At 45.7% G+C, this 144,179-nt stretch overlaps 1 long non-coding RNA gene across 6 annotated transcripts; it reads left to right on the forward strand.

The window, feature by feature from the left end:
- Nucleotides 1-36,667: 36,667 nt before the first annotated feature.
- On the forward strand, nucleotides 36,668-100,594 carry LOC140479205 (uncharacterized). 6 transcript variants are annotated; one of them, XR_011960984.1, is made up of 8 exons: nucleotides 36,668-36,732; nucleotides 43,139-43,247; nucleotides 53,176-53,282; nucleotides 58,466-58,591; nucleotides 64,999-65,107; nucleotides 75,042-75,148; nucleotides 80,620-80,745; nucleotides 93,771-94,022. It is a non-coding gene; the product is annotated as an uncharacterized lncRNA (long non-coding RNA). The 6 variants fall into 6 exon arrangements; XR_011960987.1 differs by lacking the exons at nucleotides 36,668-36,732; nucleotides 43,139-43,247; nucleotides 58,466-58,591 and adding exons at nucleotides 52,066-52,121; nucleotides 100,518-100,594 and having other exon boundaries at nucleotides 93,771-94,344; XR_011960986.1 differs by lacking the exons at nucleotides 36,668-36,732; nucleotides 43,139-43,247; nucleotides 58,466-58,591 and adding exons at nucleotides 52,066-52,121; nucleotides 99,826-100,509 and having other exon boundaries at nucleotides 93,771-94,344.
- Nucleotides 100,595-144,179: the final 43,585 nt, after the last annotated feature.

A 144,179-nucleotide genomic window follows, 5' to 3' on the forward strand; every position in this document is an offset into this window, starting at 1 on the left:
AGGGGAAACAGAGATGGGGTACAGAGAGAGGGGGACAGTGAGAGGCGGGACGGGGGGACAGAAGGGGGAATAGAGATAGGGGAACAAAGAGGGTACAGAGAGTGGGCGACAGAGAGAGGAGAGATAGAAAGAGGAGGCAGAGAGTGGGGGACAGAGAGACGGGTGACAGATAGCGGGGTGCGTGAAAGGGGGACGGAGCGAGGGGTGGACAGAGAGAAGGGGACAGAGAAAGGAGGGCAGAGAGAGAGGGACAGAGAACGTGGAACAGAGAGAGGGGGACAGAGAGAGAGGAACAGAGAGTGGGGGCAGAGAGAATTGGGACAGAGAGTGTGAACAGAGAGAGGGGGACAGAGAGAGGGGGTGCAGAGAGTTGGGGACAGAGTTGGGCGACAGAAAGTTGGGGGAAAGAGAGATGGGGGGACAGAGAGAGACGGACGGGGGGCAGAGAGAGAGGGGGGCAGAGTGAGTGGGACAGAGAGAGAGGGATGGAGAGAGGTGGTACAGAGAGAAGGGGGGCAGAGAGAGGGGGACATAGAGAGGAGGGACGGGAGGGCGAAGAGAGGGGGACAGAGAGGAGAGTAACTGAGAAAGGGGGGAAGAGTGAGAGGGATGGGGGACAGAGAGTTGGGACAGTGATAGGGGGACAGAGAGGGGGCAGAGAGAGGGGGGCAGAGAGAGGGGGCAGCGATAGACGGGGCAGAGAGAGACGGGGCATAGAGCAAGGTGGGACAGAGCGAGGGGGGACAGAGACAGGGGGACAGAGAGAGGGCGACAGAGAGAGGGGGACAGAGAGAGGGGGAGTGAGAGTGGGGTCAGAGAGATTGGGGTGAGAGAGAGGGGGACAGAGAGAGGGGGACAGAGAGAGGGGGGACAGAGAGAGGGGGACAGAGAGAGGAGGGGCAGAGAGAGTGGGGTCAGAGAGAGGGGGACAGACAGAGGGGGTACAGAGAGAGGGGCACAGAGAGAGGGGCACAGAGAGAGAAGGTCAGAGAGAGTGGGGTCAGAGAGAGGGGACAGAGAGAGGGGGACAGAGAGAGCAGGTCACAGAGAGGGGGGCAGAGAGAGGGGGGCAGAGAGAGTGGTTTAAGAGAGAGGGGGACAGAGAGAGGGGGACAGAGAGAGGGGGACAGAGAGAGGGGGACAGAGAGAGGGGGACAGAGAGAGGGGGCAGAGAGAGGGGGCAGAGAGAGGGGGCAGAGAGCGCGGGAACAGACAGAGGGCGGACAGAGAGTGGGGACAGAGAGAGGGGTGACCGAGAGAGAGAGGAGGGACAGAGAGAGTGGGGGGACAGAGAGAGGGGGGACAGAGAGGGAGAGGACAGAGGGGGACAGAGAAGAGGGGGACGGGGGCGTACAGAGAGAGGGGGACAGAGAGAAGGGGGACAGAGAGAGGGGGAACAGAGAGATAGGAGGACAGAGAGAGTCGGATCAGAGAGAGTGGGGTCAGAGAGAGGGTGAACAGGGAGAGTCGGGTCAGAGAGAGTGGGGTCAGAGAGAGGGTGAACAGGGAGAGGGTGGACAGACAGAGGGGGCAGAGAGAAGGGGACAGACAGCGCGGGAACAGAGAGAGGGTGGTCAGAGAGAGGGTGTGCAGGGAGTTGGGGGACAGAGAGAGGGGGGATAGAGAGAGGGCTGACAGAGAGATGGGGGGACAGAGAGAGACGGACGGCGGGCAGAGAAAGCGAGACAGAGAGAGGGGTGATAGAGAGAGGTGGAGAGAGAGAGGGGGCAGAGAGCGAGGGGGACAGAGAGAAGGGGACAGAGAGAGTGGGGTCAGAGAGGGTGGGGTCAGAGAGGGGGGTCAGAGAGAGGTGGCCAGAGAGAGGGGGCAGAGAGCGTGGGAACAGACAGAGGGCGGACAGAGAGAGTGGGGGAGCAAAGAGGGGGGCAGAGAGAGGGTGGAAAATGAGAGGGCGACAGAGAGAGGGGCTAACATGCGAGGGAGCCGGGGGTTCTGAGAGAGGGGGGACAGTGAGAGGGGGACAGAGAAAGGTGTATAGAGAGGGGGGCAGAGAGGCGGGGAGAGAGGTGTACAGAGAGTGGGGGGACAGAGAGAGGGTAGACATTGAGAGCGGGGACAGAGGGGGGGAAACAGAGAGGGGAAACAGAGATGGGGTACAGAGAGAGGGGGACAGTGAGAGGCGGGACGGGGGGGACAGAAGGGGGAATAGAGATAGGGGAACAAAGAGGGTACAGAGAGTGGGCGACAGAGAGAGGATCGATAGAGAGAGGAGGCAGAGAGTGGGGGACAGAGAGACGGGTGACAGATAGCGGGGGGGCGTGAAAGGGGGATGGAGCGAGGGGTGGACAGAGAGAAGGGGACAGAGAAAGGAGGGCAGAGAGAGAGGGACAGAGAGAGAGGAACAGAGAGTGGGGGCAGAGAGAATTGGGACAGAGAGTGGGAACAGAGAGAGGGCTGACAGAGAGATGGGGGGACAGAGAGAGATCGACGGGGGGCAGAGAGAGAGGGGGGCAGAGAGAGTGGGACAGAGAGAGGTGGAACATAGAGAAGGGGGGCAGAGAGAGAGGGACAGAGAGAGGAGGGACGGGAGGGCGAAGAGAGGGGGACAGAGAGAGGGGGACAGAAAGGAGAGTAACAGGGAAAGGGGGGAAGAGTGAGAGGGACGGGGGACAGAGAGTTGGGACAGAGATAGCGGGACAGAGAGGGGGCAGAGAGAGGGGGGCAGAGAGAGGGGGACAGAGAGAGGGGCAGTGAGAGTGGGGTCAGAGAGATTGGGGTGAGAGAGAAGGGGACAGAGAGAGGGGGACAGAGAGAGGGGGACAGAGAGAGGAGGGGCAGAGAGAGTGGGGTCAGAGAGAGAAGGACAGACAGAGGGGGACAGAGAGAGATGCACAGAGAGAGAAGGTTAGAGAGAGTGGGATCAGAGAGAGGGGACAGAGAGAGGGGGACAGAGAGAGCGGGACAGAGAGAGGTGGGCAGAGAGAGGGGCACAGAGAAGGGGGCAGAGAGAGGGGGAGAGAGAGAGAGGTGGCAGTGAGCGAGGGGGACAGAGAGAGGGGGACAGAGAGAGTGGGGTCAGAGAGGGTGGGGTCAGAGAGAGAGAGTCAGAGAGAGGGGGCAGAGAGCGTGGGAACAGACAGAGGGCGGACAGAGAGAGGGGGTGCAAAGAGGGGGGCAGAGAGAGGGTGGAAAATGAGAGGGCGACAGAGAGAGAGGGACCAAAGAGAGAGGGGCGACAGAGAGAGGGGGACAGAGAAAGGTGTATAGAGAGGGGGGCAGAGAGGCGGGGAGAGAGGTGTACAGAGAGTGGGGTGACAGAGAGTTGGGGACAGAGAGAGGGTAGACATTGAGAGCGGGGACAGAGGGGGGGAACAGAGAGGGGAAACAGAGATGGGGTACAGAGAGAGGGGGACAGTGAGAGGCGGGACGGGGGGACAGAAGGGGGAATAGAGATAGGGGAACAAAGAGGGTACAGAGAGTGGGCGACAGAGAGAGGAGAGATAGAAAGAGGAGGCAGAGAGTGGGGGACAGAGAGACGGGTGACAGATAGCGGGGGGCGTGAAAGGGGGACGGAGCGAGGGGTGGACAGAGAGAAGGGGACAGAGAAAGGAGGGCAGAGAGAGAGGGACAGAGAACGTGGAACAGAGAGAGGGGGACAGAGAGAGAGGAACAGAGAGTGGGGGCAGAGAGAATTGGGACAGAGAGTGGGAACAGAGAGAGGGGGACAGAGAGAGGGGGTGCAGAGAGTTGGGGACAGAGTTGGGCGACAGAAAGTTGGGGGAAAGAGAGATGGGGGGACAGAGAGAGACGGACGGGGGGCAGAGAAAGTGGGACAGAGAGAGAGGGATGGAGAGAGGTGGTACAGAGAGAAGGGGGGCAGAGAGAGGGGGACATAGAGAGGAGGGACGGGAGGGCGAAGAGAGGGGGACAGAGAGAGGGGGACAGAGAGGAGAGTAACAGGGAAAGGGGGGAAGAGTGAGAGGGATGGGGGACAGAGAGTTGGGACAGTGATAGGGGGACAGAGAGGGGGCAGAGAGAGGGGGGCAGAGAGAGGGGGCAGCGAGAGACGGGGCAGAGAGAGACGGGGCATAGAGCAAGGTGGGACAGAGCGAGGGGGGACAGAGACAGGGGGACAGAGAGAGGGCGACAGAGAGAGGGCGACAGAGAGAGGGGGACAGAGAGAGGGGGACAGAGAGAGGGTGAGTGAGAGTGGGGTCAGAGAGATTGGGGTGAGAGAGAGGGGGACAGAGAGAGGGGGACAGAGAGAGGGGGACAGAGAGAGGGGGACAGAGAGAGGGGGACAGAGAGAGTGGGGTCAGAGAGAGGGGGACAGACAGAGGGGGACAGAGAGAGGGGCACAGAGAGAGGGGCACAGAGAGAGAAGGTCAGAGAGAGTGGGGTCAGAGAGAGGGGACAGAGAGAGGGGGACAGAGAGAGCAGGTCACAGAGAGGGGGGCAGAGAGAGGGGGGCAGAGAGAGTGGTTTAAGAGAGAGGGGGACAGAGAGAGGGGGCAGAGAGTGCGGGAACAGACATAGGGCGGACAGAGAGAGAGGAACAGAGAGGGGAGTTAGAGAGGGAAGGGACAGAGGGGGGACAGAGAAGAGGGGGACTGAGAGGGGGACAGAGAGGGGTGTACAGAGAGGGAGAGACAGAGAGATGGGGGACGGGGGGGCAGAGAGTGGGGTACAGAGAGGGGGGACAGAGAGAGGGGCGACAGAGAGAGGGGCGACAGAGAGGGGGTTACAGAGAGGGGGGACAGAGAGAGCGGAGAGAGAGAGAGATGGGGGACAGAGAGAGAGGAGGGACAGAGAGAGTGGGGGGACAGAGAGAGGGGGGACAGAGAGGGAGAGGACAGAGGGGGGACAGAGAAGAGGGGGACAGGGTGAACAGAGAGAGGGGGACAGAGAGAGTGGGACAGAGAGAGGGGGGACAGAGAGAGGGAGGACAGAGAGAGATGGGGACAGTGAGAAGGGGACAGAGAGAAGGGGACAGAGAGAGGGGGGACAGAGAGATGGGGGACAGAGAGAGAGGGACGGGGGCGCAGAGGGAGAGGAACTGAGAGGGGGGATAGAGAGAGAGGGCTGACAGAGAGATGGGGGGTCAAATAGAGACGGACGGGGGGGGCAGAGAGAGCGGGACAGAGAGAGGGAGGATATAGTGAGGGGAACAGAGAGAAGGGGGACAGAGAGAGGGGGACAGAGAGAGGGGGATAGAGAGAGGGGGAACAGAGAGAAGGGGTAAGAAAAAGGGGGACAGAGAGAGGGTCGATAGAGAGAGGGGACAGAGAGAGGGGGCCGGGGTGCAGAGAGAGGGGGAAAGTGAGGGGGGACAGAGAAAGAGGTACAGTGAGTGGGGGAACAAATAGGCGGGACAGAGAGGTCTACAGAGAGTGGGGGGACAGAGAATTTTGGACAGAGACAGGGGAGACATTGAGAGGGGGGACAGAGGGGAGGAACAGAGAAGGGACAATATAGGGGGTGACAGAGATGGGGTACAGAGAGATAGGGACATAGAGAGGGGTGACGGTGAGAGGCGGGACAGTGGGGGACAGAGGGGGATAGAGAGAGGGGAACAAAGAGGGTGTACAGAAAGTGGGGGACAGAGAGAGGGGGTGACAGAGAAAGGGGGCACTATGAGGGCATACAGAGAGAGGGGGCAGAGAGTGGGGGGGGCAGAGACAGACGGGGCACAGAAAGCGGGGGGCTTGGCATGGAGACGGAGCGAGGGGTGGACAGAGAGAGGAGGACAGAGAGGAGAGGGACAGAGAAAAGGGGGCAGAGAGAGAGGGACAGAGAGAGAGGGGCAGAGAGTTGGGACAGAGATAGGGGACAGAGAGAGGGGGGTGCAGAGAGAGGGGGCAGAGAGAGATGGGGCAGAGAGAGAGGGGGCAGAGAGAGAGGTGGGACAGAGCGAGGGGTGACAGAGACGGGGTGACAGAGACAGGGAGTACAGAGACATGGGGGGATAGAGAGAGGGGGCACAGAGCGAGTGGGGACAGAGAGAGGTGGGCAGAGAGAGGGGGGACAGAGCAAGGGGGGCAGAGAGAATGCGGTCAGAGAGAGTGGGGTCGGAGAGAGGGGACAGAGAGAAGGGGGCAGAGAGAGGGGGCAGAGAGAGCGGGCAGAGAGCGCGGGAACAGACAGAGGGCGGACAGAGAGGGGGGGGACAGAGAGGGAGGGGACAGAGGGGAGACAGAGAAGAGGGGGACAGAGAGGGGGACAGAGAGGGGTGTACAGAGAGGGGGGGAAGGGAGATGGGGGACGGGGGTGCAGAGAGTGGGGTACAGAGAGGGGGGACAGAGAGAGGGGGGACAGAGAGAGGGGGGACCGAGAGAGAGAGGAGGGACAGAGAGAGTGGGGGGAGAGAGAGAGGGGGGTCAGAGAGGGAGAGGACAGAGGGGGACAGAGAAGAGGGGGACGGGGGCGTACAGAGAGAGGGGGACAGAGAGAGGGGGACAGAGAGAAGGGGGACAGAGAGAAGGGGACAGAGAGAAGGGGACAGAGAGAGTGGGGGACAGAGAGAGTCGTGTCAGAGAGAGTGGGGTCAGAGAGAGGGTGAACAGGGAGAGGGTGGACAGACAGAGGGGGCAGAGAGAAGGGGACAGACAGCGCGGGAACAGAGAGAGGGTGGACAGAGAGAGGGTGTGCAGGGAGTTGGGGGACAGAGAGAGGGGGGATAGAGAGAGGGCTGACAGAGAGATGGGGGGACAGAGAGAGACGGACGGCGGGCAGAGAAAGCGGGACAGAGAGAGGGGTGATAGAGAGAGGTGGAACAGAGAAAAGGGGGACTGAGAGAGGGGGAGAGAGGAGAGGGACAGAGAAACGCGGAACAGAGAGTTGGGACAGAGATAGAGGGACAGAGAGAGGGGAACAGAGAAGGGGGCAGAGAGAGGGGGGAGAGAGAGAGGGGGGGCAGAGAGCGAGGGGGACAGAGAGAGGGGGACAGATAGAGTGGGGTCAGAGAGGGTGGGGTCAGAGAGGGTGGGGTCAGAGAGGGGGGTCAGAGAGAGGGGGCAGAGAGAGGGGGCAGAGAGCGTGCGAACAGACAGAGGGCGGACAGAGAGAGGGGGTGCAAAGAGGGGGGGGCAGAGAGAGGGTGGAAAATGAGAGGGCGACAGAGAGAGAGGGACGAAAGAGAGAGGGGCGACAGAGAGAGGGTGTAACGTGAGAGGGGGCCGGCGGTTCAGAGAGAGGGGGGAAAGTGAGAGGGGGACAGAGAAAGGTGTATAGAGAGGGGGGCAGAGAGGCGGGGAGAGAGGTGTACAGAGAGTGGGGGGACAGAGAGTTGGGGACAGAGAGAGGGTAGACATTGAGAGCGGGGACAGAGGGGGGGAACAGAGAGGGGAAACAGAGATGGGGTACAGAGAGAGGCGGACAGTGAGAGGCGGGCCGGGGGGGACAGAGGGGGGAATCGAGATAGGGGAACAAAGAGGGTACAGAGAGTGGGCGACAGAGAGAGGATCGATACAGAGAGGAGGCAGAGAGTGGGGGACAGAGAGACGGGTGACAGATAGCGGGGGGCGTGAAAGGGGGATTGAGCGAGGGGTGGACAGAGAGAAGGGGACAGAGAAAGGACGGCAGAGAGAGAGGGACAGAGAGAGAGGAACAGAGAGTGGGGGCAGAGAGAATTGGGACAGAGAGTGGGAACAGAGAGAGGGGGACAGAGAGATGGGGGGACAGAGAGAGATGGACGGGGGGCAGAGAGAGAGGGGGGCAGAGAGAGTGGGACAGAGAGAGGTGGAACATAGAGAAGGGGGGCAGAGAGAGAGGGACAGAGAGAGGAGGGACGGGAGGGCGAAGAGAGGGGGACAGAGAGAGGGGGACAGAGAGTGGGAACAGAGAGAGGGGGACAGAGAGTGGGGGTGCAGAGTGTTGGGGTCAGAGTTGGGGGAAAGAGAGATGGGCGACAGAGAGAGAGGGACGGGGGGCAGAGAGAGAGAGGGACAGAGAGAGAGGGGGGATAGAGAGAGGGCTGACAGAGTGATGGGGGGACAGAGAGATGGGGGGACAGAGAGAGATGGACGGGGGGCAGAGAGAGGGGGGGGCAGAGAGAGTGGGACAGAGAGAGAGGGATGGAGAGAGGTGGAACAGAGAGAAGGGGGGCAGAGAGAAGGGGACAGAGAGAGGAGGGACGGGAGGGCGAAGAGAGGGGGACAGAGAGAGGGGGACAGAGAGGAGAGTAACTGAGAAAGGGGGGAAGAGTGAGAGGGACGGGGACAGAGAGTTGGGACAGTGATAGGGGGACAGAGAGGGGGGCAGAGAGAGGGGGCAGCAAGAGACGGGGGCAGAGAGAGACGGGGCAGAGAGCAAGGTGGGACAGAGCGAGGGGGGGACAGAGACAGGGGGACAGAGACAGGGGGACAGAGAGAGGGGGGCAGTGAGAGTGGGGTCACAGAGATTGGGGTGAGAGAGAGGGGGACAGAGAGAGGGGGACAGAGAGAGGGGGACAGAGAGAGGAGGGGCAGAGAGAGTGGGGTCAGAGAGAGGGGGACAGAGAGAGGGGGACAGAGAGAGAGGCACAGAGAGAGAAGGTCAGAGAGAGTGGGGTCAGAGAGAGGGGACAGAGGGGGGGGACAGAGAGAGCGGGACAGAGAGAGAGGGGCAGAGAGAGTGGTTTTAGAGAGAGGCGGACAGAGAGAGGGGGACAGAAAGAGGGGGCAGAGAGAGGGGGCAGAAAGCGCGGGAACAGACAGAGGGCGGACAGAGAGTGGGGACAGAGAGAGGAGGGCAGAGAGACGGGGCAGAGAGCGCGGGAACAGACATAGGGCGGATAGAGAGAGGGGCACAGAGAGGGGAGATAGAGAGGGAAGGGACAGAAGGGGGACAGAGAAGAGGGGGACTGAGAGGGGGACAGAGAGGGGTGTACAGAGAGGGGGAGACAGAGAGATGGCGGACGGGGGGGGCAGAGAGTGGGCTACAAGAGGAGGGACAGAGAGAGGAATACAGAGAGAGGGGCGACAGAGAGGGGGGTACAGAGAGGGGGGACAGAGAGAGCGGGGAGAGAGAGATGGGGAACAGAGAGAGAGAGGAGGGACAGAGAGAGTGGGGGGACAGAGAGAGGGGGAACAGAGAGATGGGGACAGAGAGAGATGGGGACAGTGAGAAGGGGACAGAGAGAGGGAGGACAGAGAGAGATTGGGACAGTGAGAAGGGGACAGAGAGAGGGGGACAGAGAGAGGGGGGACAGAGAGAGTGGGGTCAGAAAGAGTGGGGTCAGAGAGAGGGTGGACAGTCAGAGTGGGCAGAGAAAAGGGGACAGACAGCGTTGGGAACAGAGAGAGGGTGGACAGAAAGAGGGTGTTCAGGGAGTAGGGGGATAGAGAGAGCGGGGATAGAGAGAGGGCTGACAGAGAGATGGGGGATAGAGAGAGACGGACTGGGGGCAGAGAGAGCGGCACAGAGAGAGGGGTGATAGAGAGAGGGGGAACAGAGAAAAGGGGGACAGAGAGAGGGGGACAGAGAGGAGAGGGACAGAGAAAGGCAGAACAGGGAGTTGGGACAGAGATAGAGGGATAGAGAGAGGGGGGGAGAGAGAGGGGGCAAAGAGCGAGGGGGGACAGAGACGGGGTACAGAGACAGATGGTACAGAGGCAGGGGGACAGAGACATGGTGGGATAGAGAGAGGGGGGACAGAGAGAGGGAAGACAGAGAGAGGGGGCAGAGAGAGTGGTGTCAGAGAGAGTGGGGTCAGAGAGGGGGGTCAGAGAGAGGGGGCTCAGAGAGAGGGGGCAGAGAGCGTGGGAACAGACAGAGGGCGGACAGAGAGAGGGGGTGCAGAGAGGGGGGGGCAGAGAGAGGGTGGAGGGTGGAAAATGAGAGGGCGACAGAGAGAGGGACGACAGAGAGAGGGACGAAAGAGAGAGGGGCGACAGAGAGAGGGGGGTAACGTGAGAGGAGGCCGGGGGTGCAGAGAGAGGGGGGACAGTGAGAGGGGGACAGAGAAAGTTGTATAGAGGGGGGGCAGAGAGGCGGGAAGAGAGGTGTACAGAGAGTGGTGGGACAGAGAGTTGGGGGCAGAGAGAGGGTAGACATTGAGAGCGGGGACAGAGAGGGGGGAAAGAGAGGGGAAACAGAGATGGGATACAGAGAGAGGGGAACAGTGAGAGGCGGGACGGGGGGGACAGGGGGGAATAGAGATAGGGGAACAAAGAGGGTACAGAGAGTGGGCGACAGAGAGAGGATCGATAGATAGAGGAGGCAGAGAGTGGGGGACAGAGAGACGGGTGACAGATAGCGGGGGGCGTGAAAGGGGGACTGAGCGAGGGGTGGACAGAGAGAAGGGGACAGGGAAAGGAGGGCAGAGAGAGAGGGACAGAGAACGTGGAACAGAGAGAGGGGGACAGAGAGAGGGGGACAGAGAGAGGGGGTGCACAGAGTTGTGGACAGTGTTGGGGGACAGAAAGTTGGGGGAAAGAGAGATGTGGGGGACAGAGAGAGAGGGACGGGGGCAGAGAGAGAGGGACAGAGAGAGAGGGGGGATAGAGATCGGGCTGACAGAGAGATGGGGGAACAGAGAGAGACGGACGGGGGAGAGAGAGAGTGGGCAGAGAGAGAGGGACAGAGAGAGGGGGGATAGAGAGAGGTGGAACAGAGAGAAGGGTGACAGAGAGTGGGGGACAGAGAGAGGGGGACAGCGAGAGGAGGGACGGGTGGGCGAAGAGAGGGAGACTGAGAGAGAGGGACAGAGAGGAGTGGGACAGAGAAAGGGGGGCAGAAAGAGAGGGACGGGGGGTACAGAGAGTTGGGACAGAGATAGGGGGACAGAGAGGGGCCAGAGAGAGGTGGGGCAGAGAGAGGGGGCAGAGAGAGGGGGCAGAGAGAGACAGGGCAGAGAGCAAGGTGGGACAGAGTGAGGGGGACAGAGACAGGGGGACAGAGTTGGGGCGACAGAGAGAGGTGGACAGAGAGAGGGAAGCAGGGAGAGTGGGGTCAGAGAGAGTGGGGTCAGAGAGAGTGGGGTCAGAGAGAGAGGGGGCAGAGAGAGAGGGGGCAGAGAGAGAGGGGGCAGAGAGAGAGGGGGCAGAGAGAGGGGGGTCAGAGAGGGTGGTCAGAGAGAGGCGACTCAGAGAGAGGGGGGACAGAGAGAGGGGGGACAGAGAGAGGGGGGACAGAGAGACGGGAACAGTGAGAGAGGGGGACAGAGAGAGGGGGGATAGAGACAGGGGGACAAAGACATGGGGGGATAGAGAGATGGGGACAGAGAGAGGGGAGACAGAGAGAGAGGGGGCAGAGAGAAGGGGGACAGAGAGAGGGGGGCAGAGAGAGGGGGGACAGAGAGAGGGGAACAGAGAGAGGGGAACAGAGAGAGGGGAACAGAGAGAGGGAGGAGAGAGCAAGGGGGGCAGAGAGAGAGGAACAGTGAGAGGGCGACAGAGAGGGGCGACAGAGAGAGGGGCAACAGAGAGAGGGGGTACGGGGAGGGGGGAACAGCAAGAGAGGGCACAGAGAGTGGGGACAGAGAGAGGGGGGACAGAGAGAGGGGGCCAGAGAGAGCGGGACAGAGAGAGGAGGGACAAAGCAAGGGGGGTCAGAGAGAGGGGAACAGTGAGAGGGCGACAGAGAGAGGGGCGACCGAGTGAGCGGTTACGGGGGAGTAGAGAGGGGGTCAGCGAGAGTGGGGGACAGGAAGAGGGGGACAGTAAGAAGGGGGAGCAGCGAGAAGGTGGTCAGTGAGAAGGGGGACTGAGAGAGGGGTACAGAGGGAGGTGGGATAGAAAGTGGGGGACAGAGAGTGGGGACAGAGTTAGGGGGGCAGAGAGAGGGGGCACAGAGAGAGAGGGCGTAATAGGGGGCAGAGAGAGAGGTTCATGGAGAGCGGGTCAGAGCAAGGGAGTTCAGAGAGAGGGGGGACAGAGAGAGTGGGGACAGAGAGAGAGTGACAGAGAGGAGGGGGACAGAGAGGAGCGGGAGAGAGAGGGGCAGAGAGAGGGAGGCAGAGAGACAGGGACAGAGAGTGGGGGATAGAGAGAGAGGGGAGCAGAGAGAGGGGTCAGAGAGAGAGAAGGGAACAGTGAGCATGGGACACAGAGTGGGGACAGAGAGAGGGGGACGGGGGGCAGAGAGGTGTTCAGGGAGACAGAGCGAGGGAGACAGGGAGGAGGGACAGAGAGATGGTGGACAGAGAGAGGGGACAGAGAGAGGGGGACAGAGAGAGGCGGGACAGAGAGCGTGGGAACTTAGAGAGGGCGGAGAGAGAGAGGGGGTACAGAGAGTTGGGGGACAGAGATGGGATACAGAGAGAAAGGGACAGAGGGGGGGACAGAGAGACTGGGGACAGAGAGAGGGGGGACCGAGAGAGGGTGGACCGCGAGTGGGGGGTCCGGGGTGGATGTACAGGGGGGGCAGGAGGGGCAGTGATGTGGGACAGAGAGGCGGGACAGAGAGGCGGGACAGAGAGGCGGGACAGAGAGGCGGGACAGAGAGGCGGGACAGAGAGGCGGGACAGAGAGGCGGGACGGGGGGTGGGGACAGAAAGTCGGGGACAGAGAGAGGGGAGACAGTGAGGGGGACAGAGGGGAGAACAGAGAAGGGGGACAGAGAGGGGGGACAGAGAGGGGGGACAGAGAGAGGTGGACAGAGAGAGGGGGACAGAGAGAGGGGGACAGAGAGAGGGGGACAGAGAGAGGGGGACAGAGATAGGGGGACAGAGAGAGGGGGACAGAGAGAGGGGGACAGAGAGAGAGGAAACAGTGAGGGGGACAGAGGGGGGAACAGAGAAGGGGGACCGAGAGGGGGGACAGAGACACGGGGACAGAGAGAGGGGGACAGAGAGAGGGGGACAGAGAGAGGGGGACAGAGAGAGGGGGGACAGAGAGAGGGGGGACAGAGAGAGGGGGGACAGAGAGAGAGGGATAGATGGGGGGGCAGAGAAATGGGTAACAGAGCGAGCGGGGACAGAAAGAGGGGGGACAGAGAGAGGTGGGACAGAGAGAGTGGGGACAGAGAGAGTGGGGACAGAGAGAGTGGGGACAGGGGGGCAGAGAGTGGGGGGACAGAGAGAGTGGGGACAGGGGGGCAGAGGGTGGGGGGACAGAGAGAGGGGATCATGGGGGGCAGAGAGAGGGGGCACAGAGAGGGGCACAGAGAGAAGGTCACAGAGAGAGGGGGACAGAGAAAGTGGGGACAGAGAGAGGGGGGCAGAGAGAGGGGAGAGAGAGAGGGGCACAGAGAGAGGGGACAGATGGGGGTGAGAGACATGGGTGACAGAGAGAGTGGGGATAGAGGGAGAGGGGACAGAGGGAGGGGGACAGAGAGGGTGGGGTCAGAGAGGGTGGACAGAGAGCATGGGAACAGAGAGATGGGGACTGAGAGCGGGAGACAGAGAGTCGGGGGATAGAGAGAGAAGGACAGAGAACAGGAATAGAGAGAGGGACAAAGAGAGGAACGACAGACAGAGGGGCGACAGAGAGCGGGGGACAGAGAGGGGGGACGGGGGATAGTGAAAGGGGACAGAGAGAAAGGAGGGGCAGAGAGGGGGGGACAGAGAGAGAGGGACAGAGCGAGGGGTCGACAGAGAGGGGGTGAACGGGCGGACAGAGAGAGGGATGGTCAGTGACTAGGGGACGGGGCGGCAGCGTGAGGGGAGACAGAGAGAGGGGGGATAGAGAAAGGCCGACAGAGAGAGGGGGTCAGTGAGAGGGCGGTCAGAGAGAGGGAACTGAAAGAGGGGGACAGAGAGAGGGGAACAGAGAGAGGGGAACAGAGAGAGGGGAATATTGATAGGGAGACAGAGAGAGGGGGGAACAGAGCGAGTGGTGGACAGAGAGGGGGTGGACGGGCGGACAAAGAGAGGATGGTCAGAGACTGGGGGACGGGGGGAGAAGAGAGAGTGGGACAGCGAGAAGGGGTCAGAAAGGTGAGAAAGAGAAATGGGGACAGAGAGAGAAGACGAGCAGAGATAGGGGGACAGAGAGGAGGGGATAGAGAGGAGGGGACAGAGAGGAGGGTGACAGAGAGAGGGGGGCAGAGAGAGGGGGCAGAGAGAGGGGGCAGAGAGAGGGGGACAGAGAGAGGGGGACAGAGAGAGGGGGACAGAGTGAGGGGGTCAGAGAGAGAGGGTCAGAGGGGGGGGACACAGAGCAGGGGACAGAGAGAGTGGGACAGAGAGAAGGGAACAGAGATGTGTGGTCAGAGAGAGTGGGGGACAGAGAGGAGGGACAGAGACAAAGGGACAGAGAGCGTCAGAGAGAGGGGGGACAGAGTGAGGGGGCAGAGAGAGGTCGAAGGTTGGGGGAACAGCGAGAGGGGGGGACAGAGAGGGGGATAGTGAAAGGGGGACAGAAAGAGAGGAGGAGCAGAAATAGCGGGACATAGAGAGGGGGACAGCGTGAGGGGTGGACAGAGAGAGAGAGTGGGGTGTCAGAGTGAGTGGGTCAGAGAGAGGGGGTCAGAGAGAGCGGGACAGCGAGAGGGGGACAGCGAGAGGGGGGCAGAGTGAAGGATGGACAGAGAGGGGGTGGACGGGCGGACAGAGGGAGGAATGGTCAGAAACTGGGGGACAGAGAGAGGGGGGCAGCGAGAGGGGGGATGGGGGGGAGAGTGAAAGGGGGACAGAGAAAGAGGAGGAGCAGAGATAGGGGACAGAGAGAGGGGGTTCAGAGTGAGGGGGTCAGAGAGGGGGTCAGAGAGTGGGGGACAGCGAGAGGGGGACAGCGAGAGGGGGACAGCGAGAGGGGGACAGAGTGAGCGGGACAGAGTGAGGTGGTCAGAGAGAGAAGATCAGAGAGAGGGGGACAGAGAGCGGGGGACAGAGAGAGTGGGACAGAGAGAAGGGGACAGAGATGTGTGGTCAGAGAGAGTGGGGGACAGAGAGGGGGGACAGAGACAAAGGGACAGAGAGCGACAGAGAGAGGGGGGACAGAGAGAGGGGACAGACAGAGGTGGGACAGAGAGAGGGGAACAGAGAGAGGGGGAGAGAGAAAGGGGAAGAGAGAGAGGTGAGAGACAGAGACGGAGTGAGAGAGGGGGAGAGAGGGGGGGGAACAGAGAGAGAGGGGGGGACAGAGAGGGGGACAGTGAGGGGGAGACGGGGGCGACAGAGAGGGGGGAACGAGAGGGGGGACAGAGAGATTGGGGACAGAGAGATAGGGGACAGAGAGGGGGGGCACAGAGAGAGGAGAACAGAGAGATGGAGACAGAGAGATGGGAACAGAGAGAGTGGGGGATAGAGAGACAGAGGGACAGAGAGAGAGTGGAACAAAAAGAGAGTGGGACAGAGAGAGGGGAGGACAGAGAAACAGAGGGACAGGGAGAGTGAACAGAGAGAGGTGGCAGAGAGTTGGGAGGACAGAAAGAGGGTGACAGAGAGGGGGGCAGAGAGAGGGGGACAGAGAGAGAGGGGTGACAGAGAGAGGGGGGATAGAGAGACAGGGTACAGAGAGACGGGGACAGAGGGACAGGGCCAAAGAGCGTGGTACAGTGAGAGATGGACAGAGAGAGTGGGACAGAGAGAGTGAGCACAGAGAGATGGGGGGCAGAGGGATGGGGGACAGAGAGAGTGGGGACAGAGAGAGTGGGGACAAGGAGAGGGGGACAGAGAGAGTGGGGACAGAGAGAGGGTAGACAGAGAGAGGGGGACAGAAAGAGGGGGAAAGAGAGAGGGGGAAAGAGAGAGGGGGGAACAGAGAGATGAGTGACAAAGAGAGGAGGTCATAGGGGGGCAGAGAGAGGGTTTCAGGGAGGGTGCTGAGAGAGGGTCACAGAGAGAGGGGCAGAGAGAGTGGGCAGAGAGAGGGAGGGCAGAGAGAGAGGGTCAGAGAGAGGGGGTCAGAGAGAGGGAGGCAGAGAGAGGGTGGGCAGAGAGAGGGTGGGCAGAGAGAGGGTGGGCAGAGAGAGGGGGCAGAGAGGAGGTGCAGAGAGAGGTGGACAGAGTGAGAGGTGGACAGAGAGAGGGGGGTCAGAGAGAGAGGGGACAGAGTGAGACAGGGACAGAGAGAGGGGGACATACAGAGGGGGACAGTGAGAGGGGGACAGAGAGAATGGGGACAGAGAGAGGGGGGCAGAGGGAGAAAGGGACAAAGAGTGAGGGACAGAGAGTGGGGACAGAGAGAAGGGAACAGAGAGCAGGGTACAGAGAGAAGGGGACAGAGAGAAGGGGACAGAGAGAAGGGGACAGAGAGAAGGGGACAGAGAGAAGGGGACAGAGAGAAGGGGACAGAGAGAAGGGGACAGAGAGAAGGGGACAGAGAGAGGAGGACAGAGAGAGGGGGGACAGACCTGGGGAACAGAGAACCGTGGGGACAGAGAGAGGGGGGGGCAGAGTGAAGGGGGATGGAGAGGGGTGAGCGAGCGAGAGCGGACAGAGAGACAAGGGGACAGGGAGGGTGGACAGAGCGAGGGGGCGGGGGGCGAGAGATAGGGGGCAGAGAGGGGGGTGACAGAGAGTCAGGGGACAGGGATGGGAGGACAGAGACAAGGGGACAGGGAGGGGGGATAGATAGAGGTGGCGGGGGGCAGAGAGAGAGGGGGACAGTGAGAGAGGGACAGAGAGAGGGAACAGAGGGGGACAGAGAGAGGCGACAGAGAGACAGTGGGACAGGAAGGGTGGACAGAGCGAGCGGGCAGAGATCGGGTGGGACAGAGAGAAGGATGACAGAGAGAGAGGCGACAGACTTAGGGGGACAGAGAGACGTGAGGACGGGGGGCAGAGAGGGGAGACAGAGAGGTGGAGAAAGAGAGAGTGGGAGACAGAGGGGGACAGGGAGAGGGCGGACAGAGAGAGGGGGATAGAGAGAGGGGAGATAGAGAGCGCAGGGACAGAGGCAGTGGGGACAGAGAGTGGGAAGACAGAGAGACGGGGGTCAGAGAGATGGGGACAGAGAGATGGGGACAGAGTGAGGGTGGACAGAGAGAGGGGGGACAGAGAGAGTGCAGACAGAGAGAGGGGGGCAGAGAGAGGGGACAGAAAGAGGGGACAGAAAGAATGTGCAGAAAGAGGGGGCAGAAAGAGGGGACAGAAAGATGGGTCAGAGATGTGGGGCAGACAGAGGGGCAGAGAGAGAGGCAGAGAGAGGGGGATATAGAGAGGAGAGACAAAGAGGGGGACAGTGAAACGGGGAACAGAGAGCGCTGGAACAGAGAGATGGGGATAGAGAGATGGGGGACAGAGAGAGGGGTGCAGAGAGGTTGAAGAGAGAGGGGGGACAGAGAGAGATTGACAGAGAGAGGAGGGACGGAGAGGGGGACAGAGAGAGGGTGGACATAGAGCGCGGGAACATAGAGATGGGGATATAGAAAGGGGGGCAGAGAGAGAGGGGGACAGAGAGCAGGGGGACAGAGAGGAGCTGGACAGATAGAGAGGGACAGAGCGGGGGGACAGAGAGCGGGGGACAGAGAGGAGGGGGACAGAGATGAGCTGGACAGATAGAGAGGGACAGAGTAAGTGGGGCAGAGAGAGGGGGACAGAGAGAGGGGGAAATAGAGAGGGGGAAATAGAGAGGGGGAAATAGAGAGGGGGAAATAGAGAGGGGGTCAGAGGAGGGGGTCAGAGGAGGGGGCAGAGAGGAGGTGACAGAGAGCGGGGGACAGAGAGCGGGGGACAGAGAGCGGGGGACAGAGAGCGGGGGACAGAGAGCGGGAGACAGAGAGCAGGGTGACAGAGAGGAGGGGGACAGAGAGGAGGGGGACAGAGAGGAGGGGGACAGAGAGGAGGGGGACAGAGTGAGGGGTGCAGAGAGAGGGGAGCAGAGAGAGGGGCAGAGAGAGGGGGAAATAGGGAGGGAGGAATAGAGAGGGGAACAGAGAGACGGGGACAGAGAGGGGGGGAACAGATAGGGCGGGCAGAGAGAGGGGGACAGAGAGAGTGGGACAGAGAGAGAAGGGACAGAGAGAGGAGGAGAGAGAGAGCATGAATAGAGAGAGGGACAAAGAGAGGGGAGACAGAAAGAGGGGGGACAGAGAGCGGGGAGAGAGAGAAGGGGGCAGAGAGAGGGGGAAAGAGAGAGGAGGGACAGAGAAAGGGATAGGGAGAGGGACAGAGAGAGGGGCGACAGAAAGAGGGGCGACAGAGAGGGGGGAACAGAGAGCGGGGGACAGAGATCGGGGGACAGAGAGAGGGGGACAGAGAGAGGGGGACAGAGAGAGGGGGACAGAGAGAGGGGGACAGAGAGAGGGGGACAGAGAGAGGGGGGAGAGAGAGAGGAGGAGAGAGAGAGCAGGAATAGAGAGACGGACAAAGAGATGGGCAACAGAAAGAGGGGAGACAGAGAGGGGGGACAGAGAGCGGGGGACAACGAGAGGGGGACAGAGAGAGCAGGAATAGTGAGAGGGGGACAGAGAGAGGGGCTACAGAGAGAGGGGAACGGGGGGACAGAGAGAGAAGGGACAGAGATAGGGGACAGAGGGGGTGGTACGGGGGGGGAGTGCGGGGGGGGGAGACAGAGAGGGGGTACAGAGAGTGGGGGACAGAGAGAGGGGGGACAGAGGGAGGGGGACAGAAAGAGTGGGTACAGAGAGGTCGACTGTGGGAGGGGTTCAGAGAGAGGGGGCGGGGGAGCAGAGATTGGGGGCAGAGAGAGGGAGGAAATTGAAAGGTGGACAGAAGGGGGACAAGAGAGACAGGGACAGAGAGTGGGGGACGGAGAGAGTGGGGACAGAGATGGGGACAGAGAGACGGCTGACAGAGAAAGGGGGTCATAGGGGGCTGAGAGGGGTGTTCAGGGAGAGGGGGGACAGAAAGAGGCGGTCAGAGAGATTAAGTCAGAGAGAGGGGGGTCAGAGAGAGAGAGGGGACAGAGAGAGGGGGGACAGATGGGGGGAGAGACAGAGGGGTGACAGAGAGTGGGGTACAGAGAGAGCGGGAACAGAGAGAAAGGGACAGAGAGAAAGGGACAGAGAGAGGGACAGAGAGAGGGACAGAGAGAGGGACAGGTAGGGGGTGACAGAGAGAGGGGGGACAGAGACAGGGGGATAGAGAGAGGGAATAAGGAGAGTGGGACACGGAGAGGACGAAAGAGAGAGGGGGCAGAGAGGGGGGGACAGTGAGAGAGAGCGGACAGAGAGAGTCGGGACCCAGAGAGGGTGCTGAGAGAGGGGAAAAGAGAGAGAGGGACAGAGAAAGAGCGTGGACAGAGAGAGGGTGGGCAGACAGGGGGACAGAAAGAGGGGAACAGAAAGAGGAAGGGGTAACAGAGGCTGGGGACAGAGAGGGGGGACAGAGAGAGGGGGGACAGAGAGAGAGTGGGGACAGGGAGAGAGGGGGGACAGAGAGAGCGGGACAGAGAGAGGGGGACAGAGAGAGAGGGGACAGAGAGAGAGGGGGGACAGAGAGAGAGTGGGGACAGGGAGAGAGGGGGGACAGGGAGAGCGGGACAGAGAGAGGGGGACAGAGAGAGTGGGGTCAGAGAGAGGGGGGACAGAGAGACAGATGGACAGAAAGAGGGTGACTGGGGCAGAGAGAAGGGGACAGAGGGGGCAGACAGAGGAGGGACAGAGAGTGGGGTACAGAGAGAGCGGGAACAGAGAGAAGGGAACAGAGAGAAAGGGACAGAGAGGGAGACGCAGAGAGAGGGATAGCGAAAGGGGTGACAGAGAGAGGGGGTCAGAGACAGGGGGATAGAGAGAGGGGACATAGAGAGTGGGACACGGAGAGGAGGAAAGAGAGGGGGCAGAGGGAGAGCGGAGCAGAGAGAGGGGGGACAGAGAGAGCGGGACAGAAAGAGGGGGACAGAGAGAGGGGGACAGAAAGAGGAGGGATGGGGTGACAGAGGGGGGGACAGAGGGTGTGGACAGAGAGGTGGGACAGAGAGGGAGACAGAGATGGGGACAGAGAGACGGGGACAGAGAGACAGGGGACAGAGAGACGGGGGACAGAGAGACGGGGGACAGAGAGACGGGGGACAGAGAGACGGGGGACAGAGAGACGGGGACAGAGAAAGGGGGCCATGGGGAGCAGAGAGAGTGAGGGACAGCGAGGGGGGCCAGAGAGGGGTGGACAGAGGGGGGGACGGGGGGAAAACAGGGGGGACAGAAAGAGGGGAACAGAAAGAGGAGGGACGGGGACAGAGGGTGGAACAGAGGGTGGGTACAGAGAGATGGGGGACAGAGATATGGGGGACAGAGAGATGGGTGTCAAAGGGAGCAGAGAGAGTGGGCAGAGAGTGAGGGAGAATGAGGGGGGACAGAGAGAAGGAGGACAGAGAGAAGGGAACAGAGAGAAGGGGACAGAGAGAAGTGGGCAAGGGGTGCAGCGAGGGGGGGCACAGAGCAAGGGGGACACAGAGTGGGGGGGACACAGAGAGGGGGACAACGAGAGGGGGAAAGAGAGAGGGTGACAGAGAGATGGGGACAGAGAGATGGGGACAGAGAGATGGGGACAGAGAGATGGGGACAGAGAGAGAGGGCGGAGAAAGAGGGCGGAGAAAGAGGGCGGAGAGAGAGAGTGCGGACAGAGAGAGGGTGACAGAGAGATGGGGACAGAGAGATGGGGACAGAGAGATGGGGACAGAGAGATGAGGACAGAGAGAAAGGGCGGAGAAAGAGGGCGGAGAGAGAGAGTGCGGACAGAGAGAGGGTGACAGAGAGATAGGGACAGAGAGATGGGGACAGAGAGATGGGGACAGAGAGATGGGGACACAGAGAGAGGGCGGAGAAAGAGGGCGGAGAGAGAGAGTGCAGACAGAGTGGGGGTCAGAAAGAGGGGAATAGAAAGGGGGGACAGAGGGGGGACAGAGAGCGGGGCACAGAGTGGGGGCGACAGAATGTGGGGGACAGAGTGGGGTAGAGAGAGGGGGACAGAGAGTGGGGACAGAGAGAGACAGGGATAGAGAGTGGGGGACAGAGAGAGTGAGGACAGAGAGAGGGAGGTCAGAAAGAGGGGGACAGAGATAAAGGGACAGAGATGGGGACACAGAGACGGGGACAGAGAGAGTGGGTCATAGGGGTTCAGGAAGAGGGAGGACACAGAGACGGGGGAACAGAGAGGAATTGGGGGACAGAGAGGAGGGGGGTAGAGAGGAGAGGGACAGACCGAGGGGGCGACAGAGCGAGGAGGTGACAGAGCGAGGGGGAGACTGAGAGACAGCGGACAGGGAGGGTGGACAGAGAGAGTGGCAGAGAGGGGGGCAGAGAGAGGGGGGACAGAGAGAGGGGAAAAAAGGGGTGGACAGAAGTGGGGAAGAGAGAGGGGGACAGACAGAGGGGGGACAGAGAGGGGGGGACAGAAGGGGGGAAGAGAGAGGGGGACGGGGAGAGGGAGAGAATGACAGAGAGAGGGGGAGTCAAAGATTGGGGACAGAGAGAGGGGGACAGAGAGAGGGGGACAGAGGGGGGTGGGGAATAAGAGGGAGGTGGCAAAAAGAGGGGGGTCAGAGAGAGAGGGACAGAGAGAGGGAGACTGGGGGGACAGAGGGGGACAGAAAGAGGGGGACAAAGAGAGGGAGGCAGAGAGAGAGAGGGGACAGAGAGAAGGGGAGAGAGAGGGGGACAGATAGAAGGGGGGAACAGAGAGGAAGGGGGGACACAGAGGAGGGGAGCAGAGGGCAGGGGGACAGAGCGAGGGGGGACAGAGCGAGAGGGGGCAGAGAGGGAGGAAAAGAGATAGTGGGGGAAAGAGAGGGAGGGAAAAGTGGGATGTAGGGGAGAGAGATGGGGGCAGAGAAAGGGGACAGAAAGGGGCAGAAATGGGGAGAGAAAGTGGGGGAGTGAGATTGGGGGAGAGAGTAGGGAGCAATTGAGAGACAGAGAGGGAGAGTGAGAGGGTGAGAGAGGGATGGGGAGAAAGAGGGTGGAGAGAGAGGGAAAAGAGGGGGAGAGAGAAAGAGGGAGAGGGAGAGAGGGGAGTGCGATGGCGGTGAGAGTGGGGGAAGATATTGGGGAGAGATTGGGGAAAGACAGCGGGGAGAGAGGGGAGAGTAAGAGGGGGAGAGATGGAGGGAGTGAGAGAGGGAGGGTAAGAGAGGGGAGAGATTTAGGTGACAGGGTGGGGGAGAGAGTTAGTGGACAGAGAGAGGGGAGAAAGAGATTGATGTGTAGAGAGAGGGAGTGAGCGGGGTGGAGAAAGAGGGTAGAGAGAGGTAGTGATGGAGGCGTTTTGAGAGAGAGGGGGAGAGAGAGAGGGGAGTGAGTGGGGGTGAGACAGGCGAGTGAGTGGGGGTGAGAGAGGGGAGAGTGAGAGGGAGGGAGGGAGAAAGGGATGGAGTGAGAGCCAGAGGGAGAGTGAGGTGACAGAGTAAGGGGAGGGAGCTAGTGAAGCGAGAGAGATGGAGAGAAACGGGTGGAGAGAGGAGGTGAGAAAGAGAGGGGAGGGAAAGGGGAGAGAGAGAAAAAGGCGAGAGAGTGGGTGAGACGGGGGACAGAGGGGGCGAGACAGAGGGTGTGAAAGAGGGGGACAAGCGAGAGCGGGCGAGAGAGAGGGGGTCGAGAGAGGGTGCAGAGAGAGGGGGTGAGAGAGAGAGGCGAGAGAGAGGGGGAGAGAGAGGGGGAGAGAGGGGGAAGAGAGGGAGAGAGGGTGTTTGGGAGAGTGGGGGAGAGAGAGGTTTGCGTAACGGGAGAGAGAGTGGGGAGATGGGTGAGACAGAGGGTGTGAGAGAGAGGGTGTATGAGAGGGGGTGAGAGAGGGGGAGAGACTGCGGTTGGGAGAGCGACCACGCGAGAGTGGGGCGAGTGAGAGGGGTGAGAGAGAGGGGGTGAGAGAGAAGGGGAGAGAGAGGGTGAGAGCGAGGGGGTGAGAGAGAGGGGGTGAGAGAGAGGGGGTGAGAGAGAGGGGTGAGAGAGAAAGGGGTGAGAGAGAGGGGGTGAGAGAGAGAGGTCGGGGGAATTGTGGGGGTTGGGGGAGAGAGAGAGGGCAGAAAAAGGGGGGAGGGAAAGGGGGAGAGAAAGATGGTGAGTGAGATTGGGGGACAGAGTGAGAGAGAGGGAGGGAGAGTGAGGTGACAGAGTGAAAAGAGAGAGAGAGAGGGCAGCGTGAGGGGTAGAGAGAGAGGGGCTAGAGAGGGAGGGCGAAAGAGGGGAGGGAGAGGAGGCAAGGGAGAGGGGGGAGAGAGGAAGAGAGAGAGAGAGGAGAGAGAGAGAGAGAGAGGAGGCAAGGAGGGAGAGAGAGGGAGGGGAGAGAGGGGGTGTGGGGAGAGTGGGTGGAGATCGGTAGAGAATCGTGGGGAGAGAGGGGGTAGAGAGAGAGAGAGGCAATGGAGAGAGAGAGGGGGCAGAGAGCGGAGGGATAAAAAGGGGGAAGAGAGAGGGTGGAGAGTGAGGGGGAGAGTGAGGGGGATAGTGAGGGGGAGAGTGAGGGGGTGAGTGAGGGGGTGAGTGAGGGGGTGAGAGAGAGAGGTAGAGAGAGGGAGAGGGTGGTTTGATAGAGCGGGGTGAGAGAGCGGGATGAGAGAGTGGGGGTGAGAGAGCGGGGGGTGAGAGAGAGAGGGTGAGGAGCGGGGATAGAGAGTGTGGGGAGAGAGAGGGGGGAGAGGGTGGAGACAGTGGGGTGGAGAAAGTGGGGTGTAGAGAGGGGGGAGAGAGAAGGGGAGAGAGAGGGTGGGAGAGAGGGGGAGAGAGAAGTGGGAGAGAGAGACGGTAGAGAGACAGGAGAGCGGGGGACAGAGACATGAGAGTGGGGGGAAGAGGGGGAGAGAGAGAGAGGGAGGGAGAGGGAGACAGGAGGACAGAATGGGGGTGAGGGAGGGGGGAGAAAGAGCGGGAAGAGAGAGGGAGAGAGGGGGGAGAGAGAGGGGGTGAAAGGGGGGAGAGAGAGGGGGAGGGAGGGGGAAGAGGGGGAGAGGGGGTAGAGAGGGAGGAGAGAGAGGGGGAGAGAGGGGGAGGGAGAGGGGGTAGAGAGGGAGGAGAGAGAGGGGGAGAGAGGGGGAGAGAGAGGGGGAGAGAGAGTGGGGAGAGAGGGGGAGAGATGGGGGAGAGAGGGGGAGAGACGGGGGAGAGAGAGAGAGGAGAGTGAGTGGGGAGAGAGTGGCGAGAGAGTATGGAGCTAGAAAGGGGGCTAGGGATGAAATTATGGGGAGAGGGATGGGGAGAGAGTCAGGGAGAGACGGGAAGAGAGGTGGGGAGAAAGAGGAAGGGAGAGAGAGGTGGGGAGAGAGAGACGGAAGAGAGACGGGGAGGGGGAGAGAGGGGGCGGAGACAGAGGGGAAGGTAGTGGGCGTGGGATGGGGAGAGAGAGAGGGGGAGGGGGTTAGAGAGGGGGTAGAGAGGGGGAGAGAGATGGATGGAGAGTGATGTGGAGAGAGAGATGGGTGGAGAGAGATGGGTGGAGAGAGAGAGAACATAGAACATAGAAGAATACAGCGCAGTACAGGCCCTTCGGCCCTCGATATTGCGCCGATCCAAGCCCACCTAACCTACACTAACCCACTATCCTCCATATACCTATCCAATGCCCGCTTAAATACCTATAAAGAGGGAGAGTCCACTACTGCTACTGGCAGGACATTCCATGAGCTTACGACTCGCTGAGTGAAGAACCTACCCCTAACATCAGTCCAATATCTACCCCCCCTTAATTTAAAGCTATGCCCCCTTGTAATAGCTGACTCCATACGTGGAAAAAGGTTCTCACTGTCAACCCTATCTAACCCCCTAATCATCTTGTACACCTCTATCAAGTCACCCCTAAACCTTCTTTTCTCCAATGAAAACAACCCCAAGTGCCTCAGCCTTTCCTCATAGGATCTTCCTACCATACCAGGCAACATCCTGGTAAACTTCCTCTGCACCCGTTCCAGTGCCTCCACATCCTTCCTATAGTATGGCGACCAAAACTGCACACAATATTCCAGATGCGGCCGCACCAGAGTCTTATACAACTGCAGCATGACCTCAGGACTCCGGAACTCAATTCCTCTACCACTAATAGCCAGTACGCCATATGCCTTCTTCACTGCACTATTTACCTGGGTGGCAACTTTCAGAGATCTGTGTACATGGACACCAAGATCCCTCTGCTCTTCCACACGACCAAGTAGTCTACCATTAGCCCAGTACCCCATCTTTTTATTACTCTTACCAAAGTGAATCACCTCACACTTAGCTACATTGAACTCCATTTGCCACCTTTCTGCCCAGCTCTGCAGCTTCTCTATATTAGGAGGTCTTTTACAGGCCTCCTAATAGTCCTAGAATCGTTGAAGAAAGGATTGCGAAGATGATTCAGGAGAAGAGTGACAGTAATAGGGTGATTGTTATGGGAGACTTTAACTTTCCTGATATTGATTGGGAAAGCTATAGCTCAAGTTCGTTAGATGGGTCAGTGTTTGTGCAATGTGTGCAGGAGAGTTTCCTGACACAATATGTAGATAAGCCAACAATAGGTGAGGCCATACTGGATTTGGTTCTGGGTAACGAACCAGGCCAGGTATTAGAACTAGAGGTAGGTGAGCACTTTGGGGACAGTGACCACAATTCGGTGATTTTTACTCTAGTGATGGAGAGGGATAAGTGTGTACTACAGGGCAAGAGTTATAGCTGGGGGCAGGGAAATTATGATGCGTTGAGGCATGACTTAGGATGTGTGGATTGGAAAAGTAGATTCCAAGGCAAGAGCGTAATTGATATGTGGAACTTGTTCAAGGAGCAACTATTGAGTGTCCTTGATAAGTACGTACCTATCAGGCAGGGAGGAAAGGGTCGTGTGAAGGAGCCGTGGTTTAATAAGGAGTTGGAATCCCTTGTTAAATGGAAGAGGGCGGCCTTTGTAAAGATGAGGCGTGAAGGTTCAATAGGGGCGATTGAGAGTTATAAGGTAGCCCGGAAGGACCTGAAGAGAGAGCTAAGAGCAGCAAGGAGGGGACATGAAAGGTCCTTAGTTGGTAGGATTAGGGAAAACCCTAAGGCTTTCTATAGGTATGTTAGGAATAAAAGAATGACTAGGGAAGGAATAGGTCCAATCAAGGATAGTAATGGGAAGTTGCGTGTGGAGGCTGAAGAGATTGGGGAGGCGCTGAATGAATACTTTTCGTCAGTATTCACTCAGGAACAGGACATTGTTGTCGATATGAATACTGAGGCACGAATAAGTAGAATGGATGGCTTTGAGATATGTAGAGAAGAGGTGTTGGAAATTCTGGCAAGGGTGAAAATAGATAAGTCCCCTGGGCCTGATTGCATTTATCCTAGGATTCTCTGGGAAGCAAGGGAGGAGATTGCAGAGCCATTGGCCTTGATTTTTGTGTCCTCTTTGTCTACAGGAGTAGTGCCAGAGGACTGGAGGCTAGCAAACGTGGTTCCCTTGTTCAAGAAGGGGAGTAGGGATAATCCTAGTAACTATAGGCCAGTGAGTCTCACTTCTGTTGTGGGCAAAGTCTTAGAGAGAATTATAAGGGATAGGATTTATGCACATCTGGATAAGAATGATGTGATCAAGGATAGTCAGCATGGTTTTGTGAAGGGCAGGTCGTGCCTCACAAACCTTATTGAATTCTTTGAGAAGGTGACGAAGGAGGTAGATGAGGGGAAAGCGGTAGATGTAGTATATATGGATTTTAGTAAGGCGTTTGATAAGGTCCCCCATGGTAGGCTACTGCAGAAAATACAGAGATATGGCATTGAGGGTGAGTTGGAGGTTTGGATTAGGAATTGGCTCTCTAGAAGAAGACAGAGGGTAGTAGTTGATGGCAAAGGTTCATCTTGGAGTGCCGTCACTAGTGGTGTTCCGCAAGGATCTGTTTTGGGACCATTGCTGTTTGTCATTTTTATAAATGACCTGGAGGAAGGGTTAGAAGGTTGGGTGAGCAAGTTTGCGGATGATACGAAAGTCGGAGGAGTTGTAGACAGTGAGGAAGGATATGGCAGGTTACAGCGGGATATAGAGAAGCTGCAGAGCTGGGCAGAAAGGTGGCAAATGGAGTTCAATGTAGCTAAGTGTGAAGTGATTCACTTTGGTAAGAGTAATAAAAAGATGGATTACTGGGCTAATGGTAGACTACTTGGTAGTGTAGAAGAGCAGAGGGATCTTGGTGTCCATGTACACAGATCTCTGAAAGTTGCCACCCAGGTAAATAGTGCAGTGAAGAAGGCATATGGCGTACTGGCTTTTATTGGTAGAGGAATTGAGTTCCGGAGTCCTGAGGTCATGCTGCAGTTGTATAAGACTCTGGTGCGGCCGCATCTGGAATATTGTGTGCAGTTTTGGTCGCCATACTATAGGAAGGATGTGGAGGCACTGGAACGGGTGCAGAGGAGGTTTACCAGGATGTTGCCTGGTATGGTAGGAAGATCCTATGAGGAAAGGCTGAGGCACTTGGGGTTGTTTTCTTTGGAGAAAAGAAGGTTTAGGGGTGATTTGATAGAGGTGTACAAGATGATTAGGGGGTTAGATAGGGTTGACAGTGAGAACCTTTTTCCGCGTATGGAGTCAGCTATTACAAGGGGGCATAGCTTTAAATTAAGGGGGGGTAGATATAGGACTGATGTTAGGGGTAGGTTCTTCACTCAGCGAGTCGTAAGATCATGGAATGCCCTGCCAGTAGCAGTAGTGGACTCTCCCTCTTTATGGGTATTTAAGCGGGCATTGGATAGGTATATGGAGGATAGTGGGTTAGTGTAGGTTAGGTGGGCTTTGATCGGCGCAACATCGAGGGCCGAAGGGCCTGTACTGCGCTGTATTGTTCTATGTTCTATGTTCTATATCCCGCTGTAACCTGCCATATCCTTCCTCACTGTCTACAACTCCTCCGACTTTCGTATCATCCGCAAACTTGCTCACCCAACCTTCTAACCCTTCCTCCAGGTCATTTATAAAAATGACAAACAGCAATGGTCCCAAAACAGATCCTTGCGGAACACCGCTAGTGACGGCACTCCAAGATGAACCTTTGCCATCAACTACTACCCTCTGTCTTCTTCCAGCCAGCCAATTCCTAATCCAAACCTCCAACTCACCCTCAATGCCATATCTCTGTATTTTCTGCAGTAGCCTACCATGGGGGACCTTATCAAACGCCTTACTAAAATCCAGATATACCACATCTACCGCTTTCCCCTCATCCACCTCCTTTGTCACCTTCTCAAAGAATTCAATAAGGTTTGTGAGGCACGACCTGCCCTTCACAAAACCATGCTGACTATCCTTGATCACATCATTCTTATCCAGATGTGCATAAATCCTATCCCTTACAATTCTCTCTCAGACTTTGCCCACAACAGAAGTGAGACTCACTGGCCTATAGTTACTAGGATTATCCCTACTCCCCTTCTTGAACAAGGGAACCACGTTTGCTAGCCTCCAGTCCTCTGGCACTACTCCTGTAGACAAAGAGGACACAAAAATCAAGGCCAATGGCTCTGCAATCTCCTCCCTTGCTTCCCAGACAATCCTAGGATAAATGCCATCAGGCCCAGGGGACTTATCTATTTTCACCCTTGCCAGAATTTCCAACACCTCTTCTCTACATATCTCAAAACCATCCATTCTACTTAATCGTGCCTCAGTATTCATATCGACAACAATGTCCTGTTCCTGAGTGAATACTGACGAAAAGTATTCATTCAGTGCCTCCCCAATCTCTTCAGCCTCCACACGCAACTTCCCATTACTATCCTTGATTGGACCTATTCCTTCCCTAGTCATTCTTTTATTCCTAACATATCTATAGAAAGCCTTAGAGTTTTCCCTAATCCTACCAACTAAGGACCTTTCATGTCCCCTCCTTGCTGCTCTTAGCTCTCTCTTCAGGTCCTTCCGGGCTACCTTATAACTCTCAATCGCCCCTATTGAACCTTCACACCTCATCTTTACAAAGGCCGCCCTCTTCCATTTAACAAGGGATTCCAATTCCTTATTATACCACGGCTCCCTCACACGACCCTTTCCTCCCTGCCTGATAGGTGCGTACTTATCAAGGACACTCAATAGTTGCTCCTTGAACAAGTTCCACATATCAATTACGCTCTTGCCTTGGAATCTACTTTTCCAATCCACACATCCTAAGTCATGCCTCAACGCATCATAATTTCCCTGCCCCCAGCTATAACTCTTGCCCTGTAGTACACACTTATCCCTCTCCATCACGAGAGTAAAAATCACCGAATTGTGGTCACTGTCCCCAAAGTGCTCACCTACCTCTAGTTCTAATACCTGGCCTGGTTCGTTACCCAGAACCAAATCCAGTATGGCCTCACCTCTTGTTGGCTTATCTACATATTGTGTCAGGAAACTCTCCTGCACACATTGCACAAACACTGACCCATCTAACGAACTTGAGCTATAGCTTTCCCAATCAATATTAGGAAAGTTAAAGTCTCCCATAACAATCACCCTATTACTGTCACTCTTCTCCTGAATCATCTTCGCTATCCTTTCTTCAACGATTCGAGGACTATGAGGAGGCCTGTAAAAGACTCCTAACTGGGTGACCTCACCTCTCCTATTCCTAACCTCAACCCAAACTACCTCAGATGGCAAATCTTCGTCCATCTTCCTTTCCACCGCTGTAATACTATCTTTGACAAGCAAAGCCACACCCCCCCCTCTTTTACCCCCACCTCTGACCCTACTAAAACATTTAAACCCTGGAACCTGCAACAGCCAATCCTGTCCCTGATCTAGCCACGTCTCCGTAATAGCCACAACATCGAAGTCCCAGGTACCAACCCACGCTGAGAGTTCACCTACCTTATTTCGTATACTTCTGGCATTAAAGTATACACACTTCAAGCCACTCTTCTGTTTACAGGCACCCTCCTTTAATATTGATGCCATATTCCTAACCTCCCTACACTCCAGGTCCTGCACCCTAAAGCTACAGTCTGGGTTCCCATGCCCCTGCAGAGTTAGTTTAAACCCCCCCCCCCCCCCCAAGAGCACTAGCAAACCTCCCCCCAAGGATACTGGTGCCCCTCAGGTTCAGGTGCAGACCATCCTGTTTATAGAGGTCCCACCTTCCCCAGAAAGAACCCCAGTTATCCAAGTACCGAAATCCCTCCCTCCTGCACCATCTCTGTAGCCACGCATTTAACTGTTCTCTCTCCCTATTCCTCGACTCTCTATCACGTGGCACGGGTAACAAACCAGAGACAACAACTCTGTTCGTTCTAACTCTGAGCTTCCAACCTAGCTCCCTAAAAGCCTGTCTAACATCCTCAGCACTCCTCCTACCTATGTCATTGGTGCCAATATGGACCACGACTTCAGGCTGCTCCCCCTCCCCCTTAAGGACCCGGAAAACACGATCAGAGACGTCACGTACCCTTGCACCTGGGAGGCAACATACCAAACGTGAGTCCCTCTCGTTCCCACAAAACCGCCTATCTGTGCCCCGAACTATCGAGTCCCCAATTATTATTGCTCTGCACTTCTCCACCATTCCCTTTTGAGTAGCGGGGACAGGCTCCGTGCCAGAGGCCTGAGCCCCGTTACTTACCCCTGGTAAGTCCCCCCACCCCCCCACAAGTATCCAAAACGGTATACTTGTTCTTGAGGGGAACGACCACAGGGGGTCCCTGCACTGGCTGCTTCCTCCCAGTCCCCCTCACTGTCACCCATCCATCTGCCATCTTCAGCTGCGTGCTTTTAAAGGGGAAACAAACCTACCCAGGTCAGCTTACGCTCTACCTGCTTCCGGGTCTCGGCTGCCTCTCTGGTCATCGTCACTTCCCCCTGCTGCTCCTGCTCTTTCTGTGAAGAGAGAGTGAAAAAAAAACACCGCTGCCCGCTACCGGTAAGTACTTTTAAAACAAACAGTCTTACCTTAGCTGCTGCTCGCACATCTTTGACTGTGGGGTCATAAGAGTGAACTCTGCTCTGGTTCACCTCTGGGTTCTCTGATGTCCACTTGTTCATTATCTAGCTTCCTCAGTCTCTCATGGGTGTATTTTTGCTCGGTATAGTATTTTACTATGACTTTCACAGCTGTTTTGTAAATTAATTGAAAAATGTAGAGCAGGCCAGGCAGAGTTTGAGGAGCAGGAGTATCAACGTTTTGGGCATGAGCCCTTCTTCAGGAATGTAAATGAATTGTCCACTGCTGCCCGGCTCTTGACCATATGCTGTTCCATTATCAGGTTATTTTTTCCACAATATCTTTGACAGTCAAGAATCCTTTTTTCCAATAAGCGAGTGTATTTTCCTTCAATTTAACAGTCAAATTCTGCACCATTTTCATTCCCTGTAATTCATATTGCACTCCCTGAAACATCAACTGTGTATTTCCCCTTCCACAGAAACTAGTAAACAATGGCAAAGCCTTGTTGCCTGTGGAGAGGGTGATGTTTGACTTCCTTGTACTGCTGCACTTTGTATGGTGAAGGTGGTTGGGTAAGAGACATTACAGATTATTCACTCAGCGATATTGAAGAGTAGAAGATATCTGTACAAATCATCATGGTTTTAATTTCACAAAAATATTATTGAGAAGTTTTGACATAAGGCTACAGATGGAGAATATTGTGTCCAGTGACCACAACCATTGCCAAATAAGCAGTTTTTCAAGAATGCCTTAACGGAAGAAAGCAGATCTTAGGGGGTTAGAGTAGGGATTCCAGACCATGTTCCCTTGCAATCTATAGAAACAGTCACACAGGTGAACTCAAAAATAAACACATCATTGAGAGTCTGAACTAAAATGAGTTATTGAGATATGAAAGGGTGTGTGGTGCAAGGAGATAGGAATGATTACAGCCAGGAATTAATTCAAAGGTGCGAAAGTAAATTGTTGTTGCTTATAAATGGGAGTCTTTTGATTGATCAGCAAGTTTTGGTACAAGTGAGCACTTCGGCAGTAGAGTTTTCAATATTCTTGAGATTATCGGGAGGGTGAATGTGGGATGTTGGTTTAGATAATGAAATCTAGAGTTAATAAATGGAATGAATGAGATTTTCAGCAAATGAGCTGAGACTGTGGTAAGGTCTGGTGATATCACTGAAGTCGAAATAGTGGACTTGGAGGGGGTCTGGCCTGTCATCCTCACCTCATTCAGCTGTTTGTCAGTTTGTGAATCAAGTCTGTAACAAACTCAGGAACTGAGTGGCCCTGGCATAACCCAAACTGGGCATCGCTGAGTAGGTTATTGCTGAGCAGGTGCATCAGCCTTCCATCACTTCACTGCTGAGTGAGTGTGGACTGATGCAGGGGAATTGCCTGAGTTGGATCTGCCCTGTGTTTTTGTGTTGGAACATCCCTGAGCAATGTTCCACAAAGTCAGTCGGTGCCAGTGCTGGAGCAGTACTTGCCTTGGTGGGCAGCAGGTTCTGGAGCACAGCCAACAGTATTATTGCCAAAATATTGGCAGGGCCCATACCTTTACACTGCTTATCCATTTCTTGATCTGATTTGAAATGAGTTTTCAACCAAGTCGATTCATATCTGTGATGTCAGGGACCAATGGAGAAGGCTCATCCACTTGGCACTGCTGGCTGAAAAGCGCTGCTAATGCTGTCCTCTTATCTGTTGCATGAATGTGTGAGACCCCTCCATCGGTAAGGGTGGGGATATCTGTGATGCTTCCTCCAGTGAGTTGTTTAATTGTCCATCACTATTCTTGACTAGGTGTGGCAGAACTGCAGAACTCACATCTAATCTATTGGCTATGGGATCACTTAGTTCTATTTAGTGTTGCTTGTGCTGTTTGGCATGCAGGTTTGGGAGCTGCACCAGGTTGGCACCTCATTTTTAGGTATGCCTTGTACTGTTCCTGACATGCCCTCCTGCATTCACCATTGAACCAGGGTTGATCCCCAGCTTGATGTTAATGGTTGAGTGGTGGATATCAGGCCATGAGATTTCAGATTGAGCTGGAGTACAGTTATGCTGCTGTTGTTGGCCCACAGTGAGGCGAAAGTTGCAGGGTCAAGAGGGCTGATTGTGTGGTTGTATTTTCCAGTGCATTGGTAGATGTAATGTGGTCCATCCAGTTTCATTCCTTTGTTGAGACTGTGCAGTGATTAATACAATGAGTGACTTGATGGGCCACTGTCGGGTTTCTTTCCCTCAAGGACATTGTCAATGGCAGAAAAACATCCCCAATGGTTCCATGGCAAACGGTAGATTCTTCATTCCAGTTATTTTTTTTCTTGAATTCAGAGCCACCCTCTACCGATTTGGGATTCAAACCTGAACTTCAGTTGTATATTTTAATATTCTTGATAAATGATAAATACGACAGGTTTGTTCACTTATTTTTAGAATCACTATCAAGGTTTTGTTTATTGTTTTGGAAATAAAAACACTGTCCATTATCCTGTCTCCTCCATCCTTCCCTCCAACAAGAGTGAGGGGCACATGGAGTTTCTCTGTCCATAACATTGAGACAATCCGATCAGCTGCCTCTGCTTCTTTCCTCCCTCTCCACGAGCCCACCGAGCCAAACTGCCTCACAAGGGTGCTCCCCATTTTAGTCCTAAACTTGCATTTCCTCGAGTCCCTTGTCAAGCCTTATTAGAGGTCATCTTGACCATTTACTAAAATGGTGTAGCTAAATCATGGACATTCCAAATCTGTCTAATCCTCCTGCTTGTCACCGCCCTCCCAACTCCCCCTCACAATTCACAGATATTGTTCCATGATCTGTCTGTCTGTCTTTTCTGGTTATGTCCTTCTCTCCCATTCTCCTAAAACCTAATATTTGACCTCACCATCATTGGAAAATCCTGCTCCGTCTCCACTCTCCCTTTCCTTTCTGAATTCCTTGTATTTGGTGTCCCTCCAGGGTCTATCCTTGGTCCGTCCTGTTTCTCACCTACATACTGCCAGGAGGTAACATCGCCCAAAAGCACTGTTGAGTTTCACATGTACACTGACAATGTCCAGCTCTCCCTCCCCATCATCCCTCTCCACTACTCCACTATTACTCAGTTATCAAACTGCTTACCGCGCTTCGATTAGCTGCAATTCACTCCAATGACACACTGTCATTGTTAAACCCATTGCCTTCAGTCACTATTCCAAATTCATTTCCCTTACTGCTGTGTCCCTCCCTTTCACTGGGAAGTGTCTGAGGCAGAACTACATTCTTCACAATATTGCTCTCATATCTGACCCCAAGGTGACCTTCTGATCAGACATCTACGCAATCACAAACACCAGGAATTCCAATCTCCTAAAACGTTGCTTGTCTCCTTCTCACCCCAGCTCCATTGCTACTGAAACCCTAACCTGTGTCGGTGTTGCCTTGAACTTGACAAATCTGAAACAGAACCCCTTGATTCCACGACTGACCCATAATCTGGTTCAAGACTCACCCGTAATGGGACACATCCTCTCCATATTTACCCTGTCAAACCTTGACAGAATCCTGTATGTTTCAAAGAGATCACCTCTCATTCTTCCAAAGTCCAGTGAGTATATTCCCAACTTATTCAGCCTTTGCTTACAGGATAATCCCTTCAAAACAGGGATCATCCCAATGGATCTTCTCTGAAATGCCTCCAATAAACTGCTCTATTTCATGAACTAAAGTGACCAAATCTGTTCCCGTTACTCCAGATGTGGTCTCACTTGTCATTTGTTTAGTTGCCCTAAGGTATATACTCCAAACTCTTATATTGCAAACTCTTTGAAAGAAGGGACAGTATTCCATTCCCCTTCCTGATTCCCTGTTGTAACTGTGTGCTCGCTTTCTGTTTCCTGCTCATTTTCCCCCAGTCCCTTTGTGGTGCAGCTTTCTACAGTTTATCCCAAGTTATACTTTATTTGCCAACTTGTTGCCCAGGTTTCCTGTGAATATCTCTCTGTAAACTGTTTATAACCTTTTGGAACTTTCCTGTTATGCCTTTTCTAGGAGATTCCCCCCTCATAATTCGAAACATGTACTGTGAGCACTGGGCAGTGGGAAGCATGCACAGTTGCTATCTTTCAGGGATACTCTGTTTCATGACTGGGAGGAGGTTGTTGCCCATTGGTCAGAATGGAGACATCTTGCCCATCAAGGTGCATGAGCCTTTCACACCCCACGTCTTATTGAGGAGGCTCAGCGGCAGCACGGAAGGAAAGAAAAGGAAGCAAATCCTGCTCTCCACATCTCACTGAATCTTGGGACATTCTGTCTCATGTTCATTCACATGAAGTCCCAAGGTGGAAACTCATAGAAACCCACATAGATTTGTCCTTGAAGTTCCTGCTAACCTCCACCAGGGGTAATGTGTACAGTCCTCCTGGGCCAGGAGGAGGGGATTGTATGAGTTTCAAACTTGAACTGACAGTGACGGATGTTATAAACTTGTATTACAGGCAGATATTCAGATGGAAATCTCAGTCATTGTAACGCCAAACTCTGACAGAATTACTCAATACATCAGGACCTGGATATTCATATTGTGTGAGAGTATTGTGTTCCAGATCAATACCATTTGCTGAATAAAAGTTCTCCTTTGAATCAAACCATCCTCTCAATAGATCTTCCCAAATCTTCAACATGTGACCTGTAACCCTTGTATAATGAGCTGATGGGTGTAAGGTTTATTATTACAACGTGTAACTTTTGTAAACCGCTTTGTCACAGCTCCCCAAATTTCCTTTGCTACAAGGAGAACACCTCAGTTTCCCCAAAGCCCTGATTCCCCAATGTCTGTTTGCTCTCTATAAGGTACACATCAAGATTGTGTTGGAACATTCTCCACTTGCCTGCATCAGTGCACCCCCTCCCCACCACCCAACAATATTAAGGAAAGTGAACATCCTCCAAGGGAAAGTACTGTACCCGAGTGATTTCCCATCCACCACCTTCAGCATTCCCTTTCCCCACCCTCGAGGCACAGTGGCATCACTGTGCAAAAGACCAAGTCAGCATTGTCCGACCCGACCATAGGACTGCTCTCTCATTAGAGAGAGATGTCTGGTAGTGGTTAACCTGAATATTACCACAGCACATGCAAGGGGAGAGGTTGAAAAGGAGAGTCCATTAATTACGGATGGTTATTCTTGATGTGTATTAGCAACACAGATGTCACGTGAACAATTAATGTTAAAAAAGCCCCACAAATTCTGCAACTAAAATCCCCCATTCCTTGAACCATCCTGGTTAATCTCCTGTGCCCTGTCTCAGGGACCCTGCCATCCTTCACAATGTGTGGGCGATCTGTGGTTCGCACAGACCCAGCTGCTCTGAACTGTGTGGGTGATAGCATAGAGCAACAGTTGCACTAAACCTCACTGTCTGGAAGAGAGTGAGAGACCGAAATCCCGAAGGCATTTAAAATCTATTTAGGAACATACTTGCAAGCCCAAGGCTGACCGGTCGATGGGCTCTGTGCTGGAAAATGGGATTAAAATAGTTAGCTGGGAGATTTCTTTACAGCATAAATCCAATGGACCACAAAACCGTTTTCGGTCATGTGGACCACAGACACGTAATATAGGAATATGACAAGCCACAATAGAAACCAGGTCAGAGAAGGTGATATTAGAATAGATGATACGTGATTGATTAATGTCTATTGGAGGAAATGTGACAGAGGTTAAGCAGGACATTGTGGAGCTCTGGGTGCAGGAATCTGAAATAAAAATGGGTTATCCTGAAAGCTGGAATTAAAGAAAGGAACATCACAGAGATTTGAGAGGGTGGACAAGATTAAAGATAGAAAGTGTGTTGAGACTGGAGGAGATTAGAGATTGGAGGATGTTGCAGAGATTTTAAGATGTCTTTGATACAGAGATAGTGATAGTTCTGAGGCTAGAGATGAATTATAGAGAAAAGGATGAGTTGTTAGTTTTCCCGACACTACCTCTTTATTGATAATGATTGTTTCTCTGTCCTCATCTGCCATTGCCTCAATAGGCCTGTGACAATGAGAGTATGCAGATAGTATGTTCCCGTTAAGGCCAAGGCTGGGAGGCATCGAGAATGCTGCATGACCTGAGAAATTGAGGCTGTGGTCAAGAAAATGAAGGAAGGATATGTCAGGTACAGACCCCACTGTGTTTGTGTGAATCCATAGAGGATGATAAGAGAAGTAGGAGTATACTCGCAGAAAACCAGGAGGCAAAAAAGGGGACATGACATAGCTTTTGGAAATAGGTTTAAGGAGAATCCAAAGAGATTCTACAAATACACTAAAGACAAAAGAATAACTAGGCAGAGAATAGCGACCCTCAAAGATCAACAAGACTGTCTATGGAACAGCAGGAGGTGGGAGAGATTCTTAGTATTTGATGTCAGATTTTACTGAAAGGGGATATAGAAGTTAGAGAAGTTGGAGAAATAAATAGTGATAACTTGGCAAGTGTACATATTACAGAGGAGGTGGTACTGGATGTCTTAAAATGCATAAAGATGGATAAATCCCTGAATCTGATCAGGTGTATCCCAGAACTTTGTGGGTAAATAGGGAAGCTTTTGCCGGGCCCCTCGCTGCGATATTTGTATCATCGATCGCCACAGGTGAGGTGCTGGAAGATGGGTGCCATTATTTGAGAAAGGTGGTAAGGAAAAGCCAGGGAACTATAGACTGGTGAGCCTGAAGTCAGTGGCAGAGAAGTTGTTGGAAGGGATTCTCAGGGACAGGATTTACGTGTCATTGGAAAAGCAAGAAAATATTAGGGAGAGTCAGCATAGCTTTGTGCATTGAAATCAGTAACTTGGACTTGAGAAAGACACAAGGTTTCACATAACACACTGGTTAGCAGGTTCAGTACCATAGAATTCTGGCGGAACTAGCTGTTTGAATCCGGAATTGGCTGGAAGGTCAGTCATAGATGGACAGCACAGAAACAGAGACCCGTCGGTCCAACCAGTACATGCTGATCAGATATCCCAATGTAATCTAGTCCCACCTGTCAGCACCCGGCCCATATCCTTCCTATTCATATACACATGAAGATGCCTTTTAAATGTTGCAATCGTAATGGACTCTACCACTTCCTCTGGCAGCTCATTCCATACACGTCCCACCCTCTGTGTGAAAACGTTGCCTCTCAAGTCTCTTTAAAGTCTTGCCCTCGTACTATAAACCTATGTCTTCTAGTGCTGGGATCCCCCACGCCAGGGAAAAGACTTTGTCTATTTATCCTATCCATGCTCCTCTTGTTTTTATATACATCGATAAGATCACCTCTCAGCCTCCGACTCTGCAGGGAAAACAGCCCCAGTCAATTCAACCTCTATTCAACCCCCAGCCTAGCTCAAATCCTCCAACCCTGGCAACATTCTTGTAAATCTTTTCTGAACCCTTTCAAGTTTCACAACATCCTTCCAATAGGAGGGAGACCAGATTTGTACGCAACATTCCAAAAGTGGCCTAACCAATGTCCTGTACAGCTGCAACATGATCTCATAACTCCTGTACTCAATACTTAGTCCGATAAAGGCAAGCATACCAAATGGCGCCTTCACTATCCTATCTACCTGCACTCCAAGGTCTCTTTGTTCAGTAACACTCCTCAGGACCTTACCATTAAGTGTATAATTCCTACTAATATTTGTTTTCCCAAAATGCCACTCCTCAGCCATTCACCCATCTGATCAAGATCCCATTATACTCTGAGGTAATCTTTTTCACTGTCCACTACACCTCCAGTTTTGGTGCCATCTCACTAACTATACCTCCGATGTTCACATCTAACTCATTGATATAAATGAAGAAAGGTAGTGGATCCAGCAGTGATCCTTGTAACACTCCACTAGTCACAGGCCTCCAGTCTGAAAAGCGACCCTCCATCACCACCCTCTGTCTTCTGCCTTTGAGCCAGTTCTGTATCCAAATTGTTAGATCTCCCTATATGCCATGAGCTCTAACCTTGCTGAGCAGTCAGTGTCATAGTGGAGGATGCTTTTTGGACTGGAAGCCTGTGATGAGAAATATGCTGTCAGGCTGGGTACTGGGTCCACTGCTTTTTGCCATTTATATAAATGATTTCTATGTGAATATAGGAGCTATGGTTAGTAGGTTTACAATAGACACCAAAATTGGAGGTGCAGTGGACAGCAAAGTTACCTGAAAGTACAATGAGACTCTGATCAAATGGGCTGAGGAGTGGCAAATGAAGTTTAATTCAGATATATGTGAGGATCAGCATTTTGGAAAAGCAAATCAGGGTGGGACTTCTACACTTAATGGGAAGGTCCTGGGGAGTGTTGCTGAACAAAGAGATCTTGGAGTGCAGGTTCATAATTCCTTGAAAGTGGAATCATAGATAGGCAGTGTAGTGAAGAAAGTGTTTGGTGTACTTGCCTTTATTGGTCTGTGCATTGAGTACAGGAGTTGTGACATCAGTGTGCAGCTGTACAGGACATTCATTCAGCCACTTCTGGAATTCTGCTTTCAGTCCTGGTCTCCCCGCTATCGGAATGATATTGTGAAACTTGAAAGGATTCAGAAAAGATGCAAAGATGTTGCCAGGGTTGAGGGATTGAGCTATAGGGAGAGGCTGAATAGACTGAGGGTGTTTTCACTGGAGAATCGGATGCTGAGAGGTGACCGTAGAGTTTGATAAAATCGTGAGGGACATGGATAGGGTAAACAGCCAGGGTCTTATTCCTGTTTAGGTGAGTCCAAAACCAGAAAGTATAGGCATGAGGGAAAAGATTGAAAAGGGATATTAGGGGCAAAGTTTCAAGCTGAATGTAGTATGTGTATGGAATGAGCTGCCAGAGAAAGTGTGGAGGCCGGTACAGTTACAACATTTAAAAGGCATCTCACTGGATATGTGATTGGGAAAGTTTTAGAAGGCTATGGGCCAAGGGCTGACATATGGGATGAGATTAATTTAGGATATCTGGTTGGCATGGACAAGTTGAACTGAAGGGTCTGTTTCGGTGCTGTACATCTCTATGGCACTAATAAATTAAAATTAATATAGGTTTCTCTTTTATGGAGAGTTAGCAGAAGGCCAGACAATTCTCCTTGGAACTGAGAAGGTTAAGCAGTGATTTCGACCAGGAGTTGATTTGTTTCTAGGGTATAGAGTGAGAAATTTTTAATGTCACAATTTTTAGTAACTATTTTCAGGTAACTGGCAAATAATGCAAAGAAAAATGTGAAGATTATTTTGCTCACTAAGTTCTGAGCATCTGCAACAGTATGACCGACAGCTGGATGCAGATTCAGTAGTTATTGTCAAAACAAATTTGAAATTTAACAATTTTAAGGAAGGACTTGGAGCGCTATGTCCAAATGGGAGGTGAGTTGGGATAGACTGGCACCATCTCCAGAGGGAGAGAGTACAGTCCCAATGGGCTGAATAGCCTCCAGCCCCTGTGCTCTGTGATACTGACCCATTCACTGTGAATGATGAAGCTCATCCCAGGGCAGAGCCGTAGAGATGTACAGCATGAAAATAAACCCTTTGGTTAAACTGGTCCATGCTGACCAGATATCCCAACCTAATCTAGACCCATTTGCCAACACTTGGTACATATCACTCTACACCCTTCCTGTTCATGTACCCATCCAGATGCCAAATGGTTTAATTGTACCAACATCGTCCACTTCCTGACAGAAGACTCCATACATGCACCAACCTCAGTGTGGGAAAATAACTGCCCCTCAGATCCATTTTAAATTCTTCCCCTCTCACCTTAAACCTATGCCCCCTCATTCTGGACTCCCCGACCCCAGGGAAATGACCTTGTCTATTTATCCTACCCATTGCCCCTCATGGTTTTATAAACCTCTATGAGGTCACCCCTCAGCCTCTGATGCACCTGGGAGGATCCCAACACTCATGTCACAATGGGGCCTGGCTGATTGACACAGCTTCAGACCAATAGGAGAGTTGGCGTGATCCTCCAGCCAATGGGAGTGAATGAGGGGTGGGTCCAGCAGGCCAACACATGACCATCAGCTTTGCAGGCGCAGTGTCACTGTGAGAGGGGACTGAATGTGAAGGAGTGGGAGAGACAGCAGATACTGGGAGAGAGATGGAGTTAGTGTGGACTGGGAAGGTTGATAAACACTGTTTCAGTCTGCTAGACCTGAATTAGATACTCCGGGTAAATTAGAACCAAAAGAACTTCGGATGCTGTAAATCACACACAACAACCAGAAGGTACTGGAAAAGCTCAACAGATCTGGCAGCATCTGTGAAAAGAAATCAGTTCACATTTTCAATCCAGTGACGCTTCCTCAGGAACTGATGTTACTGAGAAAAAAAGTCTGTTTTTATGCAGAAGGTAGGGGTTAAGGAGTAAATGATAAGTGGGGATAGAGTCCGAAGAGAGAGATAGGAGCAGTTGGACAAAGGAGTGAATAACGATCGGATGGGGGGAGGGTGAAGAGCTGTTTATGGGGACTGTTAGTGGCTAACCATAGGTAATGTGTACTGGCAGGCTACGTAATAACAAGGCCTGGTATGTGGGGTAGGGGGCAAAGACACTCGTACGTGGGAGAGTTCAGGACCTAAACTTATTGAATTTGATGTTGAAGCCAGAGGGTTGCAGGGTCCCCGAGTGGGAGATGAAGTGTTGTTCTTCCAGCTTGTGTTAAAGTGTGGCTCTGGAAAAGCACAGCAGGTCAGGCAGCATCCAAGGAGCAGGAGAATTGACATATTGGGAATGTCAGCATTTCATCAGAAATGTGGGTGGTGGAATACGGCTGAGAGATAAATTGGGAGGGGTGTTTGGGGTTGGGGGAAGCGAGCTAGGGAGGCAATAGGTGGTTGTGGATGGAGGGTCGTGGTGAGAGGGTGGAATAAATAATTGGGAAGGAAGATGGGCAGGTGGGACTGTTCAAGAGGCCAGTGCTGAGTTGGAGGGTTGAATCTGAGATAAGTTGGGGGGTGGGAGATGAGGAAACCTTGATGCCGTGTGGTTGAAAGTTCCCAAGATGGAAGATGAGGAGTTCTTCCTCCAGGTGTCGGGTGGCTCGGATTTGGGATGGAGGGCTTGCATGTCCTTTGCAGCGTGGTGACGGAGGGGGTGAGGGGTAGCCGAAGTGGTCGGCCACAGGGAGGTGGGGTTGGTTGGTGCATGTGTCCCAGAAATGTTCCCTGAAATTTTTTACAATTTGACGTCCTGAGAGCAAGGGACACAATAGGTGAGGTGTTTGGGTGGACAGGGAAATCTCTGCTGGATGTGGGAGGATCAAGTGGTGCCTTGGATGGAGGTGAGGGGAAGGTGTGGGCACAGGTTCTCCACCTCTTGCAGTGACAAGCGAAGGTGCTTGGAGTGGAGGGTGGGTTGGTGGGGACTGTGGATCTAACGTGGAAGTCACAGAAGGTATGGTCTCTGTGGAATGCTGAAAGGGGAGGGGAGGGAAATATATCTTAGGGGGTTGGATCTGATGGTGGAAAGAGCAGAGGATGACGCGTTGTTTATGGGTGGAAGGTGAGGATGGTGGGATTCCATCTTTGTTGCATTTGGAGGGGTGGGGTTCAAGGGCAGTGGTGTGGGAAGTGGAGGAGATACACTGGAGGGCATTGTTGACCACATGTGAGGGGAAATTGCAGTCCTTGAAATAGGAAGCCATTTGGGTATGTTCTGAAGTGTTCTTCCAGCTTGCATCAAGCTTCACTGGAACACTGCAGTAAGCATGAGACAGAGATGTTGGACAGGGAACAGTCTTGTGTGTTAAAGAGCAGGCAACTGGAAGCTCAGGGTCTTTTTTGCAGGCACAATGTAGCTACCATTTCCACCACCGCCACTGAAATGCTAGAAGGTTCCTGTCTCCTCCATTAACAACTTTCCACCTTCCCACTCCTTTATCTTTCCAAATGTTCCTGTGTCTCTTTGGGCTCTGTCCCCACCTATTATTTACTCTTTAACCCCTATCTCCTGTAGTCCAAAGATCTGTAGGTTCGGTGAATTGGCCCAGCTAAGGTTCCCGTAGGGTTCAGGGATGTGCGTTAGTCCGGGTAAACGGTGAGTAATAGAGTAGGAGAATGGGTCTGGGTGGGATAATCTTCGGAGGGTGGGTGTGGAATTGTTGGGCCAAAGGGCCTGTTTCCTGAAGGGATTCTAATTTTCCCAGCTGTCATCTGTTCTGAGGAAGGGTCACTGGACCTGCGGTAACCCATGGTGTGTGTAGGAGGCGGAAAGGGGAAAGGGGAGAGTGGCAGCAGAAACCGGATGGAATGTATCAGTGTAGACTGGGTGGGTTTAGTTACACTCTGGGCAGGTCGTTAGTCTGAATTAGAAACTCTTGGTCCCACGTTTGCAGCAAAGGGCCTCAGGCAGTGAGAGGTCCTGGGTTTTAGCCACCATCTTTATTTGGGGCAAGGTACAGCAAGGAGCATGAACGTGTCCTCTTCCTGGGTGGGGGAGGGGTGATTTAAAGAGGAGCATTTACACATTAAACACGTACGAAGAGAAGTGTTTGTCTTCACTATTCATCTTGCACTGACTGTGAGCTTTGTTTTGTGAATTCATTTTATAGGATATTAATTGAGAATAATTGAGACTGGGATCTCAATAAACAAGTTTCTACAATCAGCAGAGTCCTCAGGATCTGAATATCATTGGGATTTCACTGTGGAACGAGAAAGGTTTGTCTGTTCTGTTTGTGGGAAAATATCTTCAATATTTTTGTCAAGCCAAAAGCAGAAAGATGTTCGAGTTCATGGTTGGATCACCCTTGGGGTATGTGTTCAATTCTTGGCCCCCTAGCTGTGGAAGGAGGTATTGGCCTGAGAGAGAGCACAGATTTATCCAAATTACACCTCGTCTTTTTGCAGGAACGGTCAAATTTAGTCTCAATCATCCACTTTATAATGTTAAACTGTAATCTGTACCTGTGGAGTATTTAAGTGTTTAAAGTATGACATATCAGCTTAAGTAAAGATTTTTTTTTGTTATTATAATGGACATGTTTGAAGTGAAGGAAGGTTACTCACTCATTTAAATTCTCTTAATGGGAGTAACTAGATGAATGTAGAGAGACGTTGTGACAGGAGCCCTCAGACCCGTGGTGTGCTCCTCTTGCACAATGTGGGAAATAAGGGCCGCTTCCAGTGTCCCTGACGGCTATTTGTGCAGCAAGGGTTCCCATCTGCAGCTACTGGGAAACTGCTTTTCAAAGCTGGAGCTTGGAGTGGACTCACTGTGGAGCATCTTCAATACTGAGTATGTTATGGACAGCACGTTTAGTGAGTTAGTCACCCTGCAGATGAGGGTTACACAGGCAGAAAGGGAATGGGTGAACATCAGATCTAGTAAAAGGCTCAGGAAGTGAGTACAGGAGTCCCCCGTTGTTATCCCCTTCTCATACAGATACTGTATACCACTTGGGATTCTGTAAGGGTGGGAATGGGTGGGTGGCTTCTCGGGAAATCAGCAACAGCCAGGTTCATGACACCACAGAGAGCTCTGCTCAGAACAAGAGGACTGAGAGTGGCAGGGCTATAGTGACAGGGGATTCAATAGTCAGGGGTACAGCCAGGCACTTCTGTGCCCACAGACATGAATCGAGGATGGTATGTATTCTCCCTGGGGCCAAGATCCATGATATCATGGAGTGGCTGCAGGACATTCTGGAGCTGGAGGGTAAACAGGCCGTGGTGGTGCAACACACAGATACCAACAACATCGCTAAACAGAGGGATGACGGCCTGAAAGCTGGACATAGGGAGAGCAGAGATACATTAAAATGTAGCTCCTGAAATGTAATAATGTCAGACTTACTCCCAGTGCCATGTGCTAATGAGAGCAGGAATGAGAAGGTAGATCAGCTGGATGTGTGGTTGGGGAAATGGTGTACCAGAGAAGGGTTTTGATTCTTCAGGCACTGGGACTGTTTCTGGATGGGACCTGTACCAGCCTGACCGTTTACCCCTGGGCAGAGCTGAGACAAATCTGGTGGGGGCTTTTGCCAGTTCTATTGGTGAGTTTGTAACTAGTCTGGCAGGGGTTGGGAACTAAAGTGTAGGCTTAGATGGGTCAGATTCAGGACAGGGAATAGGAGGTAGAATATTAGTGATGTAGTTAGCGGCTCAGAAAGCCAAAGGAAAGGAGGATTAAACGAAGATTGAGTCCCTGTTCAGCCATCAGTCCTGACATCCCAGAAATGTGAGTCAACAAAATATGGAGCTGTTTACATGTCTATTACTCTGTGTGTTTCTCGAAAAACTCAATGAGGTTTGTGAGACACGACCTGCCCTTGACGAAACCATATTGACGATCTGAAATCATATTGTTGTTTGCCAGATGATTACAAATAGTGTCTCTTATAATCCTTTCCAAAACCTATCCTACAACAGAAGTAAGGCTCACTGGTATATAATTACCTGGGTCATCTCTACTGCCCTTCTTGATCAAGGGCATAACATTTGCAATCATCCAGTCCTCTGGTACTGAACCTGTAGGCAATGACAACTCAATATCAAAGCTGAAGTCTTTGCTAACTTCTCCCTAGCTTCCCAGACAATCTACGGATAAATCCCATCTAGCCCAGGGGACTTGTCTACTTTCAATCCTTCTGGAATTGATAACATCTGTTCGTAACTACCTCGATCCTTTCTAGTCTAACATCTTCTACCTCATTATTTTCTACAATATTCTAATTTTCCTGAGTGAAAACCAATGAGAAATGTTTGTTTAGCACCTCTCCGATTTCCACAGTGTCCACACTCAACTTCCCACTTCTGTCTTTGATTGGCCCTATTCCTACCCTATCGTTTATTCCTCACATACCTATAGAAAGCTTTAGGGTTCTCCTTTATTCTATTTGCTAAAGACTGCTCATGTCCTCTCTTTGCTCTTCTTAACTCTCTTTAAATCCTCCCGAGCTGATCTGTAAGTCTCCATCGCCTTTTCTGTACCATTTGTCTCATCAACACATAAGCCTCCAATTTCTTCTTAACAAGAGATGCAATTTCTGTGGTAAACCACGGTTCCCTTACCTTATCACTTCCTCCCTGCCTGACAGGGACATACCTATCAAGGACACACAATATCTGTTCCTTAAACCAGCTCCACATTTCCATTGTCTGCATCCACTGCATTTCGCTACCCCATCCTATGCATCCGAATTCTTGCAGAATCGCATTATAATTGCCACTGCCCCATTGATAAGTCTTCACCTGTGGCATGTACCTATCCATTTTCATTGCTAAACTAAACATAACTGAATTATGATCACTCTCTCCAAAGTGCTCACCTACACCTAAATCAAACACCGAGTCTGGTTCATGACCAAGCACCAGATCCAATGTGGCCTCCCCTCTTGTCGGCACTTTGACATACTGTGTCAGGAAACCCTCCTGTACACATTGGACAAAAACTGATCCATCCAATGTACTAGAGTTATAGCATTTCCAGTCAATGTTGGGGAAGTTAAAGTCCCCCATAATGACCACCATGTTACTTTCACTCCTACCCAGAGTAATTTTTCTAATCCTCTCTTCCCCCTCCCTGGAACTCTGTGGTGGCCTATAAAAAATCCAAGCAGTGTGACCTCCCCTCTCCTGTTTCTAACCTCAGCCCACGCTACTTCAGTAGACAAGTCCTCATCAAATGTTCTCTCAGCCACCGTTATACTATCCTTGACTAACATGACATCCATGGGCCCATTGCGGTGCTTCAAATTCCATGAGGCAGCCATACTGTCTATGACAGACAGACTCAGTCTGGAACCTCCTCTATCCTTAAGACCTTATGCACAGCCTACGCTCCTCCATTTCCCCTTTGCACGTTCCCTTTTCAACCCACCCCACCCCACCTGCATCACTCCACAATTGGAGCTGTCAAGAGCAGAAGTCTGTGGAATACCCTCCCTAACCTTCTCTAGCCTCTTTTAAGATGTATTTTAAAATCATTCTCCTTCATCAATGTTTTGATCATCCATGAAACACCTTAGGAGATTTGCCATTGTGAAAGATTCCATATAAAGCAAGTAGTTGTTGTTATTGCTGTACATTAGGGGAAACAGAAATGATGCTTTCAAAATTCTAACAAGAAAGTCACTGATAGGCGCAGTGTGTCGGCCAAATAATAACATCACATTGGGATGGACAATAAACAAAGAAATAACTGATGCCTGTAAAAATGGCATGTCTATTACCATGGGTGATTTTAATCTACATGTAGATTGGTCGAACCAGCTCAGTCAGGGTAGCCTTGAGGAGTTCATTAAGTGTATACATGATAGTTTTTTTGAACAGTATGAAATGTAACCGACAAGGAGCAAGCTATCCAAGATCTGGCCCCTGTGCAATGAGACAGGAATAATTAATGACCTCAGAATTAGGAATCCTCTTGGAAGAAGTGATCACTGTATAGTTGAAGTTAGAATACATATGGAGAGGTGTGAAGATAAATTACCTGCCCTCGATCTCTTCATAGCCAACTGCCGCTGCGACATTAACCGCCTCAACTTCTCCACCCCTCTCACCCACTCCAACCTCTCACCTCGGGACGTGCAGCCTTCCACTCCATCCGTTCCAACCCCAACCTCACTATCAAACTGGCAGACAAGGGAGTAGTAGTTTGGCGCACCGACCTTTAGACCGCTGAGGCTAAACGCCAGCTTGTGGACACCTCCTCCTACTGCCCTCTTGAACATGACCCCACCTCCCACCACCAAACCATCATCTCCCAGACCATCCATAACCTCATCACCTCAGGGGATCTCCCATCCACTGCCTCCAACCCCATAGTCCCTCAACCCCACACTGCCAGTTTCTACCTCCTGCTCAAAATCCACAAACATGACTGCCCCGGCCGACTCATTGTCTCAGACTGATTCTACCCCACCGAACTCATCTCTGCATACCTCGACACGGTCCTGTCCCCCTTAGTCCAAGAACTCCCCACCTATGTTCGGGACACCACCCACGCCCTCTACCTCCTCCATGATTTTCGTTTCCCCGGCCCCCAACGCCTTATCTTCACCAGTTCCTATACACCTCCCTTCCCCGTCACGAAGAACTCAAAGCCCTCTGCTTCTTCCTTTCCCACTGTACCAACCAGTATCCTTCCACTGACACCCTCCTTCGACTGACTGAACTGGTCCTCACCCTGAACAACTTCTCTTTCCAATCTTCCCATTTCCTCCAAACCAAAGGAGTAGCCATGAGCACCCGCATGGCCCCAGCTAAGCCTGCTTCTTCGTAGGATATGTGGAACATCTTCCGCAACTACACTGGCACTACTCTCCACCTTTTCCTCCGCTACATCAATGACTGTATCGGCGCTGCCTCGTGCTCCCACGAGGAGGTTGAACAGTTCATCCACTTTACCAACACCTTCCACCCCGACCTCAAATTCACCTGGACTGTCTCAGACTCCTCCCTCCCCTTCCTAGATCTTTCCATTTCTATCTCGGGCGACCGAATCAACACGGACATTTACTATAAACCGACCGACTCCCACAGCTACCTAGACTACACCTCCTCCCACCCTGCCCCCTGTAAAAAACGCCATCCCATATTCCAAATTCCTTCGTCTCCACCGCATCTGCTCCCAGGAGGACCAGTTCCAATACCGTACAACCCAGATGGCCTCCTTCTTCAAAGACCGCAATTTCCCCCCAGATGTGGTCGACGATGCCCTACACCGCATCTCCTCCACTTCCTGCTCCTCCACCCTTGAGCCCCGCCCCTCCAACCACCACCAGGACAGAACCCCACTGGTCCTCACCTAACACCCCACCAACCTTCATATACAGCGTATCAACCGTCATCATTTCAGCCACCTCCAAATGGACCCCACACCCAGGGATATATTTCCCTCCCCTCCCCTATCAGCGTTCCGAAAAGACCACTCCCTCCATGACTCCCTCGTCAGGTCCACACCCCCCACCAACCCAACCTCCACTCCCAGCACCTTCCCCTGCAACCGCAAGAAATGCAAAACCTGCGCCCACACCTCCCCCCCCCCCCCCCCCCCCCCTTACTTCCCTCCAAGGCCCCAAGGGATACTTACATATCCACCACAAATTCACCTGCACCTCCACACACATCATTTACTGCATCCGTTGCACCCGATGTGGCCTCCTCTATATTGGGGAGACAGGCCGCCTACTTGTGGAACGTTTCAGAAAACACCTCTGGGACACCTGGACCAACCAACACAACCACTGTGGCTCAACACTTCAACTCTCCCTCCCACTCCAAGCACATGCAGGTCCTTGGACTCCTCCATTGTCAGACCATAGCAACACGACGGTTGGAGGAAGAGCACCCCATCTTCCGCCTAGGAACCCTCCAACCACAAGGGATGAATTCCGATTTCTCCAGTTTCCTCATTTCTCCTCCCCCCACCTTCTCTCAGTCAAATCCCTCGAACTCAGCTCCGCCTTCCTAGCCTGCAAACTTTTTCCTGACCTCTCCGCCCCCACCCCCACTCCGGCCTATCACCCTCACTTTGACCTCCTTCCACCTATCGCATTTCCAACGCCCCTTCCCCAAATCCCTCCTCCCTACCTTTTATCTTAGCCTGCTGGACACACTTTCCTCATTCCTGAAGAAGGGCTTATGCCCAAAACGTCAATTCTCCTGTTCCTTGGATGCTGCCTGACCTGCTGCGCTTTTCCAGCAACACATTTTCAGCTCTGAGCTCCAGCATCTGCAGTCCTCACTTTCTTCTCCAGTACGAAGATAAAATCTAATACCTTGGTCCAGTGCTTGAACATGGGGAACTAAAATAGAATGAGGGAGAACCTGGATAAAGTAGACTGGAAACAAACATTTTATGGTGGAACAGTTGATGAGCAGTGAAAGATTTTCAAAGACATTTTAGGAAGTGTTCAGCAAAGGCATATTCCAGTGAAAAGGAAGGACTGTAAGAAAAGGCGGTGGACAAAAGATAGGGAATTCTACACTAGTTAGTTTATTCTCTGCAGTTGGAAAGATGTTTGGGTCTATTATCAAGGAAGAAATAGCAGGGAATCCCGATACAAATTGTCCCATTGGGCAGACAGAGCATGGATTCACAAAGGGCAGGTCATGCTTGACAAATCGTTTGGAAATCTATGAAGACATTTTGAACAAGGTGGACAACAGTGACCCAGTGGATGCGGTGTACGTGGATTTCCAAAAGGCCTTCAACAGTGTGCCACGCAAGTGGCTGTTGCTTTATATAAGGGTGCATGGGATAGAGTATTAGCATGGATACAAGATTGGTTGACTAACAGGAAGCAAAGAGTGGGGATAAATAAGCCTTATTCTGGCTGGCAATCAGTAACTAGTAGCGTGCCTCTCGGATCAGTGTCGGGACTGCAATTATTTAGAAGTGATTCAGATGATTTGGAGTTGGGGACCACATGTAGGGTGTCAAAGTTTGCATATTAGACTAAGATGAGTAGCAGGACAAAGTGTGTGGAGGACTGGGAAACTTTGCAGGGAAACATAGATACATGTGAGTGGGCAATGGTTTGGCAAGTGAAATATTATATTCATAAATGTAAAGTCATATTCTTTGGTTGGAGTAACATTAATAAAACGATTATTACTTGAATTTTAAAAAAGTTACATTATTTGCTATGCAGAGGCACCTGAACATCCTTCTGCAGGAGGGTTAGTCACCAGGTACAACAATCAATTCAGAAAGCAAATGGAATTTTGGCCTTCATTGCTGAAGGGATTGTGTTTAAAAGCAGAGGTTATGTTCCAGCTGTATTGGGTGCTGGTGAGGCCACACCTGGAGTACTGCATGCAGTTTCTGTCTCCTTTCTTGCTCAAGGATGTACCGGCACTAGAGGGGGTGCAGAGGAGGATAACTATGTTGATTACAGAGGTGAGAGGTTTGACTTAACAGAGACTGAGTAGATTGAGATTATATTAATTGGAATTCAGAAGAATGGATAGATATAAAATAATGAATGGAACGAATAAAATAGAAGTAGAGAGGATGTTTCCACTGGCAGGTGAAGCTAGGACAAGAGGGCATCACCACAAGGTTAGAGGCAGCAAATTTAGGAGTGAATTGAGAAGGAACGTCTTGACCTTGATAGAGTGCATTGCCCAGGGAAGCATTTGATGCTGGTTCAATGAACGTTTTTAAAGATAAGTTAGTTTTTTTTTAAAGAAATAATTAATTAAGGAACATGGTGAGAACGTGGGTAATGGTTCTGCATCCACGAAATGATCAGCCATGATCTTATTGAATGGTAGAGCAGGCTCAAAGGGCAGGATGGCCTTCTCCTTTTCCTCGATCTTTTGTTCTTATGTTATGCATGCCTCCATCACTCGTGACTTGGAGGGGCTGGTGTTTTTTTTTATTTCAAAAATATACTTTATTCATAAAAAGATTTGATGGTCTGTACATTTGATCATGCCATACATATGTCCACATTTACAAACACAGATTCGAATTTATCCTTGTCATTTACAATCCTGTGCATTTTTCAATCTTGTACATATTTTTGGCTGAGGCATCAGCAGAGCCCAAAAAAACGTCCGCATGGGCCCCCTGTTCTTCTTTAGGCAGGCCGATCTTACACGGTGGTCTTTCCCCACCGCACCTTGGCGGCAGCTGCCCCAAGCTTCAGCGTGTCCCTCAACACGTAGTCTTGGACCTTGGACTGTGCCAGTCTGCAACACTCGGTCAGGGTCAACTCCTTCAGCTGGAAGATCAACAGGTTTCGGACCGCCCAGAGAGCGTCCTTCACCGAGTTGATGATCCTCCAGGCGCAGTTAATGTTCGTCTCGGTGTGAGTCCCGGGGAACAGGCTGTAGAGCACGGAGTCCTGCGTCACGGCGCTGCTCGGGACGAACCTCGACAAGCACCACTGCATTCCTCTCCAGACTTCCTCTGCATAGGCACATTCCAGAAGGAGGTGTGTGACAGTCTCTTCCCCCCCCGCAGCCACTTCGAGGACAGCGTGCGGTGCGGCAGAGAGTCCGCGCGTGCATAAAGGATCTCACAGGCAGAGCCCTTCTCACCGCCAGCCAAGCCACGTCTTGGTGCTTGTTGCAGGGGCTGGTGTTGGATTAGGAGGGACAAAATTAAAATTCACAGAACACCAGGTTATAGTCCAACAGGTTAATTTGGAAGCACTATGTTGCTGGTCCTTCATCAGGTGGTTGTGTGATTTTTAACTTTGTCCCTCACTCTTGTAACTGATAAACAGCAACAAAAGCCGTGTGCAAGCTCCAGCCAACAGTTGGTTTGTGGACAATGAAGAAGGTTATCTCAGAGTACAGTGGGATATTGATCAGATGGGCCAATGGGCTGAGGAGTGGCAGATAGGATTTAATTTAGATAGATTAGGTTAGGACAGCTGGTTGTCATAGACAGGTTGGACCGAAGAAGTGATTGATGTCAGCGGCGGACCAATGGAAAGGCAGGGGCGGAGCTGGAGGACCTGGCGGGGCAGTTGGTCCTCCGGCCAATCAGTGAATGAGGGCGGGACTAAACTATACACGTGATCATCCTCGCGGTGGGCGCGGATGTTCGGAATGTGTGTGTGCGGAGAGCTGTCGGTAAGGAAAGAAATAAACAGCAGGAAGCGGGAGGGAAATGGTGTTGGTATGGTCTGAGAGGTTTTACAATCATTTGGTACACATCGGAAAATACAAATTTGAAACTTTACAGTTCCGTTTTTGCAGCAAACGGGAATATGTCTCGTTGAGGAATCGGCCCGAGTGAGCGCCGCCATCTTTATTCGGGGCAATGAGTCACTGGGTACGTGCGCGGCCGCCATCTTTGTAGGGGGCAAAGTTCAGAGGGATGTATGTGCAGCCTTCCCTGGTAAAAAGAGTCAGAGGGCAGGATTTACACAGAGCACATTCAAACCCAGAGAAATGGATCTTTTTTCTGGATTTGTTTCGTCATTCATTTAAATGATTTGGATGTGAATAGAGGCCGTATAGTTAGTAAGTTTGCAGGTGACCCCAAAATTGGAGGTATTGTGGACAATGAAGAAGGTTATCTCAGAGTACAGTGGGATATTGATAGATGGGCCAATGGGCTGAGGTGTGGCCAAAAGGATTTAATTTAGATAGATTAAGCTAGGATATCTGGTTGGCATAGGTTGGACCGAAAAAGCCTGTTTTTGTGCTAGACATCTTTGACTGTGGGATCATAAAAGTGAACTCTGCTCTGGTTCACCTCTGGGTTCTCTGATGTCCACTTGTTCATTATCTAGCTTCCTCAGTCTCTCATGGGTGTATTTTTGCTCGGTATAGTATTTTACTATTACTTTCACAGCTGTTTTGTAAATGAATTGAAAAATGTAGAGCTGGACAAACACAGCAGGCCAGGCAGCATCCGAGGAGCAGGAGAATCGACGTTTTGGGCAGAAGCCCTTCTTCAGGAATGTAAATGAATTGTCCACTGCTGCTTGGCTCCTGACCATACGCTGTTCGATTATCATGTTATTTTTTCCACAATATCTTTGACAGTCAAGAATTCTTTTTTCCAATAAGCGAGTGCATTTTCCTTCAATTTCTGACAGTCAAATTCTGCACCATTTTCATTCCCTGTAATTCATGTTGTACTCCCTCAAACATCAACTGTGTATTTCTCCTTCCACAGAAACCAGTGATCAATGCCAAAGCCTGGTTGCCAGTGGAGAGGGTGATGTTTGACTGACTTGTACTGCTGCAGTTTGTATGGTGAAGGTGCTCCCACAATGTGGTTGGGTAAGAGACGTTACAGATTATTCACTCAGCGATATTGAAGAGTAGAAGATATCTGTGCAAATCATCATGGTTTTAATTTCACAAAAATATTATTGAGAAGTTTGGACATAAGGCTACAGATGGAGAATATTGTGTACAGTAACCAAAACCATTGCCAAATAAGCAGTTTTTCAAGAATGCCTTAAAGGAAGAAAGTAGATCTTAGAGAGTTAGAGTGGGGATTCCAGACCAAGTTCCCTTGGAGTCTATAGAAACATTCACACAGGAGAACTCAAAAATAAACACATCATTGAGAGTCTGAACTAAAATGAGTTATTGAGATATGAAAGGGTGTGTGGTGCAGGGAGATAGGAATGATTACAGCCAGGAATTAATTCAAAGGTGCGAAAGTAAATGGTTGTTGCTTATAAATGGGAGTCTTTTGATTGATCAGCAAGTTTTGGTACAAGTGAGCAGTTCGGCAGTAGTGTTTTCAATATTCTTGAGATTATCGGGAGGGTGAATGTGGGATGCTGGCCAGGAGTGGGTTTAGATAGTGAAATCTAGAGTTAACAAAAGGAATGAATGAGAGTTTCAGCAAATGAGCTGAGACTGTGGTGAGGTCAGGTGATATCACTGAAGTCGAAATAGTGGACCTGAAGGGGGTCTGGCCTGTCATCCTCACCTCATTCAGCTGTTTATCAGTTTGTGAATCAAGTCTGTAACAAGCTCAGGGACTGAGTGGCCCTGGCAGAACCCAAACTGGGCATCGCTGAGCAGGTTATTGCTGAGCAGTTGCTTGACAGCACTGTTGATGACACCTTCCATCACCTCACTGCTGAGTGAGTGTGGACTGATGGAGGACAATTGGCTGAGTTGGATCTGCCCTGTGTTGTTGTGTTGGAACATCCCTGAGCAATGTTCCACAAAGTCGGTAGGCGCCAGTGCTGGAACAGTACTTGCCTTCGTGGGCAGCAGATTCTGGAGCACAGCCAACAGTATTATTGCCAGAATATTGGCAGGGCCCATACATTTACACTGCTTATCCATTTCTTGATCTGATTTGAAATGAGTTTTCAGCCAAGTTGATTCATATCTGTGATGTGAGGGACCAATGGAGAAGGCTCATCCACCTGGCACTGCTGGCTGAAAAGCGCTGCTAATGCTGTCCTCTTATCTGTTGCATGGATGTGTGAGACCCCTCCATCGGTAAGGGTGGGGATATCTGTGATGGTTCCTCCAGTGAGTTGTTTAATTGTCCATCACTATTCTTGACTAGGTGTGGCAGAACTGCAGAACTCCGATCTAATCTGTTGGTTATGGGATCACTTAGTTCTATTTAGTGTTGCTTGTGGTGTTTGGCATGCAGGTTTGGTAGCTGCACCAGGTTGGCACCTCATTTTTAGGTATGCCTTGTACTGCTCCTGACATGCCCTCCTGCATTCACCATTGAACCAGGGTTGATCCCCAGCTTGATGTTAATGGTTGAGTGGGGGATATCAGGCCATGAGATTTCAGATTGGGCTGGAGTACAGTTCTGCTGCTGTTGTTGGCCCACAGTGAGGCAGAAGTTGCAGGGTCAAGCGGGCTGATTTTGTGGTTGTATTTTCCAGTGCATTGGTAGATGTAATGTGGTCCATCCAGTTTCATTCCTTTGTTGAGACTGTGCAGTGATTAATACAATGAGTGACTTGATGGGCCACTGTCGGGTTTCTTTCCCTCAAGGACATTGTCAATGGTAGAAAAACATCCCCAATGGTTCCATGGCAAACAGTAGATTCTTCATTCCAGTTATCCTTTTCTTGACTTCAGAGCCAACCTCTACCGATTTGGGATTCAAACCTGAAGTTCAGTTGTATATTTTAATATTCTTGATAAATGATAAATACGACAGGTTTGTTCACTTATTTTTAGAATCACTATCACAGGTTTTGTTTATTGTTTTGGACATAAAAACACTGTCCATTATCCTGTCTCCTCCATCCTCCCCTCCAACAACAAGAGTGAGTAGCACATGGAGTTTCTCTGTCAATAACATTGAGATAATCCGATCAGCTGCCTCTGCTTCTTCCCTCCCTCTCCACTCGCCCACCAAGCCAAACTGCCTCACAAGGGTGCTCCTCATTTTAGTCCTAAACTTGCATTTCCTCGAGTCCCTTGTCAAGCCTTATTAGAGGTCATCTTGACCATTTACCCTCGTGTAGCTAAATCATGGACATTCCAAATCTCTGTCATATCCTCCTGCTTGTCACCACCCTCCCAACTCCCCCTCACAATTCACAGATATTGTTCCATGATCTGTCTGTCTGTCTTTTCTGGTTATGTCCTTCTCTCCCATTCTGCTAAAACCTAATATTTGACCTCACCGTCATTGGAAAATCCTGCTCCGTCTCCACTCTCCCTTTCCTTTCTGAATTCCTTGTATTTGGTGTCCCTCCAGGGTCTATCCTTGGCTTGTCCTGTTTCTCACCTACATACTGCCAGGAGGTAACATTGCCCAAAAGCACTGTGTTAGGTTTCACATGTACACTGACAATGTCCAGCTCTCCCTCCCCATCATCCCTCTCCATTATTCCACTATTACTCAGTTATCAAACTGCTTACCACGCTTCGATTAGCTGCAATTCACTCCAATGAAACACTGTAATTGTTAAACCCATTGCCTTCAGTCACTATTCCAAATTCATTTCCCTTACTGCTGTGTCCCTCCCTTTCACTGGGAAGTGTCTGAGGCAGAACTACATTCTTCACAATATTGCTCTCATATCTGACCCCAAGGTGACCTTCTGATCAGACATCTACGCAATCACAAACACCACGAATTCCAATCTCTAAAACATTGCTTGTCTCCTTCTCACCCCAGCTCCATTGCTACTGAAACCCTAACCTGTGTCGGTGTTGCCTTGAACTTGAGAAATCTGAAACAGAACCCTTGATTCCGCAACTGATCCAGAATCTGGTTCAAGACTCACCGTAATGGGACACATCCTCTCCATATTTACCCTGTCAAACCTTGACAGAATCCTGTATGTTTCAAAGAGATCACCTCTCATTCTTCCAAAGTCCAGTGAGTATATTCCCAACTTATTCAGCCTTTGCTTACAGGATAATCCCTTCAAAACAGGGATCATCCCAATGGATCTTCTCTGAAATGCCTCCAATAAACTGCTCTATTTCATGAACTAAAGTGACCAAATCTGTTCACGGTACTCCAGATGTGGTCTCACTTGCCATTTGTTTAGTTGCCCTAAGGTATATACTCCAAACTCTTACATTGCAAACTCTTTGGAATAAGGGACAGCATTCCATTCCCCTTCCTGATTCCATGTTGTAACTGTGTGCTCGCTTTCTGTGTTTCCTGCTCATTTTCCCCCAGTCCCCTTGTGGTGCAGCTTTCTACAGTTTATCCCAAGTTATACTTTATTTGCCAACTAGTTGCCCAGGTTTCCTGTGAATATCTCTCTGTAAACTGTTTATAACCTTTTGGAACTTTCCTGTTATGCCTTTTCTAGGAGATTCCCCCCTCATAATTTGAAACATGTACTAAGAGCACTGGGCAGTGGGAAGCATGCACAGTTGCTATCTTTCAGGGATACTCTGTTTCATGACTGGGAGGAGCTTGTTGCCCATTGGTCAGAATGGAGACATCTTGCCCATCAAGGTGCATGAGCCTTTCACACCCCACGTCTTATTGAGGAGGCTCAGCGGCAGCACGGAAGGAAAGAAAAGGAAGCAAATCCTGCTCTCCACATCTCACTGAATCTTGGGACATTCTGTCTCATGTTCATTCACATGAAGTCCCAAGGTGGAAACTCATAGAAACTCACATAGATTTGTCCTTGAAGTTCCTGCTAACCTCCACCAGGGGTAATGTGTACAGTCCTCCTGGGCCAGGAGGAGGGGATTGTATGAGTTTCAAACTTGAACTGATAGTGACGGATTTTATAAACTTGTATTACAGGCAGATATTCAGATGGAAATCTCAGTCATTGTAACGCCAAACTCTGACAGAATTACTCAATACATCAGGACCTGGATATTCATATTGTGTGAGAGTATTGTGTTCCAGATCAATACCATTTGCTGAATAAAAGTTCTCCTTTGATTCAAACCATCCTCTCAATAGATCTTCCCAAATCTTCAACATGTGTCCTGTAACCCTTGTATAATGAGCTGATGGGTGTAAGGTTTATTATTACAACGTGTAACTTTTGTAAACCGCTTTGTCACAGCTCCCCAAATTTCCTTTGCTACAAGGAGAACACCTCAGTTTCCCCAAAGCCCTGATTCCCCAATGTCTGTTTGCTCTCTATAAGGTACACATCAGGATTGTGTTGGAACATTCTCCACTTGCCTGCATCAGTGCACCCCCTCCCCACCACCCAACAATATTAAGGAAAGTGAACATCCTCCAAGGGAAAGTACTGTACCCGAGCGGTTTCCCATCCACCGCCTTCAGCATTCCCTCTCCCGAACCTCGAGGCACAGTGGCATCACTGTGTAAAAGATCAAGTCAGCATTGTCCTACCTGACCATAGGACTGCTCTCTCATGAGAGAGAGATGTCTGGTAGTGGTTAACCTGAATATTACCACAGCACATGCAAGGGGAGAGGTTGAAAAGGAGAGTCCATTAATTACGGATGGTTATTCTTGATGTGTATTAGCAACACAGATGTCACGTGAACAATTAATGTTAAAAAAGCCCCACAAATTCTGCAACTAAAATCCCCCATTCCTTGAACCATCCTGGTTAATCTCCTGTGCCCTGTCTCAGGGACCCTGCCATCCTTCAAGCCACAATAGAAACCAGGTCAGAGAAGATGATATTAGAATAGATGATACGTGATTAAATAATGTTTTTTGGAGGAAAAATGTGACAGAGGTTAAGCGGGACATTGTGGATCTCTGGGTGCATGAATCTGAAATAAAAATGGGTTATCCTGAAGGCTGGAATTAAAGAAAGGCACATCACAGAGATTTGAGAGGGTGGACAAGATTAAAGATAGAGAGTGTGTTGAGACTGGAGGAGATTAGAGATTGGAGGATGTTGCAGAGATATTGAGATGTCTTTGATGCAGAGATAGTGGTAGTTCTGAGGCTAGAGAGGAATTACAGAGATAAGGATGAGTTGTTCGCTTTCCCAACCCGACCTCTTTACTGAGAATGATTGTTTCTCTGTCCTCATCTGCCACATCCTCCATAGGCCAACGACAATGAGAGTACACAGACAGTATGTTCCTGTTAAGGCCAAGGCTGGGAGGCGTCGAGAATGCTGCATGACCTGAGAAATTGAGGCTGTGGTCAAGAAAATGAAGGAAGGATATGTCAGGTACAGACCGCACTGTGTTTGTGTGAATCCCTAGAGGACTGTAAGGGTAGTAGGAGTATACTCGCGGGAAACCAGGAGGCGAAAAAGGGGACATGAGATAGCTTTGGGAAAAAGGTTTAAGGAGAATCCAAAGAGATTCTACAAATACACTAAAGACAAAAGAATAACTAGGCAGAGAATAGCGACCCTCAAAGATCAACAAGACTGCCTATGGAACAACAGGAGGTGGGAGAGATTCTGTGAGTATTTCATGTCAGTTTTTACTGAAAGGGGATATAGAAGTTAGAGAAGTTGGAGAAATAAATAGTGATAACTTGGCAAGTGTACATATTACAGAGGAGGAGGTACTGGATGTCTTAAAATGCATAAAGATGGATAAATCCCTGGAATCTGATCAGGTGTATCCCAGAACTTTGTGGGTAATTAGAGAAGCTTTTGCTGGGCCCCTCGCTGCGATATTTGTATCATCGATCGCCACAGGTGAGGTGCTGGAGGATTGGTGCCATTATTTGAGAAAGGTGGTAAGGAAAAGCCAGGGAACTATAGACCGGTGAGCCTGAAGTCAGTGGCACAGAGTTGGAAGGGATTCTTAGGGACAGGATTTACATGTCATTGCAAAAGCAAGAAAATATTAGGGAGAGTCAGCATAGCTTTGTGCATTGAAATCAGTACCTTGGACTTGAGAAAGACACAAGGTTTCACATAAAACACTGGTTAGCAGGTTCAATACCATAGAATTCTGGCGGAACTAGCTGTTTGGATACGGAATTGGCTGGAAGGTCAAAGAGTCATAGATGGACAGCACAGAAACAGAGACCCGTCGGTCCAACCAGTACATGCTGATCAGATATCCCAATGTAATCTAGTCCCCCCGGTCAGCACCCGGCCCATATCCTTCCTATTCATATCCACATGAAGATGCCTTTTAAATGTTGCAATCGTAATGGACTCTACCACTTCCTCTGGCAGCTCATTCCATACACGTCCCACCCTCTGTGTGAAAACGTTGCCTCTCAAGTCTCTTTAAAGTCTTGCCCTCGTACTATAAACCTATGTCTTCTAGTGCTGGGATCCCCCACGCCAGGGAAAAGACTTTGTCTATTTATCCTATCCATGCTCCTCTTGTTTTTATATACATCGATAAGATCACCTCTCAGCCTCCGACTCTGCAGGGAAAACAGCCCCAGTCAATTCAACCTCTATTCAACCCCCAGCCTAGCTCAAATCCTCCAACCCTGGCAACATTCTTGTAAATCTTTTCTGAACCCTTTCAAGTTTCACAACATCCTTCCAATAGGAGGGAGACCAGATTTGTACGCAACATTCCAAAAGTGGCCTAACCAATGTCCTGTACAGCTGCAACATGATCTCATAACTCCTGTACTCAATACTTAGTCCGATAAAGGCAAGCATACCAAATGGCGCCTTCACTATCCTATCTACCTGCACTCCAAGGTCTCTTTGTTCAGTAACACACCTCAGGACCTTACCATTAAGTGTATAATTCCTACTAAAATTTGTTTTCCCAAAATGCCACTCCTCAGCCATTCACCCATCTGATCAAGATCCCATTATACTCTGAGGTAATCTTTTTCACTGTCCACTACACCTCCAGTTTTGGTGCCATCTCACTAACTATACCTCCGATGTTCACATCTAACTCATTGATATAAATGAAGAAAGGTAGTGGATCCAGCAGTGATCCTTGTAACACTCCACTAGTCACAGGCCTCCAGTCTGAAAAGCGACCCTCCATCACCACCCTCTGTCTTCTGCCTTTGAGCCAGTTCTGTATCCAAATTGTTAGATCTCCCTATATGCCATGAGCTCTAACCTTGCTGAGCAGTCAGTGTCATAGTGCAGGATGCTTTTTGGACTGGAAGCCTGTGATGAGAAATATGCTGTCAGGCTGGGTACTGGGTCCACTGCTTTTTGCCATTTATATAAATGATTTCTATGTGAATATAGGAGCTATGCTTAGTAGGTTTACAATAGACACCAAAATTGGAGGTGCAGTGGACAGCAAAGTTACCTGAAAGTACAATGAGACTCTGATCAAATGGGCTGAGGAGTGGCAAATGAAGTTTAATTCAGATATATGTGAGGATCAGCATTTTGGAAAAGCAAATCAGGGTGGGACTTCTACACTTAATGGGAAGGTCCTGGGGAGTGTTGCTGAACAAAGAGATCTTGGAGTGCAGGTTCATAATTCCTTGAAAGTGGAATCATAGATAGGCAGGGTAGTGAAGAAAGTGTTTGGTGTACTTGCCTTTATTGGTCTGTGCATTGAGTACAGGAGTTGTGACATCAGTGTGCAGCTGTACAGGACATTCATTCAGCCACTTCTGGAATTCTGCTTTCAGTTCTGGTCTCCCCGCTATCGGAATGATATTGTGAAACTTGAAAGGATTCAGAAATAATGCAAAGATATTGCCAGGGTTGAGGGATTGAGCTATAGGGAGAGGCTGAATAGACTGAGGGTGTTTTCACTGGAGAATCGGATGCTGAGAGGTGACCATAGAGGTTGATAAAATCGTGAGGGACATGGATAGGGTAAACAGCCAGGGTCTTATTCCTGTTTAGGTGAGTCCAAAACTAGAAAGCACAGGCATGAGGGAAAAGATTGAAAAGGGATATTAGGGGCAAAGTTTCAAGCTGAATGTAGTATGTGTATGGAATGAGCTGCCAGAGAAAGTGTGGAGGCCGGTACAGTTACAACATTTAAAAGACATCTCACTGGATATGTGATTGGGAAAGTTTTAGAAGGCTATGGGCCAAGGGCTGACATATGGGATGAGATTAATTTAGGATATCTGGTCGGCATGGACAAGTTGAACTGAAGGGTCTGTTTCGGTGCTGTACATCTCTATGGCACTAATAAATTAAAATTAATATAGGTTTCTCTTTTATGGAGAGTTAGCAGAAGGCCAGACAATTCTCCTTGGAACTGAGAAGGTTAAGCAGTGATTTCGACCAGGAGTTGATTTGTTTCTAGGGTATAGAGTGAGAAATTTTTAATGTCACAATTTTTAGTAACTATTTTCAGGTAACTGGCAAATAATGCAAAGAAAAATGTGAAGATTATTTTGCTCACTAAGTTCTGAGCATCTGCAACAGTATGACCGACAGCTGGATGCAGATTCAGTAGTTATTGTCAAAACAAATTTGAAATTTAACAATTTTAAGGAAGGATTTGGAGCGCTATGTCCAAATGGGAGGTGAGTTGGGATAGATTGGCACCATCTCCAGAGGGAGAGAGTACAGTCCCAATGGGCTGAATAGCCTCCAGCCCCTGTGCTCTGTGATACTGACCCATTCACTGTGAATGATGAAGCTCATCCCAGGGCAGAGCCGTAGAGATGTACAGCATGAAAATAAACCCTTTGGTTAAACTGGTCCATGCTGACCAGATATCCCAACCTAATCTAGACCCATTTGCCAACACTTGGTACATATCACTCTACACCCTTCCTGTTCATGTACCCATCCAGATGCCAAATGGTATAATTGTACCAACATCCTCCACTTCCTGACAGAAGATTCCATACACGCACCAACCTCAGTGGGGGGAAAAAATTGCCCCTCAGATCCATTTTAAATTCTTCCCCTCTCATCTTAAACCTATGCCCCCTCATTCTGGACTCCCCGACCCCAGGGAAATGACCTTGTCTATTTATCCTACCCATTGCCCCTCATGGTTTTATAAACCTCTATGAGGTCACCCCTCAGCCTCTGATGCACCTGGGAGGATCCCAACACTCATGTCACAATGGGGCCTGGCTGATTGACACAGCTTCAAACCAATAGGAGAGTTGGCGTGATCCTCCAGCCAATGGGAGTGAATGAGGAGTGGGTCCAGCAGGCCAACACATGACCATCAGCTTTGCAGGCGCAGTGTCACTGTGAGGGGGGACTGAATGTGAAGGAGTGGGAGAGACAGCAGATACTGGGAGAGAGATGGAGTTAGTGTGGACTGGGAAGGTTGATAAACACTGTTTCAGTCTGCCAGACCTGAATTAGATACTCCGGGTAAATTAGAACCAGAAGAACTGCGGATGCTGTAAATCACACACAACAACCAGAAGGTACTGGAAAAGCTCAACAGATCTGGCAGCATCTGTGAAAAGAAATCATTTCGCATTTTCAATCCAGTGACGCTTCCTCAGGAACTGATGTTACTGAGAAAAAAAGTCTGTTTTTATGCAGAAGGTAGGGGTTAAGGAGTAAATGATAAGTGGGGATAGAGTCCGAAGAGAGAGATAGGAGCAGTTGGACAAAGGAGTGAATAACGATCGGATGGGGGGAGGGTGAAGAGCTGTTTATGGGGACTGTTAGTGGCTAACCATAGGTAATGTGTACTGGCAGGCTACGTAATAACAAGGCCTGGTATGTGGGGTAGGGGGCAAAGACACTCGGACGTGGGAGAGTTCAGGACCTAAACTTATTGAATTTGATGTTGAAGCCAGAGGGTTGCAGGGTCCCCGAGTGGGAGATGAAGTGTTGTTCTTCCAGTTTGTTAAAGTGTGGCTCTGGAAAAGCACAGCAGGTCAGGCAGCATCCAAGGAGCAGGAGAATTGACATATTGGGCATGTCAGCATTTCATCAGAAATGTGGGTGGTGGAATACGGCTGAGAGATAAATTGGGAGGGGTGTTTGGGGTTGGGGGAAGCGAGCTAGGGAGGCAATAGGTGGTTGTGGATGGAGGGTCGTGGTGAGAGGGTGGAATGAATAATTGGGAAGGAACATGGACAGGTGGGACTGTTCAAGAGGCCAGTGCTGAGTTGGAGGGTTGAATCTGAGATAAGTTGGGGGATGGGAGATGAGGAAACCTTGATGCCGTGTGGTTGAAAGTTCCCAAGATGGAAGATGAGGAGTTCTTCCTCCAGGTGTCGGGTGGCTCGGATTTGGGATGGAGGGCTTGCATGTCCTTTGCAGCGTGGTGACGGAGGGGGTGAGGGGTAGCCGAAGTGGTCGGCCACAGGACGGTGGGGTTGGTTGGTGCATGTGTCCCAGAAATGTTCCCTGAAATATTCCACAATTTGGCGTCCTGAGAGCAAGGGACACAATAGGTGAGGTGTTTGGGTGGGCAGGGAAATCTCTGCTGGATGTGGGAGGATCCAGTGGTGCCTTGGATGGAGGTGAGGGGAAGGTGTGGGCACAGGTTCTCCACCTCTTGCAGTGACAAGCGAAGGTGCTTGGAGTGGAGGGTGGGTTGGTGGGGACTGTGGATCTAACGTGGAAGTCACAGAAGGTATGGTCTCTGTGGAATGCTGAAAGGGGAGGGGAGGGAAATATATCTTAGGGGGTTGGATCTGATGGTGGAAAGAGCAGAGGATGACGCGTTGTTTATGGGTGGAAGGTGAGGATGGTGGGATTCCATCTTTGTTGCATTTGGAGGGGTGGGGTTCAAGGGCAGTGGTGTGGGAAGTGGAGGAGATACACTGGAGGGCATTGTTGACCACATGTGAGGGGAAATTGCAGTCCTTGAAATAGGAAGCCATTTGGGTATGTTCTGAAGTGTTCTTCCAGCTTGCATCAAGCTTCACTGGAACACTGCAGTAAGCATGAGACAGAGATGTTGGACAGGGAACAGTCTTGTGTGTTAAAGAGCAGGCAACTGGAAGCTCAGGGTCTTTTTTGCAGGCACAATGTAGCTACCATTTCCACCACCGCCACTGAAATGCTAGAAGGTTCCTGTCTCCTCCATTAACAACTTTCCACCTTCCCACTCCTTTATCTTTCCAAATGTTCCTGTGTCTCTTTGGGCTCTGTCCCCACCTATTATTTACTCTTTAACCCCTATCTCCTGTAGTCCAAAGATCTGTAGGTTCGGTGAATTGGCCCAGCTAAGGTTCCCGTAGGGTTCAGGGATGTGCGTTAGTCCGGGTAAACGGTGAGTAATAGAGTAGGAGAATGGGTCTGGGTGGGATAAACTTCGGAGGGTGGGTGTGGAATTGTTGGGCCAAAGGGCCTGTTTCCTGAAGGGATTCTAATTTTCCCAGCTGTCATCTGTTCTGAGGAAGGGTCACTGGACCTGCGGTATCCCATGGTGTGTGTAGGAGGCGGAAAGGGGAAAGGGGAGAGTGGCAGCAGAAACCGGATGGAATGTATCAGTGTAGACTGGGTGGGTTTAGTTACACTCTGGGCAGGTCGTTAGTCTGAATTAGAAACTCTTGGTCCCACGTTTGCAGCAAAGGGCCTCAGGCAGTGAGAGGTCCTGGGTTTTAGCCACCATCTTTATTTGGGGCAAGGTACAGCAAGGAGCATGAACGTGTCCTCTTCCTGGGTGGGGGAGGGGTGATTTAAAGAGGAGCATTTACACATTAAACACGTACGAAGAGAAGTGTTTGTCTTCACTATTCATCTTGCACTGACTGTGAGCTTTGTTTTGTGAATTCATTTTATAGGATATTAATTGAGAATAATTGAGACTGGGATCTCAATAAACAAGTTTCTACAATCAGCAGAGTCCTCAGGATCTGAATATCATTGGGATTTCACTGTGGAACGAGAAAGGTTTGTCTGTTCTGTTTGTGGGAAAATATCTTCAATATTTTTGTCAAGCCAAAAGCAGAAAGATGTTCGAGTTCATGGTTGGATCACCCTTGGGGTATGTGTTCAATTCTTGGCCCTGCAGCTGTGGAAGGAGGTATTGGCCTGAGAGAGAGCACAGATTTATCCAAATTACACCTCGTCTTTTTGCAGGAACTGTCAGATTTAGTCTCAATCATCCACTTTATAATGTTAATCTGTAATCTGTACCTGTGGAGTATTTAAGTGTTTAAAGTATGACATATCAGCTTAAGTAAAGATTTTTTTTTGTTATTATAATGGACATGTTTGAAGTGAAGGAAGGTTACTCACTCATTTAAATTCTCTTAATGGGAGTAACTAGATGAATGTAGAGAGACGTTGTGACAGGAGCCCTCAGACCCGTGGTGTGCTCCTCTTGCACAATGTGGGAAATAAGGGCCGCTTCCAGTGTCCCTAACGGCTATTTGTGCAGCAAGGGTTCCCATCTGCAGCTACTGGGAAACTGCTTTTCAAAGCTGGAGCTTGGAGTGGACTCACTGTGGAGCATCTTCAATACTGAGAATGTTATGGACAGCACGTTTAGTGAGTTAGTCACCCTGCAGATGAGGGTTACACAGGCAGAAAGGGAATGGGTGAACATCAGATCAAGTAAAAGGTTCAGGAAGTGAGTACAGGAGTCCCCCGTTGTTATCCCCTTCTCATACAGATACTGTATACCACTTGGGATTCTGTAAGGGTGGGAATGGGTGGGTGGCTTCTCGGGAAATCAGCAACAGCCAGGTTCATGACACCACAGAGAGCTCTGCTCAGAACAAGAGGACTGAGAGTGGCAGGGCTATAGTGACAGGGGATTCAATAGTCAGGGGTACAGCCAGGCACTTCTGTGCCCACAGACATGAATCGAGGATGGTATGTATTCTCCCTGGGGCCAAGATCCATGATATCATGGAGTGGCTGCAGGACATTCTGGAGCTGGAGGGTAAACAGGCCGTGGTGGTGCAACACACAGATACCAACAACATCGCTAAACAGAGGGATGACGGCCTGAAAGCTGGACATAGGGAGAGCAGAGATACATTAAAATGTAGCTCCTGAAATGTAATAATGTCAGACTTACTCCCAGTGCCATGTGCTAATGAGAGCAGGAATGAGAAGGTAGATCAGCTGGATGTGTGGCTGGGGAAATGGTGTACCAGAGAAGGGTTTTGATTCTTCAGGCACTGGGACTGTTTCTGGATGGGACCTGTACCAGCCTGACCGTTTACCCCTGGGCAGAGCTGAGACAAATCTGGTGGGGGCTTTTGCCAGTTCTATTGGTGAGTTTGTAACTAGTCTGGCAGGGGTTGGGAACTAAAGTGTAGGCTTAGATGGGTCAGATTCAGGCCAGGGAATGGGAGGTAGAATATTAGTGATGTAGTTAGCGGCTCAGAAAGCCAAAGGAAAGGAGGATTAAACGAAGATTGAGTCCCTGTTCAGCCATCAGTCCTGACATCCCAGAAATGTGAGTCAACAAAATATGGAGCTGTTTACATGTCTATTACTCTGTGTGTTTCTCGAAAAACTCAATGAGGTTTGTGAGACACGACCTGCCCTTGACGAAACCATATTGACGATCTGAAATCATATTGTTGTTTGCCAGATGATTACAAATAGTGTCTCTTATAATCCTTTCCAAAACCTATCCGACAACAGAAGTAAGGCTCACTGGTATATAATTACCTGGGTCATCTCTACTGCCCTTCTTGATCAAGGGCATAACATTTGCAATCATCCAGTCCTCTGGTACTGCACCTGTAGGCAATGACAACTCAATATCAAAGCTGAAGTCTTTGCTAACTTCTCCCTAGCTTCCCAGACAATCTACGGATAAATCCCATCTAGCCCAGGGGACTTGTCTACTTTCAATCCTTCTGGAATTGATAACATCTGTTCGTAACTACCTCGATCCTTTCTAGTCTAACATCTTCTACCTCATTATTTTCTACAATATTCTAATTTTCCTGAGTGAAAACCAATGAGAAATGTTTGTTTAGCACCTCTCCGATTTCCACAGTGTCCACACTCAACTTCCCACTTCTGTCTTTGATTGGCCCTATTCCTACCCTATCGTTTATTCCTCACATACCTATAGAAAGCTTTAGGGTTCTCCTTTATTCTATTTGCTAAAGACTGCTCGTGTCCTCTCTTTGCTCTTCTTAACTCTCTTTAAATCCTCCCGAGCTGATCTGTAAGTCTCCATCGCCTCATCTGTACCATTTGTCTCATCAACACATAAGCCTCCAATTTCTTCTTAACAAGAGATGCAATTTCTGTGGTAAACCACGGTTCCCTTACCTTATCACTTCCTCCCTGCCTGACAGGGACATACCTATCAAGGACACACAATATCTGTTCCTTAAACCAGCTCCACATTTCCATTGTCTGCATCCACTGCATTTCGCTACCCCATCCTATGCATCCGAATTCTTGCAGAATCGCATTATAATTGCCACTGCCCCATTGATAAGTCTTCACCTGTGGCATGTACCTATCCATTTTCATTGCTAAACTAAACATAACTGAATTATGATCACTCTCTCCAAAGTGCTCACCTACACCTAAATCAAACACCGAGTCTGGTTCATGACCAAGCACCAGATCCAATGTGGCCTCCCCTCTTGTCAGCACTTTGACATACTGTGTCAGGAAACCCTCCTGTACACATTGGACAAAAACTAATCCATCCAATGTACTAGAGTTATAGCATTTCCAGTCAATGTTGGGGAAGTTAAAGTCCCCCATAACCACCACCATGTTACTTTCACTCCTACCCAGAGTAATTTTTCTAATCCTCTCTTCCCCCTCCCTGGAACTCTGTGGTGGCCTATAAAAAATCCAAGCAATGTGACCTCCCCTCTCCTGTTTCTAACCTCAGCCCACGCTACTTCAGTAGACAAGTCCTCATCAAATGTTCTCTCAGCCACCGTTATACTATCCTTGACTAACATGACATCCATGGGCCCATTGCGTTGCTTCAAATTCCATGAGGCAGCCATACTGTCTATGACAGACAGACTCAGTCTGGAACCTCCTCTCTCCTTAAGACCTTATGCACTGCCTACGCTCCTCCATTTCCCTTTTGCACGTTCCCTTTTCAACCCACCCCACCCCACCTGCATCACTCCACAATTGGAGCTGTCAAGAGCAGAAGTCTGTGGAATACCCTCCCTAACCTTCTCTAGCCTCTTTTAAGATGTATTTTAAAATCATTCTCCTTAATCAATGTTTTGATCATCCATGAAACACCTTAGGAGATTTGCCATTGTGAAAGATTCCATATAAAGCAAGTAGTTGTTGTTATTGCTGTACATTAGGGGAAACAGAAATGATGCTTTCAAAATTCTAACAAGAAAGTCACTGATAGGCGCAGTGTGTCGGCCAAATAATAACATCACATTGGGATGGGCAATAACAACGAAATAACTGATGCCTGTAAAAATGGCATGTCTATTACCATGGGTGATTTTAATCTACATGTAGATTGGTCGAACCAGCTCAGTCAGGGTAGCCTTGAGGAGTTCATTAAGTGTATACATGATAGTTTTTTTGAACAGTATGAAATGTAACCGACAAGGAGCAAGCTATCCAAGATCTGGCCCCTGTGCAATGAGACAGGAATAATTAATGACCTCAGAATTAGGAATCCTCTTGGAAGAAGTGATCACTGTATAGTTGAAGTTAGAATACATATGGAGAGGTGTGAAGATAAATTACCTGCCCTCGATCTCTTCATAGCCAACTGCCGCTGCGACATTAACCGCCTCAACTTCTCCACCCCTCTCACCCACTCCAACCTCTCACCTCGGGACGTGCAGCCTTCCACTCCATCCGTTCCAACCCCAACCTCACTATCAAACTGGCAGACAAGGGAGTAGTAGTTTGGCGCACCGACCTTTAGACCGCTGAGGCTAAACGCCAGCTTGTGGACACCTCCTCCTACTGCCCTCTTGAACATGACCCCACCTCCCACCACCAAACCATCATCTCCCAGACCATCCATAACCTCATCACCTCAGGGGATCTCCCATCCACTGCCTCCAACCCCATAGTCCCTCAACCCCACACTGCCAGTTTCTACCTCCTGCTCAAAATCCACAAACATGACTGCCCCGGCCGACTCATTGTCTCAGACTGATTCTACCCCACCGAACTCATCTCTGCATACCTCGACACGGTCCTGTCCCCCTTAGTCCAAGAACTCCCCACCTATGTTCGGGACACCACCCACGCCCTCTACCTCCTCCATGATTTTCGTTTCCCCGGCCCCCAACGCCTTATCTTCACCAGTTCCTATACACCTCCATTCCCCGTCACGAAGAACTCAAAGCCCTCCGCTTCTTCCTTTCCCACTGTACCAACCAGTATCCTTCCACTGACACCCTCCTTCGACTGACTGAACTGGTCCTCACCCTGAACAACTTCTCTTTCCAATCTTCCCATTTCCTCCAAACCAAAGGAGTAGCCATGAGCACCCACATGGGCCCCAGCTATGCCTGCTTCTTCGTAGGATATGTGGAACATCTTCCGCAACTACACTGGCACTACTCTCCACCTTTTCCTCCGCTACATCAATGACTGTATCGGCGCTGCCTCATGCTCCCACGAGGAGGTTGAACAGTTCATCCACTTTACCAACACCTTCCACCCCGACCTCAAATTCACCTGGACTGTCTCAGACTCCTCCCTCCCCTTCCGAGATCTTTCCATTTCTATCTCGGGCGACCGAATCAACACGGACATTTACTATAAACCGACCGACTCCCACAGCTACCTAGACTACACCTCCTCCCACCCTGCCCCCTGTAAAAAACGCCATCCCATATTCCAAATTCCTTCGTCTCCACCGCATCTGCTCCCAGGAGGACCAGTTCCAATACCGTACAACCCAGATGGCCTCCTTCTTCAAAGACCGCAATTTCCCCCCAGATGTGGTCGACGATGCCCTACACCGCATCTCCTCCACTTCCTGCTCCTCCACCCTTGAGCCCCGCCCCTCCAACCACCACCAGGACAGAACCCCACTGGTCCTCACCTAACACCCCACCAACCTCCATATACAGCGTATCAACCGTCATCATTTCAGCCACCTCCAAATGGACCCCACGCCCTGGGATATATTTCCCTCCCCTCCCCTATCAGCGTTCCGAAAAGACCACTCCCTCCATGACTCCCTCGTCAGGTCCACACCCCCCACCAACCCAACCTCCACTCCCAGCACCTTCCCCTGCAACCGCAAGAAATGCAAAACCTGCGCCCACACCTCCCCCCGCCCCCCCCCCCCCCCCCTTACTTCCCTCCAAGGCCCCAAGGGATACTTACATATCCACCACAAATTCACCTGCACCTCCACACACATCATTTACTGCATCCGTTGCACCCGATGTGGCCTCCTCTATATTGGGGAGACAGGCCGCCTACTTGCGGAACGTTTCAGAAAACACCTCTGGGACACCTGGACCAACCAACACAACCACTGTGGCTCAACACTTCAACTCTCCCTCCCACCCCAAGCACATGCAGGTCCTTGGACTCCTCCATTGTCAGACCATAGCAACACGACGGTTGGAGGAAGAGCACCCCATCTTCCGCCTAGGAACCCTCCAACCACAAGGGATGAATTCCGATTTCTCCAGTTTCCTCATTTCTCCTCCCCCCACCTTCTCTCAGTCAAATCCCTCGAACTCAGCTCCGCCTTCCTAGCCTGCAAACTTTTTCCTGACCTCTCCGTCCCCACCCCCACTCCGGCCTATCACCCTCACTTTGACCTCCTTCCACCTATCGCATTTCCAACGCCCCTTCCCCAAATCCCTCCTCCCTACCTTTTATCTTAGCCTGCTGGACACACTTTCCTCATTCCTGAAGAAGGGCTTATGCCCAAAACGTCAATTCTCCTGTTCCTTGGATGCTGCCTGACCTGCTGCGCTTTTCCAGCAACACATTTTCAGCTCTGAGCTCCAGCATCTGCAGTCCTCACTTTCTTCTCCAGTGCGAAGATAAAATCTAATACCTTGGTCCAGTGCTTGAACATGGGGAACTAAAATAGAATGAGGGAGAACCTGGATAAAGTAGACTGGAAACAAACATTTTATGGTGGAACAGTTGATGAGCAGTGAAAGATTTTCAAAGACATTTTAGGAAGTGTTCAGCAAAGGCATATTCCAGTGAAAAGGAAGGACTGTAAGAAAAGGCGGTGGACAAAAGATAGGGAATTCTACACTAGTTAGTTTATTCTCTGCAGTTGGAAAGATGTTTGGGTCTATTATCAAGGAAGAAATAGCAGGGAATCCCGATACAAATTGTCCCATTGGGCAGACAGAGCATGGATTCACAAAGGGCAGGTCATGCTTGACAAATCGTTTGGAAATCTATGAAGACATTTTGAACAAGGTGGACAACAGTGACCCAGTGGATGCGGTGTACGTGGATTTCCAAAAGGCCTTCAACAGTGTGCCACGCAAGTGGCTGTTGCTTTATATAAGGGTGCATGGGATAGAGTATTAGCATGGATACAAGATTGGTTGACTAACAGGAAGCAAAGAGTGGGGATAAATAAGCCTTATTCTGGCTGGCAATCAGTAACTAGTAGCGTGCCTCTAGGATCAGTGTTAGGACTGCAATTATTTAGAAATGATACAGATGATTTAGAGTTGGGGACCACATGTAGGGTGTCAAAGTTTGCATATTAGACTAAGATGAGTAGCAGGACAAAGTGTGTGGAGGACTGGGAAACTTTGCAGGGGAACATAGATACATGTGAGTGGGCAATGGTTTGGCAAGTGAAATATTATATTCATAAATGTAAAGTCATATTCTTTGGTTGGAGTAACATTAATAAAACAATTATTACTTGAATTTTTAATAAGTTACATTATTTGCTATGCAGAGGCACCTGAACATCCTTCTGCAGGAGGGTTAGTCACCAGGTACAACAATCAATTCAGAAAGCAAATGGAATTTTGGCCTTCATTGCTGAAGGGATCGTGTTTAAAAGCAGAGGTTATGTTCCAGCTGTATTGGGTGCTGGTGAGGCCACACCTGGAGTACTGCATGCAGTTTCTGTCTCCTTTCTTGCTCAAGGATGTACCGGCACTAGAGGGGGTGCAGAGGAGGATAACTATGTTGATTACAGAGGTGAGAGGTTTGACTTAACAGAGACTGAGTAGATTGAGATTATATTAATTGGAATTCAGAAGAATGGATAGATATAAAATAATGAATGGAACGAATAAAATAGAAGTAGAGAGGATGTTTCCACTGGCAGGTGAAGCTAGGACAAGAGGGCATCACCACAAGGTTAGAGGCAGCAAATTTAGGAGTGAATTGAGAAGGAACGTCTTGACCTTGATGGAGTGCATTGCCCAGGGAAGCATTTGATGCTGGTTCAATGAACGTTTTTAAAGATAAGTTAGTTTTTTTTAAAAGAAATAATTAATTAAGGAACACGGTGAGAACGTGGGTAAATGGTTCTGCATCCACGAAATGATCAGCCATGATCTTATTGAATGGTAGAGCAGGCTCGAAGGGCAGGATGGCCTTCTCCTTTTCCTCGATCTTTTGTTCTTATGTTATGCATGCCTCCGTCACTCGTGACTTGGAGGGGCTGGTGTTTTTTTTTTATTTCAAAAATATACTTTATTCATAAAAAGATTTGATGGTCTGTACATTTGATCATGCCATACATATGTCCACATTTACAAACACAGATTCGAATTTATCCTTGTCATTTACAATCCTGTGCATTTTTCAATCTTGTACATATTTTTGGCTGAGGCATCAGCAGAGCCCAAAAAAACGTCCGCATGGGCCCCCTGTTCTTCTTTAGGCAGGCCGATCTTACACGGTGGTCTTTCCCCACCGCACCTTGGCGGCAGCTGCCCCAAGCTTCAGCGTGTCCCTCAACACGTAGTCTTGGACCTTGGACTGTGCCAGTCTGCAACACTCGGTCAGGGTCAACTCCTTCAGCTGGAAGATCAACAGGTTTCGGACCGCCCAGAGAGCGTCCTTCACCGAGTTGATGATCCTCTAGGCGCAGTTAATGTTCGTCTCGGTGTGAGTCCCGGGGAACAGGCTGTAGAGCACGGAGTCCTGCGTCACGGCGCTGCTCGGGACGAACCTCGACAAGCACCACTGCATTCCTCTCCAGACTTCCTCTGCATAGGCACATTCCAGAAGGAGGTGTGTGACAGTCTCTTCCCCCCCGCAGCCACTTCGAGGACAGCGTGCGGTGCGGCAGAGAGTCCGCCGTGCATAAAGGATCTCACAGGCAGAGCCCTTCTCACCGCCAGCCAAGCCACGTCTTGGTGCTTGTTGCAGGGGCTGGTGTTGGATTAGGAGGGACAAAATTAAAATTCACAGAACACCAGGTTATAGTCCAACAGGTTAATTTGGAAGCACTATGTTGCTGGTCCTTCATCAGGTGGTTGTGTGATTTTTAACTTTGTCCCTCACTCTTGTAACTGATAAACAGCAACAAAAGCCGTGTGCAAGCTCCAGCCAACAGTTGGTTTGTGGACAATGAAGAAGGTTATCTCAGAGTACAGTGGGATATTGATCAGATGGGCCAGTGGGCTGAGGAGTGGCAGATAGGATTTAATTTAGATAGATTAGGTTAGGACAGCTGGTTGTCATAGACAGGTTGGACCGAAGAAGTGATTGATGTCAGCGGCGGACCAATGGAAAGGCAGGGGCGGAGCTGGAGGACCTGGCGGGGCAGTTGGTCCTCCGGCCAATCAGTGAATGAGGGCGGGACTAGACTATACCACGTGATCATCCTCGCGGTGGGTGCGGATGTTCGGAATGTGTGCGCGCGGAGAGCTGTCGGTAAGGAAAGAAATAAACAGCAGGAAGCGGGAGGGAAATGGTGTTGGTATGGTCTGAGAGGTTTTACAATCATTTGGTACACATCGGAAAATACCAATTTGAAACTTTACAGTTCCGTTTTTGCAGCAAACGGGAATATGCCTCGTTGAGGAATCGGCCCGAGTGAGCGCCGCCATCTTTATTCGGGGCAATGATTCACTGGACACGTGCGCGGCCGCCATCTTTGTAGGGGGCAAAGTTCAGAGGGATGTATGTACAGCCTTCCCTGGTAAAAAGAGTCATAGGGCAGGATTTACACAGAGCACATTCAAACCCACAGAAATTGATTTTTTTTTTCTGGATTTGTTTCGTCATTCATTTAAATGATTTGGATGTGAATAGAGGCCGTATAGTTAGTAAGTTTGCAGGTGACCCCAAAATTGGAGGTATTGTGGACAATGAAGAAGGTTATCTCAGAGTACAGTGGGATATTGGTCAGATGGGCCAATGGGCTGAGAAGTGGCAGATAGGATTTAATTTAGATAGATTAAGCTAGGATATCTGGTTGGCATAGGTTGGACCGAAAAAGCCTGTTTTTGTGCTAGACATCTTTGACTGTGGGATCATAAAAGTGAACTCTGCTCTGGTTCACCTCTGGGTTCTTTGATGTCCACTTGTTCATTATCTAGCTTCCTCAGTCTCTCATGGGTGTATTTTTGCTCGGTATAGTATTTTACTATTACTTTCACAGCTGTTTTGTAAATGAATTGAAAAATGTAGAGCTGGAAAAACACAGCAGGCCAGGCAGCATCCGAGGAGCAGGAGAATCGACGTTTTGGGCAGAAGCCCTTCTTCAGGAATGTAAATGAATTGTCCACTGCTGCTTGGCTCCTGACCATACGCTGTTCGATTATCATGTTATTTTTTCCACAATATCTTTGACAGTCAAGAATTCTTTTTTCCAATAAGCGAGTGCATTTTCCTTCAATTTCTGACAGTCAAATTCTGCACCATTTTCATTCCCTGTAATTCATGTTGTACTCCCTCAAACATCAACTGTGTATTTCTCCTTCCACAGAAACCAGTGATCAATGCCAAAGCCTGGTTGCCAGTGGAGAGGGTGATGTTTGACTGACTTGTACTGCTGCAGTTTGTATGGTGAAGGTGCTCCCACAATGTGGTTGGGTAAGAGACGTTACAGATTATTCACTCAGCGATATTGAAGAGTAGAAGATATCTGTGCAAATCATCATGGTTTTAATTTCACAAAAATATTATTGAGAAGTTTGGACATAAGGCTACAGATGGAGAATATTGTGTACAGTAACCAAAACCATTGCCAAATAAGCAGTTTTTCAAGAATGCCTTAAAGGAAGAAAGTAGATCTTAGAGAGTTAGAGTGGGGATTCCAGACCAAGTTCCCTTGGAGTCTGTAGAAACATTCACACAGGAGAACTCAAAAATAAACACATCATTGAGAGTCTGAACTAAAATGAGTTATTGAGATATGAAAAGGTGTGTGGTGCAGGGAGATAGGAATGATTACAGCCAGGAATTAATTCAAAGGTGCGAAAGTAAATGGTTGTTGCTTATAAATGGGAGTCTTTTGATTGATCAGCAAGTTTTGGTACAAGTGAGCAGTTCGGCAGTAGTGTTTTCAATATTCTTGAGATTATCGGGAGGGTGAATGTGGGATGCTGGCCAGGAGTGGGTTTAGATAGTGAAATCTAGAGTTAACAAAAGGAATGAATGAGAATTTCAGCAAATGAGCTGAGACTGTGGTGAGGTCAGGTGATATCACTGAAGTCGAAATAGTGGACCTGGAGGGGGTCTGGCCTGTCATCCTCACCTCATTCAGCTGTTTATCAGTTTGTGAATCAAGTCTGTAACAAGCTCAGGAACTGAGTGGCCCTGGCAGAACCCAAACTGGGCATCGCTGAGCAGGTTATTGCTGAGCAGTTGCTTGACAGCACTGTTGATGACACCTTCCATCACCTCACTGCTGAGTGAGTGTGGACTGATGGAGGACAATTGGCTGAGTTGGATCTGCCCTGTGTTGTTGTGTTGGAACATCCCTGAGCAATGTTCCACAAAGTCGGTAGGCGCCAGTGCTGGAACAGTACTTGCCTTCGTGGGCAGCAGATTCTGGAGCACAGCCAACAGTATTATTGCCAGAATATTGGCAGGGCCCATACATTTACACTGCTTATCCATTTCTTGATCTGATTTGAAATGAGTTTTCAGCCAAGTTGATTCATATCTGTGATGTGAGGGACCAATGGAGAAGGCTCATCCACCTGGCACTGCTGGCTGAAAAGCGCTGCTAATGCTGTCCTCTTATCTGTTGCATGGATGTGTGAGACCCCTCCATCGGTAAGGGTGGGGATATCTGTGATGGTTCCTCCAGTGAGTTGTTTAATTGTCCATCACTATTCTTGACTTGGTGTGGCAGAATTGCAGAACTCCGATCTCATCTGTTGGTTATGGGATCACTTAGTTCTATTTAGTGTTGCTTGTGCTGTTTGGCATGCAGGTTTGGAAGCTGCACCAGGTTGGCACCTCATTTTTAGGTATGCCTTGTACTGCTCCTGACATGCCCTCCTGCATTCACCATTGAACCAGGGTTGATCCCCTGGCTTGATGTTAATGGTTAAGTGGGGGATATCAGGCCATGAGATTTCAGATTGGGCTGGAGTACAGTTATGCTGCTGTTGTTGGCCCACAGTGAGACAGAAGTTGCAGGGTCAAGAGGGCTGATTGTGTTGTATTTTCCAGTGCATTGGTAGATGTAATGTGGTCCATCCAGTTTCATTCCTTTGTTGAGACTGTGCAGTGATTAATACAATGAGTGACTTGATGGGCCACTGTCGGGTTTCTTTCCCTCAAGGACATTGTCAATGGCAGAAAAACATCCCCAATGGTTCCATGGCAAACAGTAGATTCTTCATGCCAGTTATTTTTTTTCTTGAATTCAGAGCCACCCTCTACCGATTTGGGATTCAAACCTGAAGTTCAGTTGTATATTTTAATATTCTTGATAAATGATAAATACGACAGGTTTGTTCACTTATTTTTAGAATCACTATCAAGGTTTTGTTTATTGTTTTGGAAATAAAAACACTGTCCATTATCCTGTCTCCTCCATCCTCCCCTCCAACAACAAGAGTGAGGAGCACATGGAGTTTCTCTGTCAATAACATTGAGACAATCCAATCAGCTGCCTCTGCTTCTTTCCTCCCTCTCCACTAGCCCACCGAGCCAAACTGCCTCACAAGAGTGCTCCTCATTTTAGTCCTAAACTTGCATTTCGAGTCCCTTGTCAAGCCTTATTAGAGGTCATCTTGACCATTTACCCTCGTGTAGCTAAATCATGGACATTCCAAAACTGTCTCATCCTCCTGCTTGTCACCGCCCTCCCTCCCTCCACCACGGTCACCTCCCCCCCCACTTGCAATTCACAGATATTGTTCCATGATCTGTCTGTCTGTCTTTTCTGGTTATGTCCTTCTCTCCCATTCTCCTAAAACCTAATATTTGACCTCACCATCGTTGGAAAATCCTGCTCCGTCTCCACTCTCCGTTTCCTTTCTGAATTCCTTGTATTTGGTGTCCCTCCAGGGTCTATCCTTGGTCCGTCCTGTTTCTGACCTACATACTGCCAGGAGGTAACATTGCCCAAAAGCACTGTTGAGTTTCACATGTACACTGACAATGTCCAGCTCTCCCTCCCCATCATTCATCTCCATTACTCCACTATTACTCAGTTATCAAACTGCTTACCACGCTTCGATTAGCTGCAATTCACTCCAATGATACACTGTCATTGTTAAACCCATTGCCTTCAGTTGCTATTCCAAATTCATTTCCCTTACTGCTGTGTCCCTCCCTCTCACTGGGAAGTGTCTGAGGCAGAACTACACTCTTCACAATATTGCTCTCATATCTGACCCCAAGGTGACCTTCTGATCAGACATCTACGCAATCACAAACACCAGGAATTCCAATCTCCTAAAACGTTGCTTATCTCCTTCTCACTCCAGCTCCATTGCTGCTGAAACCCTAACCTGTGTTGGTGTTGCCTTTAACTTGAGAAATCTGAAACAGAACCCTTGATTCCGCGACTGATCCAGAATCTGGTTCAAGACTCACCCGTAATGGGACACATCCTCTCCATATTTACCCTGTCAAACCTTGACAGAATCCTGTATGTTTCAAAGAGATCACCTCTCATTCTTCCAAAGTCCAGTGAGTAGATTCCCAACTTGTTCACCCTTTGCTTACAGGATAATCCCTTCAAAACAGGGATCATCCCAATGGATCTTCTCTGAAATGCCTCCAATAAACTGCTCTATTTCATGAACTAAAGTGACCAAATCTGTTCACGTTACTCCAGATGTGGTCTCACTTGTCATTTGTTTAGTTGCCCTAAGGTATATACTCCAAACTCTTATATTGCAAACTCTTTGAAATAAGGGACAGTATTCCATTCCCTTTCCTGATTCCCTGTTGTAACTGTGTGCTCGCTTTCTGTTTCCTGCTCATTTTCCCCCAGTCCCTTTGTGATGCAGCCTTCTACAGTTTATCCCAAGTTATACTTTATTTGCCAACTTGTTGCCCAAGTTTCCTGTGAATATCTCTCTGTAAACTGTTTATAACCTTTTGGAACTTTCCTGTTATGCCTTTTCTAGGAGATTCCCCCCTCATAATTCGAAACATGTACTAAGAGCACTGGGCAGTGGGAAGCATGCGCAGTTGCTATCTTTCAGGGATACTCTGTTTCATGACTGGGAGGAGCTTGTTGCCCATTGGTCAGAATGGAGACATCTTGCCCATCGAGCTGCATGAGCTTTTCACACCCCATGTCTTATTGAGGAGGCTCAGCGGCAGAACGGAAAGAAAGAAAAGGAGGCAAATCCTACTCTCCATATCTCACTGAATCTTGGGATATTCTGTCCCATGTTCAGTCACATGAAGTCCCAAGGTGGAAACTCATAGAAACCCACATAGATTTGCCTTTGAAGAGCCTGCTGACCTCCACCAGGGGTAATGTGTACAGTCCTCCTGGGCCAGGAGGAAGGGATTGTATGAGTTTCAAACTTGAACTGACAGTGACGGATTTTATAAACTTGTATTATAGGCAGATATTCAGATGGTAATCTCAGTCACTGTAACGCCAAACTGACAGAATTACTCAATACATCAGGGCCTGGATATTCGTATTGTGTTCCAGATCAATACCATTTGCTGAATAAAAGTTCTCCCTTGAAACAAACCATCCTTTCAATAGATCTTCCCAAATCTTCAACATGTGTCCTGGAATCCTTGTATAATGAGCTGAAGGGTCTAATGTTTATTATAATAATGCGTAACTTTTGTAAACCACTTTGTCACAGCTCCCCAAATTTCTTTTGCTACAAGGAGAACACCCCAAAGCCCTGATTCCCCAATGTCTGTTTGCTCTCTATAAGGTACACATCAGGATTGTGTTGGAACATTTTCCACTTGCCTGCATCAGTGCACCCCCACCCCCCAACAATATTAAAGAAAGTGAACATCCTCCAGGATAAAGTACTGTACCCGAGTGATTTCCCATCCACCACCTTCAGCATTCCCTTTCCCCACCCTCGAGGCACAGTGGCATCACTGTGTAAAAGATCAAGTCAGCATTGTCCTCCCCGACCATAGGACTGCTCTCTCATGAGAGAGAGATGTCTGGTAGTGGTTAACCTGAATATTACCACAGCGCAGGCAAGGGGAGAGGTTGAAAAGGAGAGTCCATTAATTGCGGATGGTTATTCTTGATGTGTATTAGCAACACACATGTCACGTGAACAATTAATGTTAAAAAAAGGCCCACAAATTCTGCAACTAAAATCCCCCATTCCTTGAACCATCCTGGTAAATCTCCTGTGCCCCCTGTCAGGGACCCTGCCATCCTTCACAATGTGTGGGCGATCTGTGGTTCGCACAGACCCAGCTGCTCTGTGTTCCTGTGGGCGATAGCATAGAGCAACAGTTGCATTAAACCTCACTGTCTGGAAGAGAGTGAGAGACAGAAATCCTGAAGGCATTTAAAATCTATTTCGGAACACACTTGCAAGGCCAAGGCTGACAGGTCTATGGGCTCTGTGCTGGAAAATGGGATTAAAATAGTTAGCTGGGAGATTTCTTTACAGCATAAATCCAATGGACCACAAACCGGTTTTTTCATGTAGACCACAAACGCGTAATATAGGAATATGACAAGCCACAATAGAAACCAGGTCAGAGAAGATGATATTAGAATAGATGATACGTGATTAAATAATGTTTTTTGGAGGAAAAATGTGACAGAGGTTAAGCGGGACATTGTGGATCTCTGGGTGCATGAATCTGAAATAAAAATGGGTTATCCTGAAGGCTGGAATTAAAGAAAGGCACATCACAGAGATTTGAGAGGGTGGACAAGATTAAAGATAGAGAGTGTGTTGAGACTGGAGGAGATTAGAGGTTGGAGGATGTTGCAGAGATATTGAGATGTCTTTGATGCAGAGATAGTGGTAGTTCTGAGGCTAGAGAGGAATTACAGAGATAAGGATGAGTTGTTCGCTTTCCCAACCCGACCTCTTTACTGATGATGATTGTTTCTCTGTCCTCATCTGCCACATCCTCCATAGGCCTACGACAATGAGAGTACACAGACAGTATGTTCCTGTTAAGGCCAAGGCTGGGAGGCGTCGAGAATGCTGCATGACCTGAGAAATTGAGGCTGTGGTCAAGAAAATGAAGGAAGGATATGTCAGGTACAGACCGCACTGTGTTTGTGTGAATCCCTAGAGGACTGTAAGGGTAGTAGGAGTATACTCGCGGGAAACCAGGAGGCGAAAAAGGGGACATGAGATAGCTTTGGGAAAAAGGTTTAAGGAGAATCCAAAGAGATTCTACAAATACACTAAAGACAAAAGAATAACTAGGCAGAGAATAGCGACCCTCAAAGATCAACAAGACTGCCTATGGAACAACAGGAGGTGGGAGAGATTCTGTGAGTATTTCATGTCAGTTTTTACTGAAAGGGGATATAGAAGTTAGAGAAGTTGGAGAAATAAATAGTGATAACTTGGCAAGTGTACATATTACAGAGGAGGAGGTACTGGATGTCTTAAAATGCATAAAGATGGATAAATCCCTGGAATCTGATCAGGTGTATCCCAGAACTTTGTGGGTAATTAGAGAAGCTTTTGCTGGGCCCCTCGCTGCGATATTTGTATCATCGATCGCCACAGGTGAGGTGCTGGAGGATTGGTGCCATTATTTGAGAAAGGTGGTAAGGAAAAGCCAGGGAACTATAGACCGGTGAGCCTGAAGTCAGTGGCACAGAGTTGGAAGGGATTCTTAGGGACAGGATTTACATGTCATTGCAAAAGCAAGAAAATATTAGGGAGAGTCAGCATAGCTTTGTGCATTGAAATCAGTACCTTGGACTTGAGAAAGACACAAGGTTTCACATAAAACACTGGTTAGCAGGTTCAATACCATAGAATTCTGGCGGAACTAGCTGTTTGGATATGGAATTGGCTGGAAGGTCAAAGAGTCATAGATGGACAGCACAGAAACAGAGACCCGTCGGTCCAACCAGTACATGCTGATCAGATATCCCAATGTAATCTAGTCCCCCCGGTCAGCACCCGGCCCATATCCTTCCTATTCATATCCACATGAAGATGCCTTTTAAATGTTGCAATCATAATGGCCTCCACCACTTCCTCTGACAGCTCATTCCATACACGTCCCACCCTCTGTGTGAAAACATTGTCTCTTAAGTCTCTTTAAAGTCTTTCCCCTCATATCATAAACCTATGCCCTCTTGTGCTGGGATCCCCCACGCCAGGGAAAAGACTTTGTCTATTTATCCTATCCATGCACCTCATGTTTCTATACACATCGATAAGATCACCTCTCAGCCTCCGACGCTGCAGGGAATACAGCCCCAATCTATTCAACCCCCAGCCTAGCTCAAATCCTCCAACCCTGGCAAAGTTCTTGTAAATCTTTTCTGAACCCTTTCAAGTTTCACAACATCCTTCCAATAGGAGGGAGACCAGATTTGTACACAACGTTCCAAAAGTGGCCTAACCAATGTCCTGTGCAGCCACAACATGACCTCACAACTCCTGTACTCAATACTTTGTCCGATAAAGGAAAGCATACCAAATGCCGCCTTCATTATCCTATCTACCTGCACTCCAAGGTCTCTTTGTTCAGTAACACTCAGCAGGTCCTTTCCATTAAGTGTATAAGTCCTGCTAAGATTTGAGTTTCCAAAATGCCAATCCTCAGCCCATTCACCCATCTGATCAAGATCCCACTGTCCACTACACCTCCAGTTTTGGTGTCATCTCACTAACTATACCTCTGATGTTCACATCCAAGTCATTGATATAAATGATGAAAGGTAGTGAATCCAGCAGTGATCCTTGTAACAGTCCACTAGTCACAGGCCTCCAGTCTGAAGAGCCAGTTCTGTATCCAAATGGTTAGTTCTCCCTGTATGCCATGAGCTCTAACCTTGCTGAGCAGTCAGTGTCATAGTGGAGGGTACTTTTTGGACTGGAAGCCTGTGATGAGCAATATGCTGTCAGGCTGGGTACTGGGTCCAATGCTTTTTGCCATTTATATAAATGATTTCTATGTGAATATAGGAGCTATGGTTAGTAGGTTTACAATAGACACCAAAATTGGAGGTGCAGTGGACAGCAAAGTTACCCGAGAGTACAATGAGACTCCAATTAAATGGGCTGAGGAGTGGCAGATGCAGTTTAATTTAAATAAATATGAGGTTCTGCATTTTGGAAAAGCAAATCAAGGCAGGACTTCTACACTTAATGGGAAGGTCCTGGTGAGTGTAGCTGAACAAAGAGATCTTGGAGTGCAGGTTCATAATTCCTTGAAAGTGGAGTCATTGATAGGCAGGGTACTGAAGAAAGTGTTTGGTGTACTTGCCTTTATTGGTCTGTGCATTGAGTACAGGAGTTGTGACGTCATTTTGCGGCTGTACAGGACATTCATTCAGCCACTTCTGGAATTCTGCTTTCAGTCCTGGTCTCCCTGCTATCGGAATGATATTGTGAAACTTGAAAGGATTTAGAAATAATGCAAAGACGTTGCCAGGGTTGAGGGATTGAGCTATAGGGAGAGGCTGAATAGACTGAGGCTGTTTTCACTGGAGAATCGGATGCTGAGAGGTGACCGTAGAGGTTGATAAAATCGTGAGGGGAATGGATAGGGTCAACAGCCAGGGTCTTATTCCTGTTTAGGTGAGTCCAACACCAGAAAGCACAGGCATGAGGGAAAAGATTGAAAAGGGATATTAGGGGCAAAGTTTCAAGCTGAACATGGTACGTGTATGGAATGAGCTGCCAGAGAAAGTGTGGAGGCTGGTACAGTTACAACATTTAAAAGGCATCTCATTGGATATGTGATTGGGAAAGGTTTAGAAGGCTATGGGCCAACTGTTGGCATATGGGCCGAGATCAATTTAGGATATCTAGTCAGCATGGACAAGTTGGACTGAAGGGTCTGTTTCTGTGCTGTACATCTCTATGACACTAATAAATTAAAATTAAGATTTAGCAGAAGGTCAGACAATTCTCCTTGGAGCTGAGAAGGTTAAGCAGTGATTTTGACCAGGAGTTGATTTGTTTCCAGGGTATTTCATTTACAGAGAGACAGAGTGAGAAATTTTTAACGTCACAATTTTTAGTAACTATTTTCAGGTAACTGGCAAATAATGCAGGTTAAAAATGTGAAGATTATTTTACTCACTAAGTTCTGAGCATCTGGAACAGTTTGACCAAGAGCTGGATGCAGATTCAGTAGTTATTGTCAAAACAAATTTGAAATTTAACTTTTTTAAGGAAGGATTTGGAGGGCTATGTCCAAATGGGAGGTGAGTTGGGATAGATTGGCACCATCTCCAGAGGGAGAGAGTACAGCCCCAATGGGCTGAATAGCCCCCAGCCCCTGTCCTCTGTGATACTTACGCATTCACTGTGAATGATGAAGCTCATCACAGGGCAGAGCCGTAGAGATGTACACCATGAAAATAAACCCTTTGGTTAAACTGGGCCATGCTGACCAGATATCCCAACCTAATCTTGTCCCATTTGCCAACACTTGGCACATATCACTCTACACCCTTCCTATTCATATACCCATCCAGATGCCAAATGGTTTAATTGTACCAACATCCTCCACTTCCCGACAGAAAATTCCATACACGCACCAACCTCAGTGGGGGGAAAAAATTGCCCCTCAGATCCATTTTAAATTCTTCCCCTCTCATCTTAAACCTATGCCCCCTCATTCTGGACTCCCCGACCCCAGGGAAATGACCTTGTCTATTTATCCTACCCATTGCCCCTCATGGTTTTATAAACCTCTATGAGGTCACCCCTCAGCCTCTGATGCACCTGGGAGGATCCCACCACTCAGGTCACAATGGGGCCTGGCTGATTGACACAGCTTCAGACCAATAGGAGAGTTGGCGTCACCCTCTAGCCAATGGGAGTGAATGAGGGGTGGGTCCAGCAGGCCAACACATGACCATCAGCTTTGCAGACGCAGTGTCACTGTGAGAGGGGACTGAATGTGAAGGAGTGGGAGAGACAGCAGATACTGGGAGAGAGATGGAGTTAGTGTGGACTGGGAAGGTTGATAAACACGGTTTCCAACTGCTGGACCTGAATTAGATACTCCGGGTAAATTAGAACCAGAAGAACTGCGGATGCTGTAAATCACACACAACAACCAGAAGGTACTGGAAAAGCTCAACAGATCTGGCAGCATCTGTGAAAAGAAATCATTTTGCATTTTCGATCCAGTGACGCTTCCTCAGGAGCTGATGTTACTGAGAAAAAAATGTCCGTTTTTATACAGAAGGTAGGGGTTAAGGAGTAAATGATTGGTGGGGATAGAGTCCAAAGAGAGAGAGAGGAGCAGTTGGACAAAGGAGTGGATAACGATCTGATGGGGGGAGGATGAATAGCTGTTTATGGGGACTGTTAGTGGCTAACCATAGGTAATGTGTAATGACAGGCTACGTAATAACAAGGCCTGGTATGTGGGGTAGGGGGCAAAGACACTAGGACGTGGGAGAGTTCAGGACTTAAAATTATTGAATTTGATGTTGAAGCCAGAGAGTTGCAGGGTCCCCAAGTGGGAGATTAGGTGTTGTTCTTCCAGCTTGTGTTAAAGTGTGGCGCTGGAAAAGCACAGCAGGTCAGGCAGCATGCAAGGAGCAGGAGAATTGACATATTGGGCATGTCAGCATTTCATCAGAAATGTGGGTGGTGGAATATGGCTGAGAGATAAATAGGGAGGGGTGTTTGGGGTTGGGCGAAGGGAGCTAGGGAGGCAATAGGTGGTTGTAGATGGAGGGTAGAATGGACAATTGGAAAGGAAGAATATCAGGTGGGGCTGTTCAAGAGGGTCTTGCCGAGTTGGAGGGTTGAATCGGAGATAAGTTGGGGAGAGGAGATGAGGAAACCTTGATGCCGTGTGGTTGAAAGTTCCCAAGGTGGAAGATGAGGTGTTCTTCCTCCAGGTGTCGGGTGGCTCGGATTTGTGGGATGGAGGACTTGCATGTCCTTGGCAGCATGGTGGCGGAGGGGGTGGGCGGTAGCCGAAATGGTCAGCTACAGAGCGGTGGGGTTGGCTGGTGTATGTGTCCCAGAAATGTTCCCTGAAATACTCCACAATTTGGCGTCCTGAGAGCAAGGGACACAATAGGTGAGGTGTTTGGGTGGGCAGGGAATTCTCTGCTGGATGTGGGAGGATACAGTGGTGCCTTGGATGGAGGTGAGGGGAAGGTGTAGGTACAGGTTTTCCACCTCTTGCAGTGGCAAGCGAAGGTGCCTGGAGTGGAGGGTGGGTTGGTGGGGAGTGTGGATCTAACGTGGAAGTCACAGAAGGTATGATCTCTGTGGAAATGAAAGGGATAGGGAGGGAAATATATCTCAGGGGGTTGGATCTGATGGTGGAAAGAGCAGAGGATGATGCGTTGTTTATGGGTGGAAGGTGAGGATGGTGGGATTCCATCTTTGTTGCATTTGGAGGGGTGGGGTTCAAGGGCAGTGGTGTGGGAAGTGGAGGAGATACACTGGAGGGCATTGTTGACCACATATGCGGGGACATTTGCAGTCCTTGAAATAGGAAGCCATTTGGTATGTTCTGAAGTGTTCTTCCAGCATGCATCAAGCTTCACTGGAACACTGCAGTAAGCATGAGACAGAGATGTTGGACAGGGAACAGTCTTGTGTGTTAAAGAGCAGGCAACTGGAAGCTCAAGGTCTTTTTTGCAGGCATAATGTAGATCATCAGCCGCCACTTTCACCACCGCCACTGAGATGCTAGAAGGTTCTTGTCTCCTCCATTAACAGCTTTCCAACTCCCCACTCCTTTATCTTTCCAAATGTTCCTGTGTCTCTTTGGGCTCTGTCTCCACCTATGAGTTACTCTTTAACCCCTATCTCCTGTAGTCTAAAGATCTATAGGTTAGGTGAATTGGCCCAGCTAAGGTTCCCGTAGGGTTCAGGGATGTGCGTTAGTCCGGGTAAACGGTGAGTAATAGAGTAGGAGAATGGGTCTGGGTGGGATAAACTTCGGAGGGTGAGTGTGGAATTGTTGGGCCAAAGGGCCTGTTTCCTGAAGGGATTCTAATTTTCCCAGCTGTCATCGGTTCTGAGGAAGGGTCACTGGACCCGTGATGACCCATGGTGTGTGCAGGAGGCAGAAAGGAGAAAGGGGAAAATGGCAGCAGAAACCGGATGAAATGTATCAGTGTAGACTGGGAGGGTTTAGTTATACTCTGTGCAGGTAGTTAGTTTGAATTAGAAACTCTTGGTCCCACGTTTGCAGCAAAGGGGAAGATGGCTTGGGCCTCAGGCAGTGAGAGGACCTGGGTTATGGCCACCATCTTTATTTGGGGCAAGGTACAGCAAGGAGCATGAATGTGTCCTCTTCCTGGGTGGGGGCGGGGTGATTTGAAGAGGAGCATTTACACATCAAACACATACCAAGAGAAGTGTTTACCTTCACTATTCATCTTGCACTGACTGTGAGCTTTGTTTTGTGAATTCAGTTTATAGGATATTAATTCAGAATAATTGAGACTGGGATCTCATTAAACAAGTTTCTACAGTCAGCGGAGTCATCAGGATCTGAATATCATTGGCATTTAACTGTGGAACGAGAAAAGTCTGTCTGTTCTGTCTGTGGGAAAATATCTTCAATATTTTTGTCAAACCAAAAGCAGAAAGATGTTCAAGTTCATGATTGGATAACCCTTGGGGTATGTGTTCAATTCTTGGCCCTGCAGCTGTGGAAGGGGGTATTGGCCTGAGAGAGGGCACAGATTTATCCAAATTACACCTCGTCGTTTTGCAGGAGCTGTCAGATTTTGTCTTAATCATCCACTTTATGATGTTAATCTGTAAACTCCCTACTTCCAATTCTCTGCAAATTTCTCATTGAAATTCCTTGTGGACTCAAATTCCAGCACCATTTCAGGTGGAACGTTCCAGATTCTGACAACTGTCTGTTCATTCAGAAACTGCTGAAGTCCATTATGACTCTGGGGTTACAAAGGGCTGAATTGAAAGATGCAATGCTGGTCTGAGCTCCCATTGAGATGCATTGGAACAGTACAGGAGGCTGAGGGCAGTGTAGGTGTGAGCAGACAATGAAAATGACAGGGCTGCACTGTGAGGGCTGCTTGGCTCAATGAGAGTGTTTTGGAGTTGGGTGTAAACAGAGTGAGGGGAGACGGGGAGAAGGTGAAGCTGAAACTCCGTTTTAGTTCAGGCCTTTCAGAAATTCACAGTCCCAATGGGAACAGCCAATTTGTCAGTGATACCTGTGGAGTATTTAAGTTTTTAAAGTATGACATATCAGCTTAAGTAAAGATTTTTTTTGTTATTGTAATGGACATGTTTGAAGTGAAGGAAGGTTACTCACTCATTTAAATTCTCTTAATGGGAGTAACTAGATGAATGTAGAGAGACGTTGTGACAGGAGCCCTCAGACCCGTGGTGTGCTCCTCTTGCACAATGTGGGAAATAAGGGCCGCTTCCAGTGTCCCTGACGGCTATTTGTGCAGCAAGGGTTCCCATCTGCAGCTACTGGGAAACTGCCTTTCAGAGCTGGAGCTGTGAGTGGACTCACTGTGGAGCATCTGCAATACTGAGAATGTTCTGGACAGCACGTTTAGTGAGTTAGTCACACTGCAGGTGAGGGTTACACAGGCAGAAAGGGAATGGGTGAACATCAGATCTAGTAAAAGGCTCAGGAAGTGAGTACAGGAGTCCCCCGTTGTTATCCCCTTCTCATACAGATACTGTCTACCACTTGGGATTCTGTAAGGGTGGGAATGGGTGGGGTGGCTTCTCGGGAAATCAGCATCAGCCAGGTTCATGACACCACAGAGAGCTCTGCTGATCAGAACAAGAGGAATGAGAGTGGCAGGGCTATCATTACAGGGGATTCAATAATCCGGGGTACAGCCAGGCACTTCTGTGCCCACAGACATGAATCGAGGATGGTATGTAATCTCCCTGGTGCCAAGATCCATGATATCATGGAGTGGCTGCAGGACATTCTGGAGCTGGAGGGTAAACAGGCCGTGGTCGTGCAACACACAGATACCAAGGACATCGCTAAACAGAGGGATGAGGGCCTGAAAGCTGGACATAGGGAGAGCAGAGATGCATTAAAATGTAGCTCCTGAAATGTAATAATGTCAGACTTACTCCCAGTGCCATGTGCTAATGAGAGCCGGAATGAGAAGGTAGATCAGCTGGATGTGTGGCTGGGGAAATGGTGTACTAGAGAAGGGTTATGATTCTTCAGGCACTGAGACTGTTTCTGGGTGGGACGTATACCAGCCTGACAGGTTACCCCTGGGCAGAGCTGAGACAAATCTGGTGGGGGCTTTTGCCAGTTCTGTTGGTGAGTTTGTAACTAGTCTAGCAGGGGGATGGGAACGATAGTGTCAGCTTAGATGGGTCAGATTCAGGACAGGGAATGGGAGGTAGAATATTAGTGATGTAGTTAGCGGCTCAGAAAGCCAAAGGAAAGGAGGATTATACGAAGATTGAGTCCCTGTTCAGCCATCAGTCCTGACATCCCAGGAATGTGAGTCAACAAAATCTGGAGCTGTTTACATGTCTATGACTCTGTGCTTCAGGAAAATGGTGGAAACCTGCAATAAAAACAAAAAGCGCTGGAGATCCTCATCAAGTCTGTCAGCATCTGAAATGGTGACAGATGCAGGAAACATTGCATCCTTAAAGAAGTGTTTCGATGATCACACCAGGCACTACAATATCAGTTACACGCTGAGTGCCAGAACGTGGGACTAGAATCAATAGGTGCTTGATGACCAGCATGAATACGATGGGGCTGGAAAGCTGACATTTCGGGTCAGGGCTATTTATCAAGACTGACAAAGGGTCCCGACCCAAAACATCAACCTTCCTGCTCCTCTGATGCTTCCTGACCTGCTGCACCTCCCCAGGTCCACATTGTACAGACTCTGACTTCCAGCATCTGCAGTCCTTAACTATCTTCACATCCCAGGACTCATCTGGTGATCCTCCTTTACACTCTCTCCATAACCAGGAGAGCCTTCCTTGGGAAAGGGGAACAAAGGTGTATACAGTACTCCAGGTGTGGTCTCACCAAGGCCCTTCTAGAAAGGGATCCCTGTCCCCATCTTATCCATAATGGTCATCGAGCACACATGCCTGGTGTGATCATCTGAACACTTCTTCAAGGCTACAATGTTTCTTGCGTCTGTCACCATTTCAGATGCTGCCAGACCTGCTGACGATCTGTTATAGAGTATTGAAAGGGGGGATTTGCAGTTGAGAAATTCAAATTGAACTTCATGTTACTGGATCCGTGCCGATCTGAATATCATTGACCTTTTCGTCTGGATGGAAAGGTGGTGCATTCTGCCCGTGGGGGAATATTTCAAATGTCTGTGTGACTGGAAAAAAGTACTGAGACAGCGAAGTCCATGTTAGTGTGGGGACTATGGAGAGAGATTTCATTGGTTTTTTAAAGTCTAAACAATCATGGAACATTTCCCTGGGACAGGTAAGCCACAGATTGGGTTTGTATGAGGACAATGAACCATGAAATCAGAAAGACAACAGGATTCCTGCATCATGGAAAAAGCTATGAAAATGGGATTGTTGTAATGGAGTGAGTTATCGATCATTGATTGTAATCCATTGGCGTTGTCACATCGGTTCCAGTGCCGTGGGGAAACACTAGAAATTTGATGAGTGCAGTGTAGGTTTCAGTTATTCAACTGGAAAGGTGAAGAAGAAATTTACAAGGATGATGCCAGGTCTCAGGGGTCTGAGGTACAGGGAGAGGTTGGACAAGTGAGGACTTTTTTGTTGAGAGCAGAAGAAACTGTGGGGGAATATTTTATAGAAGTGTATAAGATCATGAGAGGCTTGGGTAAGGTGAATGCACTTGGTCTTTTTCGCAGGGACTCAGGGATTGGAGGGCATCAGGTTAAAGTTAGAGGAGAAAGAACACATGGGAAACTGAGGGGCAACTGTTCTACACAAAGGTGGTATGTATATGGAATGAGCTGCCAGTGGAAGTGGTTGAGGTGGGTATATTAACAACAAGTAAAAGACATTTGGACAAATACATGGATAGGAAAGTTTCAGAAGCAGATGGGCCAAGTGCAGGGATATGGGGTTAGCGTGGATGGACATTCTGATTGGCATGGGCCAGTTTGGGCCAAAGGGCCTGTCTCTGCTGCAGGACGTTATAACTCTAAGTGCATTTGCTATTTCTCCCCCTAACTCTGTTGGTATCCTGGGATGTATTCCATCAGGGCAAGGAGACTTGTTTACCTTTAGCTCCATTAGCTTGCCCAGCTCTAACTCTATCGTGATAACGGTTATTATCGAGGTCCTCACCTTCCTCAGTCTCCTTATCAATTACTGGCATGTTCTTCGTATCCTCCACTGTGAAGACTGACTGTTGTGTGCTCATATTCCTGAACCCTGCTGGATAGGAATAACTGGGCACAGAACTCTGAGAGGTCTTCTTTGAGTCTTTATTGATGAAACCTGGCAGCTCTCTGGATAGTGTTCATGCAGAACACCTCCAGGCAGCATCAGGTAACTCCCCGCCTGTCCGATGGACAGCTCCCCTTCTTATATATTTTGTGGTTTGTGACTTTGAATACAGACTCTCTCTCAATATTATCTCCATGGCAATGGCAGTTCAAAAGTCTAGTTCAGTTCAGCACTTTGTGGTTAAACCACACACCCCTCCCCCGCCCACCTCCGTGGCTCCCTCAAGTACCTGACAGGTGCTTCAGTTTCCGTGGGGCTGTCTATCGGGATGGTGATGTGGAGGAGCTGGGGGTGAGGTGGACAAAGTTAAAAACCACACATCACCAGGTTATAGTCCGACAGGTTTATTTGGAAGTATAAGCTTTTGGGGTGTGCTGTGATTTTTAATTTGATCAGGATTATCTCTATGGTAACAGTTAAGTGCTTCAACAATTACAGAGGCCATATGTTCCCCACACAATAGGTTTCCATCTAGCAGTGTAAACTGCTATTCTGTTCCTGGGGAGAGCTACTCATCACTTTTTATCCCCAATTCCATCATGCTTTCTGTTGATTTTTGAAGTTTTTCCAATCTCCGAATTTATCATTGGTCTTTGACAGTTTGTATGCCTTCTACTTCAATTTCATGGACTTCCTTATTGCCTTAGACATGGCAGATTACTCCTTTTCCTACAGTCCTTCCTTTTCACTGATATATACTTTTGCTGAGAAACTTGAAAAATTACTTTGATATTCCTCCACTGTCCATCAACTGTCCCACAGTAAAGTCTTTGCTTCCAGTCTGCATTAGCCAACTCCTGCCTCATCCTATTGTAGTCTCCTCTGTTTAAGCACAGTATATTGGGATTGGATTTAATCTTCCCGCTTTCCAACTGTATTCTAAATTCAACCAGATTAATGACAAGTCTTTTTATCAGATTGCGAGGTGAAACGATGTTTCCTGCGTGTTTTGGTTTCATTGTCAGTGACCTTGGCTTTGTAATAAAGTACAGGATAGATATTTACAACAGAGTATTCTGGACGGTGTGAATGTACTACAGTCTAAAACCATAAATCACTGTCTCCCCTCAGTTTAAAGTTGCAAAATCATTATCTCCCACACGCTTCCTCACTACCTAAGTTTGGAACGCTAATCCACCTGACTATCCTGCTGTTTCTGAAAATCTCCTTTGGTGAAGGTGGTGAGTTTTGGATTCAGCTTTCTGGTTAGTACCATAAGAAGATAAGCACTGGGCCCAGGAGAGGCAATGCAGCCCTTCGAACCTGCTCCACCATTTAATACGGTGATGATTGAGCTCACCTCGGTCACAGCTGGATTTTCCTGCCTGCTCTCTCTCACGCTTCAACTCATTGCAAATTAAAAGTCTGTATCTCTTCATTAAATTGGCTCATTGTCTTGGCATCCACCGCATTTTGAATAGGAAATTCCACAGATTCACAACACATTGAGATAGACACATTCTTCTTCATGAGAATTGAATAGAGTCCCTCTCGTGCAGAAACAGAGTATTCATCCATCGATTCCACACCAACCCTATGATGACCATCCCATTCAGACCCACCCATTCCCTGTAACCCTGCATTTCCTGTGGCTAATTGCCTAACCAGCACATGCATGGACCCTGTGAGCAATTTGGCATGACCAATCCACCTAACCTGCACATCTTTGGACTGTGGGAGGAAACTGGAGCACCGAACAAAACCATGCAGACATGGGGAGAATGTGTAAACTCCACACAGTTGCCTAACCCTGGAATCAAACCCGGGTCCCTGACGCTATGAGGCAGCAGTGTTCGCCACTGAGCCACCTCTGCTTAAAATCTGCTGCCCATTATTAACCTCCCCACCCCACAATTGGCCGAATGTATATTCCTTACGTCAGAAGTCCAGGTGTCTAAGCGGATGTCTCGGTAAATCCCAGTGACAGCCCACATGTCCTGTGTGTCTGAATAGATCTCCTATACACAACACCCTCCAGCCCACACTTTCTCTCACTTTCCAGTGACAGGTCTCCAGAGACTTCATGGGGACTACAACTCCCACAGTCCCTGAGGCAGGGACCACATGTCTGTGGGGAAACCTAGCACTATACACGTCCAGAATGTGGGCGGGTTTTGGAGCATGTTCTGTGGGGTAATGAGTGGAAAGCATTTCACACTGTGATTGGCTGGAGAAGGGACGCATCTGCCTATAGTATTGATCAGTTGGGGGGGTCAAAGTGACACTACGCATAGATGGGACCAAGTTCCATTCGCAACTTGTCATAACACTGGGAATTGACCAATGGGAAACAAGGAAGAATCTGACCCATTCTCCCAGACTGAAGGTTCCTCTTCTGTCCAGGATCTGCCACCTCCCTTTCTGTTTTCTTTTGTTTCATTCTGCTGTTACATTATTGACTTGCAGCAACTGAAGGGAAAGGAAGTGAACCCAGAAAGGGTGCAGAGTCAAACCAGGGACGGGAAGTGGTGGCATGGATCTGTTTATCAATAACTCCATGAGAATGGGGAGGGTGTACATTAGGGGGTAGTAGAGTCAGAATGGTGGGAGAGAGTAAGAGGGCTGGAGGGTTACAGCTTTGGGGGAAGAAAGGGGAAAAAAGATATTCCAGAGAAACTAGAATTGTCTGTTCTGAATTTCTAACCTGTACATATTCCTTTATTCAGGGTGCTAGATGGTGAAGATTTGCAGACTGAAATCTCAAAATCACATGCAGATTGTGATTAAGTTGACCAGCATTTGATGAACCAAAGATGGAGAATCACTGGGCCAAAATCTTGCAACACTCTCCCTCCCAGCATTGTCGGTCTATCTGTGCCAAATGGACTGTGAATGTTTCAAGACAGCAGCTCTCTACCATCTTCTCAAGGGTAACGAGAGACGGGGAATAAATGCTGGCTGAGCCAGTGATGCCCATATCATGGAAATGGTTTCTATCTCTAGTTGCTGAAACTCAGTTGATGTTACTGCAGGATGATGAGGGATGCTGAGTGCATCATCCAGGAGGCAGCACCATCTCATTACCCCTGCCTACATCCACACACTAACACCGCAACGCCAATGGAACAAAAGGCAGTGGAGCTAAAGGAGGACTTAGATATAGTTCTTCAAGGTAAAGTCATGAAAGGGGATTGGAACACAGCAGGAACAGGAGACTGAGCTGGATGGTCAGCTGTCTCCCATTGAATGGTGGAGCAGGATTGAAAGGCTGAATGGTCTCCTGCTGCTGCTATCTCCCAGGTATGTATATAGCCATGGAGCCCGGGTAGGAATAAGGGGGCAGGGATTCTCCAGGAGATTGCACTTCCACAACAGTTTTCAGTGAGGGATGGTTTGATGGATTTTATTTAACATTTATCTTTAACACAAGGTTTCTAAATTTTGGCTTTAAAATGTTGCAAAAGCTTTTTGCACAGCAAATAAAATTAAAGAAATAATGTAAACTGTCTGAATATAACAGTTTTAAAGCTTTCAACCTCCTGTAAAACAAAATCCTGTTTATTCCCAGACACCATCACTTTCCAGCTACTCAAACTCCAGGGAAATATTTCCTCCCTGTCTGAACCTTTGGTTTGATTTAACTGCTTTTCAGTTCTCTTTCTGTGAGCTGTGAAGCGTTCTTTTTCCCCATTTCTCTGACCTAGAAATGTGATCACAGCAACCTTCCCACCATCAAAATCATCATTACGCCATTTTGCTTTTGATTAACATATAATCTCCAGCAGTTCAAAAGTGAGGACCGCAGATGCTGGAAACCAGAGCCTAGATTAGGGTGGTGCTGGAAAAGGCCTCTCGCCAAAACGTTGATTTTCCAGCTCCTCGGATCCTGCCTGACCTGCTGTGCTTTTCCAGCACCACTCTAATCTAGACATATAATCACCAGCAGTAAACCATTTGTGTAACCAATTGAATATTTCCAAACAAAGCCTATTACGGGTCAAGCAAACCATTACAAGTGACAGAGTGAGAAGGGACTAAATCAAAGTAGAGTTGTGGGGAGGGGGAAGCGGTGGAGATAAAGTACTGTATCCCCTACGGTGCCCACCTCTATCTAAAGGCATCAAGAGCATTGATACACACCACATGCTCCTTCTCCAAGGACACCCTGCTGTGTAGCCTTTATCCTCAATCATAGAATAAAATCCCTACAGTGTGGAAGGAGAGCAGTGGCCCATCAAACCCCACTGACCATCCGAAGAACATCACGCCCAGAGCACTCTAACACTGTATTTCCCATGGCTGATCTACCTATTATGCACAATCCTGGATACTGTGGACAATTTAGCACGACTGACCCACCTAACCTGCACATCTTTGGATTGTAGGAGGAAACCAGAGAACCTGGAGGGGACCCACACTATAATGGGGAGAATATGGGAACACCACACAGGCCGTTGACCAAGGCTGGACTCCAACCTTGTACCTGATGCTGTGAAGCAGCCGTGCTACAATCACAGTTTAAATCAAAACAGATGATCCCTGTTTATTGTCACATTGCTGTTTGTGGAGACTTACTGCCCAGAGAGACATCCTGAGGTTCAGAGAGTGGCAATGTAAGTTCAGTCAACTCCACACCAGTTAATGTGGTTAACAACAACATCAATCCTCCAACAGTGTCATCATGTACAAGGTCCACTCCTGACTCTGATGGACAGTAACATCAGAGTCAGAGTCCTGCAGTCCACATGGAGCAAGGGGATGACCATTTCCCTGTGAGCACTCACTGGGCTCTCAATCGTGTTGAAGGTGCAGCAAATCCCTTGTCACACAGACGGGTGAACAGCTCCTTCCCAGTGTGAACACGCTGGAGTCTCAGGGGGTGGGATGAATCACTGAATCCCCTCACACACTGACCATCTGAATGGCCTCTCCCCCCGTGTGGACTCACTGGGACTTCACAGGTGCTGCATTTGAGTGAATCTCCCCCCACACTGGGAACAAGCGAATGGCCTTTCCCCAGAGTGAGCTCGCTGGTGTTTAAGCAGGTCAGAGGACTGAGTGAATCCTTTCCCACACACTGAGCAGGTGAATGGCCTCTCCCCGGTGGGAATGCACTAATGTCTCCGCTGGTGAGAGATTTGATTGAATCCTTTCTCACACATGGAGCAGGTGAAGGGTCTAAATCCACTGTGCTATCTCTGGTGCCTCAGCAGATTGTAAGATCGAGTAAATCCCTTCCCATAGGTGGGGCAGATTAACAGCCTCTCCCCAGTGTGACTGTGTCGGTGAGTGTCCCGCTGGGAGGGGTAAGTGAATTCCTAATTATAATTGAGTACGTCCTCCTGTTTTCTCGTTTGTTATTGACAGTCTCATTCCCCTTGCACCAGAACCTGTTCCAGTGTTACAGAAACAACAGAATGGTCAGCTCCAGCTGGTCACCTGACTGATCACTGGACACGAACGGTTCACTCTCCACAGATGCTGCCAGACCTACTGAATTTTTCTAGCAATTTCTGATTTCCCAGCATTTGCAGATGTTTAGTTTTCCAATACTCATCTTGTGTGTTTCAGAGGAGTTTATTGATGAAATTAGACAGTTTTGAAAGTTGTACGTTAAGTCACACATCAGCTATGATCATCATGAATGGCAGAACAGAGTTGAGGGGCTGAATGGCCTCCTCCTGCTCCAATGAAAGTTACCCATCTTCAGTTTGTTGTTACATTTCCCCTCACTGCTCCCTTCCCCTCCATGTCTAACACACTGTTACTGACTGAACAAACCTCCTGTGTTTGAACTAAACCTGCTCATGTTCAGTGGCTCCCTCTCCTGCCACCCGGGTTTAACTCTCATCATGGAATGCTGTCTCGTGTTACTGCGGGAATGCGCACAAAGGACTAATCCTGGATGTTCAACGTTTGGGAGAAGATTTGTAGCTCGGGTGCTCGTTGTTGTGGTTCTGTTCGCCGAGCTGGGAATTTGTCTTGCAAACGTTTCGTCCCCTGTCTAGGTGACATCCTCAGTGCTTGGGAGCCTCCTGTGAAGTGCTTCTGTGATGTTTCCTCTGGCATTTATAGTGGCCTGTCTCTGCCGCTTCCGGATGTCCGTTCCAGCTGTCCGCTGTAGTGGCCGGTATATTGGGTCCAGGTCGATGTATTTGTTGATAGAGTCTGTGGATGAGTGCCATGCCTCTAGGAATTCCCTGGCTGTTCTCTGTTTGGCTTGCCCTATAATGGTAGTGTTATCCCAGTCGAATTCATGTTGCTTGTCATCTGTGTGTGTGGCTACTAAGGATAGCTGGTCGTGTCATTTCATGGCTAGTTGGTGTTCGTGTATACGGATCGTTTGCTGTCTTCCTGTTTGTCCGATGTAGTGTTTTGTGCAGTCCTTGCATGCAAAACCAATGTAGTGTACAAAATCCCATGCAAGGACTGCACAAAACACTACATAGGACAAACAGGAAGACAGCTAACGATCCGTATCCATGAACACCAACTAGCCACGAAACGACACGACCAACTATCCTTAGTAGCCACACACACAGCTGACAAGCAACATGAATTCGACTGGGACAACACTACCATTATAGGGCAAGCCAAACAGAACAGCCAGGGAATTCCTAGAGGCATGGCACTCATCCACAGACTCTATCAACAAACATATCAACCTGGACCTAATATACCGGCCACTACAGCGGACAGCTGGAACTGACAACCGGAAGCGGCAGAGACAGGCCACTATAAATGCCAGAGGAAACGGCACAGAAGCACTTCACAGGAGGCTCCCAAGCACTGAGGATGTCACCTAGACAGGGGACGAAACGTTTGCAAGACAAATTCCCAGCTCGGCGAACAGAACCACAACAACTAATCCTGGTGTCTGTATCCCCTGGGATCTGCAATCATCATTTATTTCCTTCTTCCTCTTTCATTCTGGCGATTGAACTCTCGGTTTGAATCCATTCTCCTGTCATGCTCTTCAACATGTCCATGTGGGTGGACGAGGGGCAGCTGGGATTTAATGAAGGGAAGTGGGGATTAGGCAGAAGCACGAGGAGAGGTGACAGCAAAGACCGTTCTCATTGTAAGGGCAGAGTTTCTCCATGACACAGTGAGTGGTAAGGCACCTGAGATTGTGGGGGGAGGCAGATTCAATCAGGGATTTGGTAAGACACTCAGACATTGACCTGTCCATCTGAGTGTTAACTCAGACAGACAGAAAGAAAGATGCACATTAAAATTCACCTTTGATGATCTGGGGCAATGAATCATGCTTCCAATCTAATGATTGCAACCTCAAATCTCTGAAAATACAGACACAAAACTTTCTACTTGTACCAGGCTGTCTCTGAGCCTCCTCTTTTCTTGAGAAAAGCGTTTTGAGCTGTTCAGCCTTTTCTGGTGATTATAACTGCTATGTTCCTGTAAGATTTGTGACTGAACCTTTATTTTCCTGTTCCTTACGAGTGATGAAAGTAGCAGAAACAGTTCCTGACCTGGGAGGGGTTTCGGTTGGAGTATTTATATTTACAAATCCATTCCCACCCTCACATACAGTGTGAAATTGATGTAAAACTGAAGGGAAGGAGTGAGTGAGCACCCACAGAATCATATGTATCTGAGTTGAATGAACCTGGCATGAGGAAAATGGGACAACAATCACAACTAGTTAGAATCACAGAATCCCATAGGTGCAGACAGAGTCTATTCGGCCCATCGAGTCTGCAATGACCTGCTCACCCACCCTACCGCTATAATCCCACATTAACCATGGCTAGCCCAACCCACATAAATTGCATACTGCGGCCATGTTAGCATAGCCAATCCAGTAACGTTACACATCTGTGGGAGGGTCACAAATTACATCCAAATGCTCGGAATTGAAGGCTCACAAATATTTGACTCTGACACAAGTGCTCTGCTTTTCAAAATAAAATCTGGGGGAAACTGCAACCAGAAAGATTTCTGATTATCTCAGGAGGAAGAGAACTCAAAATTCGCGCCATTGATCTAGGGGGCGCAGTGATAGTTACAGAGGTCTCGGAACCATCAGAAATGTAACAGGTTGTGAGCAAGGTGGGGGTGAGACAAGGATATAAAGACACTCTATCACACAGGGGAAGGCAGGGGAGATTAAATAGCAGAAATGGTCGTCCCGCAAGGCCACAGTGGATAGAATTAGGGCTGGGAAAGAAACGAGGAAATAAGGTGTACAGCTGTCAGAGAAATATGTTAAAAAACAGATTATAAAAGCATAGAGGGCAGAGTACTGTCTGAAATTATTGCTCTCAATGGTGAGTACAAAAAGCTGTAAAGCCTGGGGAGTTTACAGCCGACACATACAGGATTGGCCAAGTGGCCTCGATCTGTGCTGTAACTTTCTGATAATTGTTTTTCTGACATTTGTAGTTAAATTCTGATGTCACTAGTAACTTTTCAAATTGGACTGGAGTTTAATATTCTGGAGTAGTGTCAAATAAATCACATTGATCACATTCTGCAGATCTTAGTCCTTTACCCTGCATGTTCCAGCATTTCAGTTACATCCATGTCCCCTGCCGGTGGGACAGGATGTACAGGGATGGTGACGATGGTGTCTAGGGCATTGTAAGCTATGATTCTCTGCGTATGACTGTGTCAGGTTGTTGCTTGACTAGCCTGCGTTCCAGCTCACCCAATAAGATGTTAGCAGGGTGAGACACTACAGTTGCAGCTCCTCTGCTTGCCAGTTCTATCATTTCTCCTTTTTAAAAATTTCTTTCTCCCTCACTCTCCATTTTGCAGACTCTGACACAAGTGTCTCAACATTGAATCCTGACAATTTTTTTTAAAAGAACATGTCTCTACAAGAAAACCAATGGAGGAAAATATATTATTCTTGCATCAACTGCATTTGTAAACAAAAACAATCCCGTTCAATAAACACTGTCTCATTTTTTCCTTCAATTCTATCAAGCGAGCTATTATATTTGATCCCTCAGTTTACCGATCTTAATAAATATCCAATCAATTTCAGAGCAACATGCTTACAAAGTATTGAACCAATGTATCTGTTTAGGTTTTAGCATTAGTTATTAAGTCATTACCATTACAATAATAATTGGTCTGGGTAACAAGTATACTGAGGTTCACAATTTAATTTATTGACTGTTTGAAAAATGGTACAGTATATCCTTTTTTCAGGATTCTAACAGTAGTTATTAAAGAATTTGCATGACAATAATTATAATATAGTTTAGTTTATCTTGCTAACAACCACAGTGAAGTTTATATTTGAATTTAATCCAATCTTCCCTAGTACCTAAACAGGAATATAAAAATCCATTTTATTTCCAATCACACACCTACAAAAGAATCCATTATTTCTGATGCAACACGCACTATTAAAAATACGACTTTTGCTCATTTGAATGATCTGTGTAATCCCAGCCTTATAAATTACTTTTCCCTGCCACAATTCCTGTTCATTTTTGCAGATAGCACAGTCAAATAGCAAGATGAAATTTATCATTATTCGTAAGTATGCTCATACAATTTTGAAAATCTATATGTTGCTAATATATAATAATTGTTCTTTCAATCCATAGAATACAGAACAGTACAGCACAGTACAGGCCCTTTGGCCACGATGTTGTTCTGACCTTTTATCCTACTCTAAGATCAAACTAACCAACATGCCCTTCACTTATTATCATCCATGTGCCTATCCAAGAATCGCTTAGATGTCCCTGATGGATCTGAATCTACTATCACCACTGGCAGTGCATTCCATGCACCCACCATTATCTATAAAGAAACTATCTCTGACATCTCCCCACAACTTCCCCCATTCACCTCAAAATTATGCCACTTTGTAGGGAAAAGTCTTTCATTATCCACTCTATCTATGCCTCTCATCATCTTATACAAAGCTATCAAGTAAACTATCATCGTCTTTCATTGCAATGATCAAAGCCCCAGCTTCCTCAACCTTTCTTCATAAGACATGCCTTCCAGTCCAGGCAACATCTTGATAAATCTAATCTACACTTTCTCTAAAGCATCCGCATCCAATGTGTAATGAGGTGATCAGAACCGAACAAAATATTCCAAGTGTAGTCTTACCAGGGATCCATAGAGGTGCAGCATAATCTCATGGCTCTTAAACTCAATCGCCCTGCTAATGAAAGCCAACACACCATGCACCGTCTTAATAACCCTATCACCTTTTTTTAGATTAGATTAGATTACTTACAGTGTGGAAACAGGCCCTTCGGCCCAACAAGTCCACACCGACCCGCTGAAGTGCAACCCACCCATTCCCCTACATTTACCCCTTACCTAACACTATGGGCAATTTAGCATGGCCAATTCACCTGACGTGCACATCTTTGGACTGTGGGAGGAAACTGGAGCACCCGGAGGAAATCCATGCAGACACGGGGAGAACATGCAAACTCCACACAGTCAGTCGCCTGAGGCGGGAAATGAACCCGGGTCTCTGCTGCTGTGAGGCAGCAGTGCTAACCACTGTGCCACCGGATGTCAGTTATGAGGGATCTATGGAAGTGAACCCCACGATCCCACTGTTCCTCCACATTGTCACGAATCCTGCATTTAATCTCAAAATATGCATTCAAATTTGAATTTCAAAAATGAATAACTTCATATTTTCCCAGGTTGAACTCCATCTGCCACTTCTCAGCCCAGCTCTGCATCCTGTCAATGTCCTCTAGCAACCTACAAAAGTCCTCCACACTATCCACAACTCCACCAATCCTCGTGTCATTGGCAAACCTCCTAACTCACCCTTCCACTTCATCATCCAAGTCATTTGTAAAAATCACAAAAGAGCAGAAGTCCCAGAACTAATCCCTTCAGAACACCATTGGTCACCGTGCTCCATGCTGAAAACTATCTATGTAATCTCACCCTGTCTTCTGTGGACCAGCAAATTTATTATCTAACCAGAGAGGTTTTCCTGTATCCCATGCCTCATTACTTTCTAAATGAGCCTACCATGGGGAACCTTATCAAACACCTTGCTAAAATCCATATAGACCACATCCACTACTCTATCCTCACCAATGTGCTTGTCACATCCTCAAATAATTCAATAAGGCTTGCGAGGCATAACCTGCCGCTCACAAAGCCATGCTGACCATCTGTAATCAATCTATACTTTTCCAAATAATCATCAATCCTGTCTCTCAGAATCCTCTCCAATAATTTGCCCACAACTGTTATAAGACTGACTCATCGATGATTCCCAGGATTATCTCAATTGCCTTTCTTGAATAAGAATGATTTGCCACCCTCCAATCATCTGGTATGACTCCACTGGACAGTGAGGGTGCACAGATCATTGCCAAAACACAGTAATCCCTTGCCTCCCTTCTCATAACAACCTATATTATATCCTTTCTGTCCCAGGGGACTTATCTATCCCCATGACTTTTCAATATTTTCAGCACATTCTCAGAGTTAACATCGACCTGTTCGACCATGTCAGCTGGTTTCACGCTGTCCTCACAAAGAACAACGTCCCACTCACTCGTGAATACTGAAGCAAAGTACTCATTAAGAACCTCCCCTACCGCCTCTGACCCCGGCACAAGGTTGCTTTGCTATAACGGGTATAAATGTGGAATTACGCCTCAGCACTGAATTAATGTAAAGATAATGCAGTGTACAATCACTCGATTACTTTGAATATTGAACTGTATTTTAACTGAAAAAACACAGTTGAATTGATTTGATTATATTTCACTTCAAGCTAACATTTATTGTATTTTGAACCACAATAAGTTTCATTTTTACATTTATAAAACTTACTTAAAATTCATCGCACGTTTATGTACAGAAAATAGAATTATCATCTGCTTGTTCCTTCCTTTTTCAATGACTGTTAATTTTGAATTTGTGGAAGTTGTACATTGTTGAAAGGAAGGGAAATTATCTTCAGCTGAATATTCACATTGAATGACAGATGCATTTTTAAATCAAAGTACAATGATCACGCAGTTTTGTCAGTTTGTCTTTCAAAGAATTGTCATGAGATTCCTGTTTATTTAAGAGTAACATTCATTTATTTTATTGTTATTGTAAAATATTGCTTAAGTTCCAGTCCAATACACACAGAAACTACCTAATTAATTCCCATTCAGATTACAACAATAAACAGCTGATTAGTTTTCATTTGAGAAACCAGATGAAACACAATATTGCAGTCCTGCCGTCCTGAGTGGGAACATTATGAAAGGAGCCTGTGGAGCTGTGGCAGTGTCTCTATTACTAAACCCGAGGGAAGGTTTCAAATCACACCTTCACCAGAAATATACCAAGAGCTGCTCTGAATGTTGATTAGAGAGTACCTAAGCACAGATTGAACTGCTTTTCAATCCAACATTAGATCTGCTTTTATCTATTATATCAATAATCACAAAATCTGATACTTATTTGAGTCAGGTTACAAAGAAATATGTGTTGGAAAATTCGCTTTAGCCACTTTGCTTTAACAAAAGACTTATATCTGTCCCTGTTTTCTCTAACTGAAAGAAATATGAAGAGGATTTTTACTTTTATAAAAAAGGGGAGATGTTTCCCATATAAATTAATTCTTTTTTGATATACGCGTTTTCAGCTTATGAAAGGTTTCATAATAACGCTCTACTTTCGGATAGTGGGGATACCTGCATCTATTTCTGTCGCTTATAAGTTCCTGGAGAATATTTGAAAATGTTGCAGAATTCAAGATTACGATGTCTAAGTAATTAGATTGATCTTTTTTTTGTTGCAAAGGGGCAAGTTGAAACAATTGAAACACATTAAACATTATTATCTTGTGCTATAAATTGGAAATGAAGTTGATAGCTTCTTCAGTAAACGAACAAATGCTACCACCTATTACTTGTCAGTCAGCTGTTTGCCTACTTTGTAACTAAATGTTGTGATTCAGCTAAATATTACTCTGTCCTTTGATCAAAGTGATTTTGTAATGGTTGTTCAGTTTATGAATTGTCAGAAACTTGTTTTTACTTTTCCATTCCCCTGTTCATTTTGACCGTAAGGTTGAAATGCTTTGAAAATATTGGAGTTTATTCATTTAAAAATAAGGTTTGCACACCTCTCACATATCTCATTTCTTGTAAGACCATAAGACCATAAGACCATAAGACATAGGAGTGGAAGTAAGGCCATTCGGCCCATCGAGTCCACTCCGCCATTCAATCATGGCTGATGCGCATTTCAGCTCCACTTGCCAGCATTCTCCCCGTAGCCCTTAATTCCTCTAGACAACAAGAACCTATCAATCTCGGCCTTGAAGACATTTAGCGTCCCGGCTTCGACTGCACTCCGTGGCAATGAATTACAGGCCCACCACTCTCTGGCTGAAGAAATGTCTCCGCATTTCTGTTCTGAAATGACCCCCTCTAATTCTAAGGCTGTGTCCACGGGTCCTAGTCTCCTCGCCTAACAGAAACAATTTTCTAGCATCCACCTTTTCCAAGCCATGTATTATCTTGTACGTCTCTATTAGATCTCCCCTTAATCTTCTAAACTCCAACGAATACAATCCCAGTATCCTCAGCCGTTCCTCATATGCTAGACCTGTCATTCCAGGGATCATCCGTGTGAATCTCCGCTGGACACGTTCCAGTGCCAGTATGTCCTTCCTGAGGTGTGGGGACCAAAACTGGACACAGTACTCCAAATGGAGCCTAACCAGAGCTTTATAAAGTCTTAGTAGTACATCTCTGCTTTTATATTCCAACCCTCTTGAGATAAGAGACAACATTGCATTCGCTTTCTTAATCACAGACTCAACCTGCATGTTTACCTTTAGAGAATCCTCGACTAGCACTCCCAGATCCCTTTGTGTTTTGGCTTTATTAATTTTCTCACCATTTAGAAAGTAGTCCATGCTTTTATTCTTTTTGCCAAATTGCAAGACCTCGCACTTGCTCACGTTAAATTCCATCAGCCATTTCCTGGACCACTCTCCCAACCTGTCTAGATCCTTCTGTAGCTTCCCCACTTCCTCAGTACTACCTGCCTGTCCACCTAACTTCGTATCATCGGCAAACTTTGCTAGAATGCCCCCGGTTCCCTCATCCAAATCATTAATATATAATGCGAACAGCTGTGGCCCCAGCACCGAACCCTGCGGGACACCGCTCGTCACTGGCTGCCATTCTGAAAAAGAGCCTTTTATCCCAACTCTCTGCCTTCTGTTAGATAGCCAATCCTCAATCCATCCCAGCAGCTCACCTCGAACACCATGGGCCCTCACCTTGCTCAGCAGCCTCCCGTGTGGCACCTTATCAAAGGCCTTTTGAAAGTCCAGATAGACCACATCCCCTGGGTTTCCCTGGTCTAACCTACTTGTTACCTCTTCAAAAAATTCCAACAGGTTTGTCAGGCATGACCTCCCTTTACTAAATGCATGTTGACTTGTTCTAATCAGACTCTGCTCTTCCAAGAATTTAGAAACCTCATCCTTAATGATGGATTCTAGAATTTTACCAACAACCGAGGTTAAGCTGATTGGCCTATAATTTTCCATCTTTTGCCTTGATCCTTTCTTGAACAAGAGGGTTACTACAGCCATCTTCCAATCATCCGGGACCTTTCCTGACTCCAGTGACTCTTGAAAGATCTCAACCAATGCCTCTGCTATTTCCTCAGCAACCTCTCTCAGAACTCTAGGGTGTATCCCATCGGGGCCAGGAGATTTATCAATTTTAAGACTTTTTAACTTTTCTAGCACTATCTCTTTCGTAATGGCAACCATACTCAACTCAGCCCCGTGACACCCTTTAATTTTTGGGATATTACTCATGTCTTCCACTGTGAAAACTGACGCAAAGTACTTGTTAAGTTCTCCTGCTATTTCCTTATCTCCCATCACTAGGCTCCCTGCATCAGTTTGAAGTGGCCCAATGTCCACTTTTGCCTGTCGTTTGTTTCTTATGTACTGAAAGAAACTTTTACTATTATTTCTAATATTACTGGCTAGCTTACCTTCATATTTGATCCTCTCATTTCTTATTACACTCTTTGTTATCCTCTGTTGGCTTTTGTATCCTTCCCAATCTTCTGATTTCCCACTGTTTTAGTCACTTTATAGGATCTCTCTTTTTCTTTAATACATTTCCTGACTTCCTTTGTCAGCCAAGGTTGTCTAATCCCTCCCCGGTTAATCTTTCTTTTCTTGGGAATGAACCTCTGTACAGTGTCCTCAATTATACCTACAAACTCCTGCCATTTTTGCTCTAGTGTCTTCCCGGTTAGCCTCTGCTTCCAGTCTATTTTAGTCAGTTCCTCTCTCATGCCTTCATAATTACCTTTATTCAACTGTAACACCATTACATCAGATTTTGCCTTCTCCCTTTCAAACTCCAGACTGAACTCTACCATATTATGGTCGCTACTTCCTAAGGGTTCCCTTACTTTAAGATCTTTTATAGAGTCTGGTTCATTGCAAAGCACTAGGTCCAGAATAGCCTGCTCTCTTGTGGGCTCCATGACAAGCTGTTCCAAAAAGCCATCCTATAAGCATTCCATGAATTCCCTTTCTTTAGATCCACTAGCAACATTATTTACCCAGTCTACCTGCATATTGAAGTCACCCATGATCAATGTAACCTTGCCTTTCTGACATGCCTTCTCTATTTCCCGGTACATGTTGCGTCCCTGGTCCTGACCACTGTTAGGAGGTCTGTACACAACTCCAATTATGGTTTTTTTGCCTTTGTGGTTCCTCAATTCCACCCACACAGACTCCACATCATCCGACGCTATGTCATTCAATACCATAGATTTAATTTTGTTCTTAACTAACAAGGCAACCCCACCCCCTCTGCCCACCTCTCTGTCTTTTCGATAAGTTGAAAAACCATGGAGGTTTAACTGCCAGTCCTGACCCCCCTGTAACCAAGTCTCTGTGATGCCTACTACATCATAATCATTCACTATTATCTGTGCCATTAGTTCATCGGCTTTGTTATGAATGCTACGAGCATTCAGGTAAAGTGCCTTAATGCTAACTTCCTTATCATTAGAGATGTTGGAAGTCATATGTCCTAAGTTATCCTTGCTTTTTTCTGCATTCTCAGTCTGCCTCAATTTTAAATCCGCCTGGAAACATGCTATCCTGCTGCTTATCTTTCCATTTACCTCCATACTCCCTGTCGCTTTCACTTTCCCTTCCCCCCAACTCAGAAGTTTAAAGTCCTACTGACCACCCTATTTATCCTCTTCGCTAGAACATTGGTACCTGATCAGTTCAGGTGAGATCGTCCCAACGGTACAGATCCCCCCTGTTCCAAAACTGATGCCAATGCCCCATGAAGTGGAATCCCTCTTTCCCACACCAATCCCTTAGCCACGTGTTTACTTGCCTAATTTTGCCGCCTTCCGGACTTATATACTCACTTTTCCTTCCCGGCTGCCCCTCTGCTCACCGTCACTTCCTCTGCAGCTCCCGCTCTTTCTGTGGAGAGAGAGAGAAAAAAAACACCGCTGCCCGCTACAGGTAAGCAATTTTAAAACAAACTGTCTTACCTTTGCTGTAGTCTCCCGGGTTCTCTTTTACTTCGATGCTGCTCCCGCTCAAATGTATTATGATTCAAGAATGTTTCCTGGTGGAATTCAAGTAAATTCCAAACATTTTTTCACTTCAAATAAGGTCTTTAACACCCAGTTATCAATCTGTTGTTAATGTTTCAGTTGTTTACATTGACATTGATTAGGTACTCATTCAGAGAGATCAACTGAAAATTATAAACTATTTGCAGGATTATTGAATTGAAAGAAAGAAGCAGACGTCCAAACATTTTTTGGAAGGAATTGCTTTTTCATTCAAATGTGTAGGCTGTTCAAGAATTCTACATTGCCTTCCACTGGTTTTCTTGTCGAGAAATCAAATTTATAATTCATGTGAATTTTAATGTGTTCTGTATTTTGACATTTGTAACAGATTTAAGAAGAAAAAGAGGAGCAATTAACATGAAAACTTCAGTGAATAGAAAGCACAGTAAATTAAATTGACAGAGGCAACTTTTACTGTTATCTGTGAATATTCAGTCAAATATTTCTAATGTCAAAAGAGTGTGGTGCCGGAAAAGCACAGCAGGTCAGGCAGCATTCGAGGAGAAGCAGAATCGACATTTTGGGCATGAGCCCTTCGTCAGGAATCTTTTCTGATGATGGCCTAATGCCCGACAGGTTGATACACCTGCTCTTTGGAAGTGCCTGCCCTTTTCCAATGCTACAGCTTTCCTCACTTTCTCCAAATATGTTTAATGAACACGAACTTAATATGTTCGCATCAGCAGTTGAACAAGAGCAAATTAACACATTGTTTTGCAATATTTGTAGTGAAAACCTGTTTGAGAACATGCAACAAATCAGATCAAACAACATCTCTTGCCGTTAGAACCCTTGGCCATTCATAATAAAGAATAACCATGCTTTGAATAGCCAGTATAACTACTGAACTGAAATACCAGAGGGCAACGATTGCATTTATTGGAGGGAATGATAACCAGATCCTTACTGTGATAGTGGTGATTGATCTCAGGAACAGTAAGATATTTACTGTGATTATTCCACTAAACAGTAATTCGATGGTCATGAAGATATTTGTGTGGCTTTATGTGCAGTGTTTTGTTTGAACATTGATTTCAGTAACATTGAGATATTTTACAAGATTGACAATTGCCTGTTAAAGATAAGTTTTAAAGGCAACATTTTTTTTAAAAGTCAGTTTTGCTTAGCGAAACACAATTCTAATTATATGGAATCCCTACTGTGTGGAAACAGGCCATTTGGCCCAACAAGTCTACACTGACGTTCTAAAGAATAATCCACTCAGCACCATTCTGCTCTCAAATTACTGGACATTTATCACTGACTAATGCACATAACCTACACATCCCTGAACAGACCGTGCAGTTTAACATGGCCAATTTACCTAATCTGCGCATCTTTGGATTGTGGGAGAAAACCAGAACATGCAAACTCCACACAAACATGTGGCCGAGGATGGAATCAAACCCAAGTGCATAACACTGTAAGTCACAAGTGCTAACCACTGATCCTCTGTTCTCAATGCCCAGCCCCCATGCAAGAAGTGAAACAAGTGAGAGATGTGCAAAATAAAAACCCCTGACAAATCATGAATGAACAATAATTAGAAAATTAATATGATCAAAGGACACAACAATATTCAGGTGAATTGCATTGTTTAACAACAAATTTGGGAATGAGCTAAAAAAAATCAGTACAATCACATCGACTTCTTCATCCTTAAGACTCAAACATTCTCAATTACTTTACTGATCCTCTGTTCTCAATGTCCAGCCCCCATACAAGAAGTGAGATAAGTGAGAGACGTGCAAAGTCAAATTTCAAATGAACACTCTCTGATGTTGCCAAAGCGTATCAATCTTACATTCAATATGAATAGGTGAATGGAAAACAAAAAATAGAAATCCCTGACAAATCATGAATGAACAATAATTTGAAAACTAATATGATCAAAGGGCACAACAATATTCAGGTGAATTGCATTGTTTAATTACAAATTTGGGAATTAGCTAACTAATGAATAACGGGAAGTGACATTTGTTTACTTCACTGATGATGAAATTGTCTTGCTTTTCATCTTTGTAACACTGCAGAATAGCAATTTATGTGCCTGAAATGTTTGAATTAAGCTGTTTACAATAAAAAAAATCAGTAAATTCACGTTGACTTCTTCATCTTTAAGACTGCAAAAATATCAAATACTTTCCAGGAATTTAGAACCAGCAGAATTAGTTAATTTGGTTGCTTGGGAACTCGAAGAGAATAAACAGCAGATCCTGTGAATTAGTCATTCAATGTGAATATTCAGCTGAAGACAACATCCCTTCTTTGCAAAAATGCTCAGCTTCGAAAAATTCAAAATGCATTGTCATTGTTTAATGAAACAATACAGAAATGTTAATTCTTTTTCATTTGACTTAACAAAACGCAGGAATTTTACATGATTTTGTGTCATGAAAAATACTTAAATCTTATGATGATTAGAAATACAGTAAATGTTCGCATCAAAGTGAAATATATTTAACAGAATTCAATTATGTTTCTGCTGGTAAAATAAGAATTAATATAAACAATGAATGAGAGATTGCACACTATATTAGTTATTCATGTAAAGAGCCGTAATTCCACATTCACAGCACGTACTGGATTGAATAATTATTAGGTATGAGCAACAACTGAATTATAAAATTCGATCAATGAATTTAGAAATAATGAGAAATTTCGTTTTGCTATGTGACTGAGGAATATGTGCAAACAAACAGGAATTATTGCAATGAAAAGTAATTGCAGGTCTGTGAGTTTAAAGTCTGTGATTACGGAGATCATTCAAATAAGCAAACATTAGACATTCACAATTAATGTTGGATGGGAAGTCCTTGGATCTATTGTGGGAAACTTGACCTGAAAATAAAGTTTCATATTGCAGTGTTGGTACTCAGAAACAATTGGTTAAATTAAAATGTGAGGCTCACTTTACTTGTTTAAAACACTTTCTTAAATAATTGCGCAATTATTATCATGACAATGACTTGATAATGTTGTTATATGAGCAATTAAAATGATTCAATATTTCAAAAATAATTTGCTGTTATGTTGATTGGATATTTATTAAAATTGGTAAATTGTGGAATAAAATATAATAACTCCCTTTATGAATTGAAGAAAAAATGAACCATTCAGTGATTATACAAAATTTATTTCTTTATTTACTAAAAAATGAAGGTAACACAAGAAATATGAATTTCTATCAAATGGTTTTATCAAAGAGACGTTATTTTAATTGAGATGATTAATATTATGATCAGAGTTCAGACATTTGTGTCAGAATTTGGAAGAAAGTTCATAGATAATGAAAGTGAGCATGAAAGTGAACAAATGATGCAGTCAATGACATTTGGTACATAAAGGAATTATAATAATTATTCATTATTGTACAGTGATGAATAATGTTGGAATAGAAAAGACAAAAAGAATCAACATGTTCAAAACAGTTCTTTTCTTACAATTAAATGAAACCAATAATCATTTTGCAGAGCGCGTGATTTTGAAAAAAGAAGTCATTTACTGTGTTATATAAATTGAAAACTACTTCCATTTTGCAAAAATGGAGATTTTCCCAAATTCAAAATTTAGGTTTGCTGAATTATACAACAAAAATGGTTGTAATTTGAAATATCTCTTGACACAAATTTAAAATAAGTAAACTTAAAGATTTTTAGAATGTCAAACGTTTGTTGTTTGCATGATCGTATTACAGTCAATATCCATGATAAAGTAGAAGCATTGTTTGAAGCAACATAAATCATCTTTAACTACTGAACTGAAATAGAAGATATCAGTTCCACTTGTTGCATGGAATAGTAAACAAATGTTTACTGTTGTCATTGGTTTCAGGAGCAATAAGTTACTTCCTCAGGTTATTCTACTGGACAATAATCAGATGGTGATGGAAGTCTTTCTGTTGCTTTATGTGTATTGTTTAGTGTGAACATTAAGTTCGATAAAATTGAGATATTTGCATGAATTAGGAACAGATTGATAATTGGGTGCGAATGATCTGATTTAAAATCAGACAGTTTTTGATTTTTCTGAGGATTGCTGAGTGAAACATTCTTAAACCAACATGCAATCAACGGGATAAGTGAGAGATATGCAAATTGAACTTTCAAATGAACACACCCTGATATTTTCGCACCATTTCAAGATCACATTCAATATAAATAGATAACTGGAAAGCTTAAAAACAAATCTCACACAATTCATAAACTGCCCAATAATTAAAAATTGATAAATAATAGCAAGTGGCATTTGTTTATTTTACTGAGAAGTAATTGATCTTTTCTCATATTTATAGCACTGGAGCATAAAATTCTGTGCTGTTTTAACTAAGATCTACAGAACAACAGAAAATGAATGACTCTCATGACTTTGTATATTTCAGCTTTATGACTGTAACATTCTCAAATATTTTCTGAGGAATATTGATTGAGTGGAATTACATACATTTTGCTATGAGTGACCAGAAGAAAGTATATAGCAGATACTGTGATTATTGGAATGGACGATGATACCTCCAAATAATCTACTGATATTGTGATTGGATATACAGTATTTGTCAGCATCTAAATAAATTATAATCAAATCAATTCAAAGATGTTTCCAAGTTTAAAATAAATGCAATATTCACAATGATTGAGAGATTGTACATTGCAATGTCCTTGCAGTATTTATTGTACAGAAGCATAATTCCACATTTGTAGCCCTTACTGGATTGTACAATTATTAGATATAAGATATATTAGCAACAAAGGGATTTTTAAAAATATATATTGGTGAATTTGAGAATAATGAGATATCTCATCTTGATATTAGACTGAGTAATATGTAGAAATGAAGACTAATATCGCAGGGAAAAGGAATTGGAGCTCTCTGAATTTCAAAGGCTGAGATAATCATTATATTTCACCTGAGCAAAAATCAGACATTTACAAAGAATTTTGCAAGGGATATTATTGGTCGTTTGGTATGTGCATGGGCCTGAACAAATAGGTATTAATATAGTAGCATTGACAATAAGAAATAATGAATGGCATTTTTAAAAAAAAAACGGCATTATTATCAAGTCTATGTTAAATTGCTGTGCAATTATTGTAATTGATAATTGCTTTTAGAATCCTGACAGATAAATTGACTTAATATTTTGAAACACTTTGCTCTGATATTGATTGGATATTAATTAAGATTAAGGAACTGAAAATTAAAGCATAAAACTTAGCTGGATGATGTGAAAAAAATCATTCAGCAGCAATTGAAAAAAAAAGATTTTGTTTAAAAATGCAGGCAATGCAAGATTTATATGGTTCCAATAGTCTTCTTGAAGAGTCATGTCAATTTTGTTGATGTAATTTTTACCACAATAAATGTTTTGATATTTATTTCAGAATTAGGAGGAAAAGAATTAGGCCATGAAAGTGACTATTATTGTGAACAAAACACAGGGTCACTGACATTTGATACGGAAAGAAATTCTCATAATTGTGTGATTATTGTTCACTGACATCTAATATGGGAGGAAAAGGAGAATTGTCAACATTTTCAAGCAATTTTTTTCTTATAATGATTTGAAAATAAAAATCATTTTGGAGGGCAATTTGTTTGAAAAAAGGAAACAGTCATTTCATATGACATTTGAGCTGAAGACTCGTTCCCGCTTCCCCCATTGTAGTCTTCACAATAATTTAAAACTTAGTGTTGGTTGAACGAAAGAACAAATAGATATAATCGAAATGTTTTCTTGTACACCAAAAAAAGTAAATGAAAAGCAATTTTATCATGAAAATTATATCGCTCTGAATATAATAATTTCACACACAATAAATGTATGTGTTGAATTGAAATGTCATCATAGCTGTAGAATTGTTTTCACTGGCAGGGAATGAGGACTCAGGAGGCAATCTGAGCTCAGGCATGTGGAAGATGTTTACTCATGCAGCAACCAGTTAATGAAGGGATCGTCCCCCGAGGCCAATCTCGGAAGGGAGATCCATGACACACTGTAACATGTACAGTAAAAAGCAGCATTTTTATGGACTTTCTGCATCACAATGGCCACATGCAATGTGATTACAGCCCTTCCCTCCTCATCTAGCCACCTAATTGAAACACATAATCGCAGATGGGCATTCTAATGGGCATCCCAAGACTCCTATTGGGATCTTTCCATGCATCTTATTGACTTAGATTCCACAGTTATTCCTGAACACTCTCGGGCATCTCAGGATACCTTATCAGTTGAGACATTTTGAGTTCTGCCATTCATTTAATTTTATTTTATCAAAGCCAATTTACTCCTCATATTGTTCACTGTCTTAATTATATATGTATAAAGAAATAGAAAAGACAGTTAATTTTAGCTTACTTGCTATAAGAATAGTAATATGACTTGTGTTATAAAGTTTGTTATGTTGTGTAAAATTATACAGCTACTCTTTTGGTCAGGACTTTATAATTAATGAGCAGTCAACATCATACCGTGAAGTTAATTCCTAAAACTAGCTAACTTCAAATCTCTGTCTAAATGCTTTTCTATAATGGTTTTAGGACGCTTTGGTTACATATATCAAACTTATGTTGCAAATTTCCCCTATTATACTCAAGAATCTGTAATTAGAACCTTTGTTTAATATTCTGAGTAACTGTAAAGTAATAACTATATCTGACAAATGAACTCTTCTGTTGTCATGATAGCTGCTTAGTGAGTTAACTGGGCTGCACCCTGCAGCTGCTGTTTATTCATTTACTGGGACAATTATCCTTTTATTTATGAAGATCAGGATTGGTCATTTGTCTGTATGTCGGCATGCTGTTGTCAAGAAATGTCTGGAATGCTGTAGTCCTGGCAATGGAGTAGGTCCATTGGTCGTGTGCTTTCTTTTAATTTAAGTCTGGAACAGAATGTTAATCTAGTTTATCACCCCCTGACACCTTGTTTTTTAGTTCTAAGTTAGGCTGCCTGTCAGGCATTTGATTGTCAGGCATTTTGTATGAGCCAATGTGGACCATTCTATTCCAGGTGGGGCAGGCCATGCCCAGAACAGCAAATCAACTAAGATTCAAGTATTGAAATAAAAATCAACATTCGCTACCATTGGTTTCTGTACAATGCAATATGTTTACGTTACTGAGCCTTAATTTCACACTTAAAGCTAGATATACTGGATTTGATCAATTCTTAAATATTAGATATAAGCAACAATTAATCTTAAAAACATTTTATAGCAAACTTAAAAATGATTTGAAATCTCATATAGCTGCCCGTCATGTGTAAAAATGAACAGCGTTTATTGGTGTGTAAAATAATCAGACATCTCTTAATATGTAAGGACGAATATTAATCCAATGATTTCTGTGAATGTTCAAATGAGAAGGGAACAGATATTATCTGTGAGTGTTGGATAGGGGATCATTAATTAGTTTGTGTTTGTGTTATCCTGAAATAAGAGAACTATTATTCTTCTTTTAATATTGACATTAAGAAATAATGGATTAAATTAAAATGTGAATTTGACGATGTTTGTTACAAAACCTAAACTGAATTACTGTGTGATTTTTGGAATGACAATGAATTAATAATTAATTTTAGAACTTTGTCAAAGTAAATGATTCAATATTTCCAAATGGATTTGCTCTGATGTTGACTAGATATTTCTTCATCTGTCAGCTGAGAATGCAAATTCTAGCATGAGGACATGGAAAGACATGAGACATTCAGTGAACGTTGATCAGAAATGGTTTGTCATTCAAAATTCTCAGATCTTCAAGATTTCTATACTTGGTTTCCCTACTTTTCTTCTGGAGAAATATAATATATAACAAGAACAAATTCTGCATTGTATTTAATTCATGCAATTTTTCATATCATCAATATTTAGACATTTGAGTCAGAATTATAATGAAAATTAGTCAATAAGGAAGATTTATTTTCACAGAAGCATACAGTCAAGAGCATTTATCAACGTATTTGTTTCAATATTGTCTCTGAATAAATGGATAAATACGTTTAATGGGGATCTGTTGACAATTTAATGAACCACAATATAATTTTTATCATAATTTTTGGATTGGAAATCTATCAGAAAAAAAATCCTATATTCAGGACTTGCTTCATCTCGATACATGTTACACGTAGTATCCTCGGTCATAACGTGTCATCATGGGTCTGGGAAAGATGTAGTGTGTAAATTACAATAAGGTGTCTTCTACATATGTTTGGATCTGGTGAGACTGTGATGTTTGCTATGATTGTTCATCCTGAGCACAATAAGGCACGTACAAAGTGTTTTTCACCGAACAGTAATTCGGTGGTCTTGAAGACCATTAGGAGTACTTTGATTTCAATAATGTTGAGCTGATTTCCATGATCTGGGAAATGTTTCACAACATTTTACCAAAATTCTGGATTCTAAGCATTCAATGGGTTTCGTGCAAACACCCTTCACTTGTCGTCATTCTCAAGTGAGGTGTCTGATGCTCAGGCACTGGCTGGAAGTCAAGGTGCCAGGAAGTCTGCTTCAACCTCTCCAAAACACAGCTCTTGGGCTGGTTGTAACAGGATCTCCCGAACCTTTGTGAGCTCTTTGACCGGGCTTTCCACTGTTTTCTGGAGCTGGTTACTTTGTCTACTGTTTCCTTTAGTTTGACCTTTTTAGCTCTGCTTTCCCCAGCTGTAGGAATATTTTGAATGTTCAATTATGGGCCACAGGTCACTTGACCTTAGTGGACAGATAAAATATGGTTCACTTATTGTTGTAATAATGAATTGAGAATGAATCTTTGCATTTTAACAAATAAAATGTTTCAATTTTATCAGTGGTTTACAATGACATTGATTAGATAGTCATTAAGAGAGATCAACTGACAATTATAAGCTAATTGCAGGATTATTGAATTGAAAAAGGATACAGACGTACAGAGATTTTTTTTGGAAGGCATTGCTTTTTCATTCTAATATCTTTGTTGTCCAAGAAGTCTATGTAGCTGTTCATTGGTTCTCTTGTCCAGATAATAATTTTATAATTCATATCACTTTTATTGTGCCCAGAGTTTTGAGATTTGTATCAGATTAAGAAGAAAACGAGGAGCTATTAAAACGAGAACTTGAGTGAATAGAACGCACAGTAAATTTAAATTACTGAGGAAACAGAGAGTATTTGCTCCAAATAAGCAAATATTTTTTATGTCGAAAGTGTGGTGGTGGAAAAGCACAGCAGACCAGGCTGCATCCATGGAGCCGGAGATTCCCGATGAAGGCTTATTCCTGAAACATGGTTTCTCCTGCTCCTCAGATGCTGCCTGACATTCTGTGCTATTCCAGCACCACATTCTTGACTCTGATCTTCAGCATCTGCTTTCCTCACTTTCTCCAAATATTTGTAATGGACATGAACTGAAAATTTTAGCCTCGGCAGTTGAACAAAACCAAATTTACACTTTTTTGTGCAATATTTGGACTGAAAATTGTTTGTGATCATGCAACACATTAGGACATATGAACACCTCTTCTGTTAGAATCCTTTGCCATTCATAATAAAGAATAACCACTGCTTTGAACAACCAGTATCGTGTGTAATTACTGAACTGAAATACCAGAGGACAACGTCTGCATTTATTGGAGGGAATGATAACCAGATCCTTACTGTGGCAGTGGGGATTGATCTCAGGAACAATCGGATAGTTACTCTGATTATTCCACTGAACAGTAATTAGATGGTCATGAAGACCTTTGTGTGGCCTCATGTTTAGTGTTTTGTGTGAGCAATGATTTTTAAAATATTGAGATATTTTACAAGATTTAGGAACACTGATAATCAAGTGTTAAAGGCATTAACTAAAGTCAACTTTAAAAAAGTTAGAATTGCTTAGAGAACGCAATTAAACTATTGTAGAATCCCTGTTAGCACAGTGTGGTAACAGGTCATTTCGTTGAAAAAAAAAATGACGCTCCAAAGAGTAACCCATCCAAACATTTTCCCAACCATATTCCTCGACATTTACTGCTGACTAACATACACATCCCTGAACACAATGTGCAATTTAGCATGGCCAGCTCACCTAACCTGCACGTATTTGGATTGTTGGAGGAAACCACAGCAAAGTCACATAGACTTGGGGAGAATGGGTAAAGTACACAAAGACAGTCACCGAGGATGGGATCAAACCTGGCACTGTGAGGTAGCATTGTTCATGACTGAGCCACTGTGCAACAACATGCAATAAGTAAAATCAGTGAGAGGTATGCAAAGACAAATTTCAAATAAACACCCTCCGCTATTGTCAAAGCATGTAAAAATTACATTCAATACGAATAGATGAATGGAAAACAAAAAGAAAACTCCAACAATTCACGAATGAAAAATAATTAGAAATTTAATTTGATCAAAGGTCATTCCAATATTTAGATGAATTGCAATTTTTAATAACAAATATAGGTAATTAGCTGACTAATGAATAATTGGAAGTGGCATATGTTTGCTTTACAGACGAAGAAAGCGACTTGTTTTCCACCCTTGTAACACAGCAGAATAAAAATGTGAATGTCCGAAATGTTTGAATCAAGCTTTTTCAAACAAAAAACAAATCACTTATGATCACTTAGCTTTTTACCTTTAAGACCGCAACATTCTCAAATATTTTTCAGGAATTTAGAACCAGCAGAACTAGTTAATTTCTTTTCGTGGGAACCCAAAGAAGAGAATAAACAGCAGATACTGTGAAGAAGTCATTCAATGCGAACATTCAACTGAAGACAGCATTCCTTCTTTCTAAAAATGTTCAACTTACAAAAATTCGAAATTTATTGTCATTGTTTAATGAAACAATAAAGAGATGCTGATGCTTTTTCATTGGATTTTGTTGCATGAAAAATGCTGAAGTCTTAAGTGTTAGCATTGAAGTGAACTATATTTACATTAATACAACTATGTTTCAACAGGTAAAATAAATATTGATTGTTATAATGAATGAGAGATTGTACACTGCAATACATATGAAGAATTAACATGATTCAATATTTCAATAGCACTTTACTGTGATGTCGATTGAATATTTATTAAGATCAGTAAACTAAGGAATAAAACATAGGAGCTAGCTTTACGTATTAAAGAAAAAATGAGACATTCAGTGATTATTGAACAAAATTCTTTTCTGAACTCAAAAATATATGCAATATACAAATTGCGAATTTCTTTCCACTGGATTCCTTGTAGAGATGGTACGTTGATTAATATTATAATCAAAGTGTCAGAATTAGGAAGAGAATTAATAGATCATGAAAATGAGCATGAAAATAAACAAACAATGAAGTCACTGCTGGGTGGTATATGAAGCGATTGTAATAATTGTGTCATTATTGTACAATGATGAATAATGTTGGAATTGAAACAACAAAAAAATCAACACTTCTTTTCTTACAATGCAATGAAAGCAATAATCATTTTGCAGCATGCATGATTGGAAAAAGCAGTCTTTTAATATGACATAGTGAAGACTAAGCTTTTTCCAAAACTGTAAGAAGTTCATAAATTCAAAAAGTAGCGTTTGTTGAATTTGCAACAAAAATGGTTATAATTTGAATTATCTTTTGCACACACACAACAGAAGAGGAGCTTAAAGATTGTTAGAATATTTTAAAAAAATGTTTCCAGTGTTATTGTATTACAGTCAATATCCATGATAAATTAGAATTATTGGTTTAAACAACAAAAATTTTCATTAACGACTGAACTGAAATATTAATATCAAATGCACTTACTGCATGGACGAGTAAACAAATGCTTACTGTTATCATTAGTCTCAGGAACAATAAGATACTCAGGTTATTCCACTGAACAGTAATTAGCTGATGATGAATATCTTTGTGTCACTTTATGTGCACTGTTTTGTGTGAACATTGACTTCAAGAAACTTGAGATATTTACATGAATTAGGAATAGATTGATAATTGGGTGTTAAGGATCTTATTTAAGATTAGACTTTTTAAATAGTTGGTAGAATTGCTGAGCAAAACACACTTCAGACATCATGCAATAAATGAGATAAGTGATTGTGAGAAACGAAGTTCAGTCACTTCAATAAGTTCAGTCCGGAACAAGACCGAAATCAGTAGTATCGTTTATTATGCTGTTGCAAGAGGGGTGTGGTGTCCACTGTCCACAAGGCACACACACACACTGAATTTAACGAGTACACAATATTTATGTAATTCGTTTCTCTTCCCTCCTCCCATTGCTCCTTCACTGTTTACAACTACTTCTAATCTAAACCGGCTGTTTATCTCTGAACTCATCCAGCCTCGTACCTGACAAAATGTTTATTTCTGGCCTCACAAGGCCGTTTGACCACCTCCCTCTGTGGTCTTATTGTTATTTATCCTTCTTCACTGCCATCTGTTTCCGTGCTAACCATAGCATAATTTCTTTTTATTCTTTATTTACAGCTAGCCTTATGACTTTTTGATGGTGTTTTTTTTGTTCCTGCTGAAGCGGAAACAGATGCTTGTAACTGTTTGTACAGGCATATCTAGCTTAACCTACACCCCTCCGCTCACAGCACCTTAACTATTTGTCTATAACATCTACCGGTTATTGGCAGACACATTTCATTCTTGTATGCACATTTAAGCTAATACAAAAGCAATAATATATTTCCTTCACATAGTTTTCATTCTTGTTAACTCAGCTCTTGGCTGAAACAATTATACATTGGTGTGAGTTCATTTCCCTTGAATACACAATTATGATTGCAGAAGTAACACTGCTTTACATATATCCCACAGTGATAAATATGCAAAATCAAATTTCAAATGAATGCACTTGGATATTTTCACAGCAGTTCAATCTCACATTCAATATAAATAGGTGAGTGGAAAATGAAAAAAAAAATCACACAATTCATAAACAGATCAATAATTAAAAATTGATAATAAAATGATTTTGCATTTGTTTATTTGACTGAACAAGAAATTTATTTTTTCTCCTCATTTTTATAGCACTGGAGCATCAAGTTCTATGTACTGTTTGAACTCAGCTCTTCAGAACAAAAGAAAATCAATTAATATCATTACTTTGTATATTTCATCTGTATGACTGCAACATTCTCAAATATTTTCCAAAGAATATTGATTGAGTGGAATTAGATACATTCTGTTATTAGTGGCCTAAAGTAAATAAATAGCACTACTGTGATTATTGGAATGAACAACAGATGGAAGCATATCTAATATTAAATTTAAAGGCAATTCAATTGATTCTTAGATATTTTCTAATCAACATTCAGAGCTGCTCTGACACAACTCTGTGCAAGGTGAGAATTGAAACTGTACCTCCTGGTCTGGTAACAGAGACACTATCAGAGCTGCACAACATTCCTTCATAATGTTCCCAACCAGGCTGGGCAGGTCTATAATCACATGCTCACTGTGGTTACTCAAGTGAAAAATAATCAGATGTTTATTGTGATAATTGGATTGGAATTAAATGGATGAATCCTGTGTGTAATGTACTGAAAATTAAATAGTAGTTTTCAATAATGATGGGAATTAACAGCTGTCTTAATTAAATATGATTTTATGATAATTTGTGGAATGACAAGTTGACAGATTTGTGTGATTACTGTAAATTGATAAATACAAATGAATACAATCATTCTACATGTTCATAATAGTTTCTCATTTTATGAATGCAACGTAATTTTTTTATTGTTCTACACGTAAATTGGAACAAAATGAAGACTTGGTCAGTCAATGGGACTATTCAGCTGAAGACAACTTTCATGGTTTCTGAAAATGTCTGGTTTCTAAGAAGCCACCATTTCCCGTGAGTGTTTAATGAAACAAGAAAGATGTCAATCCTTTTTTTGTGTACTTCAAAAAAATTCTCGGAATTTAAATAATTGTGCACAAGAAAAATATTCAACTATTATTGTGATTAGAAGCACAATAAATGTTAACATTGAAGTGAATTACAATCAAATCATTTCAGAAGTGTTTCCAAGTTTAAAATGAAAAGCAATATTCACAATGATTGAGAGATTCTACATTGCTAAGTCCTTGCAATAGTTATTATATGGAACCATAATTCCACATTTACATCCGTTACTAAATTGAACAATTATTCGATATTAGCAACAAATTGATTTTAAAACTACTATTAATGAATTTAAGAATAATGAGATATCTCATCTTACTATTCCACTGAGTAATGTGCAGAAATGAAAAGAAATATTGCAGTGTAAAGTAACTGGTGTTCTCTGAATATCAATGACTGTGATGACTGTGATCTTTCAAATGAGAAAAAGTCAGATATTTACAAAGGATGTCGCAAGGGCAGTTATTGGTCTTTTCTGTGTGTATTGGCCCGACCAAACAGGTTTTTATATTGTAGCATTCACAATAAGAAATATGAAAAATATTAATAACACATTAACTTGGACTTCATAACAAGCACAAAGTGCTGTGTAATTATTGTAATTGTTAATTGTTTCTAGAATATTGATCGATAAATTAACTTAATATTTTGAAAGCACTTTGCTCTGACGTCGATTGCGTAATAATTAAGATTGATAAACAGAAAATTAATATATAAAAAGTCACTTTAATAATTCTAAAACAGCTCAGCAACAATTGACACAGTTCAACATTGGGTTTTTTTTTGTTGAGTCATGTTTTTTAAAAAAATTTATCGTGATAAATGTTTAGACATCTATGTCAGAATAAGGAAGAAAATAATTGGACCGGGAAAGTGAGTACTATTGTGAATAAAAGGTCGAATAAATGACATTTGTTACAGAAAATTATTTTGCACAAAATGACTGATAATTACGTGATTATTGGTCATTGACAACTAATGCTGGAAGTAAAAGAAACAGTTTCTAACTTTTCCAAAGCAGGTTTTTTTTCTTATAATGAAATTAAAATACAAATCATTTTAAGGTCACATGATTTGAAAAAGTGTCATTTAATGTAATATTTGAGATGAAGAATCGTTCTTCTTCCCCCAGTGTAGTCTTTTCAATAATTTAAAATTTAGTGTTATTTGAACTAAAGAACAGATGGGTGTACCTACATGACTTCTTTTGTGTGCAAGGAAACAAAGTCAACAATATTTTTAAGTTTCGTAGAGTTAATTAGCAAAATGCATTGAAGCAATCATGCATGAAGTGAGATAAGTGAGACAGAGACAAATTAAATGTTCAAATGAGCACGTCGATATTTTGAAAGCATATCAATCTTATGAATTATGAATTGGTGGATGAAAAATAAAAACAAATTCCTGATAATTCAAGAATGAACAGTAATAAGAAATTTAATTTGTTCAAAGCACATAACAATATTTAAATAAATTCCAATATTTGGTTACAATTGTAGGTGATCATATGAAGTTGCATTTGGTTATTTTGCTGAAGAGGAATTTCGACTGTTTATTTTTTCATCTTTATAATACTGGAGAATAAGGATTTATGTGCTTGAAATGTCTGAACTAGGTTCTTTCAAACAGAAAAAAAAATCAGTGAGTATCATTTCTTAGACTCTTCCAACTTTAAGATTTCAACATTCTCAACTACTTTTCCAAGGAATGTCGAACCAGCAGAATTAGATGCATCGTTTTATTAGTGACCTGAAGAAAATAAGTAGTAGATATGGTGATGATTAAAATGCACAGCAGATTGAAGTATATTTCATGTTGTTTTGAAAAGCAGTTCAGTCTATGCTCAGGTATTTTCTCATAAATATTTGGAGCCGCTCTGACACGTCTCTGCTGAAGGTGGAAATTGAAATCATTCCTCCTGATCTTGTCGCAGAGACACAATCAGAGCTCCACAAGGACCCTTCATAATGTCCCCACCCAGGAAGGGTAGAATCATAGTCACATGCTTACTGTGGCAACTCAAATGAAAACGAATCAGATGTTTATTGCAATAATTTGTATGGGAATTAATTACATATTTTCTGTGTGTAATGAACTGACAAAATGAATTAGTAATTTACAGTAATGATGAAACAAAGCAATAATGACTTTAATTAATATGAATCTCATGATGATCCATGATAGGAAAAAATGCCTAATCATTTGCTCATTGTACACTGATGAACAAAAATCAATAAAATAGTTCCATATGTTCAAAGCAAGTTTTCACAGAATAAAAAGAAAATTAAAATGCTTTTGCAACATAAATGAATAGGAAAATAAATGAATTAGTCACACAATGCAACTATTCATCTGAAGACAACTTCTCTTCTTTCCAGAAATGTTCAAATTCCCAAAGTTCAAAATGTACTGTGACTATTTCATGAAACAATAGTGATGCAAATATCTTTTTTTGCACTTCAAAACGTCATAAGAATTTTAAATGATTTTGTTCCATGAAAAATGATTAACTTGTATTGTGTTTATAAATACAGTAAATGTTAACATGTAAGCGAAACATGATTAAATCAATTCAACTTTTGCTAGGGTTAAAATAAAAATAGATATTTACAACACACACTGCAAATCTTTACATTATTTCATGCATGAGCCATAATTCCACAGATATACCCTGAACTATATTGAACAATGATTAGATAATAGCAGCAATTGGATTGTCAAAATTCTATCAGTTAATTTAAGATACTGAGAAATCGTAGTTGATTATTTCACTGAACAATGTGGAGAAACGACCAGGAATTATTCTAATGAAAAGTAATTATAGTTCTCTAAATGCTTCAGGCTGAGATTAGCGTGATCATTCAAATGAGCAATCATCAAATATTTACAATGAGGCATTGAATGGGAAGTCATTGGTTCCATTATGGGATCATTCACATGAACAGTAAATTGATTTGTATATTGTAGTGTTCGTACTCAGAAACAATTGATGCAATTAAAGTGCGATTCTCACTATATTTGTTAGAAAGATTAATTCCAATAATTGTGTAATTATTGTAATGGCAGTGACTGGAAAAATAACGTTATAATCTGAAAAAATAAATTGTTTTGATATTCTAAAAGCACTTTGTTGTGATGATGATTGGATATTCATTAAGATTGGTAAACTGAGGAATACAATATAATCGCTAGATTTATGGATTCACAAAAATGAGTAATTCAGTTATTATTCAGCAGAATTGTTGTTGGGTCAAACATGCAGGATTACAAGAATGACATATTACCATCCATTGGTTTGCTTCTTGAGACGTGCTTTTAATTTATATACTTTTGTTCATGACCAATGTTTAGACATTCCTGTCAGAAGTAGGAAATTAATAAGTAGATAGTGAAAGTACGTATGACAGTGAATGTAAGATACAGGGAACTTCCATAATTTTGTGATGATTGTACATTGATAAATAACTTTGGACTAAAAAAAAGAAAATCAACATGTTCAAAGCAGTTTTTTTTTATCATAACAAATTGAAAATTAAATAAATCCTTCTGCAGTGCACATGATTTGAAAACACATCAGTCACTAGTCACTCTTATTATTCCTAAACTTTTATTATCGTAAATATTTCGACATTTGTATCAGAACTAGGAATAAAATGAGAAGCAATTCACATTAGTATTTTCGTGAGTGAAAGTCAAAATAAATTTACAGTGCCATCTTTCATTATTTTCTCTGAATAAGCAGATAAAGATTTTTAATGTGCAAGCTCAAAATGTTTTCACCTACAGGTTGTACTAAGCCAAAATACCATTATTTTATTTTGCGATACTTCAGCTGGATTGGAAATCTGCCATGAATGCTAACGTTAGCGTCCTCGCTCATTTGTAATAAAGCATTGTTATTGGTTTTAGCGAAATATTTCATGTGCAATTACTGAAGTGAAATGTAAGAAATCAAGTACATTTATTGGATGGAAGTACTCACCAAATGTTTATTGTGGTTCTTGTTCTCAGAAACAATACGATACTTACTCAGGTTTTTCTCTGGAGCAGTAATTAGATGACCAGGAAGACATTTGTGTGGCTGAGTGTGCCGTGTTCACTGAGCATTTCTTTTCAATTACAATTATATTTTACGAATATAGGAAGGGATTAATAATCGTGTGTTAAAGATCTTAATTAAAGTCATATTTTATTTTAAAAATTACGAGAATTCCTTTGTGCAACAATAATTTGGAGATCTCAGTATTGGACTAGGGTGGACAAAGTTAAAAATCACATGACACCTGGTTATAGTCCAACAGGTTTATTTGGAAGCACTAACTTTCAAGGCTATGGCTCTGCATCTGGTTATCTGGTCTCTGAGGAGAGACACTACTAGAGATACACAAGTGCTTTTCATCATCTTCCCAACAAGGAAGGTTGGGATTATAATCAATTGGGATTACTCAAATGAAAACTAACCCAATGTTCATTCTGATAATTGGGCTGGGAATTAATTAGACTATTTCTGTGTAATGGACTGAGAATGAAATAGTAATTCACAATAATAATGGTACTAAGCACATATGCTCTTACTTACATATTAATATCAGAATAATTGGAAGAAAGATAAATCGACATATCATGAGTTTATTGTGAATTCATAAAAAATACAACTGCTGAATACGTTTAAAGCAGTTTTTCTTATAAAGAAAAAGATAATGAGAATGTTTAGCAGTCGGACGGAATCGGAAGAAAAGGTCATTCACTGTGACTATTCAGCTGCAGACATCTTCCTTCCACAAATGTATAACTTGCAACAATTCCAAATGTATTCTGATTGATAAAGGAAAGAGCAAACACCTGTAAATTCTATTTTTATTGTTTACAAAAATGTCACAAATTTAAATAATATTTTAGCTTTTAAATATTTAAATCTTACTGTGATCAGAAATACAATAAATCTTTGTGTTGAAGAAAAATATAATCAAATGAAACCAAAATATACATCGATATTCACAATAATTGGCAGAGTGAACACTGCAATATCTTTCCATCAGTTGATGCACTGAGCCATATTTCCACTTTTCTATCCCTGACTGGATTGATCAATGGTTAGATATTAGCAATAACTAAATTATTAATATGCTGTCAGTGAACTGAATATTAATGAGAAACTTCACATTGTTGTTTGAACGAGCAATGTGTCGAAATAAACAGTAATTATTGTTGAAATGTCATTAGATATCTCTTAATCGATGAGGCTGTAATTACTTTGATTGTTGAAATGAGTAGTATTCCAATATTTCCAATGAGCATTGGATGGAAAATCGATGCTTTTCGGTGAAGAGCTGAACTTTTTTAAATTGTACTTTGGCAGTAATAATAAATGGATTAAATTATGATGTGCATCACATCTTACTGAATATTTTCAAGTTTTCTAACAGGTTTCTAATCCAATCATCATTTTAAAGGGGTAGTTTTGGCTCAGCACATCAGTATCTGCAAACATTTTCAACACATCTCCAAAATTATTAATCTTATAATTAAAAAAAATAAAAAAAAACCTCTGTAAATGTCATTGACTCTATCTTCAGATTATAGGTAAGTTTGTTCTCTACTTATTTTCTTCCTATTTCTGATACCAATGGCTAAATATTGATGAGATTAAATATCATATGAGTGAGGTATTAGTTTTCTCTCAAAGATCTGTGCAGCACAGGAATGGGTCCTTTGGCCCGTAACGTTGTGCTGAACATAATGCAAAAGAAACTCATCCCTTCTGCCGACCCTTGAGCCATATCCATCCAAATTATCTAACTGAACATTAATTAGCCTTAATGTATCTGCCTCCACCACCAACCCCTGAAGTTCATTCCAGACACCTACCACTCCCTGTATAAAAAATAATTGCCCCTCACATGCCCCTTGAACTTCCCCCGCCCCCCAGCCTTAAATGCATGCCTCATTGTTTTGACGTTTCAACTCTGGGGAGAAACTTCCTGACTGACAACCCTACCTATGTATCTCATGATTCTTTGGACTTCAATTAATTCTTCCCCCAGCCACCGCCACTCCACAAAAAAGCAGCCTCTCCAAATCCAGGCAGCATCCCGGTAAACGCCCTCTGTGCCATCTTCAAAGCCTCCATAACCTTCCTGTAGTGTGGCGAACAGAAGTGAATACAATACTTTAAGTATGCCTTAACCAAAGTGTTACAAAGTTGCAAAATGATATCCTGACTCTTGTAATCAGTTCCCTGACCAATAAAGGCCAGCATGCCATTTGCCTTCCTTACCACCCTATCTACTTGCATGGACACATTCAGGGAGCCATGGTCTTGAACGCCAACATCCCTTTGAACAACAAAGCTGTTCGGGGTCCTGCCATTGACTATTTACTTTTCCTTAATATTTGAGCTCCCAAAGTGAGACACCTCACACTTGTATGGATTAAGCTTTACCTTTAATTTCTCTGGCCATAGCTGCAGTTTATCTTTTTCCTGCTGCATTCTTTGACAACCTTCGACATTATTCACAACTGCACTGAACTTTGTACCATCTGCAAGCTTATTAACTCACCCAATTAGGTTTTAATTCATGTCACTTCTATATATTTGTATCGTAACCAGAAGGGTTCCAGTACAGATCCCTGTGGAAAAAAGACAAAAAATGAAGGAAATGCAGAATTCTTGAATAAATGAAGTTTTTTTCAATGACAAAACAATTCTGATAAATAATCTCTGAAGTTGTGATTTTTGTTTTAAATTAACCCAATATTTTAATTCTCAGTTTACTGATCTTAATGAATATCCAGGACAAACTGCTTTGAATATATTGAATCATTTTAAGTGTTGAGTTCTAACATGAATTATTATTTGATTGTCATTCCAATTCTCACACCATCATGAGATTAACATTTTAGTTGAATCCATTATTTCTTAGTGCCAGTATCATAATGAAATATTAACATTCTTTTCAGGTCAACACACCTGCAATCAACCAAAGTTTTCTCACCCAACACTCATAGTAACTATCTCATTCTCTTTCATTTGAATTTTCATATTAATGGAAGGATTATTATTCAGCCTTATCAATTAAGAGATGGCTAATTATTTTTCACTTCAATATTTCAGTTTTTCCAAATATATTACACAATTACATTGCAATAAGGATTTTCTTATCAACCTTAAATTTGGTTTCAGCCATTTTAAAACGAATTATTGCTAATGTCTAACTGGTAATCATTGTTTAAATGCAATATATCCAGCTCTCGATGTGGAACTATGGCTCAATACATCAACTGACAAACAATATTGCACTCTACAATCTCTTAATCTGAGCAAAATAATTTTCAGTATGGAAGCTTATTTGGATTGAATTGGCTGTGAGCAAAAATACATTCTGAGGAAGGGTCACTGGACCCAAAGTATTAACACTGAATGCTTCCCACAGATGCTGCCAGACCTGCTGTGTTGTTTTCCAGCAATTACTGATTTTGTTTCTGAGTTCCAGCATCCACAGTTTTTTGCGTTCTTGTACTGATTGTATTTCACTTCAATGCTAACATTTCTATATTTCTGATTATTACAAAAGAGCTAACTACTTTTCACATTAAACATTATGTAAATTTCATGTGCTTCTTGTGTACACAAACCTGAATTAACAAATGTTTGATCTATTCTTTTACAATAAATCTTGAATTCTTAGAAATCACAATTTTGTGAAACTGAGGAAAGTTGTCTTTCGCTGAGTAGTCACGTTGAATGGTAAATGCTTTATTTTCAATTCATGTGCATTACAAAGCAGGTCAATGTTAATTTATGTATATGAATAACTGCTTCAAACATATTGAATTATTTGATTATCATGAGACTTATATTTATTTAAGATCATTGTCGCTTCGTTCCATCATTATTAGAAATTAGGAATTCTTTTTATCTATTACACACTGAAAGTGTCTAATATAATCCTAGTCCAATTATCACGATAAATATCTGAGCAGTTTTCCCTGTGAGTAACCACAGTAAGTATGTGATTATAGTCCTGCCCTTCCTGCATGGGAACATTATGGAGGGTTCTGGTAATGTCTGTACTAATAGACCATGAGGCAGGCGTTCAATTCCTACCCTAAACAGAGATGTGTCAAAGCACTTCAGAGTTGATTAGAAAATATCTAAGTGTCAATTGAATTACTTTTCAATCCAACATTTTCTCAACTTGTATCTGTTGTTGATTATCATGATCACAATATCTTGAATTTATTTGCTTCAGGTCATTGATTAAAGTATGAATGTTATTAAGGTGAGGGGGAAAGTTTTAAAAGGGATCTGAGGGGCAACTCTTTTCACAACGTGTGTTTGGTATATTGAGATGAGCTGTGACAGGAAAGGCAGCGGCTGGTACAATTAACATCTAAAAGACTTTCGGACAGTTACATGGATAGAAAACATCCAGAGGGATATGGGACAAACACAGGAAAATGGGACTAGTTTAGTTTCGGAAACCTGGCCAGAATGCCAAGTTGGGCTGAATGGCCTGTTTCCGTGCTGTATCAGTCTAACTTTCTACGATTCAAACTTGACTGTGATGAGTAAAGGAAAGCAAAAACAGGTGTTAATTCTATTTTGTGTCCATGAAAAAGTAACATGAATTTTAAATAATTGTGTCACATGAAATAGTTAACTCTTATTGTGATTAGAAATACAATGAATGCGAGCATTAAAGTGAAATATAATTGAATTAATTCAACTGTGTTTCCATGGTTAAGATAAAAATTGATATTCCCAATGATTGAGATTTGTACACTGCAATATATTCACATCAGTTCACGTACTGAGCTATTATTGCACATTTATACCCCTTACTGAACTGAACAAGAATTACATATTAGCAATACATAGATTTTTGTAAATATATCAGTGCACTTCAAAGAAGGAGATATTTAATGTTGCTATGTGACTGTGCAATGTGTAGACATGAACAGCAATCATTGCAGTGAAAAGTAATTACAGTTCTCTGAACTTATAAGGCTGAGATTACTGTGATTATTCAAATGAGCAAAAGTCAGTTTTCAAAGCATGTTGGATGCAAAATCATTGGTTCCATTGTGGGATACTTGACCTGAAAACAATAGTATTGTTACAATGGATAAAATTAAAATATGTATCTGACTAAAATATGTAATAATTATAAGGATAAATATTTCATAATAAATGTTGTTATCTGAACAAATAAGTTGACTCAACAGTTTAAAAGCACCTTGCTCTGATGTTGAATAGACATCATTAAGATCAGTAAACTGAAGACTAAAATATAACAGTTCGATTGATGGATTGAGGACAATAAATTAGCCATTCAGTAATTATTAAAAAGAAATGACTTTTGCTCAAAATGCAGATAATGTATTTCATTCAATTAGTTTACATGTAGAAACATATATTTTAAATTTATTTAATTTTATCCTGATCGACGTTCAAACATTTGTGTCTGAATTAGGAAGAAAATAAGGAGATAATGAAAGTGAATATCAGAGTGACCACAAGATACAGTCCATGACATTTGATAGAAAAAGGAATTTGCATAATTTTGTCTGGTCTTAACTGAATTGGTCTCACCACACAAACACAGTGGCTACAAGAGTAATTCAACTCCTGGCTCCTGAAAGCCTGCCCAACAGCTACCAGGCACAAGTCAGGAGTGTGATGGAATACTCCCCAATTGCCTGGATTAGTGCAGCCCTCACAACACTCAAGAAACCCATGGCCACTTCCATCTCGAAGGACAAAGGCAGCAGCTAGATGGAAATACAACTACCTTCAAGTTTCCCTCCAAGGTACTAACCCACGCTGACTTGGGAATATATCGCCATTCCTTCACTGTCGGTGGGTGAATGTCCTGGAAAGCCCCACCCCAATGGCATCGTGGGTGAACCCACAGCAGGTAGACTGCAGCTGTTCAAGAAGACAGCTCAGCACCAATTTCTCAAGGGTAACTAGGGACGGGCAATAAATGCTGGGCCCAGCGAGTAACAACCAAATCACATCAAATAAATATTAAAATAATGTCTGCAAGATCAAAACAGCTCCGACACTGTCCTAGCTGCAATCTCTGCCTCTTCTTATTGACAAAGATAAAAGGTTACCTTGCTCAACTTTCTCATCAGTACAGTATTCACCCCAGCCCTCTTTTATAGCAACCAGCAGCATTTCCATCACCAGCAGCAACTCCGCATAAAATATTTTGTCAGTAACTTTTCATTAACTGGTTACTTTAATTACAATGCAATCTCTACAAACAGACCAAGTACCTTTTCGGCAACAACAAATTTTCTAACAACTTTTCTTGATCTCTCTCTGCCATTCTTTTTGGTTATATGAGGTAGGGAGGGATTGGATCACCACAGTGATGTAAGATATATGTAACACAGTGAGACAGGAAAGCAAGTATGGCTCACGTTGACTCTTAGACCCCACACAGTGGAACAACACATTCACTGCATAATAAACACAACACAACATTTCAACGCGGTGTGACAGTAATAAAATGTGGATCGGTTGGACAGGCTGGATTTGTTACAGCCGGAGTTTGGGAGAGTGAGGGGTGACATGACTGAAGTGTCTAAGATCCTGAATGGTTTGTTAAGGAGGATGTGGAAAGGATGTTTCCTCTTGTGGGTCATACGTGAACTCGAGAGAACTGCTTTAAAATTAGATTCACCCTTTCAGGACAGAGATGAGGAGATTTATTTCCTCTTAGAGGGCTGTGCAACTTTGGAACTCTCTGCCACAGAAGGTGGGCTCAATGAGTATTTTAAGATACAGGTTGATAGGTTCTTGTTAAGGGACGTTGGGGGAAGATGGAACACAAATCACTAACAGATCAGGCCTGGCCTTATTGAATGATGGAGTGGACTTGAGGGGCTGAAACTTCACCTTCTGCTTCTTTCTCACATGACAAAGGACTAAGAGATTTGTTGAAAATTCATTCACTGGATGTAGGTGCCACTAGCTATGGGCAGAATTTATTACCCAGAGGGCAGGTAAGAGTCAACCACATTGCTGTGGGTCAGGGGTCACATGTAGACTAGATCGGGTAAGGATGGCAGCTTCATTCCCTAAAGGACATCAGTGACCGAGATGGATGTTTCCTGACAATCGAGAATAATTTCATCAATAGACTCATAATTCTAGATGATTATTGAATTCAGACTGCTGAAACTGACTGATCATGGGGCTGTCAGTGAATCCAACACAAGTGAATGGAAACATTGCTCAGAGTCTGGTTCTGGAACATTCAATACAACCAGGAAATGGAAAGTGAATAATTAGCTGAAAACAAGGCCACTGCTCTGTTAGAGACAAAATCAATCAATGTTCAGTTACTGAACATTATTGACTCACAGAATATGCGAACCTGCAGAATCACAGTAAAAGGGGAAAGTAAACAACATTCTTGGCAAAGACAGAATGAACCAACTGCTTGTATAAAAACAGCTCAGAACAAAGGGGCTGAATCCTCCACAAACTGACAAATCAGATTTGTAGATAGAGATTGGAAATCTTTAGAAAAAACCCTTCCCTGCTGATGGTGTGTGCTAGAAACCATTCTCAGGTTGAACTGCCACTTATTTCCCCTCACAAAAGGAGGTGTGTTGCTCACTTACAGACTGATTTCCAGACAAAGGAAACCTGATCAGGGACTCGCAGGTTAATTAAGCTATTAGTGACAGTCCATTGCACACACCAAGAGCTTAGACCACAACAGATTCTAGTGAAACCAACAGTGCAATGAAAATGGCGAATTAGTCTTTATAATCATGCAGCCTCTCTCAATTAAAATAATCCCAGTCAACTTCTCAACATTTTAAAACTATTAATATAAATGAATATATATTTATTTCCATTCCTAATTTCCTCCAAAAAATGTATCTGATTATTCTCTTCAAAATATATTTTCAATGGTGTATTCCAAATCACAATTCATTTCCAATTATTCTTAGAGCAAAACAACTTGCAAACTAAAATAGTTTTCATGTCAATAATGACACTGGAAACTTTGTCATGTAGTTCAACCATATTTCCAAATATTTGGTTCATTATTGCAGTAAAGCTAAAATTAATGTCTATTTATTTTCTCTGATATCCTTCAATTAATTTATTCCCTAATAAGAATGCCCACGGTGTAATGGGTGACAAACGTTAAATAAAATTGAATTTTCATTGCAAGAACTTGTACAAAATATCATATTATTCAGTTCATTCATTGTCGTTGATTATCTGTTATTTTCATTGATGATCACGTTAAATTCACTTAAATAATCACAATAGAATTTTCACCTGTATAGATATGTAAAGTGAATGTCAAATTATTAATATTTCAAGTAAAACCAAATTCACATTTTGCTCTGTTTTATTCCAGGAATGACAGGATGTGTTGAATTATTATGGGAAACAGGAACAAGTGAAGGTGGTGGCTCTCTGACGTGAGGCCTTAAAGCCAAAGGGCCAGGTGGTAGTTACAGTGGGGGAGGTACCCAGTGCCCCGCTCTCCTCAGAAGGCAGTGAGGATGGTGACACTGACTGGAACGGGTTAGATGACAAAGTGCCCATGTATGGACATATGGACGGCAATGGGTGGGATGATCCACTGCCCTATAAGGCCCAGAAGGCCGTGTCTATGACACCACTGGGCATCAAAGCTCAACTTGGAGAGACAGTAGGGAGCAACAAAGGGAACTGACAGAAACCAAACCTGAACCGTTCACCCGCTGAATGACAGATGTTGGTGAATGAACACCCAGCCTGATGGAGAAATGGTAGTAATGGGCCTTATTGGGACAATATGGATGAATTAGTAGAGGTACACAGTCTCACCGAAGATGATGTACGGACCCTCCCTCGGCCCAAGATGCCCTGACGTGTACAGCAGAAACTGTCCCTGCAATGAGAGGATGGGGTGTGAGCCAGTTCCCCCCAGAGTACAGCTGATCCATGGCGCCAGGCATTTACAGATATTACAGGGACACACTGGGGACACACAGGCTGAATGGGCTAAAATAACCTTGGTGTCTTAGGGAACCAAGGGTAATATCGAGGATCATACAGAGAGGAAGCCTGAGGTGTGTAAGGACCACGGGGGATTACCAAACCCCAACCTGTGATGATGAAATAGGTTTGATGTATTTAAAAGATGACATGGGACACTATTTAACTGTAATTATAAACATGGGACTCTCAGTGGGAGATAATTCTAAACACATTCTGAATTGGGCCATGAGAGCTGAGGCAAACACAGAAACAGAGGGGAATAGCTGCAGTACAGGGAGGGTAATCAGACCCACAATGTTACAAGGGAAGCAGGAAAGGGCACATAGACAAGGAACATAGGCAGAGAGAGGGAGATAGGTGTTCATATTGTGAGTGGCCTGTGTTCATGTAGGTATATGCATAGCCCATGAATATTCATTGATGCGCTGTTAAGGGGCCAACATTTGCATGATTCTAACACCGGAGCATCTTTGTCAGTTCCTGATAAGGATTTACCCCTCACCCCCTCAATTACTAAAATGAGAGCAGTCGGAGAGGGAACCTGGGAAGCTGGATGAAGCAAACCTGCCCCGATGTAGACCGGGAATATGACAAAATGTATTCAGATATGGAGGTGTGAAACTCAAGAAGGGACCATTCTGGGAGTTGCTCCTATTTTTTCTAAAATGGCAACTACTGACATCAACACCCGAATTTAAACATGGGGATGCTCCGGCCAGGACTGGGACAGAAAGAAAAGGAAAGGCAACCTCTCCGGAGTAGCTACATTGGAGGGAGACTGGGACAGTCAGAGAATCTGGTGGGTTGTAGCTCGGACCCACTCAGCGGTGTGCGTAACTCAAACAGGAAAGTGGGTTGTTGTCTATCGACTCTGTAGAGATCGAGGGCCCTCTCACTCCCCACACAAATGGGATCTCATCAAAGCTGGGGCTGAGGAGGCAGTAATTGTGACAGTGATAGATTGACAGAAGCTGGAAATAGTCTGGGTCCATACCTGTGGACATTGAATGGCAGAAGAGAGTGGTGTTTACTGACCGAAGAGAAAAGGCCTCCAGGATACTATTACCTCAGGGATCCCACAATATTCCAGTATATCCCACCGATGTGTGTTTGATGGATTTTGTCACACTGATCGAACCACAACACCTCAAGCGGTGAGAAAGAACATATCCAGATATTAGACAGAGTATTGGATCAGGTTAGCCAGGCCAGGCTTAAAATTAACACACAGAGAGTGAAACTGGGAAGATAGAGAGAGACGGAACTGGGACATCATAGTGGGGAGATCAAATCAGGAAGGGAGAGGGAACAGACCCAGCGGGAACAAAAGCTATCATTATAAAACTATCCACCCGCACACCGTAAAGGGATCAGGCAAACTTTAGGATTGTTTAATTATTGTGGGAATTTTGTGAGGAATTATCCAGAAATAGAGAACCATCACGAGCCCTGGCAGAAGCGCGGACATTAACCAGGGGTGAGGGAGGCAAAATGCACACAGTCAGCATGCCTTTGGTATAGTTCATGACTGAGCTCGGTGAAGGTATATCACCCTGTCTGGGGGCCACATTGAGCATGAAGAACAGGTCAGAGAGTTGGTGGAAGCAGCTAACTTTCCCAGTGAAGCAGCAATAATGAAGATTAGAGCTCACAGGGAAGTAGAAACTCCATACCAACGGGGTAGTTGGTGAGCATGGGTGAGCATACTTACTGAAACAGTGCATACATTTGAGGAGGATGCAGTGGCAGTAGCTACAGAAGCGAGAAAGGAAAGTTTAAAGGCATTTCCAGAAACAGTCCCACAGCAAGAGAAACAGGAACGGGAAAAGGGTGGGGCAGTAATAGGACATAGGATGATCCAGCAGTGCCACTGTATAAGACAAACATTATGAAAAACATATGATGGGCTGGCCAGGTTTACTCAGTGGGTGGAAGCATTCCCCTACAGATTCTGACCAAGGGACACATGTTCCAGGAAATGAAGTTAAGCAGCTCTGTGGCCTGTTTGGTACTGAGCAGAAATCCCATCTCACACACCACCCCCAGAGCTCAGGGACAGTAGAAAGAATGAAGCAGACACTGAAAGCTAGTCTGACTAAGGCCCTGACAGAGACAGGCCAGGATGGGTTAGTGTACTCCCCACAATCCTAATAAAACTGACGTCAACCCCAGCAAAGGGAACTGAGCAATCCCCCTTTGAATTAGTGACCGGATGGACTATGCAGCTGCCAGAGGATATGGTCGAGGGAGGGCAGGAGATGTACAATGGCAAGGATAGGGTGAAACAATTTGTGAAAGAACTGACAAAGCAACTGCATGAGCTGAGAGGGGAAGTTGCAGACGGACAGAGAATCAGAGACTGGGAAAGGGAGCTCATAAACATCCGAGCTGACATCCTGAACCCAGGAGATCGGGTCGGGGAGAAATATTAGTGGAACGTATGAAAGAAACACATCCAAATGCTGGACTTGGCTGGGGGAGCCACAGAATTCCAGAGAGGGAACTCTTCCATCAGGCATTAGTAAGGAGCTCTGAATAAACATTGGTCGTGCTGCTCAGCACAGAACTCAAGGCTCCTCTTTGATATTTCTCCCAGTAACAGTTGGGCAGGGGTATGTTGGTGGCTGGAGGTCTGTGACCAGTGCCTCTGTTCCACAAGGGTCAGAGCTGGGACATCTGTCCTTTGTAATACATATAAATGATTAGCCTGAAAAAGTAAACGATTTAATTAGCAAGTTTGTCGATGGCACAAGGTGAAGCAGTTGTGAATCGTGAAGAATGTTGTCAAAGGAAAGATCAAGGACGAGATCAATTGGAAGGTTATGCGGAGAAATTGCAGATAGATTTTAATTCAGACAAATGTGACGTGATGTGTTTTGGGCAGCTCATTGTAAGAGGAATGTATACACTAAAAGGAAGTGCCCTGAGCAGCACTGATATACAGAGGGATCTTCAGGTGCAAGTTCACAGCTCCCTGAATGTGGTGAAGGAGGTGGATGGCAGGTTTGCCTTCTTCTGTCAGGGGACTGAATATGAAACTGTCATTAGGCCCCCTTTGGGGTATTGTGTGCTGTGTTGAGCACCGCATTATAAGGAGGATGTGAGGCTTTGGAGAGGGTGGAAATGGGTTTACCAGGATGTTGCCTGGATTGGGAGAGTTTGGAAAATCTTGGATTGTTGTCTTTGGAAAGTCAGTGGCTGTAGAGTGATCCGAGAGGTTTCGAGTGAATCATCTGAATCGTTTTCCAAGCGGAAAGTACCAATTCACAGGCCATAGATTTAATGGGAGAGGGGGCAAGTTTAAAGGAAATGAAAACCGAAAGAACAGCAGATGTTGTAAACCAGAAAGAAAAACAGAAGTTTCCGAAAAAGCTCAGCAGTTCTTGCAGCATCTGTGAAGAGAAATTAGTTAACATTTCTGAGGAAGGGGGACCGGACCCGAAACATTAACTGATTTTTCTTCACAGATGCTTCATGACCTGCTGAGCATTTTCAACAGCATCTGTGCAAGTTAAAAGGGAGTTGTCTCAGACAAGTTTCTTATGCAGAAGGTGGTCAGTGACTAGAATGTACTTGCCTGAGAGATGGTAAAAGCAGAAACAATCACAATGTTTAAGAGGCATTTGGACAGACAGATAAACAAACATGTGTTAGCAGGGATATGGATCATGTATAGGCAGATGGAATCATGATCCACACAGACATGGTGGGCCGATTATTCTGGTGCTGTACCGTTCTGTTTTCCAGGGGGGAGAATGTGTGGAGCGAGAGATAATATTTTGAGTATAATACGTCTCTTCGTTAGAACACACAGTAAGTTGATGCATTTTGAGAGAAGCAATGTAGAAAGGGAATATATATTTGAATGGCACAGACAGAGAGAGCAGGACAGCAGGAATGCGGGACAATGTGTACAAATCCTAAAAGGAGAGAGAACATAAAGTGTTTTGAGTAAACGTAAGGATGCTGGACTTCATTAACAGAGGGAATGATAACATACTCATGGAAAAGATGCTGACCGTTGAAAAAGTTCTAGTTAGGTCACAGTCAATCATTGCATCCAATTGTGGTCAACAGATTCCTGGTCAGGATGAGGAAGTTAAAATAGCACAGAGGGGCCTGTGCCATACTTTGCTTCTCTTTCAGGATGCATTGGCGACTCAAGGGTTAAACATTCTCCTGCCAAAGGTCTTCCTGCCGTATTGTAAGAGTACAAGGCCTGTACTCTTCCAATACAGACTGAACACCTCAGTAGGGGTGAGGCAGACCATATCTTCAAAACAGAACCTCTTGGAGCCACACATGTGGATTCCACCATAACCCCAGATAGAGCAATTTGACCTTTCCAGACAAGTCTGAGAACCCTGGGCACAACCCTCTAAAACTGCCTCCTGCTCCCATTGTCTAACTTCCCCTCCATATGAGCATAGGTAAGTGAATCCCCCATTTACTGAGAGAAAAACCCTTTTGCCTTAATCTCTTCCTGTCAACACATAATCATGAACAATACGATAATCAGTTTCTGTAATCCATCACACATTATCACAGGTCATTGATATTCATCAAGCTTTGTAATTTCATAATTACCAGCTTTAAACTAGGTAATGGCAATCGCCCATGTGACTGATATGCCTTTGTCTAATTCTTATTAAATATACTGTCTCTGTGGGTAAGGCAGAGATTCGTGAAGATGACTCTGTACAAGTAGACACTCGGCTTCTTTAGAGATGCTTTGAAATTCTTGCTAGCTGTCCGATAATAAAGCTACTGCTGATGTACAGAAAATTTGTGTCGTCTGGATTTGTGGAACAAAACAGACATTAACAAGGAAGGATAGAAGTGATCTTCAGGGTGTGGAGTACAGACTTACTGGAGTGGTTCACTGATGAAGAAAATGCAGTCACTGGATTGATTTGAAGAGATTGGTATTTTCTTTGAAATAAACAAGTTAAATATATTTTTGATAAAGCTGTATAAGATTATAACAGACCTAGATATAGCAGACAAAAATATCTGTATTTGATAGGTAATGGCACAAGAATTAAGACTAGATGTAAGGTTTTGTGACAGCGGGAGATGAGTAAGTATATCTGCTGACTGTTTTGGCTGGAAATATGCAGAATATGCTGCCTATTATGGTGTTGCAAGCAGAGAAGATGAATGATTGATAAAAAAAAACATTTATATCAGATCTGAAGGAAATAAAATCGCAGAGTTTGGGGACGGATGGGGAATGAGAATGTTGGATTCTGCTACAGAGAGCCAGCTTGGATTTGATGGGCTTCTTTCTGTGCTAGAATGCATTTTATTTGGACTTGCCTAACTTGCTCTGGTCACCAATTAAATTGTCATTGAGGTAAATCTGCTCAGTGTCCCTACTCAGACCAATACAGGCTGTCCTTCTACAGCAGGAGATAATATTTACTGCTTTATACTGGGTTCTGGGGGAGGTGGGGGTTGGGGGTGTGGGGTTGCTAACTGTGTGTATAACAGTCTGTCAGCATTTATCTGAAATGGCAAAATACCAGAATAGGGACAGACTCTGGAAATGTGAGGAATACCAGAAGGGAATTCTTTACCCATCCCACCTGGACACTGGCCAAACTCGTCAGACTGGGGAGAAGCTGTTCACCTGCTGTGTGTGTGTGTGTGTGTGTGTGTGGGGGGGGGGGGGGGGGGGGGAGGGATTCACCCAGGCATCCATCCTGCTGAGACACCAGTGAATTTACTCATAACCACAAGTTGAAGGATTTTTTTTTCTCTTGTTCACATCAAGTCACCAAGTAATGAACAATGGTTTTGGCAGTTCATAAAGTTTTGCATATAGAGAACTTAGTTTTAGAAATGTTCACAACATCATTGAACATGTACAGATTCACACTGGGTAGAGACTTTTATTTTCCTTTATTCATTCACAGGATGAGGGTGTCGCTGGCCCGGCAGCATTTACTGCCCATCCCTAATTGCCCAGAGGGCAGGTAAGAGTCGACCACATTGCTGTGGGTCTGAAGTCACAATGTAGGCCAGACCAGGTAAGGATGGCAGCTTCCTTCCTGAAAGGGCATTACTGAACCAGATGGGTTTTTCTGACAATCGATTAATGGTCATCATTAAAATCTTAAATTCCAGAACTTTTTTTTATTGAATTCAAATCCCCCCATCTGCTGCAGCAGGCTTTGAAACCAGGTCTCCAGAACACTATCTGGGGTTTTAGATTAACTGTCTCACAACAATACCAGTAGGTCAATACTTCCCCACATCACTGTCCATCTGCATAGAGTGAACAGTGGTTTTCTGGTTCATCAGAAAAGGGTAATCACACATATGTTTGTTGAATAATTGCAGGAGTTGGATGTTGATGGGCTATTGACACCCATCTCTGAACCATGTATTCTGGGGTTTGTTTCTGTTGTCTTGCTATCCTGTGGGGATAAAAACAGTTTCAATTAGCTTTCTATTAAGTGCATGACTATCAAGTCAATCCCATAACTCTCAGGCAGATTAGTTTCTTTTGAAGGGCTCTCCATCTCCCCGACCTCCTCCATCCTCACCTCCAGCAGTACAATAATCTGATCAGCTGCTTCTTTCCCTAATCCTATGACAAGTTGGCTCTTAATCTCCCCTTGCTGCAGTTGTGATCCTGCATCATTGTACAGTGATGCTTGCATTTCATTTCTTGGCCTATCAGTGTTCATGAGACTGCATGTAGCTTCTTGCATATACGGCTTACAGTGCAAGAGTTTAGCTCTTTACTTCTACCAACAGCAGTAGAATAGTACTCCAACAAAACGTACAGAATCACGGCCCAGCATATTCCCCAACTTGCCTCTTACCTTCAAACCAGAGGATCAATCCTCATTCAACTGAGAGAATTCAGGAGGGCATGCCAGTAACAGCAGCATGAATACCAAAAAATGAGGTGTTAACCTGATGAAGTTACCAAAGAGGACGACTTGTCTTCCAAACAGCATAAGCAGCAAGTGATAGACAGAGTGAAGCAATCTGGGAAACAACAGAACAGATCTAAGATCTGCAGTCCAGCCACATCCAGTTGTGAATGAAGTCAGAGCAAAGCTGGAGTTCTGAGGACAGTTCTCTTCAAGATATTAACCAACAAGAATGTCAGACTGGATTAATTATCATAAAACTCAAGTCCTTTTGATATTCATATATTTACAATCAGTGTTCAATTCACCAAATGTAGCTGAAGTTAAAGATAATCTTCAATTGATTGTAACAGTGGAGACATCTGAATACTTGATCAGCAACTTAAAGCCTGTTGTGTTTAGATAGTAATAATTTTAAAGAGATTTTGAAAAGTAAGGTGACTTGAGTAGCTGATAATCTTGTTTTAATCTGAAGTTAATTTAGGATTAGTTAACAAATAATCACATGGTAGGGAATATTTCTGGCTGCAGTTTCCCCTAGATTTTATATTGAAAAAAAAGAGGATTTTGAGCCTTCATCCACAATTCTGAGCACTTAGACATTAGTTGAGACCCTCCCACAGATGTGCAGGTTTATTGGATTGGCCGTGCTAACATGGCCTGTAGTGTGTAGGTTAGGTGGGTTGGGTTAGCCATGGTAAATGTGGAGTTATGGAGATAGGATGGGACAGCAAGTCATTGCAGACTCAATAGACTGAATAGCATGTTTGTGTGCCTAAGGGATGCTGTGATTCTAACTAATTGTGATTGTTGTCACATTTTCCTCATGCCAGGTTCATTCAGCTCAGGTACACATGATGCATTTTGTGTTTCTCTGGGTTCTCACTCAATCCTTTCCTTCAGTTTTACATCAATTTCACACTCTATGTGAGGGTGGGAATGAATGTGTAAATATAAATACTCCAACCGAAACACCTCACAAGTCAGGAACTGTTTCTGCTGCTTGCATCACTCACAACAGGAAAATAAAGGTTCAGTCACAAATCTGACAGAAACGCAGAGGTTATAATCACCAGGGGGTGATTAACAGCTTAAAACTCTTTTCTTAAGAAAAGAGGAGGCTGAGAGACAATCTGGTACAAGTAGGAAGCTTTGTGTCTGTTTTCAGAGGTTTGAGGTTGAAATCATTGGGTTTGAAGCATGTTTCATTTCCCCAGGTCATCAAAGGTGCTATCTAAATGTGCATCTTTCTTTCTGCCTATTTGTCTGAGTCAACAATCAGATAGATAGGTCATTGTCTGAGTGTTTTCCCGAATCCCTGATTGAATCTGCCTCCCTCGACAATCTCAGATGCCTCACCACTCACTGGGTCACAGAGAAACTCTGCTGTTATCATGATAGCTTTCTTTGCTGTCACCTCTATTAGTGTTTCTGCCTCATACCCACTTCCCTTCATTAAATCCCAGCTGCCTATAGTCCACCCACATGGGTATGTTGAAGAGCATGACAGGAGAATGGATTGAAACTGACAGTTCAATAGCCAGAATGAAAGAGGAAGGAGGAAATAAATGGAGTTTGTGGATCCCGGGGATACAGACTCCAGGATTAGTCCTGATGGGCATTCCCACAGTAATACGAGACAGCATTCCATGATGAGAGTTAAACACGGGTGGCCGGAGAGGGAGCCACTGAACATGAACAGGTTTCGTTCACACACAGGAGGTTTGTTCAGTCAGAAACAGTGTGTTCAACATGGATGTGAAGTGAACAGTGAGACCAGCCTTCCATGTTAGATCTTGTTTAAGGACTTAGTCAAGTCCATGTAAACCACATCATCTGCACTGCCCTCGTCAATATACTTAAGCACCATTTCAATAAAACTGAACTGAATTCCTCAGACAGTATCTTCCTCTGCCAAATACGTGATGACTAAACCGAGTTGATCCTTACCTTTGCAAGTGTTGATTCATCCTCACAATTGGTTCCCAATAATTTCCCTCCCCCTGCTGTCAGACTATCTGCTCTGTAATTACCTGGCCTATCCCTGCTGCCCTTTTTGAACAAAGGAACCACATTAACGATCCTCCAGTCATTCAGCACTTCACCTGTGGCCAGCAAAGTATTATATATATCCACCAGGGCCCCAACAATCTCTGGGTAATTAGCATGGGGTCAAAGAATGCTGGTCCAGGCAGTGACACCCACATCCCATGAATGAGTAAATAAAAATACATATGTCCCTCACTACCTCTGTAAACCCCTCCAGCTGCAGCAATCCGTATTGGCTTTGTAACACCGTTCAGGCCCTGACCACTCTCTGTAACACTCTCACCACCTCCAACACCTTCACCTCTCCATGTTCGTATCGTGTCAATAAACCCTGACAACGATTCCCCTTCCCATTGCCCTCCTCCTGCGAGCAGACCCATTGCAATCCCTTTAAAACTTACTCTAAAACTCTCTCTCACTTCAGGATTTTTAAGTACTTTCTGGTGATTTTCTCAGACTCATAACCTAATGTGATCCATTTTGTCCTGCGTGAGGGACCGGTGGGGATTTCTTGCTGAGCTTTTGTCTGTTTCAGTGGAATGTCCCTTTGTTGAGTATTTTACACTGTTCCTTCAAATATTTTCCACTGTTCATTTACAGACACATATTTTAGTCTGTTTAGCCTGTTTACCTTGGTCAGTTCTCCTCTCAAACTTATGTAATTGGCTATTTTTGTTTCGA

Source organism: Chiloscyllium punctatum, chromosome 6 (genome assembly GCF_047496795.1).
Source record: "Chiloscyllium punctatum isolate Juve2018m chromosome 6, sChiPun1.3, whole genome shotgun sequence".
NCBI classification, from domain to species: Eukaryota; Metazoa; Chordata; class Chondrichthyes; order Orectolobiformes; family Hemiscylliidae; genus Chiloscyllium; species Chiloscyllium punctatum.